Here is a 144,179-nt window from a genome sequence, read left to right as displayed (position 1 = left end):
TGTGATGGAGCTGAGGTCTATGATGAAACAACGATAGATGTCAGCAGACCCCATAAAGTGCTTCACTGATTGATTAATCCAGTTTTTTATAGAAGGATAATTAATTAATTAATAATTATTATTCTCCTCTCGTGGTACAATTTCATTCCTAACCTCTGTATCCAAGCTGTACTGGAGAGTAGTAAAAAGGGAGATCTCATTCCAACCGGTCTCTACAACAAGAGTGTGCAATTTAAGGACTTATTCTTTAACAGAACCTCTTCCCTAGCACAAATTCAGAAGCATTTGCACTGCCTCTTGATCCTGGATAGGATAATTGAAAGCCTGCTTGAATTTGGTTATGAACAGAGCAAAGGACAGCAAAATTGGCGACTCTTGTTTCCTCAGTCGTGATCCCTCCAACAGGTTCATCACAAAGGCCATCTTTTGAATCTCTTTAGCAAAGTGGATAGGCTGGGCAGTGAATGTGATCTCACACTGGGCAATGAAATTTCTGAAAGATTCAATATTCCCAGAATACCTGACGGATGGTGAATCCATGTTGCTGTAGTCAGCTCACCTAACTGCAGCTCAATATGGGAGGACACCTGCTTAAACCAGTTGGCCACGGATGTGAGCTTGACTCTACTGCAAAGCTGCTTCACTGGATTCAGTTTCACGACAACAGAAATAATCAGCCTATTACAGCATCTGAACCATTTATCTATATCCACCTGCGCAACTCTTTTATCCCATACACAGGTTTTAATACACTATGCGTGGTATCACGCATGCGCACACTTCCTAAGATGCAGTACCAATGGCGACAACTGAACAATTATCTGAACAAGTTACCACAGAATAGCTCCTCGTAAGATATTGTAGCGAATTCGGGGGTGGGGGGATAGCTCGGCCGGACCGTCACAGCTGGGACGCGAACTCGGATCTCCCGCACCGCAGGCGACAATGTTAACCACTCGACTAAAGGGTCCGACCCGTCAGCCAAGAGCTACCGGGCCTATTCATACGTGATCGTTACATTGCCCCTTCCTTCGGGAAGGGCGTTCCCGGCCGGACTGTCACAGCCGGGGTGCGAACTCGTGTATTCCACACCATGGGCGACAACGTTAACCAGTCGACTAAAAGGTCCGGCCCGCTATAGCCAAGGGCTAACATGTCTACTTATTCGTGTACGTTACACTACCCCTCTCTTTCGGGAAGCGCGGGACGCTTCAGCATATCAGCTCCCTCACGCCTCTGGGCGCACGCGCTTCCGATGACCTCACGGTCTCACCATCCCACTTTTGACACCAATGTAGCGAATTCGGGGGGCAGCCGTGGGAACCGCCACAGCCGGGACACGAACCCGTATCTCCTGTACCGCGGGTGACAATGTTAACCAGTCGACTAAAGGGTCTGACCCGTTAGCGAGTCTATTTTTATCCGTGCACGTTGCAATACCCCCCCCTCCTCCTCTCCACCATCCCACTTCTGACACCAATGTAGCGAATTAAGGGGACAGTTATGGGAACCGCCACACCCGGGACGCGAACCCGGGCATCCCGTACCACGGGTGACAACGTTAACCAGTCGACTAAAGGGTCCGACCCGTTAGCCAATGGCTAATGTGTCTTATTCGTGTACGTTACACTACCCCCTCTTTCGGGAAGCGCGTCCCCGCGCCTCAGCATATCAGCTCCCTCACACCTCTGGGCACATGCGCTTCCAATGACCCCACGGTCTCACCATCCCACTTCTGACACCAATGTAGCGAATTTGGGGGATAGCTCGGCCGGACCATCACAGCCGGGACGCGAACTCGGATCTCCCGCACCGCGGGCGACAACGTTAACCAATCGACTAACGGGTCCAACCCGTTAGCCAAGGGCTACCGAGCCTATTCATCCGTGATTGTTACATTACTAACATTAAAACTTTTCTTACAACATAAACCCACATCTCCATGTATCACCAAAACATTACTATGAGATGTTTACAAATGCAATCTACTATGACAGGATACCACTTTATTGGGCTAGCCTGGCCTACGAGCCAGCATGGCGTTTGTCACCCTCAGCAAGTCAAGACAATTAAGTATCAACCCAAAACATAAAATTTTGTATCACATTTGCACCAAAACACTATGGAATACTGTCTTGGCTGTATCTTTTGTCTAAGACTAAATTAGGGAGTTTATAATATCTTTTTGCAGTACCTGTGAATCAAAAAGAGAGGCACGATGAAAATACATTGTCAGAGCTCGCGCCAGTTTATTTCTGGTGTGGCTTAAGGAAGCTTTGCTCTCTTTTGTGCTGATCCCCAGAAGCGCTGCATCGCCACCTACTGACTTGGTGGTGTAAACCCACATTGTATTTAATTAAAAATGGGGGGTGGGGTGGGGTGGGGTGGGGTATTCTAAACTTTTAATGAAGGCCATTTCTCAATCCCTTACAAACTCACTGTTTGTTTTATATCTCTGAGAGAATCACTTTCATTTGTTATGTGACGGGAGATGTTACGAGAGTTGGCCTGCAGGTGGCAACACTGTGTTAATCTTACTTATCTGTGATCTACTAGATGGCAGAAGTAGAGTGATTGCACCAACGTTCAGGGCATGTTCTGTACTATGTCCCAGAGTTATAAGTAAAGCTTCATAAACCTACATAACTGCATGATCATTTCAACAACTTCAAGGAAACGGTTGAACATTGGCCGATTGGTTGTAGGAGGTTCCTGCCGTGTGGCTGTGGGTGGGCCTAAGCCCACCCAATCAGAAGGCTTGTTGCTGTAAAGCCCACTGTGGCAAATTTGTAATTTGTGATATTGGGCTATGCAAATAAAACCGACTTGACTTGACTTCCTTTTTTAATGGATCATCCTGTGAATAGCAGTCAATGAATACTGTTTGTTATCTGACTATGTGATCAATAAAAATAAAACAATTCTTGTTCTTTGCTTCTTGTTCGGTAAGATTTTATGATTTTATGCACGGTGGGAGTAAGTCACACATGGGCAAGTCTCAAGTTACTGTGGTGATGTAGAGGATGAAAGGAAGGAGACGAACCACTTCTCCATTTGACCACACAGCCGTGGGGTCGTTTATTTCCTCCAACAAACTCTTAAGTCAGCAGTTCATTACCGTCAAACCTCAGCCTCGTGTCTACCCACAAATCTCCTTTCTAACCCCCGCCCACTGTCTTAAAGGGACCGTCTCTAGTTCCCATGGTGAATATCTAACCTGCAAGTAGCTCACTACACACGCCCCCCCCCAGAATTCACCATGACAAAAAGAGAGAAAAAAAATCAGCGTGGTGGGGGACGAATAATGCGGCCAAAACGGCTCCCCTTGAAGGGTGTAGGGGCAGGGGGGCGTCCACGCCGAGGGGGCTAGGGCAGTTGAACCGGCCTGTCCAAGTCCAGGTGAGCCGGCTTGAGGCGGTCCACCAAAACCCGCTCCTGCTTACCACTGACATCCATCACAAAGTTCTTAGTACCCACCACCAGGACACAGAAGGGGCCATCGTAGGGGGGCCGCAGGGGGGTACAGTGGGCGTCATGCCGGATAAAGACTGAGGGAGGCCGTGCTGCGAAGTTGGGACTGGAGTGAAAACGCCAGCGCCGTCCTGAAACACAGCCCGTTGGCGGGCAGCAGACCAGGGTGCTGCGCCGTCTGGGAGAAATTCCCGCAGTGGCTGGTCGTAAACCAGCTCGGCCGACAAGGACTGGAGGTCTTCCTTAGGGGCAGTCCACAGGTCAGTCTGTGAGACTGACTCATCATAGAACGATGAAACTGCTCACATAAACCGTTGCCCTGCAAGTTGTACGCTATGGTGCAGTGCAGCTTCACTCCTAGGCTTTCAGTGACTGCAGTCCAGAGCTCGGATGTTAACTGCGGGCCTCAGTCAGAAGTGAGGTCAGATGGCGTGCCAAACCGGGCAACCCAGGACCCGATGAACACCCGGGCCACCTCAGCAGATGTGGTGGTTGACAATGGACTAGCCTCTGGCCACCTAGTGGTCCTGTCCACCATGGTAAAGAAATGAGTGAAACCTCAGAACAAGGGAAGGGGTCCTACTAGGTCCACATTGACATGGTCGAAACGCCTCCCAGGCACTGCGAACAGCGCCAGGGGTGCCTTGGTGTGGCGGTGAACCTTGGAGCACTGACACGCCACGCAGGTGCCTGCCCAGTCCTTCACATCCTTCCTGAGGCCATGCCACACGAACTTGGCCCCCACCAACTTCCTTGACACCTTCATGCCTGGGTGTGAAAGGCCATGGATGGCGTCGAAAACCCGTTGCCACCAGCCCGTGGGTACCATGGGCCGAGGCAGACCCGTGGAGATGTCACAGAGAAGTGTGGCCCCGGTGTCGTTGAACACCACATCCTTCAACTGCAGCCCGGTGCCAGTGGTCTAGTAGGCCTGCACTTCTGTGTCAGCAGCCTGGTCTGCAGCCATGGCTGCATAGTCGAGTCCCAATTGCACAGCCCCCAACATCGCACGGGAGAGGCAGTCGGCAATGAAGTTGTCCTTGCCAGCGACGTGCTGGATGTCAGAGGTGAACTCCGAGATGTAAGAGAGATGGCGCTGCTGGCGCCCAGACCACGGCTCGGTGGCTTTGGCCACGGCAAATGTCAATGGCTTGTGGTCCATAAACACAGAGAACCAGCGGCCTTCCAGCAGGAACCAGAAGCGGCATGTGGTGAGAAACAGGCCAAGAAGGGGGTCCGCAGTGCTGTAGCGGTCTAAACATCGGCTTTGTGTCAATGCAGTTGCCCACTGGGGACCAGGGGTTCACGCCCCGGTCTTGTCAGATCCGATTAAGGCCGGACTCGATGAAGCAGCAATAATTGGCAAGGCTGTCTTCGGGAGGGGGCGGAATCGGCTTGTGTTCATCACACGAATGCGTCTCTGTGTGTGTTGGAAAAAGCAGTGGTTCGGCCTGGATTACCTTGTCACGAAAGTGGCGAGGCATCTCCTTCGAGACTGCCAGCCAGAGAGATGCAGTTGGCGAACGCATGCAGTACGAGGGTGGGTGTTTGAACTAAAATAGGGATCGATTGGCCACTAAATTGGGAGAAAAAGGGAAAAATCAGAAATACATTTAGAAAAGAAAAAAAAACAAGCCAAGAAGCTCCTGGTTGAAGTTGCTGTATTTCCTCTTACTGCTGCGCAGCTGGTGGCTGAAAAAAGCGAGCGGCTGCCTGGCTTTGCCCACCCACTGCTCATACACTGCCCCCACGGCGTAATCTGAGGCACCCGTAGTGAGTGCTACTGGGGCAGTTGGTGATGGGTGCACCAACAAGGCGGTGTCAGCTAGCGCAGCCTTGGCATCCTCAAATGCCTGGTTTCTCTCTTCCGACCAGTCCACTGGGCCCTTGGGGTCCTTACCCTTCAGAGCCTCATACAGGGGATGCATGAGATGAGCCGCCCGCGGAATGAACCGGTTGTAAGAGTTCACCATGCCCAGGAACTCCTGCAGGGACTTTACCGTGTTCGGGCGTGTGAATCTAGCGACGGCGTCCACCTTGTCGGGGAGGGGGGTTACTCTGTCCTTTGTAACCCGGTGCCCAAGGAAATCAATGGCTGGCAGGCCCAACTGGCACTTCGCCGGGTTGACGATGAGCCCATGCTGGCTGAGCCACTCGAACAGCCACCGGAGGTGGACCAGGTGCTCCACCACGGATGCACTGGTCACGAGAATGTCGTCCAGGTAAACAAACAGGAGCAACATATCTCATAGCACAGAGTCCATGAGCCGCTGAAAGGTCTGCGCAGCCCCCTTGAGCCCAAACGGCATCCTCAGGAACTCGAACAGGCCGAACGGCGTGATTACTGCCGTCTTTGGCACATCCTGCGGGCGGACCGGCACCTGGTGGTATCCGCGCACGAGGTCCACCTTGGAGAAGATGACCGCCCCCGCCAAGTGCATGGAGAAGTCCTGGATGTGCGGGACGGGGTAGCGGTTTGGCGTCATGGCGTTGTTGAGGCGGCAGTAATGACCGCCGTTAGCCTTCGTGACCATATGCAGGGGGAAGGCCCACGGACTGTCAGAGCCGCGCACGACCGATGCGCTCCAAGTTGGCAAACTCCTCCTTGGCGATGGCGAGCTAGGCTGGGTCGAGGCGCCGTGCACGGACGTGGTGGTGATGTAGTGTTCCATCCACTCCATGCTTGGTGACTGCTGACGATAAGATGGGCGTTGTGAGGTCCGGAAACTCAGCGAGCAGATGCTGAAATTCATCTCCGGTGGAAATCATGTTGGACAAGCCGATGGGACCCGCCTCCCCCAACATACATGGGAAGGAGCAGAAGGAGACGGCGTCAATCAAGCGGCGGTTTTTAATGCCTACCAACAGTCCATATGCGCGCAGGAAATCCGCACCCAGGAGGGAAATGGATACCTTCGCCATTACAAAGTCCCAGCCGAACCAACCTCCAAAAAACCACCTCCACATACCTCGTGCCATATAGGTGCGTACATCGGTGCCGTTAGCAGCATCCATGGGGTGCCGAATCTCCCGGCCATCGAGTCCACTGGTGTCGCAGGCAGGATGCTCCGCTGCGCGCCCGAATCAACGAGCAACCGCCGGCCAGAGATGGTGCCCTGAATAAAAAGCAGGCTGCCTTCTTGGCCAACACTCAGGGCTACTACTGAGCACCGGCCCTGGCTTTTCCCGCCCCGCTGAAAGTGCATAGTGCATGGCATTTCTTAGCTTTGGTTCCAAACCTAGCATGGTAGAAGCACAGTCCCCCTGAGTCCTGCTGCCGATGAGAAACTGCTGCCGCAACCTCAACCTGCGGTGGTGGAAGAGCGTGAGCAGGCAGCAGAGCGGCTGCACATTGCTGTTGGCTGGTGACAAAAATCCTGTCAGCCTCCGCGGCCAACTCCCTAAAGTTGCTGGTGGTGGACAACTTGGAGCTAGCCAAGGCAGCATGGACGTGTGAGGGGAGCTGACGGAGGAAAAGCTGGCCGAAAAGGAAGGCAGGGTCACATAAACCCAGCATAGCCAGCATCTTGTCCATTAGCTCCGATGGCTTGCTGTCTCCCAAGCCTCGCCACGAAAACAACCAGTCTGCCCACTCCACCTCTGCTAGCTCAAAGCCTGCAGCAAGTGTCTCTTAATCGTGCCGTACTTATCCACGAGCGGCGGTGCTTGTAGCAGGCCCAATATCCGTGACACCGTAGATGTTCTGAGTGCCGCCACGACGTAGTAGTACTTGGTCTCATCCCAGTGGCGTAGCCAGGATTGCATTTTGGGGTGGGCCTGCAGACAATAGGGCGGACCAAAGTTGACACGATTTAAACGGACGTTTGACTGCCAATGTATAAGAAGTTATAAGTTTGTTACTTTGTAACGTAATTTACGTAAATTACTTTGCTCTTACATTTTTTACTATTTTAACTGCCAAATAAAATAAAATTTGACAAAAAAAAAACGTACAGGCTTAGCTAGGAAACTACCTATCTATCCAGCTAATTTGCTAAAGTATGCATGGGTTGTCCGAAGAGCTGTGCTAATCTGCACATAGTATTAATTTCCTTGAAAAGAATGAACCACAAGGTGTACAATAGTTCTAAAAATGCTTTTATTGAAATTTTACACTGACTGACATTGAAGAAACACAGGTGCTTTTTGACACGAGGCTGCACGTGCATCCCCGTTTTTGTAAACATGGACATTGGTTTGCCTCAGATAACCTAGCTGCATACTGATGCAGCTACCCACCATACAGTTAAACACACACACACACACAGCAGTAGCTATGACTATTTCAAGATAGTGTCAAGTTCAACTGACTGCAATTATACGAGCACACATGAAAAAATACAAATACAAATACAAAACCATGAGTGACAGCAGGCTACACTATTGATACACAACGCATAATATAAAAACTCCTCACCACATATCGCTAAATCATACAGTGTCTGTTGGATCAGTACAATCTAATAAAAAAAAATCACAGCAGCATGGCAAAATAACGTTGTAATGACTAGTGCAGCGGCCAATGCAAGCTCAAAACGAAATACCGCTACACTAAAACAAAACAGTGACTACACAAGTAGCTGGCACTGCGGCCTTCACACAAAGACAGATACTGTCATGTGAAACAATAACATATAGCTAGCTAAAATGAAAGTCCTTGCTTACCGCTTGATGTCAGACTCAGAGGAGGAGGCGCCGTGGCTTCAAATTAAACAGAGTTATGATGTCATTATAGTCCAACGATGACTCTGTTAACCCACATTCAAATGAAAGAAGGGACAAGTGGTTGAGTTGAGAAGTAAGCATGGATACCCTCATGCTGGTTTTGATACTATTTGTAGTAGAAAAGAGGCATTCCATGATGCAGCTTGTGATGGGTTGAGTGACCAAAACTCTTAATAAAGCATTGACATTGGGAAATATGTCTGGGGGGCAGCTGTCAATAACTTCAATGAGTGATGGATACAAGCAGCTACCTTTCGTTTCAGGTGCTGAGTAAAGACAGTCAGTTCTGCATCCTCAATCACAATTCCATAATGGACACAGGAGCTGTATTGCTGCTGCATCTTGGCCAAATGTGTCTCTGCCAGCGGAGTTCGGCGATTTGTCTGTCTAAAATGTCATTTCAAAGCATTCTTAAATCAGAATAATTCTTTACAGTGCATGACTGGCCGACTGTTGACGTCACATGAGAATCCTCAAACCTAGTGGGCAGTTTTCGTTTGCGCGAATTGCTGACATCCCAGTGTTCAATATCATTTTTAGCCATCAGATCTTCTCAGTTTAAGAACCTTGGTAAAGTCATTCTTAGAGTTGTCCCTAAATTACATAAAAGACTCTTTAAGACCCTCAATAAAGTGAATGCAATCCGTGACTGACAAATTTGGCGATTGTAATCCTTTTGTAATGAAATCACTGCTTTCAAACAATTTAGCAAATGTGACGAGAAGAAACACAAATTTCTTTGTCTTTATCTGACGGAGAAGTGATTCAGCATCAACTTTGGTCTGACCAGCGCTTTCAGAGAATTCTTCCAGAGTCTCTAGTATGACATCAAAGAGGGTCAACACTTTTACTGACCGACCCAGACTTAGAACTCCATCTAGTGTCGATTGATCTTTCAAGCACCATGCATCGTCGTGCATGTGTCTTGCTGATGTTTTCGACAGCTTTGGCTGAGATGGTTCCGGTCCTTTAAACCCGTCTTAATAAATGTCTCCTTAACAGCCATCTCGGAGAAATGCCGACATACTTTGCAAAACACAGCGTCCCTAGTTATGCTGTACTCCAGCACTTAAACTCATACCATTTGCTAGTAAAACTGCGGGACTTGCCTGCTATTAAGGTGGCTGGGAAAGTTTTTAATGTTGGTTGTGTAGCTGGCTCATTAATTGATGATAAGTTCCGGTGCTTCTTCTGACAAACCTGCGGTGTTTGATGGGGCAGCCGGCTGCTGGAGCAAAGGAGAAAGCATGGTAGCAGGACCTGTGGTAGTAACGTTAGCTTGCTATGCTGATGCTAGGACCCATAGCCGGCCCGTCCTATAGGTGAAATAGGCTGTCGCCTAGAGCCCCGAAACGGTTAAGATTAAAAAAAATGTAACAAATAATAATTGCTGCGTTGTTCAATATCCAAAAGAAACGCTTTGACTGGTGAAATGAGGTGTCTGCAAAGATGATTGAATAATTTCTGGTGAATCACCTCATTTCACCAGTCACCTGACTGGGGTGTTGGCTGGGCTAGATTGTCAACGCAACGGTCATCTCAAATATGTCGGGTAGGCAATATCCCCCTGGCGCCCAAAAAAGAAAACGTAAAAAAGAAGATGAAGAAGAACAAGGCAAAAGTAGAGGTATGTATGTCCTTGAATTTCATTATTTAGTTAGTGGTTAGCACAACTGGCTAAGCAGCAATGCTTTTAGCTAGCTAGCCAGCTAGATTTAGCTACCATCCATCATCATCAATATTAACTTAAGTTATAGCTAGTAGCCTAGTGTGCAGTAATAATAGAAGTAACATTAACTGTATGCAGAAATATTGCAAGAAGGATCACTTATTAAGGAGAAATGGCATTGTTTGCCTGAAATCAAGTTATGCTAGAGAAGATTAGCATGGCCCCTGTGCAAGGATGACTTGCAGACGGCGGTCTGGACTTTGAAAAGCCTGGCTGCCTATTTTCTGTCCCCTCATATCTGGTTAGTGCTAGCTAGCTAGGTAATTTAGCTGAGATACAGAGAGCAAGGCCAAAATACCCGCTTGGTTCATAAACTGCAACAGTGATGCACCATTTAACTAGCATAACTAGCCAAGCTGCATTTATTTTATTTTTTTAACCAGACAGAATGGCGAGTGGTCTTAAAACAGCACTACAGATCATCTAGATTTTAGGCGATTTTTAGGGAACTGGCTTGTGAAACTACACTCCACTCCAGTTCCACTTTAGGGAACTGCTTGTGAAACTACACTCCATTGACTTCCAAATTGGCTTAAAGTTACACATGTAGTCCTAGAACCAGGCATTGGGGGTAGTGAGTGGGAAGGAAAGGGGCTCGATTCTCTCTATTACAAGGCAATGTTCCATCAAAATAATTTTGAAGCTGTTATTTTAAGATAAAAATGTTACCTAGTGCTTCAATTTACTCGACAATGACTAAATTTACCTGCCATTGGCAAGAAATAGGGTTCATTTTTAATCCTGGCTTCTGTATTCCTGTGAGAGCTTTGTTGAAATTTCTTAGTGGGCCCCCACCCCCAGCTGATGTGACAACTCAGCCATCTCCCCAAGTGTCTCCTACTACTGCTGTTGGTGAGTAATGTTTCAAAATGCTGTGTTATTTGTGTGACATTGCAGATATCCAGTATGTCCGTTTTAGGTAAAAGTTTTCTGGTTATTATATGTTATCTCATACTGTATGTCTGCTTGAAGGTCCTTCTACCCAAAAGGACCCTGACCCAGGTCCTTCTACTCAAGGGGACCCTGAGCCAGGTCCTTCTACTCAAGGGCACCCTGACCTAGGTCCTTCTACTGAAGTTTGTCCTACTACTGCTGGTAAGAGAAAAATAATGTTTCATAGTCTACACTGTTTTATATCATGTCATGTGTGACACTGCAGGACATTTATAGTGTCTTATATGTCTGCTTGTAGGTCCTTCTACTCAAAAGGACCCTGACACAGGTCCTTCTACTCGAAAGGACCCTGACCCAGGTCTTTCTACTCAAGGGGACCCTGACCCAGGTCCTACTCAAGTTTGCCCTACAACTGCTGGTAAGAGAAAAATAATGTTTCAAAATCTACAGTGTGTTATTTCATGTCATATGTGACATTGCAGGACATTTATAGTGTCTTATGTCTACTTGAAGGTCCTTCTACTCAGGCTGTACCTGAAACAGCCACCCACCTCTTGTCCCAGCTGCCAGCCAAGCTCTACCTTCTGACCCAGCTGACTGGCCCTCTGTCTAATCAGACACAGTAAGAACTGATCTTGTAAGCAGACATCCACTACAGCCTAAATTTGACTATACCTTCCCCAGAAGAGAAGATGGCAGAGCACGCCACCACCACTACTTCTTTAGAACATTGGTAAATGGTGAGAAAATGAGTAGAAGCTGGTTAACTTATTCCCCCAACAGCAATGCACTTTTTTGTTTTTGCTGCAAATTGTTTTCTCCAAAAGAGTATAATTTAGTCAAATGGGGGGGTAAGTGATTGGAAGAATGCATAATCTATCTTGAAAACCCATGAGAGCTCTCCTGAACACACCAAGCATATGGCAGCCTGGAAGGAGTTAGAGTTGCATCACAAAATGGGGAAGACTATAGACAGGCAGGAAATGTTACTACTAGAGGCTAAGAAGAGGCGTTGGAGGGACGTTCTTACTTATTTAGTGGCCATCATCTAATCTCTAGCACAGAGAAACCTCACTTTAAGAGGATCCAGTGACACACTGTACCAGCCATACAACTGTAACTTTTTGAAAGAGGTTTAACTTCTTGCTAAGTTTGATCCTGTAATACAGCAACATATTGCAAGGGTGCAAAGTGCAGTTGGATATCATCCACATTACACGGGGAAACTGTTCAGAATGAACTAATTGCAGCAATGAGTGGCAAAATGGAAAAAAATGTGACCAAAATCAAAGCAGCCAAATACTTCTCAATCATATTAGATTGCACCCCAGATTTAAGTCACCAAGAACAAATGTCTGCAATAATTCGAATAGTCGGTTTCAATGACATGCCAGAGATCAAGGAACATTTCATTGGTTTTCTTGTGGCAGACAAAAGCACTGGTGAAAGTTTGGTAAACCTCATACTCAAAATGTTAAATGAACACAATCTCTATTTGGTGACTGCAGAGGTCAGGCTTATGATAATGGAGCGAACATGCATGGGAAACACAAGGGTGTACAGGCCAGACTCTTAGAAGTGAGTCCCTGAGCCTTTTTTGTGCCTTGTGGGGCACATACCCTGAACTTAGTTGTTTCTGATGCAGCCAAAGCCTCCACATATGCAATTAGTTACTTTGGATACCTCCAAAATATCTATGTCCTTTTTTCAGCAAGAGCTTAGAGATGGGCAACCCTGAAAAAACATTTTCCGATTAGTGTGAAGTCTTGGGCAGAAACTAGGTAGGAGAGCAGAATCAAAAATGTAGAGGCTCTATGCTATCAGGCTGCAGAGGTAAGGGAGGCCCTCTTGAAGGTGAGGGATAAGGCTACGGATGGAAACATCAGGATTGAAGCTCAGTCTTTGGCAGAAAAGGTGGGCTCATACCGTTTCTCTGTTTGCTCAGTTGTGTGGTATGACATTCTAGCAAAGATCCAGCATGTCAGCAAACTTATGCAGTCATCTGAAATGCAGTTAGATGTAGTTGTTGATCTGCTCAGGGACACACAAAGATTCCTTGCTGACTACAGATTCACTGGTTTCACATCAGCTCAAGCAATAGCTAAAGAAATCTGTGATGGGATGAATGTGGATGCCACACTAAAGCAGAAGCGGCTGAGAAGCACCAAACGGCAGTTTGTCTATGAATCGTGTGATTAGCCTTTCAGAGATGCATTAAAGAAGTTAGAAGTGACATTATTTAACACTGTTGTAGATGCAGCCAAATCATCTGTTGAGGAAAGGTTTGTCTGTCTGTCTGAGGTGAAAGACAAGTTCAGTGTGCTGAAAAACTTTACTAATCTGACAAATGATGAACTGTCAACTCAGTGGGAGACACTTGGTGCTGCTCTAAAAACAAATCGTGATTATGACATCAATGGTAGGGAGCTAGCCCAGGAGTTAAGAAGCTTACCACAGTTGCCTTCATCCAGTATGTCCGTGCTGGACTACCTATCATTCATTCATGCCCAGCATTTGAAAGAGGTTTACCCCAATCTCTGGACAGCTCGTCATATTGCATTAACCCTACCAGTAACTGTGGCCAGTGCAGAGAGAAGCTTTTCGAAGCTAAAACTAATTAAAACATACTTACAAGCCACAATATCCCAGGAGTGCCTCACTGGCCTTGCAATTCTCAGTGTGAATCATAAAATAAGTGTGAGAATCACATACATTGATGTAATCAATGATTTTGCTGCTGTGAAGTCACGTATAGTCAAGATCTAAAAGACACGTAGAGGCAAGATCTAAAAGATACTCTGCTGTGAGCTATACTGGTAACTACACTGTCTGTGAGTAGAGAAAGTCACTGGGCTGGCACGAGGCCTGCACGATATATCGTTTATGCATCGTCATCGCGATGTGCGCATGTGCAATAGTCACATCGCAGGGCCTGCAATATTTTTCCTACTAGTATGTAGCCTAAGGTACTCAAACTCATGTCATACTGCAACAGTTTTCTCTGTCGACTTTCTTTTAGCAACAAACTCTCAACACCCCTTACTCTGTTATTTTTTATTTCTTCTACTTCTTCATCGCTCAACTCAGGCCCATCTAGACACGTTGACATTACCTAGCAACGTTAGTGCTACGCGTGCGCATAAATGAAGAAGATTAATCCACGTGTGTTCGGGAGAAATGAAAAACGGCAGAGCCAGAGAAAGAAGAGTTAGTTGTTAAAAGAAAGTCAGTGTCTGATGTGTGGCAATACTTTGGCTTCCGAAAATCTGATGTGGATCAAAAAGAAGTACTGTGTCGACAGTGTGTTGCAGTTGTAGCCACGACTCGTGGTAGCACTACCAATTTATTTGATCATTTAAAACGCCATCACCCAACGAGTTACAATGAATGGAAAGTCAAGTCTGGATATCAACCAAAGCAACCTATGCTTCGGGAGCGTTTGCCAGTGTTACGCCATATGAGAAAACATCCAAACGGCAGATCGAAATCACCAAAGCCATAATCTTTCACCTCGCCAAGGATATGATGCCACTCAACACAGTTACCAAAGACGGGTTTCAGAAGATGGTCCGCACACTCGACAAGAGCTACGTTATACCATCGCGGACCTATTTTTCCCAAATCGCAATCCCAGGGCTGTACGACAAATGCAAGGCAGAAGTAGACCGAGAGCTGGCACAAGTGGAATACTATGCAGCGACAACAGACCTGTGGTCAAGCCGGACAACAGAGCCCTACATCAGTTTAACAGTCCACTTTATCACTGAAGACTTTAAGCTGAAAACTCGCTGTCTGCAAACGGTACTGTAGTTGTCCTGTCTTTCCTACACAATGCAATGAAAAAGTACACCGGTCACACTCGGTAGGCATGATCGTCCACGCACTACGTCCTCCTGGTGAAACTCCTCACTGTCAGGTGAAAAGAAGCGGCTGGCGACTCCATATGTATCAGAGGAGGCATGTGGTAGTCTGCAGCCCTCCCCGGATCAGCAGAGGGGGTGAAGCAGCGACCGGGATGGCTCGAAAGAGTGGGGTAATTGGACGGGTACAAATGACCTTTCGCAAAAGCCCCGCCTCCTTAGTTACTGTTGCTATGTCCATCAAGCTTCTTGACTTTGTCGGACATCGGGGACTCGGGTTGTCAACAGCCATGGCGGTACCGGTCCTTGTTAGTGAGTCTTTTTGGAGCAATACCTCTGCGATATCATCTAGGACGAGGCAAAAGGGATTACAGTATGCAGTGGAGGGCTATATAAATAACATTCATCAAACAAAGAATGAAGGGGACACAACATCAATAGAAGCGAAAGCATACAGGTCTCAAGCAAAGAATGAGAAACCTTGGGATATCATCCTAAAATTCAACCAGCACAGCCTTGTGGATCAGTCATGCACTTCTACTGCCAGGTAAGTTCTGTTTATATAACTTATGCTAGCTATTGTTGAGCTGGGGTGCGCACACTTACAACACACACTGAGAACATACACTGTCGCACACTGAGAACGTGGCGACGTCACATCTGTATGTACCATAATACAATAAGTAAGGGCGCCATCAAATGACAACACTTAACACCCCCACTCGCTCTTAGCTAATTGGGTTACCTGGTAGGGTTGAGGAATGTCACATACTGCTCTATAACAAGAGTCCACGCATGTTTGCAGTTTGTCTTCTGTATCTTCAGTCTAAAATTCCTGTAGGTAAGCTGGTCTCCTCTTGGTTTGCGGTTGGTTCCTTCTGATTACAGTCTCGGTGACTTTGCCCGGCTGTGTGCATTCAGTCTGTTCGGGTAAAGTCCCAGAAACTCCACTCTGAACACCCTGACCTGGTACATTTTTCACATTTTCATCAACAACATTTTCTTCACTCTCATTGACCCTGGGATGTACATTCCTATCATCATATTCTATGTATGACTCAGGTGTTTGTGTTTTCTTTTCTTTGGCTGTCTAGGTTGTGAACTTCACCAACCTGTGCTTTTGAACCCTCTCTGTGTCTGGATAGTACACTAGATAAGCTGGGCTGTTTTTATCGTAGCCAATGAAAAAACCTTGCTCGCATCTAGAGTCTAGCTTCCCTTTCTCTTGCTTGTAAGCAAAACACATTGAACCAAATTTCTGCAGTTTGGATATGTTTGGTTTCTTGCCTGTGAACAGCTCGTATGGTGTTTTCTTTGTGTGCCTGCTGTAGCACCCGTTCCTCACATAAGCTGCTGTCTGCATAGCGTAGTTCCATAGCTTATCTGGTAACTCACTTTCTATCAGTAAGCATCTGCTCATATCATAGAGAGTTCGCCAATCTCTCTCTGCTGTGCCACTTTGGTGGGGTGAATAGGGTGCAGACGTCTCGTGTCTAATCCTATTCTTGGTTAACAGTGCCTGGAAGTCTCGGCTTGTAAACTCAGTGCTGTTATCTGAATGGATACACTTGACTTCTCCGTAAGGTGCTATGTCTGCTAAGAACCTTTCTGTGGCTTGTACTGTATCACCCTTGGGCCTTAGAAAATACACCAACACGGTACCTGAATAGTTGCCTGTAAAAGTCTGTGCATACTTGCACCCTTCTATGCTCGGTGTTGGCATGGGACTGGCTAAGTCAGTGTGGACTAGTTCTAGGGGTTTCTTAGCCTTTCTGTCTGGCTCCCTATTTCTCATCTGGGTGAATTTGCCCTGTGTACATACTTCACATAACTGATCTGGTCTGACTGCACTTCCTTTTATCTCCATGCCTTTCATTACACCTTGTAACTTTTGTACATCTTCGTAGTTACAATGACCCAAAATTTCATGCCAAGTTTGTATGTCGTGACACCCTTTACATTGGTCAACACTCTCCTCAACAGTTGGCAAGTAATACAAGTTTCCATTCTCGTGGATGTCAAACCTGCTACTGTCCTTGGTAACCATGCGACTGTCCCCTTTCTTGAAAGTGATTGTCGCCCCTCCGTTTGTTGCTCTTGCCACCGAAAAGATGTCATGTGGGTATGAAGGCATATACAGTGTATCCCGTAGCTGTGCTCTGTGCTGTCGTCCGGCGCTGTCTAGTAGACATATCATCACCGTTCCTCTTCGTTGTGCTATTCCACTGCACTTGGTGCCATTGGCTAACTCCACTGAATGGGTGTCAGGCTGGAATGAGTTGTTGAAGATTTTAAACTTTACGATGTCCTTCACGATGTGGGATGTTGCTCCTGCATCCACTATGATGCCTTTCATCCTCACGTTGTCTGGTGGTCTCTCGTTCTTTGTGTGCTTGGCCTTGAAGAGATGGTCTTGGTCGCTATTTTGTTCCTCTATGACTTTTCTGACACCATCTTGTTCCCCCTTTTTCTTGCACAGGGATTCATGGTGTGTATTATTTTTGCAGTAACTGCACCACACTTTTTGAAAACATTTTCTTGCCTTGTGCCTTGTTATTCCACACTTGTAACACGTCACATTGGCATCTACATCTTTTCTGTTGCTAGCATGCATCTTGGTGGGGCCTCGGCCTTGCCCTGCACATGTCTTCATCACATTATCCGTAGATCTTGCCGTGTTCATTTTTTCTGCCTCTTCATAGACCCGTGGTCTCCTTTTCAAGTCTGCGAACGTAACGTTATCTTCGTTTTGTGTTATGAGGATGGCTAGCGGCTTAAAAGAGTCTGGTAGCCCGTCTAGTATCATGGCTACGATCAGTCCATCACTCATGGTCTCACCTGCATCTCAGAGCCGTAATGAGGCTCTCCGCCCTTATTATGTAGTCGGTAACACTCTCGTTGTCCGCCATGTGTAGCTTGGTCAACGACGTGTATAAATTTAGTATCTGCGCCTTGCTTTTTCCAGAATAATTTTCTTTCAGTATTCTCAGAGCCTTCCTGTCATCATCAGCGGCTTCATCTATCAGTCTTATAAGCTCAGCATAGCAATCAGCATTCTTCCTCCTATCGTCAGCGAACTGTTCTTCGCTAGTGCCGGTGGGCTCACGTAGAATAGTCTCTGTTAGCTTCAGAGTATTTAAGCAGCCTAGGAATCTTGTTTCCCAAAGTTCATACTTATCTTCCGATCTGTCGAACAAAAGCTGCGGTGCCAAGACTCCTGTTGCTCTGCTTGCCATTTTGCTAACGCGCTAATTTTACCGTGGCCTACTAGCTTGCTACACTTTTTCTTTGCTAAGCTAGCTTGTTAGCTTCATTGGCTAACGCATAATACGTCGCATAACCCTTCTTCCAAGAATATAAACACAGATTAAGAAACTCTGGGATATAAATGCTCACTTATCTCCAAGCTGGTCCACATAGCATGTAGAAGTTCCGTTTAATACTTCGCGTTAAACTTCTTCTGAAATGCTAGTTTGTGTCCAACTCTGCCTGGGCCGTTAACCTGTTGAGCTGGGGTGCGCAATCTTCTTGTTGCGTATGGAGGATAAGCAAAGCTTGGCTGTTTTCTCTTTAGCCTTTAACGTTAGTGTAGAGCCGAAGGAACGGAGAAGACCGTAGGTTCACACTTTAGCCGTGTAGGCAACTTTCTTTAATCAACGGTAAATCAGAGAGACAACAAAACCACAGCTCGACTGAGCGGAGGTGGCAAGAATAATCAGAAAACTGGCTGAACAACCATAACTTAACCCTGCGTTAACCTGCCAGGGCAACCCTGACTTAACCCTTAGTTCCTGGGGTGAATTCTATCCCCAATACGTGTCCACCACATGAGCCCCCCCAGAATTCGCCCTAGTAATCGAAGTCAGGCAGGCGCAGGGGGACGACAGGCCGTCCGTGGCGGCTCCGGGTAACAGGGGCCGGAGTGTCTCTGGGAGGCATTGACGCAGGCCTGTGGAGGTCGGCCTGAGGAGCAGAAGAGGCAGCGCGGGCCTCCACGGGGGGAGGAGGCGGAGCCGGGGGACGACCGCGATGAGGAGGTTGGGCTAACTCCAACGGCTGCGTCAAGTCCAGGTGTGCGGGTTTAACTCGGTCCACTGAAACATGCTCGGCCGTGCCCCCAAAATCCACCACCAGGTGCTTAGTTCCCCATTCCAGGACGCGGAAGGGGCCGTCATAAGGGGGTTGCAGAGGGGGGCGGTGTGCGTCGTGACGGATGAACACGTAGTCTGCTGACTGCAGACCTGGGGGCACGTGGGACACCGGAGCGCCGTGTTGGGCGGTAGGGACGGGTGTGAAAGCTCTGACCCCGTCCAGCAAGGAGGCTCGTTGGTCCACAGCTGACCAGGGACGCGTTGCGTTGGGCATGAAATTGCCTGGGACTCGCAGCGGCGTGCCGTACACCAGCTCCGCAGAGGAGGCTTGTAGGTCTTCCTTCGGGGCGGTCCGCAGGCCCAGCATGACCCATGGGAGCTTGTCGACCCAGTTGCAGTCCTTGAGAGTAGCCCGAAGCGCAGCCTTCATGGACCGGTGGAAGCGCTCACATAGGCCATTCGCCTGAGGGTGGTAGGCGGTAGTGCGTCGAAGCTTGACGCCCAGAGCCTCACCCACAGCATTCCATAGCTCTGAGGTAAACTGTGGCCCGCGGTCAGATGAAAGGTCGGAAGGCGTACCGAAATGTGAGACCCACGACCCAATAAAAGCCCGGGCCACATCAGCAGATGTCGTGGATGCCAGGGGAACAGCTTCAGGCCAGTGCGTAGTCCTGTCCACCACAGTGAAGAGGTAGGTGAACCCATGGGAGGGGGGTAGGGGACCAACCAGGTCGACGTGGACATGGTCAAATCGTCTCTCCGGCACTGCGAAGCGTTCCAGGGGCGCCTTAATGTGCCGGTGTATCTTAGCCCGCTGACAGGCAACACACGAGTCGGCCCACACTTTCACATCTCTCTTAAGTCCCTCCCACACAAACTTAGCAGAGGTCAGGGGCACGGATGGCTTACCGCCTGGATGAGAGAGGCCGTGCACAGCTTCAAAGGCGGGGCGTCTCCAGCTGTCCGGGACGATGGGCCTGGGCTGTCCTGTGGAGACGTCACACAGGAGGGTGACACCTGTGTCACTGAAAGGAACGTCCTGCAGGCGGAGCCCCGTGTCGGAGGTCCGGAGACGGAGGATGCTCGGGTCCGTGGCCTGGTCAGCGGCCATCTGTGCATAGTCCAGGCGTAGGTGGACCGCTCCAATCACTGCCCTAGAGAGGCAGTCAGCTACCTGGTTAGACTTACCAGCGACGTGCTGGATGTCGGTAGTGAATTCCGAAATGTAGGAGAGTTGTCGCTGCTGGCGAGCGGACCATGGCTCGGCCGTCTTGGACATGGCAAACGTGAGGGGCTTGTGGTCCACGTACGCAGTAAACTCGTGGCCCTCTAGCAGGAACCGGAAATGCCGGACGGCGAGCCAGAGACCGAGGAGTTCCCTGTCAAAAGTACTATACTTGCCTTCTCAGGGTGTAAGCTGGCGACTGAAAAAGGCCAAAGGCTGCCAAGCCCCCCCCACCCACTGCTCGTGAACCGCACCAACAGCGTAGTCCGATGCATCCGTGGTTATGGAAATAGGCGCTGTAGGTGAAGGATGCGCTAGCAAGGTAGCCTGGGAGAGTTCAGCTTTAGTCTCGGTGAATGCACGGTCCCGCTCTGCTGTCCAGTCGACCGCCTGGTTGGGGGACTTGCCTTTCAGCGCCTCGTACAGTGGCTGGATGATAAAGGCGGTTCGGGGAATGAAGCGGTGGTAGAATGTCACCATCCCGATGAACTCCCTGAGCGCACGAGCTGTTTGGGGGCGCGGAAAGGCCGCCACCGCTTCCACCTTTGAGGGCAGGGGGACCGCCCCGTCCCCAGTGATGCGGTGCCCGAGGAAATCAATGGCCGTCAGCCCGAACCGGCACTTCGCCGGGTTGACGATCAGCCCATGCTGGCTGAGGCGTGTGAAGAGGGCGTGAAGATGGGACAGGAGTTCTTCCTCGGAGGCGCTGGCAATGAGTATGTCGTCCAAATAGACGAAGATGAAAGGAAGGCCACGGAGCACTGAATCCATCAGCCGCTGAAAGGACTTGGGCCGCGTTTTTGAGTCCAAATGGCATTCGTAGGAATTCAAATAGGCCGCATGGAGTAGTCACCGCTGTCTTGGAGATGTCCGAGGGGTACACGGGAACTTGATGATAACCACGGACCAGGTCGACTTTTGAGAAGACACGTTTGTCAGACAGGTTTGCAGTAAAGTCCTGGATATGTGGGACAGGATAGTAGTCGGGCGTGGTGGCGTCATTTAGTCGGCGGTAGTCCCCGCATGGGCGCCAACCTCCATCAGGCTTAGCGACGATGTGGAGTGGGGACGCCCACGGGCTGTCAGAGCGGCGGATGATCCCATGCGTTCCAGGGGCTCGAACTCAGACTTGGCAATGGCGAGTTTGGCGGGGTCGAGACGCCTGGCTCTGGCGTAGACCGGGAGCCCCTTCATAGCAATGTGATGCTCCACCCCATGCTTAGCGGTGGGTGCAGAGAAGGTAGGCTGGGTGAGGTCAGGGAACTCAGCGAGGAGGCGGTTGCACTTGTCTGCCTCTGAGAGAGAGTTGGCTGGACCTGCATAGGCCGCTTCCCCCCGCGTACATGCGAAGGAGAAGAAGGTTAAGGCGTCGACCAGACGGCTGTTCTGAATGTCCACTAGCAAACCGTAAGCGCACAAAAAATCAGCTCCGAGGAGGAGAAGCGTTACATTGGCCATGACGAACTCCCACGTGAAACATTGTCCACCAAAACACAGTTCTACAGACCGCACGCCGTAGGTGTGGATAGGGCTGCCGTCAGCCGTCGCCAACTGGGGGCCCCGCTCCCCGCCCATGATGTCGACGTCAGTAGCAGGGAGCACGCTTCTCTGTGCGCCCGTGTCACAGAGAAATCGCCGACCGGAGATGGTGTCGAGGATGAAGAGTAGCCTGCTCGTATCGCCAACACTCATGGCCACTACTGAGTGTTGGCCCTCTCGTTTCCCATCGGCCTGTAGTTGCAGGGGGAACGGCACCGTTTAGCTTTCGCACCAAATCGAGCGTAGTACATACAGAGTCCAGAGGGCTTGTAGCGGTCTGACGCTGTGGCGCCACCGTCGGGCCACGCCCGCGATGTCGGCGGGGGGCCAGTGAAGGTAGGAGCCAGCACCCCGGCATGGGAGGAACATTGTGTAGCGACGAAGAATCGGTCAGCCTCCTTTGCCAGCTCACGGGGATCAGTGATGGTGGAGTTAACGAACGCAGTCTGGACGTGGGGTGGCATGTTGCGCAGAAACAGCTCCATAAACAGGAAACATGGCTTTTCTTGACCCAGTAGATTTAACATCCTGCTCATTAGCTCCGATGGTTTGCCATCTCCCAAGCCCTGAATTGCGAAGAGGCGACGTGCTCTCTCCGTTGTTGACAGTTCAAAAGTTTCAAGGAGGAGATTTTTAAGTGCGGCGTATTTACCATCGGCCGGTGGGTTGGTTATGAAGTCGCTTATCCTGGAAGCCGTAGCGCACCCCAGCGCTGCCACTATGTAGTAGTACCTGGTCTCGTCTGCTGTTATGTCTCTGAGCGCGAACTGTGCCTCAGCCTGCGTGAACCATGTAGCCGCGGAAGACTCCCAAAACTCCGGCAGTTTAATTGCAACGGCGTTCGTAGCCATAATGTGTGTGGTTTCAGAAAACTTATCCGAAAACCGACGTCGGGGTCACCAGTGTAGAGCCGAAGGAACGGAGAAGACCGTAGGTTCACACTTTAGCCGTGTAGGCAACTTTCTTTAATCAACGGTAAATCAGAGAGACAACAAAACCACAGCTCGACTGAGCGGAGGCGGCAAGAATAATCAGAAAACTGGCTGAACAACCATAACTTAACCTTGCGTTAACCTGCCAGGGAAACCCTGACTTAACCCTTAGTTCCTGGGGTGAATTCTGTCCCCAATACGTGTCCACCACATTTGCCACATTTATTCAGGAAAATACAGCAGGTCTTAGCTCTCTACTATCGACTCTTACTACACACACGGTCGCACATTTACAACACACACTGAGAATGTACACTGTCACACACTGAGAACGTACACTGTCGCACACTGAGAACGTGGCGACGTCACATCTGTATGTACCGTAATACAACGAGTAAGGGCGCCATCAACTGACAACACTTAAAAGCTAGCTATTATTGAAATATTTTGTATCAGTCAAAATCCTCCTACCAACTTCAGCAGAAAGCTACCTAGCTATAGGCTAGCTCCTATCAGTTCTGTAGTTGTGCCAACATCGTTGGACGAGCTATGCTAGCACTCTCGTGATCTGATAGGAGCTACCTTCGCCTACAAGTGTCCAAACGTACAGTAACAAGCAAATATTACAGCTAACGCTCCGTTAAATAGAGAAACCATACCAGTGAAATATGTAGCAGATTTCCATGGTGCAGTTTTTCCATTTAACCGAGCTTTCATTAGTAGCCTCTCCTGTAGTCTACACAGCACCTCCACGTATGTCCAGTTTGGTTTAGTATCAAATTACTAGCTACCAATAACTCAAACAAAGTGCTGTGTTGTTAATGTGTGTAGGCCAGGCCCCTGTGTGTTAGGTTAAACAATATGAATGTACATTAGCAACTAGCAAGTTGTATTAATGGTCACTAGATAACATTATTGTCGAAGGAATAATATGGTAACGTTACTGATGTACGACTTTTTATCAGGTTACCAGGTTATTGCACCCATGTTGTGGGCCTGATGCACACCCTAGACCTTAGGCGTGCAAGAGATGAAATCTCCTCCACAAGCCAATCTCAACAGTGGCACAAAGCCAGAGGCAAAAAAATAACTGGCCAACCAGTGTTCAATGTGGTTGAACACTGGTTGGCTGAACAATGGTGGTTGCTAAGGCCAAAGTAAACCGTAAGCAGAAAACCATCATGTCTAGTTATAGCCACAACAAGTAAGTTTTTACTTTGTGTGTACTCTAACATACAGTACCCACCATCAGTCACGCTCTTCTGAATGTATTTCTAGGTACTGTGTGGCACCATAGACAATACCCACCATCAGTCACGCTCCTCTGAATGCATTTCTGTTGTTAGGCAAGGGCTAGGGACAGGCATATATGGTCTACTGAGGGAGATGTCAGATGTACCCATAAGCTATGGCCGATGAAACCGCACCAGATGTAGAAGTCGGAGGCAGGAAGTATCCAGTGGGGTGTGGTCTAAGCCACCAGGTGGGATAACTATAGAATAAGATCAGACAAGATTTTTTTTCCCTCCGGGTTTATTAACATGACTGCAGTATTAAAACACTTTTACAACACATTAGACATTTACATAGACACAAATTAGACATTTACAAATACAGTGTTGGGACAGAATCAAAGATTTTATAACTAGACTGACATATTACACACATAAAAACCAATCAACAACCATTGAGCCACTTAACATTGGAATGTACAGCAATTAACTGTATATTGGAATGTACAGCATTTAACCATATACTGTACATTCCAATTAACCCCATAATGACAAAGCGAAAAGGGTTTTGTAGAAAATTTTGCAAATTTATTAAAAATAAAAAACTGAAATATTGCATGTACATAAGTATTCACACCCTTTACTCAGTACTTGGTTGAGGCACCCTTGGCAGCAATTACAGCCTCAAGTCTTCTTGGGTATGAAACTACAAGCTTGGCACACCTATATTTGGGGTATTTCTCCCATTCTTCTCTACAGATCCTCTCGAGCTCTGTAAGGTTAGATGGGGAGTGTTGCTGCACAGCTATTTTCAGGTCTTTCCAGAGATGTTCAATGGGCTTCAAGCCTGGGCTCTGGCTGGGCCACTCAAGGACATTCACAGACTTGTCCCGAAGCCACTATTTCGTTGTCTTGGCTGTGTGCTTAGGGTCGTTGTCATGTTGAAAGGTAAACCTTCGCCCCAGTCTGAGGTCCTGAGTGCTCTGGAGCAGGTTTTCATCAAGGATCTCTCTGTACTTTGCTCCATTCATCTTTCCCTCGACCCTGACTAGTCTCCCAGTTCCTGCCGCTGAAAAACATCCCCACAGCATGATGCTGCCACCACCATGCTTCACTGTAGGGATGGTATTAGCAAGGTGATGAGAGGTGCCTGGTTTCCTCCAGATGTGACGTTTGGCATTCAGGCCAAAGAGTTCAATCTTGGTTTCATCAGACCAGAGAATCTTGTTCCTCATGGTCTGAGAGTCCTTTAGGTGCTTTCTGGCAAACTCCAAGTGGGCTGTCATGTGCCTTTTACTGAGCAGAGGCTTCCGTCTGGCCACTCTACCATAAAGGCCTGATTGGTGGAGTGCTGCAGAGATGGTTGTCCTTCTGGAAGGTTCTCCCATCTCCACAGAGGAACGCTGGAGCTCTGTCAGAGTGACCATCGGGTTCTTGGTCACCTCCCTGACCAAGGCCCTTCTCCCCCGATTGCTCAGTTTGGCTGGGCGGTCAGCTCTACGAAGAGTCCTGGTGGATCCAAACTTCTTCCATTTACGAATGATGGAGACCACTGTGCTCTTCGGGACCTTCAAAGCTGTAGAAATTGTTTTCTACCCTTTCCCAGATCTGTGCCTCGATACAATCCTGTCTCGGAGGTCCACAGACAATTCCTTTGACTTCATGGCTTGGTTTCTGTTCTGACATGCACTGTTAACAATGGGACCTTATATAGACAGGTGTGTGCCTTTACAAATCATGTCCAATCAATTGAATTTACTACAGGTGGACTCCAATCAAGATGTAGAAACATCTCAAGGATGATCAGTGGAAACAGGATGAACCTGAGCCCAATTTTGAGTGTCATAGCAAAGGATGTGAATAGTTGTGTACATGCAATATTTCAGTTTTTTATTTTTAATAAATTTGCAAAAATTTCTACAAAACCTTTTTCACTTTGTTATTATGGGGTATTGTGTGTAGATTGATGAGAAAAAAAGGAATTTAATCCATTTTGGAATAAGGCTGTAACATAACAAAATGTGGGGAAAGTGAAGGGGTGTGAATACTTTCCAGATGCGCTGTATATCCGTGAAGACGTTTCGCCTCTCATCCAAGAGGCTTCATCAGTTCGTGCCTTTCTGACCAGACCAAGCGAGTCTTGACTGGCTGTTGATGAAACTCAGATATTTATCCTCTTTGGAGTCGTTATCAGAGCGATTGATGTCCATGGCTCTTTGTGTTCCGATGTTTAGCAACGCCCGTCGTTATCAGAGGTATTGATATGCGTGGCTCTTTTGTGTTCCGATGTTTAGCCACGCCCGTCGTTATCAGAGCTATAGATGTGCCACACTGATATGATACCACACTGTCTGACTATCTCCTTGTCGGACATCGAGCCTGTGAAAAGTGCTGATGTAAAAAATCACGGCACCAAGGGGGTCACACGCAACTAGCAATTTAAGGATGTTGGTGCTTTTGTAATTTGAAAAGCTTTGGCTTTGCAACACCAGTGAGGTTGGCCTTTCCATTTTCAGTTCTGAGCAATCTAATATTGCAAATGTTGATGGGTAGCCCGCTTTGTAGGTTTCTGGCGTGTTTTCTGCAATGACATCTCTGTGAGGCCAAATTGGTAATTCATCTAACACGTCAAACAGTTTGCATGTTTATATTGAATCTAAAGGCAAAGTTTTTCAGGTCTTCATTGTTGCGCAGTTTCATCAAAACAAAGAGCAACTGGCTATGGAGGAGCATTTCGACAACTTGCCAATCATTTCGCTTGTATTTTAAGGGGATATTTATTTGAGTGGTGAGCGGATCATTTGGTATGCCAAATGATCTGCTCACAGTTGGTTGAATCGTTCTTACGTGAACCCAGTACTGTATTCAAACATTTTGGAGATTTTGCTGCTTTGAATGAGTTCGGGTGTGAGTTTTCTTTGTAAGCGTGCTATTGTGTGCTTTCAGCCTTTCTATCTCTGTTTCTTTTAAAGACAATTTCAATTTCAGGTTGTCATTTTCCTCTTCAAATTTCTTCTCTTTTTCTGTGACCTGCTCCTCCTCAGGTTCCCTTTCCAGTGGATCCCGGTGTTCAGGAAGCAGGGATTGCTCAAGACTCTTTGGAAAGACAAATGCTTACATGTTAATGATTGTAATTTAATTATTTATCTTTGTCTCCCTTTTTCAGCTCCCCCTTCTTAGCAGCATTGCAGCGCCTTCTGTTGACCCTGGAACACCTCCTGTCAGCCAATCAGATGACTTCCCTAACTTTCCTTTGCCATCCCAACCCACAAGTGTCTGCACAATTCTGGATGAAAATGCCATGCGTATCTACATGAAAACAATATTTTCCTTGCCTGATTCTATAGCCCTAGAACGTGAAACCAGAGATCAGAACACAAACAACCTGTGGTTCCATGCAAGGTCTGCCCGAATAACATCAACCTCTTTTAAAAGAATCTGCTCCAGGAGAGCTGACCATGGCAGTCTTGCTGCAAGCTTAAAGAGAACAGCATCAGTACAGACCAAGGCGGTGGAAAAAGGTGTAGAACTAGAGCCCATAGCAGCAACACAGTACACCAAGCCCACAGGTAATCTAGTGTATCCATGGGGCTTTGCTGTAAACCCTCATGCCCCACACCTTGGTACGTCACCTGACCGTAAGGTCATAGAAAGAGGACAGAATGAAAGCCCAAGCTATGGGCTTTTAGAAATTAAGTGCCTGTTCAAGGATAGCTTCACAGAGTGTCCCTACCTTTCCAAGCAGGCAGATGGCAGCTATAGGCTAAAAGAGTGTCATGCTTATCATTACCAAATAATGGGGCAGCTTGGGCTCACAGGTATGTCATGGTTTGATTTCTTTGTTAAATGTGCTGACGACTACCACCTAGAACGGATACACTTTGATGTAGGAAAATGGGAGCAGATGAAGAACAAGCTTGATGTTGTTTTATTTGAGTACTGCATTACAGCTTAAATAGCTGTCTTATCACAGAGTACTATATGACTGATGAACACTAATAAAGGCCTAGTGCCGAAATGTTTGTGTCTCTAGCTCCCCTGTGTTGAATTAAAACTATGAAAATAATCATTTGAACTTTTCTCCTTTTTTGAGTGCAACCCACCTCTCATTTTTCAAGTACTACAGTCATATTAGAGTTAATTCGAAAAAGGCAATGATCACTCACCATTGTCAATAACACACTGTTGACTCTTCTGGGTTTTCTTCAGTCATGCTGGAGGTGGAGGCATCTTGCAAACTGAATCTGCATCTGTACAACTCGTTTTATTATTATTATAATTATTACTATTATTTTGTAAATGAACTGTACAATTTACCAGAATAAAACATGTTACAATCACAGAGGTAATATGTACTCAAATGAATCATTGAATCAATATTATTATTTGTGTTCTGTTTTGTTGGTGGCTTTTGACAGCCTCCTCGATGTTCCCTTGTTAGGCACTTGAACAGCAAGTACAGGGTTGGGATACTCAGGAGTAGGCCGTACATTCACAAAATGCTACAAAGAAAGATTAAAGCAAAATAAGTTCATAACTGCCTGTTGGGACGTCATGTCAACCTTGATGTAAAATGTACAAAACAACATTAGGCCTAGCTTTGTGAAGCCCCCAGCACTGAGACCCATGCAACCCAGCATTATAGCCAACGTTAGCTAGCTTTACAGAGGGTAACGTTAGTTTGCTGGTAACAGTGATAATGTTACTAGTTGTTACACAATATTAGTTGTAATAATACTAGTTAATAGTAACCATAACTTTTAAATCCAGTTTTGTGGGTGTTCTCACATCTAACATAGCCAGCTAGCTAGCTAGACAATGACAACATTAGCCAGCTAGCTAATTAGCTAGCACTAACGTTAGCTTAACGTTACTTACCTTGGAGCAGACGTATGTATGTTTGTTAATCTTGGTGGTATTTAGCTGGGAATGGGGCCTCCCACACTGATCAACTGCCGGCATCTTTCATCTTGAGTCTTCGGTTTTGGAAAGGGGAAAAAATGACACCCCCTTCCAAACTTTGGGTGTACCATCTTGCATCAAGCGCAAAAGCTTGACTAACTTTCTTCACTAAGTAACGGTTGCTAAGGTATGATTGGTCAAGGACCGCTCGGGGGAGGGGTTTTGCGAAAAGTCAATTGGGGAGAAAAAGAGAAAAAAATTAAAGAAAACAAAAAAAAAAAACCCACATGTTCTCACGCTGCTACTCCCTGCTCTCCCTGCTTTACCGCCAAGAGCCTTCCTTTACGTGGCGTCACATGCAGTATACACATTTTGTGACAGTTTCATGGGAAGTTTAAACCACAAAGAGCTGAAAGGAAGTGGCGTGACGCTACGATGAAGACGCATATCCGAATAGCCATTCAACTTTTTACTCACATACTTATAACACGCTGGAAGATAGTGCAGATGTCTAGTCTATAGTACGGAGTATGTGATTTCAAACGCAACCATTCTGTGAATGCACACAGTTCAACGTATATCCGGAGTTGATTAAGTTTGATCACCAAAGATACAAGTTAAGAGTTAGAGATAACGTTTTCTAAATTTTCAGACTGTATTTCTAGAACGCCAGGCTCGTTGACACGTACCATGCGAGACTCGATTCGTATCGAAGTGAGTCTTTCGAGAAAGATTCGTTTGTTCATTTGGCTGACACCTACAGTCTCCAACGGTAAACGAACGCACCGCCACCCTCCGAATTCTTCCTGTTACGTTTCCCACGGCTGTGTTTTGGACGAAAACTGAGTAACCAGTATTTAGCAACTAGTTAAGCTGGTCAAGGAACGTCGTTCGTCCTCTGTGGGATTTTAGCGTTGACGGTTCGTGCAAGCAGGTAAAACGTATACTTTGAACATTTCACGTTAGCGGTTGCAGTTCTTTAGGCTAGCCAGTAAGCCACAATAGACGTCAGTTGAGCCATCTTCCAATGCTGGGCAGTCCACGGCACATCGCTTTAGCAGGATTTGTGCTTTCATTCCACAATGTATTGCTTTAACTGTAAAATGTCGCTCATAGTTGTGGCATTAAACGTATTTGTGTGTGTAGTTTCCAGCCGACATCGCGTTTGACTTGTCCGAAATGTGCCATTGTCCTCTGCTGCAGGCTAGCAGCAGCTAACGTTATAACATAGTAAAAGGGTTGTTGCTAACTATTACTGTTAAAAATGTAGGTCAGATCCTCATCTGTAATCCCATTTGAAGTACACAAACACAAATCCACACTACAATTTTAACACCTCTAATAAATCGTGTAACGAGGAATTGGGAAAGGGTTTTAGCGTTAGCTAAAACGACCCGGTTGTTCGACATGAGCATTTTCACTTCAAAATTGTTCCGTTTGTTAACACGACTGTAACTACAGCTTTCAATAATCAGGACACGTTGATTTCATTAAAGGATAGATAGTTCAACTAAGTGTGCGTTTTACTGCAGAAGTATGCTTCTGTGATTTTTTTTCTCAGTCTACCCATTAGTAATATATCCCAGGAGGCTTTGTGTGTCGTTGATGTCACTCATCCGGTCAGGTCTGGGGTTACTTGTCGATAGGCCCGGATGCTGTTGTAGGGCGCTACGAAATCTGCATTATTATTATTATTATTATTATTATTATTATTTTACCATTTTTCGTTTTCTCGTATTTACTATTTTTAGTTCGGATTTTTGTCTATCTTCTTTGTGAGAACGTTTGTATAATTAACTACAATAATAAAAACAAAAGGAAATGGCATTTGAGCGCATTTTAACTAAAGTGTGCGCATAAGAAATTAACAGCACAAAATAAAGATTATGATATATATTTATATATCTATATCGATATATCTATATCGATATATATATATATATATATAATTTTTTTTTACCAGTGAGCACGTTCTCATTCCACAGCGTCATGCATCGACGCTCCTGCCCAAGTCGATATATGACGCACAAGGTATCTTCCCGTGTCTGGATAGAGACGCGTGGATTAGTGAGATTTACCAGCATGTTTAAAGGATGATTCCACCCCAAAACAACGCCGGGCTCAGTAATTAAAGTGCCACTCAATCATACAGATGATGGTGATATGCTTGAGCAAATTTACTCAGTGTGTATAGACTAAATTGTTTTTTGTTAGTACCACCCAAGGTTAATGCATCAAATGACGTCAAATACTTGGGAGGTGAAAAACTCAGGCACAAGGAGAGGAGGGGGGCAGGTATTTGGTGCTCATGGTTTTGAGTCTCAATCAATAGAGAGAAGACCCTGTGTCCCCTGGAAAGGCGTAGCAGCCTTGCTGTTGTACGAGAAATTGTTTTGACACCAAAATAATCTCAATCTGAAAACCTTTTGGATGATTGTGATGATGTTTTCAAAATTTTTTTAGCATTTAGCCATAAATGTATGAACCAGGTGGCACGGTGGTGCAGTGGTTAGTGTAGTCGCCTCACAGCAAGAAGGTTCTGGGTTCAAGCCCCGGAGTAGTTCAACCTTGGGGGTCGTCCCGGGTCATTCCCTGTGTGGCGTTTATATGTTCTTCCTGTCTGTGTGGGCTTCCTCCGGGTGGTCCAGTTTCCTTCCTCAGTCCAAAGACATGTAGGTCAGGTGAATCGGCCATACTAAATTGCCCCTAGGTATGATGGTGTGTGTGTGTGTATGTGTTGGCCCTGTGTGATGGCCTGGTGGCCTGTCCAGGGTGTCTCCCCGCCTGCCGCCCAATGACTGTTGGGATAGGCTCCAGCATCCATGTGACTATGAGAGCAGTATAAGCTGTTCGGATAATGGATGGATGGATGTATGAACCAGAATACAGCACTGAAGAAATCTGCTGTCTGTATGGCTGCTGCAGTAGCTGGACAGATAGCTCCAGCGAGCAGGAGTAGAGAGTAGCCGGCTCCCGGAGCTGCTTAGAGCCTTCAGTGACTGGTTTTGCTTGTGTACAATCTATCCATGCTAACAGAAATGGTGTCCCTGTATGTGCATGATATTTTTCGTTTAATTGATAAACCTTAACAACAAATGCGAGCGAGCCATGGGAAAACTTTATTTTGTTTTTTGTTATTGTTTGTTAAGTTGTATGTTACTTTGTTTTTTGAGAGAGAGTGTGGGCATATTAGAGCATTATGGCTGTAGTGACATATCTAGACGGTTGTGTCCTTGTGCTTGTTGGTATATGTATTAACTGCAGGACAGGCTCTCTGAACAGGGACAGACAATTTTCCCAGCCAAAGTGGTTCAAATTTTAATAAGAAATATAGACCATCAATACTTCCTGGATGTGCATATTATGAGCGTTGGAATTTCCCTTTAACCTTAACCCTAAATGTAACTGTGTCTAACCTTAACCCTAAACTTAAAGACCACAGGGCTCCAGACTACATTTTTATATTGGTTGCACTGGTGCGCCCAAGTTTTTCATTTAGCGCATAATTTAGGTTTACCCAAATATTTTCACTGCTGCTTTTACCGCTGCAATAATACAGTTCTAAAATACGGTTAACTCCACCAATGATGTCAGGTCTGAGCTCGGCCTATTTTCCTTGACGGAAAAAAAAATCAATAGTTGTCTTCACTTTGAATTACTGGTATGTTTTACTGAGGAGTACAGGGCACGGTCTCACACATACACACACATGCCTTATTTTTTCCCATGAAGACCCGCCCTACTCTGCCTCTGATTGGCTAGTACTTGTTGCCTTTGTTGGTTAGATTGGTTTGGTTTAGGCACAAGGAGTGAGATAGTTAGGGTGAGAACATCAGATGGTTAGGGTGAGAACATCAGATGGTTAGGGTGAGAACATCAACTAACTGGTTAGGGTGACAACATCAACTGGTTAGGGTGAGAACATCAGATGAAGCCTGATGAAGCCAAATGGTTAGGGTGAGAGCCTGATGAACATCAAAAAGCCTGATGAACATTAAATGGTTAGGGTGAAAACATCAAATGGTTAGGGTGAGAACATCAAATGGTTAGAGTGAGAGAACATCAAATGGTTAGGGTGAGAACATCAGATGAAGCCTGATGAAGTCAAATGGTTAGGGTGAGAGCCTGATGAACATCGAAGGGCCTGATGAACATCAGATGGTTAGGGTGAGAACATCAAATGGTCAGGGTGAGAATATCAGATGAAGCCTGAAGCTCTTTACTAGGGTGAGAACATCAGATGGTTAGGGTGAGAACGTCAGATAGAGTGAGAACATCAGATGGTTAGGGTGAGAACATCAAATGGTTAGGGTGAGAACATCAGGGTCAGAGTAGATCAGAGGGGCAGAGTAGGATGCAGTAGGATGTCTTTGCAGAAAAAGGGTGGGAAAAATAACGCTACACGCACGCGCGCGCGCGCGCACACACACACACACACGCACACACCTGCTAAATTTCAGGCACACTGGTGGTGACCAATGAAAATGTTTATAGTTGCACTTGACAGATTTTTGGCTGCATGTGCGACCAAAACGTCCACACCCTGAAGCCCTTTACTGCATGAAATGAAAAATGATTCCCCCCCCATACATTTTACCCCTTTTATCAGCACAAAGTTCTCATTTGTCTTCTATTAATGCCTCAAAATTCACATAAAAACATTACCCTTTTTAGTGCATCTTGTTTTTTTTTTCCTGCTTGAAAAAGGCATCAAATTCATAGTTAAAACACTGTACATTTGGGTGGCATCAATAAGAATAGCCAGTAGTAATTTGAATTGAATTTCCTCACCTTCTAAATATCAAAATATGCACGTCCGCGCTGTACAATATCAAGGACAGTTGCATCTTCAGCTGTTCACATCCAAAAACAATTTTTCCTGAACCCCAAAAATCTGGCTACGAAAACAATGGTTGGAATTCATTCACTTTGAGGAGAAAAGTATTTATGAAAGTTCTCACCTGTGCAACTGACATTATAGTGTGGACTACTTTTTTTGTCATGATAGGCTTTGTTAGATTTTTTTTTCCCCTGGAAAGAAATTGTAATCCCATTGCTATACAAGGTGAACCAACCTAGGACAGAGATTGTCTGTGCCAGCTAAAAATCTTAAGCATCCAACATCATGGCAAGCCTATAATGTATCCATAACTGCATTATAGGTAACTACAAATGCATTATGGCAAGTCATAATTACAATGTGGCCAGTCAGAATGATGTATAAAGACATCTGTAATTACATTTTGACTAGTCAAAATATCTTTAAAAATATCTGTAGTGTCTGTAATCTGTAATCTCGTCAGACATTCTGAATTCAGTTCAATTCAATTCAGTTCAATTCAATTCAATTTTATTGTCATTAAAAACAATGTGCAGGCACATGTTAAAAATGAAATGAGGGCTGTGACTTCACCAAATAGTGCAAGACAGACACAGACAAACACAGTATAAGATATACACACATGAAGACCAAAAGCTAAAAATAAGTTAAAAAAGAGCTGGAGTACAAAATATTTAAAAATATCTACAGACATTCAGTGGGTAGCCAGGTTCAGGTGGGCAACAGCTTGTGGAAAGAAGCTATTTTTAAGCCTGGTAGTGCGGGCTCTGAGGCTCCTGTAGCGCCTCCCAGAGCGCAGGGGGGAGAACAGTCCATGGTCGGGGTGGGTAGGATCTCTGCTGATGCTCAGACCCCTTTGAAGGCAGCGTTTGTGATAAATGTCTTTTATGGCTGGGAGTTGGGTACCGGTGATATGCTGGGCTGCCTTGACGATCCGCTGCAGAGCTTTCTGGTCTACTGAGGTGCAGTTGCCGTACCACACTGAGATGCAGATGGTCAGGATGCTCTCTATGGTGCAGTGGTAGAAGTTGGTGAGAATTTTGGGGGGTAGACGGGCGCTCCTCGGCCTCCTCAGGAAATGCAGGTGTTGTTGGGCCTTTTTCACAAGGGCCTGGGTGTTTAATGTCCACGAAAGGTCCTCGCTGATGTGGACTCCAAGGAATTTAAAGCTGGAAACACGCTCCACTTCCACCTCATTGATGTGTATGGGGGAGTGGCTGCAGCTTCTAGACCTCCTGAAGTCCACAATCAGCTCCTTTGTCTTCTGCACATTAAGGTCAAGATTGTTGGTAGTACACCATGATGTGAGGCAATCTTGTCTCTGTAGGCCATCTCGTCATTGTTGGTGATATGGCCAATGACTTAACTATAACATTTGAGGGGTGAGTTGGCAGGCAGTCGGGGGTGAAGAGGGATAAAAGGAGGGAGCTCAGAACACAGCCTTGAGGGGCACCTGTGCTGAGGGTCAGGGTGGAGGAGGAGTGGTCACCTAACCTAACAGACTGAGGTCTGTTGGTCAGGAAGTCCAGGATCCAGTTACAGAGGGAGGGGTTGAGGCCAAGGGAGAGGAGTTTGGTGGTTAGTTTGGCGGGGATGATAGTGTTGAAGGCAGAGCTGTAATCTATAAACAGCATCCGGATGTATGTGTTGTTAAGTTCAAGGTGGGTCAGAGCAATGTGTAGGGCAGTGGCAATGGCATCCTCAGTAGACCTTTTGGGACGGTAGGCGAACTGATGTGGGTCGAATGTGGGGGGATAATGTTTTGATGTGAGCCAGAACCAGTCTTTCAAAGCACTTCATGGCAATGGGGGTGAGTGCTATGGGTCGGTAGTCATTCGGACATGTGGATGTTGGTTTCTTGGAGACAGGAATGATAGAGGTGGTCTTAAAGCATGCCGGGACTTTAGATTGGGACAGTGAGAGGTTAAATACAGGTGTGAAGACCTCAGCCAGCTGGTCGGCACATTCCCGGTAGACCCAACCCGGTATGCCGTCTGGTCCGGCAGTCTTCCGTGTGTTCACTCTGCGCAGTGATTCTCTGACCTCTGCGACTGATAGAGTGAGCACCTGGTTTTCTGGGTGGCTGGGGATTTTTGTGGCTGGGTCAGTATTGTCCTTGTCGAAGCGGGGATAGAAATTATTTAGCTTGTCTGGCAGGGAGGCATCATGGACAGCGGGACCGCGATTAGAGCTTTTATAGTCTGTGATAGACTGAATGCCTTGCCACATTCGCCGAGGATCAGAGTTATTGTGAAAGTGGTCCTCTGTTCGTAGGGAATATATATGTTTGGCTGTACTGATGCCCTTTTTGAGGTTTGATCTGGCTGCGCTGTAGGCCTCACAGTTACCTGACTTGAATGCTGCATCCCGGACTTTCAGCAGTTGCCGGACCTCACTGGTCATCCAGGGTTTCTGGTTTGGAAAGGTGCGGACTGATTTTTTTGTTGTGACACTCTCAGTGCAAAAGTTAATGTAGGCTAGTATGGCAGATGTCTGTTCATTAATGTCTGTATGGAAGCCATGGGTAGCTGAATGTGCAAAAATACTCCAGTCTGTGTTTTCAAAACAGTCCTGGAGTTCAGAGACTGCTCCTTCTGGCCGGACAGTTATTGTCTTTGCTGCTGGCTTGATCCGTTTTATTAGGGGTTTGTAGGCTGGGACCAGGAACAGGCAGAGGTGGTCAGAATGCCCCAGATGAGGACAGGGAGTAGCTTTGTATGAGTCCTTGATGTTTGTATGGAGATGGTCCAGGGTGTTTTGTCCCCTAGTGGGGCATGAGACATGCTGATGGAATTTGGGCAATACAGCCCTGAGGTTAGCCTGATTAAAGTCACCACCTATGATAAAGGCATTGTCCGGGTGTTTGGTCTGTTGTCTGCTGATGGCACATTGTAGCTGCTTAGTGCTACCTTAGCATTAGCATGTGGGGGGATGTATACAGCGGCAATGGTAATGGCCGTTAGCTCCCTGGGCAGGTAAAAAGGCCTGCACTGAATCATAAAGAGCTCGAGATCAGCAGAGCAGTGCCTTTCGACGATCTTTATATTGTTGCACCAAGAGTTATTGACATAAATACTCAAACCTCCTCCGCGGATCTTGCCGGAGTCCGCTGTCCTGTCGGCACGGAAGGCTGTGCGGCCCGCTAGCTCGACTGCCGAGTCGGCTATGTTGCTGTTGAGCCAAGTCTCCGTAAACATCAGCAGACAGCAGTTCTGCAGCCTTTTCTGAGAGGACAGCCTGAGTCTTAGCTAGCTAACGACCGGACATTAGCCATGAAGGTGCTGGGGAGGGAAACTTTGAAGGGAACGCTAGTTAGCTTAGCATGTAGCCCGCCACGTTTTCCCCTCTTTTGTTTACGTTGCCGACAGGGGCAGCGTTTCCACTGCGAGACCGGTGAGCGGATAATATCGATGGGGAAATTGTCCATGATGGTGGAGGGAAGTGAGTAATCCGTTCTGAGGTTTAAAAGTTCCTGACGGTTGTAGAAGAGCGCATGACCTACACTTGTAAGTAAACTTAAAACTAACGTATAAATAACAAAGAAAACACAACACACGAATGGTGTGGGAGTTATTTGTAATTCTCTTCTGACTAGTCAAAATGATATTTTAAGATATCACAGTTCAAATTGGTGGCACAGTGGTTAGCGTGGTCCGCTCACAGCAAGAAGGTCCTGGGTTCGAGCCCCGGGGTCTAACCTTGGGGGTCATCCCGGGTCGTCCTCTGTGTGGAGTTTGCATGTTCTTCCCGTGTCTGCGTGGGTTTCCTCCGGGTGCTCTGATTTCCTCCCACAGTCCAAAGACATGTAGGTCAGGTGAATCGGCCGTACTAAATTGCCCCTAGGTATGAATGTGTGTGTGTGTGTGTGTGTGTGTGTGTGTGTGTGTGTGTGTGTGTGTGTGTGTGTGTGTGTGTGTGTGTGTGTGAGCCCTGTGTGATGGACTGGCGGCCTGTCCAGGGTGTCTCCCCGCCTGCCACCACTGCTGGAATAGACTCCAGCATCCCCGTGACCCTGAGAGCAGGATAAGCAGTTCAGATAATGAATGGATGGATGAACAGTTCAAATTATCACTTGTGAAATCTGTTTTGTATGGCATTACTAATATGAGGCTTCGTAGTGGATATTCGTATGGATTACAGTTCCTCTGGGTCCATGAATTAAATAATAATGATAATAATGATAATAATAACAATAATACATTTTATTTGTAGTAGCCTTTCAGAGCACTCAAGGACACCTTACAGAACATAGTTAAAAATAAACAAAAGACAAGCAGCACTGTATCAGACAGTATAAAATAAAAACAAAGCAGGGTAGACAATAAAAAGTTAATACAACAGATAAGTATAAAATCCTCTGCACAAAACTCAATGACGTGTGGATCAGACTGAATATGCCAGTTTGAAAAGGTACATTTTGAGATGGGATTTGAAGGTTGAAAGCGAGTCAATGTTATGGCTGTCTTGTGGGAGAGTTCCATAGGCGGGGGGCAGAATGACTGAAGGCTCTAGACCCCATGGTAGTCAAGCAGGCGAATGGTGTAGTGAGTTGGAGATCAGAAGAGGCTCTGAGAGTGCGGGAGGGCATGTGGATATGAAGGAGTTCAGAAAGATATGAAGGAGCTAGGTTATTAAGGGCCTTAAAGGTGAGAAGCAGTATCTTGAAGTCAATACGGTATTTAACAGGGAGCCAATGGAGTTCCTGAAGAACAGGAGTGATATGATCTATGGAAGGAGTTTTGGTAGTGATATGGGCAGTTGAATTCTGGACCAATTGAATTTTATGAAGACACTTGAGGCTTGAGGAGAAGACCGAAGAGGATAGAATTGCAGTAGTTAATATGGGATGCAACCAGGGTGTGAATGAGTATGGCGGTGCTGCTGGGTCTAAATGACGGACGAAGATGATTAATATTGCGTAGGTGGAAGTATGCAGACCGAGTAACATTGTTGATGTGAGCTTCAAAAGATAATGTGCTGTCCAAGATGACACATAGACTTTTAACCTGAGGCAATGGAGGAACTATATAGAATTGTCAGTAGTTAGGGGAAAACTATCAGGTTTAGCCAAAGTAGATTTAGTACCTACTAAGAGGACCTCAGTTTTATCACTATTAAGTTTGAGGAATTGGTATGAAAACCAGGATTTAATTTCTAGTAAGCAGTCAGAAAGGGAAGTGGGTGGAAGAGTGGAGGTAGGCTTGGTGGATAGATAAAACGGGGTGTCATCCATGTAGCAGTGAAATTGAATGCCAGATTTCCTGAAAATGTGGCCAAGAGGTAATAGGTAAATAATAAATGACAAATAAATGATCATATAAAATTCATTTGAAGAAGAGAATGTAATTTTTGTATAATGTAGTGATGTTCTTTTTTTTTCATTATTCAGTTGAAAAATGCAAAATTGCTTGGAGTCTGATTTTCACAGTAAAGGCTCTGTTGTGTCTTGCCCCCGACTTCTAAAGGGAGAGCAACAATAGCTAGAAATGGCAGCTCAGTTGTCTTTCACTGAGCTTTAGCATATGTTTGCTCAGCTTGTGGTCTAGTGGTTAAATGTATGTAGGTGATGTGCAGGCTTATTTTGAAGAAATGTAGGTAGGGTGGGGCAATATATTGCTATTATATCAGTATCGTGATATATGACTAGTGGCACGGTGGCGCAGTGGTTAGCACGGTCGCCTCACAGCAAGCAGGTTCTGGGTTCAAGACCCAGGGTAGTCCAACCTTGGGGGTCGTCGTGGGTCATCCTCTGTGTGGAGTTTGCATGTTTTCCCCTTGTCTGCGTGGGTTTCCTCCGGGTGCTCCGGTTTTCTCCCACAGTCCAAAGACATGTAGGTCTGGTGAATCAGCCATCCTAAATTGCCCCTAGGTGTGAATGTGTGTGTGTGTGTGTGTATTTTAGGCCTTTGTGATGGCCTGGCGGTCTTTCCAGGGTGTCTCCCCACCTGCTGCCCAATGACTGCTGGGATAGGCTCCAGCATACCCACGACCCCGTGATGGGAGGAGGTGGTGGCGGGCCTGCTTGTCACCGAGAGCTAGGAGAAGAAGGGTGATGATGTTATCATCCTCCTTCTCCTGGCTCTCGGTGATGACAAGTGACAGGACAGGACAAGTTAAGAACCATATTTATAATCTTCCATCACTTTATCCAGGTTAAATTTCATCATTTTTGGAGAATAAAAAATTCAAACACCAGACGGTACACATGGGTAAAGGTTTCAGGGAACAGGGTCATTATTGCCAGGGTAGACAGATGTATATCACCAGACACCTTAACACCAGGTTAGTCAGGAGCAACATATTTACAGCTGGTTTTACAGATAACCACTTAGTCAATTATTGTATTGTCTTGAAAATATGCTTGAAAATACACTTGAAAAAAGTGGACTATGATGTTTGTGGATGACATTGTGATCTGTAGCAAGAGTAGGGTGCAGTTTGAGGGGAGCCTGGAGAGGTGGAGGTATGCATTGGAGAGAAGAGAAATGAAAGTCAGTAGGAGCAAGATGGAATACATATGCGTGAATGAGAGGGAGGTCAGTGAAATGGTGACGACGCAAGGAGTGGAGGTGACGAAGGCATATGAGTTTAAATACTTGGGGTCAACTGTCCAAAGTAACAGGAAGTGCAGAAAAGTGGTGAAGAAGAGAGTGCAGGCAGGGTGGAGTGGGTGGAGAAGAGTGTCAGGAGTGATTTGTGACAGAAGAGTACCAGCAACAGTCAAAGGGAAGGTTTACAAGATGGTTGTGAGACCAGCTGTGTTATATGGTTTGGAGACAGTTGCACTGACGAAAAGACAGGAGGCGGAGCTGGAGGTGGCAGAGTTGAAGATGCTGAGATTTTCATTGAGAGTGATGAAGGATTAGGAACGAGTGTATTAGAGGGGCAACTCAGGTTGGATGGATGTTGGAAGGATGCTGAATGTGGAGCTGCAAGGGAAGAAGAAAAGAGGAAGGCCAAAGAGGAGGTTTATGGATGTGGTGACGGAGGACATGCAGGTGGCTGGTGTGACAGGTAGATGCAAAGGACAGGAAGAGATGGAAACGGATGATCCGCTGTGGCGTCCCCTAACAGGGGCAGCCAAAAGTAGTAGTAGTCTTGAAAATACGCATATCAACTCTTCTGACACTCCTGCCACATACTGAATCCCCACTGGTTTTCGCTTAGGCAGCTGTTATCCTTCTCCTTTCTTCAATCAGCTGGTGCACTGTTTGGGCATCTTCCTGACTTTGACAAACACACTGCTTTTCATGAAACATTACATTACATTTTATCACAAAAATGTCCATAATACCAAGAGAGAAGAGCATGTGGATGGTTTGGACTGGAGAATATTGAGGCATAGCTTATTTCATCTTGCCTACTTAATCGAATTGTGCTTCTCTATCTTCATAGATGTAGCTTGTCTCATGCTAGTGCTTCTTTTTTGAACATGAAAACAAATATGAGTGTGTCCTGGTGTTTCTTATTCTAGTGCCTGAGTCATATCACATATAGGCTTTGACTTTTCTGTAAAGCTAGAATGTTTTTCTCTTTCACAGATTTTAAGGCCAGTAATCATGACGGACTCCAAATATTTCACAACAAACAAAAAAGGTGAGTAAGAACTGTTGGTGTACCATTATTAAAATCAGGCAAGAAAATTTTGACTTTCCTTCTTGACCATCCAGTGGCTACTTATCTTTATGCCAGGGCACAGTTGTTTTTAATGAACAAAAAGAAGATAAGAGTTAATCAAGAAGGTTTTTTTTTTTCAATTTTTGAGTTGTGCTTGAGATAGTGTCATGGACACTTTGAATTTTGAGTGTTAACACCATTTTACTTCATCATACCCTTGTCTCAGGGGCAGAATAGTTAGCAAAAAATACACTTGGTTAAATCACCATTTTACCTTAATTGCCAATAACTGCTTTCTGAAGGACTCTGCTCATTCGGATGTCATCTGTAAAAGGCTTGATCGCATGATGGCTTAATGATGAATAGTCTCTCTTCAGAAAAGAATCTGGCTTCATTTTCAAGTGCACATATAATTGCAACTTCTATTGATCTGAAAATTTAATCTGGTTGTACATCCTGATCTTGGTACACTTCTAAAAGTAATTGACTCTAATGGCAACAGAGACAAAATGAGGAGCGGGTAAGATTTTGGCAAGGCTGTTTTTACGCTCGGTGAAATAATACCCCAAGCTTGAAGAAACACCAAATCCACTCTAGTAACACACCATGACCTCTACTATCAACTTCTAAAGTTCATTTGAGGCAAATCACTCTCATTTTGTCCCTGTTGCCTTTTTAAAAAACATTTTTTATTTCCCCTTTTCTCCCAATTTAGTGGCCAATCGATCCCCATTTTATTTCAAACACCCACCCTCGTACTGCGTGCATTCGCCAACTGCATCTCTCCGGCCGGCAGTCTCAAAGGAGACGCCTCGCCACTTTCGTGACAAGGCGACTCCAGGCTGAACCACTGTTTTTTCTGACACACCCAGAGACGCATTCATGTGACGAACACAAGCCGACTCCACCCCCCTCCCGAAGACAGCGTTGCCAATATCGCTGCTTCGTCGAGTCCGGCCATAGTCGGATCTGACGAGACCGGGGCGCGAACCCCAGTCCCCAGTGGGCAACTGCATTGACACAAAGCCAATGCTTAGACCGCTACACCACCGCGGACTATTCCCTGTTGCCCTTTGATTCACATTCTTTTTAGGTTTGATAGCAGAAGTCAGGATCTGCTTATGAGCTTGCATTGCAATATGGGGAGTGCTATTTCAGTCTAATAACAAGAACTTTTAATAAGGATCATTTCAAAGCATTAGGCAGTTTCGCAGTTCTACAACTTTTTTTTACATTACTTTTGTTGATCAATGATGAATGTGTTTAGCAGCGTAAAATAATTCATACGTTTGGGTGTCTGGGTATCATGGCAGTTTATTCCGTTGCCTACCAACACAGGGATCGCTGGTTCAAATCCGCGTGTTACCTCCGGCTTGGTCGGGTGTCCCTACAGACATAATTGGCTGTGTCTCTGGGTGGGAAGCCGGATGTGGGTATGTGTCCTGGTCGCTGCACTAGCGCCTCCTCTGGTTGGTCAGAGTGACTGTTCAGGGCGGGAGGGGGAACTGAGGGGAATAACGTGATCCTCCCATGTGCTACGTGCCCCTGGCAAAACTCCTCTCTGTCAGGTGAAAAGAAGCGGCTGGTGACTCCACATGTATCGGAGGAGGCATGTGGTAGTCTGCAGCCCTCCCTGGATCGGCAGAGGGGTGGAGCAGCAACCGGGACAGCTCTGAAGAGTGGGGTAATTGGCCAAGTACAATTGGGGAGAAAAGGGGAAAAAGCCAAAAAAAAAATTATACCTTTTATTTTACAGTAAATATTAAAGAAAAGCTCAATTAATCAATACTAAAATAAATACCAAAACTTTACAAATAAATATTCATTTAAAAATGTGGCTGGTCTTTTTCTTTATTTATTCATTCTTTAATGAGTGGTTAGTAAATTTTATATATCCACCAGCCATTGTAGCTGGTTGACCAAAAACAAAATTTTCCACCCTGGTGAGAAAGTTCTATTGTTGGAGTGCAGGATCTGTATAATTTTTCCTCAACTGTTTTTTTTTTTGACATTGAAGAACTACCAGACAGGTAACTTGTCTCACATAACAAACTACAATTTTTACAATTTCTAGGTGAATCGATAACTATATTTTACTGGAAAGGCTATGGCAGCATTTTAAATTATAAGGTGTACAAATAATTCATTGCTTGATAAATGAATGGGGTTGAGCTCCAGGTGCCCACAAGGCCTTTTTTATGATGAGGTCTAAGGTGAGATGTACTTTCATGTAATAACAACAACAACAACAACAACAATAATAATAATAATAATAATAATGAGGCAACTACCATCTACGCCAAACGAGTGAAACAGAAGGCAAAACACCACGGCCAGCAGCAACTGGGAAAAACCTGTGAGAACAAAGCAATGCACGGGAAATATCCAAAAAGAATGAAAGACGCAGACGTGGACCAACAACAGACACACCAGTGGCTGAGGAGCACTGGACTGAAAGCAGAGACAGAGGGCCTGATAATCGCTGCACAAGACCAGAGCCTGGCAACCAGATCCTGTCACCATCGCATCATCGAAGATGGAACAGACCCAAAATGCAGAATCTGTGGAATGTATGAAGAAACCATCGACCACATTGTCTCAGGCTGCCCGGAACTGGCAAAGACCGAGTACGTACACAGGCACAACAAGGCAGCAGCATACCTGCACTGGAAGATCTGCAGGAGTTACAAGATCAATACGGCTGAGAAGTGGTACGAACATCAGCCAAAAACGGTCACTGAAAACAATGACGTCAACCATCTTCTGGGACATGCCCATCCACACTGACGGAGAGATAAAAGCCAACAAGCCCGACATCGTTATCAAGGACAGGAAGGAAAAGAGGTGCATGCTCATCGACATGGCAATACCAGCCGAAAAAAACACCTCAGTGAAAGTCACAGAGAAGCTGTCCAAGTACAAAGATCTGGAGATTGAAATCAACAGGATGTGGGGAATGAAGACCGAAACAACACCAGTGGTCATCGGCGCTCTAGGATTCATGAAGAAGCGAATGGAAAAGTTAACCAACTGTATCCCAGGAAACATCAACATCCATGCAGTCCAGAAGATTGCCCTACTCAGAACAGCCAACATATTACAACAAGTACTGTCAATCAAGTGACATCTGCCCTATAGTGCCTCAGGTCCATAGTTTGGACCCGGCTCTACAGGATGTAAAACAGGAAACATGAAAGAAATAATAATAATAATGATAATAATAATAATAAATTATATAACACTTTTCTTAACAATGTTACAAAGTGCTTTACCAAAATAAAATAAAATCAGACAAGGAAAAAATGAGAATTAGACAAAAGGACATGAGCAAAGGAGGTAACAAGAGAGAATTCCACAGCATGGGGGCTCTACAGCAAAAGCTCGATCACCCTTTATTTCAAACCGTGACCTGAGAATAACCAGCAGGGCTCCATCTGCAGATCTTAATGGTCGAGAGGGCGTATACCAGGTCAGGAAATCAGAAATGTATTTAGGAGCAAGACCGTTTAAGGTCTTAAAAGTGAACAATACATTTTTAAAATCAATTCAAAATCTAACAGGGAGCCAGTGTAGGGAGGCAAGCACAGAAGCGATGTGGTTATGCCTCTTTATTCCGGTAATGATTCGAGCAGCAGTGTTGTTGTACCACCTGCAGATGGTGGAGAGAACCCTGGCTGATACCCAAGTAAAGTGCTTTGCAATAATCAAGCCGAGAATGAATAAAAGTATGTAGACCTTTTTGTAGGTCAGCAATTGATAAAAATGACCCAATTTTAGGGATTACCTTGAGTGGGGAAAAAACATGACTGAACAACATGTTCGATTTGATTATCAAAACAGAGGTTAGCATCGAGTATTACCCCTAGATTCCTAGCAGCCTGCTTAAGACTATTTGACAGACCAGCAAGATTAGTACCAAAAGGGCTGATGGAGTTTGGGGGACTGAACAGAACGACCTCAGACTTATCATCACTAAATTTAAGAAATTTTGGGGCATCCAGGATTTAATATCAGAGGCAAGTTGAGAGATTTGCTAGGCTGCTAGGATCTGTGGGTTTTAGTGGCATGTATAACTGAATGTTGTCATCATAAAAATGGTTAAGCACATCATGGTTTTGAATAACCTGGCTAAGAGGCAGCATGTATATAGAAAACAGAAGGGGGGGGCAGAGGACAGATGAAATGGTGGAGAACAGCTTGTGCAGGCTGGGGGCACTGAAAATCTTGTGCCCATGGTAGGTAGTTTTGAGCAAAGTTGTGTGGTGCAGCTGATGTTGTCGGTTGAAAAACAAACAAAAAAAATCTCAGTATTTTCTGGTATTCAAATTCTGCTGTATCAGAATCAGAATCATGTTAATTGGCCATGTAGGTTTGCACATACATGGAATTTGACTCCGGTTTCGTGGCTCTCTCAGTGTACTTAACAGAATAACAATACTACAACACAACAATATCCCTCTTTTAGCCCCCCTTCCCATCCACCCCTGTATGTCTGTGTTGTTTATCTGTCGTCTTGTTTCACCCTGTTTATTGTAAAGTGACTTTGAGTATTAGAAAAGCGCTATATAAGATTGATTTATTGTTATTATTAACAATCTTCAGACATATACACAAGGACTGACTATATACAGGTGAAATAAGAGGTGATAAAGTGCAATGGTGCAGAGAATATATCAGAGATGCTGAAATAGATTGTTAGACGGTTACTTACATACATGCCTGAGATAGATATTAAAAAGGTTAGGAAGGTTTACCTCTGTTTGATTGAAAGGTTAACACTTTTTTAATGACAAAGTATCGAGCAGACATATTGCTGAGTAGCTCGGATTATCATTAATGTGGGACGTTCTTTTCAGGTGAGATCTTTGAGCTGAAGGCAGAACTGAACAATGAGAAAAAAGAGAAGCGAAAGGAGGCAGTAAAGAAGGTCATTGCTGCCATGACTGTGGGCAAGGATGTGAGGTACAGCCAAAAAAATTGTACAAATTTACATTGTGTACATGTAAAATTTTTGTCATCTCTTCGTTCTGTTGCTTTCCTTGGGACTAGGGATGCTCCGATTGATCGGCCGCCAATAGTTTTCGGCTGGCATTCATTGTAAATAGTTTGATCAGCGCTCTCTATAAAGGCCAATCAGAAGAGCCAAACAGATGACACAAAATTTGTGAGACGTTTCTCTGTGCGGCAAAATAAGCTCGCTAAATTAGCTTTATTGCTCTGGCAGTTCTATAAGGTGTCCAAAAAAGACAATACATAAAATCGCTATATGCGATGTATATGTGTGTTATGCAGAAATCCTTCGCGGTGGAACACGACAACAATATTTTAATACCACGAACCTCATTAGACACTGGAGAATTCCTTTCATCAAAGATAATGGCAAGTATGAAAGGCAAGCAAAGTCAGTAAAGCGAGTTAACCCATTAGTAACTCAGTAGTTTGTCACTCAGTTGTCAGGGAGACATTTAAACAGCAGGATCCCTATAGCAGTGACAGTAAGAAGTCAAAAGAAATATCAGCCAAGATAATGGAATTCACTGGCCTTGGTCAGCAGCCTCTTTCTGTAGTGGAAGATGAAGGGTTCCGATGACTTATTACCTACTTGGATCCATGCTATATTGTTCCACGCAATATCTTTCCAGGGTGTAAATATTTCATGCATGTGTAGTGAACCCAGGCATTCAAGTTTGGATTCTTCCAGAAACTCATCCATTGTTATCTGTCCATTATCCAAACTGCTTATCCTGCTCTCAGGGTCATGGGGAACTACATTCTGGTTTAATCTGAGGTTCTGCTTGTGTGTACACAAGGGCAAACTCACACACAAGTGGCCCCCCGTTCACCTCATATAAAGGTGTCAACTTGACATTAACCAGACATGGTTATCAGATTCACATGGACCACTTAACAACCTGTCCAGGTCATCATCACCATTGATCACATGAACAAGATTTAATCTCATTCCCACACAAGACAGGAACTCTAACCTCACCATATGATGGAGACAGGACAATGACTTGAATTGGTTAACTCTCTCTCTCTCTCTCTCTCTCTCTCTCTCTCTCTCTCTCTCTCTCTCTCTCTCTCTCTCTCTCTCTCTCTCTCTCTAATGTTATAATCATGAATTACTTTTGAACTTTACAGGAAAGAAGGACAAATTTTATTGGGAGACCTTCTTGGTCCTCCAACCTCTCTCTTTCGCATACACACACGCACACACGCACGCACGCACGCACGCACGCACACACACACACACACACACACACACACAAACACGCACACAAACACATCCAACCCCCCTTATTGGAGCCATTGCCAAATGCTTGTAATCTTATCTAAGGTCTGTTGATGCATGCTCAATGATCCAGGTAAGGAAATAAATCCCAGAAAGTTGAATCAGTTCATCTGGACATAAAATTTAGTGGGAGAAACTCATCTCTCATCTAAATGTCTTCATCACTCTCAGCTGACCGCAGGTATCCCTAACCTTATAAACAGCACAGTTGCATAACAACCGAAACCAACATTCAGTTTCATGTGTAAATTGCGGTGTTCATTAATTAAAGTTCCAATAGCCATGTGTACTATTCACAGAGGATTGGGGAATAGTTGTAATCACAGTATGGAACCAAATGAACTACCTGAGATTCAGCCTCAGATGCATGCAGAGTGGGATTTCACCTAAGAGCCTGCAAATTAAATCTTCTGTAAAGGGGCACTGAGTTAGCAAGATCCTCCGGAAGGCACAGAGCCAGGTGTTGAACGAACAGGTGACACAAACTACATTAAGTTCACCAGGGAGGATGTGAAAAATGACAGGTTAGCCTTAGAATGTGAAATTGCAATTGATGATGGTGGACATTTGGTTTTTGATCTCATCTCATCTCGTCATCAGCTGCTTCTCCGGGGTCCGGTCGCAGTGGCAGCAAGCTAAGTAGGGCACTCCAGACGTCCTTCTCCCCAGCAACACCCTCCAAGTCCTCCTGGGAGTCCCAAGATGTTCCCAAGCCAGATTGGACATGTAGTCTCCTCCCAGTTGGCCATGCCCAGTAAACTTCCAAAGGAAGGTGCCCAGGAGGCATCCTAATCAGATGCCTGACCACCACAACTGGCTCCTTTCGACACGAAGGAGCAGCAGCTCTACTCTGAGCTCCCTCCAGATGTCTGAGCTCCTCACCCTATCTCTAAGGCAGAGCCCAGACACCCTACGGAGGAAACTCATTTCAGCTGCTTGTATCTGCGATCTCACCCTTTCGGTCACTACCCAAAGTTCATGGGCATAGGTGAGGGCTGGAACGAAGATTGACTGGTAAATTGAGAGCTTTGCCTTCTGGCTCAGCTCCCTCTTCACCACAACGGCCCGGTACAATGTCCGCATTACTGCTGATGCTGCACCAATCCGCCTGTCAATCTCCCGTGCCATCCTACCATCACTCGTGAACAAGACCCCAAGATACTTGAACTCCTTCACTTGAGGCAACAACTCATCCCCAACTCGGAGGGAGCAGTCCACCATTTTCTGGTAGAGAACCATGGTCGTAGACTTGGAGGTGCTGACTCTCATCCCGGCCATTTCACACTTAGCTGCAAACCACCACAGTCCGTGCTGGAAGTCGCGTTCTGATGAAGCCAACAAAACCACATCATCTGCAAAGAGCAGAGATGCAATTCTGAGGTTCCCAAAATGGACATCATCCTCACCTTGGCTGCACCTTGAGATCCTGTCCATGAATATCACAAACAGAATTGGAGACAATGAACAACCTTGTCCCTTGATTGTTGATGTTTACCATAAATCAACACATACTGATCATTACTTAAGGTTTGACTGTCATCATCGCTTGGAGCACAAACTAGGAGTCATCTGAATGTTGTACCAAGGAGCTGACAATGTCCCCACAGACACAGCACCCAGGGAAGGGGAGAAATCCCACATTAAACAGGCTCTGGGTAAGTGTGATTATCCTAACTGGGCGTTTGAGTACGCCATCGTACAATGCTGTGATTGCAACTTTTTCCCAATCCTCTGAATAGTACACATTGTAACTGTAATTGATTGTCATGGTGATTTGCATATAAAACCGATTGCTGGTTTCGGTCGTTATGCAACTGTGCTGTTTATAAGGTTGGGGATTCCTGCAGTCAGCTGAGACTTGACGATGTCACTTAGATGAGTGATGAAATGTTTTTCCCACTAAACACTGTGTCCAGATGAACTGATTCAACTCTCTGAAACTTATCTAAGGTCATAAACTCTCTAGCATTCCTGGGAAGACTTCAGTGTAACTTTCCTTAGTTCTGTACGTGCCTGAATTAATGTAAATCTGTTTAACCTTCTAGTAATCCAGTTAATATTACTCAGCAAATGTTATCGTGAAAAATAGTTCAAGTCTCATATCTATGTGATATAAAATGACTGAGTTATTAAAATTCTGATTTAATGAATTGTTTGTCGCGTGAGCATCTAGTGTGATCGTTTTCGGTAGGAGAAGCGTCCACCTAGTGACTGTTTTTGGTAAGACAAGCATCTGAATTATTGACATAGCTGAATGACCATTATTGCATTAATCGTCTTTAAAATTAATTATTGAATGCATTCTATAGTAATGATTTGAATACTAATGTCTTGTAGAATTGAAATATACTTCCACTTAGTTCTTAGCCACAGTATAGAGAATTAAAGTTTTATTGTCTTCATTCTGTATTCACTTGTGTGATTAATAATATGTGATTTCTAAGTGTTTGCCCATAAATTTACATGATGTGTCAACGTTGACAACAGAAATGAGTGAGTATCTAGGCTAATTAAAATTGTGTAGCCTTCAAATAATCTCCCTAGATTAGGACATAAATAAGATGATTTTTCTTCATTTTGACAGTATTCTTTTTTCGCCCTTTCTGTTCAAAAAAATAAACAAGACATTCATTCAAAAGCCCATAAAAGTGTCATCTTTCGTTTAACATCTGCCTACAACTAGGGCTTCATGCCCTGCTCTGTTTTCTAAGACCTTTGGACTTGTATTTTCAACTTTCGCTGATGAGTCGAAAGTTCATCAAGCAGGCAACATTCAAAGACCACGAAAAAGCCCAAAACATCTGTTTAGCCGCTGCATGGCAGTTCACCACATTTATTTTTTTAACCTTTTATTGTAACCTTTTGTTGCTATTTTGCATATTGCAAACTTTTTTTGCAACTTTTGTGGTTAGAGTGGGGCTCTTGCATTGGGCCCTGTCACCTCGCCTTTTATGTGTATTGTTTCCGCATTACCTCCGCTAAACTGAGCTTCTCCAACATGGCTCCATTCTCTACGTTACATCTTTGAACCAACTCCTTCAAAATGGTTCTCTGGCTGTCACCATGGCAACCTGAAGTCCACCAAGTCTGCTTCAACACGCCCAAGGCCCTTTGGAAAAGCAAGTGTTATCTTCAGCCACCCACACCACAGAAACATGTAAGCATGAACTTTCATTCATACGTTCTGCTTATGAAAGTTGATGCAAAAGAGCTACCCTAAATTTTTTCAGAATCATGTTTATTGGCCATGTAGGTTTGCACATACGTGGAATTTGACTCCGATTTCGTGGCTGTCTCACTGTACTTAATATAGAATAACAACACTACAACACAACAATCTTCATATATATATATATATGTATCGTGTTCCAGCTTGTCCATGAACACTAAACAGTCAACAGCTATGTGACTTGGCCATGAAATGTTTTGTTAAGTATAAGCAAGCCTTGACTAAAACCACAGAGTCCAAGGCTGTCCTGAATATTGACTCCAAATCTGTGCCCCTGGAGTTTGAGGGAGGCCATCACTACCTCCTGTGTGATGCAACTCCCTCATAGCCACAACGCCCTAGTGAGAGGCAGGGCTACTCAAAGGCTGAACCACAATTTTCCTTTCCAGACAGCTGCAGAAGAAATCTCCACCAATAGGGAAAACATTGCGATTGTGATAAGTTATCAGCATGAACCCAGACACGCTTACCCCACATGATAGACAAAAATCACCTAACTATGACTCATTCAATGACAAAGGTCAGAGAGTCAAAAACAATCCAGTCCATCACAGAAAACACATTGTTGCTGACATTGAAGTCACACAGCTCCACATTAGCAAGGAAGATCTTGACACAAATACATGTGATTGAAATTTTACTGGAGGAGGAGGAAACACAAAATGACTTCTCTGTAACCTCCTGGCATGCTCAATTCTCTCCTGAGGACCAAATACTGGTCCAAGTCAGCACACCCAAACAGCCACCAAACATAGCAACACCCTCAGTTTCTGAGAGTGCTTTTCTTTGCTGTTCAAAATAACTCTGGAAGAACAACACTTAGGGATAACTATCCAACAATGGAAAAGGAACTACCTCTTCAACATTTTTTGTGCAACCTACCAGAGAAAGGTCCTGCAAGCAAATTCTATATTTTTGTGACTCTTGAACATACGTTAGTGCATGAGGCACTCCTGGACTCTGGTGCAGATATCACCTTGATTTCATCAGAGCTCTTTTCTCAGCTTGAAATGTAGACATGTCGATTGAACAATTTTTTTGAAAGTGTACACCTGTTTGCTTGACGTTCAGGCATACTCTCTTGAAGGCACAACTTTGAATGAAATGGCTTTGATACATCACCGTTGGACAAGTAAGCCTTGTCCACCCTGCATACGTGTCTCCCTTACAAACTGTCCTGCTGATCACCGGAAAAGACCTCCTTAACCGATTTGAACCTTTGATTGACTTCAAACAGTTGGAAATATGGGCACAAGTACACAAATCTCTGCCCATTCCATTTCCTGAACAACCTAAGATTCAGTGCTTTGCTCTTGATGGTGACAATCCAACACCTTTCATTCCATAAGTTCAACCAAGGGGTTGCACAGTCTCTCAGGCACATCGTGCCACAGCCACTCTTCAGGCTGCTGCCAGCTCCATGACTGCTTGCATCGTGCCTGCCTTCAGTGACTTGAATCCTGTGACACTGCAAACAAAGGACCTAACACGGAAAGTTGAATCAGGTCATCTGGACACGTTTATTGAGAGAAACGTTTCATCACTCATCTAAGTGACTTCTTCAGTCTCAACTGACTGCGGGTATCCCCACTCTTATAAACAATACAGTGGCATAATGGCTGAAAGCAATGATCAGTTTCATATGCAAATTACCGTGACCATTAACTAGAGTTACAATGGCCATGTGTACTATTCACAGAGGATTGGGGAATAATTGCAATCACAGCATTGTAAGATGGCGACAGATGCACTCTCAGCCGCCCCCCCCCCCCCCCCGGTTCAGGGATTGTCATTCCTTCTTCACACAGATAGCCTCTTTGACTCCCCATTCAAACCAGTGTTCTTCCCTATCAAGGATGTGCACATCCTCATCCTTGAAAGAGTGGCCACTGGCCTGCAGATGGGTGTAGACTGGAGTCCTGGCCTGACATGATAGCTCATCTGTATTGTGCCATCCTCTTGGCCAGCATCTGTTTGGTTTCCCCAATGTACAAATCATGACAATCCTCTCAGCACATAACAGCTTACACTCTGTTTGTACCTGATGACCTGATCCTTGGAGTGGATTAATTTTTGGCGTAATGTTTTTTGGGGTTTGAAAGCAGCTGAGACTCGTCTCAAGTCTTCTGACACTCCAGCCACATACAGAATCACCACTGGTTTATGCTTGTCCTTGTCCTTCTCCTTCTCTTCGATCGGCTGGTGCACTGTTTGGGCATCTTCCAGACTTTGACAAACACCCAGTTAGGATAACCATACTTAACCAGGGCATATTTAATGTGGGATTTCTCCCCATCCCCACCAACACAGCAGTGGGGACGTTGTCAGCTCAGAGGTACAATGTCCTGATGACTCCTAGTTTGTGCTCCAGTGGATGATGAGAGTCAAACCTTAAGTACTGATCAGTATGTGTTGGTTTATGGTAAACATCAACAATCAAATGTCCCCCATCACCAATTGCAATTTCAGTCTAAGAAGGCTAACCTGTCATTTTTCACATCCTCCCTGGTGAACTTGATGTGGTTGTCCACAGAGTTAATGTGGTCGGTGAAATGTGGTACATCCTGAGATTTGATTTTAACCCAGCTGTCGTCCACAAATCTGAACCAATGGCTAGGTGGTGTCCCTGGATTGGACATCAGAGTCTTCTTTTCCACTTCCTCCATAGACAAGTTGGCCACTACAGGTGAGACTGGAGAACCCCATAGCACACCCGGCTGCTGCCCCCTGTATGTGAAGTGCATGGACTGAAGACACAGCTTCAGGAGCAAACACACTTGTTCAGTGTTAAGGGTAGTCCTATTACTAAGGGTGGGGTAGTTTTGTAGTTTCATATGGGCTACCTCCACTGCTTCATCAACAGGAATGCACATGAAGAGAGACTTAACATCATAAGAGACCACTGTTTTATCCTCCTCCATAATGATGTCCCTCACCTTATCCACAAAATCCATAGTGTTCTGAATGTGATGTTCATTACTGCCTACCAATGGGTTAAGAATAGATGCCAGAAACTTAGAGACGTTATAGGTCACTGAGTTAATCATACAGACAATAGGCCTTAATGGCACATCCCGTTTATGTATCGTAGGTAACCCGTACAGACTAGGTGTAGCTTCCCCTGGGTATAATCTGTGGTACAACATTCTGTCAAAATTCATTGTCCTGTTTTAACATCTTCAGATAAGCTATCGTATTTTTCTTGTAACCACTGCTTGGATCTCATTTCAGGGGTTCATAAGTATTCAAGTCGCTAAGTAAGATCATAACTTTAGAGAACAATGGCCTCAGACTTGAAGGTGCTAACTCTCATCCCGGCCATTCCACATTCAGATTTCACACTTTCAGATCTGTGACTGGTTAATTTGGTTTATCTTATTTTCTTTCCTCTGGAAAGTGATGCCCCACTTCAACAAGTGCAAAATTTAAATGATAGTGTATAGTGTATTCTGTAAATTAACTGACATTGTGATCTGTAGCAAGAGTAGGGTGCAGGTTGAGAAGAGCCCGGAGAGGTGGAGGTATGCGCTGGAGAGAAGAGGAATGAAAGTCAGTAGGAGCAAGACGGAATACCTATGCATGAATGAGAGGGAGGACAATGGAATGGTGAGGACGCAAGGAGTAGAGGTGATAAAGGCATATGAGTTTAAATACTTGGGGTCAACTGTGCAAAGTAATGGGGAGTGCAGAAGAGAGGTGAAGAAGAGAGTGGAGGGTGGAGTGGGTGGAGAAGAGTGTCAGGAGTGATTTGGGACAGAAGGGTATCAGCAAGAGTTAAAGGGAAGGTTTACAAGATGGTTGTGAGACCAGCTATGTTATATGGTTTGGAGACAGTGGCACTGACGAAAAGACAGGAGGTGGAGCTGGAGGTGGCAGAGTTGAAGATGCTAAGATTTTCACTGGGAGTGATGAAGGACAGGATTAGGAACGAGTATATTAGAGGCTGATACCAGCTCAGGTTGGACGGTTTGGAGACAAAGCAAGAGAGGCAAGATTGAGATGGTTTGGGCATGTGTGGAGGAGAGATGCTGGGTATATTGGGAGAAGGATGCTGAATATGGAGCTGCCAGGGAAGAGGAAAAGAGGAAGGCCAAAGAGGAGGTTTATGGATGTGGTGAGGGAGGACATGCAGGTGGCTGGTGTGACAGAGGAAGATGCAGAGCACAGGAAGAGATGGAAACGGATGATCCGCTGTAGCGACCCCTAACAGAAACAGCCGACAGTAGTAGTAGTAGTAGTAGTAGTAGTAGTAGTAGTAGTGTATTCTGTAAATTGTGTAAACACAACATTCATTGTACGCTGTCCGTCTTGGGAGAGAGATCCGTCCGCTGTTGCTCTCCCTGGGGTTTCTTCCTATTTTTTCTCCCTGTTAAAGGTTTTTTTTTAGGGAGTTTTTCCTTATCCGATGCGAGGGCCTAAGGACAGGATGTTGTGATGCTGTAAAGCCCCTTGAGGCAAATTTGTAATTTGTGATATTGGGCTATACAAATAAAATTGACTTGACTACTATGCTACAGACATATGCCAGCCGCAGTTATACCAAACTGTATACACATACTGACAGCATTTTAAACTATTTTAAATAAATAAATAATGCTATACAATAAACAATAAACAATAAATAGAACACTTTAAATGGGAAATTCCCCATCTCCCCACTCACCCTGTGATCGGTGATTGTTATCAGCCAATTCTCATTCCGGTGATCGGGACCCCCAATCGGAGCATCCCTACTTGGAACTTAAGGTGCTTGCATGCCAAGTAGAATCATATGCTCTTGTTGATTATGTTATTTTTCTACATGTTCTTAACTGAAATCCTAAAATCTCAAGTCTATTTTGCCTTCAGCTCTTTGTTCCCAGATGTGGTTAATTGCATGCAGACTGACAACCTGGAGCTTAAGAAGCTGGTCTACCTCTACTTGATGAATTATGCCAAGAGCCAACCAGACATGGCCATCATGGCTGTCAATAGCTTTGTCAAGGCAAGGGCCCTCATTTACACCTGAAAGAATAGTATAGATTGATACGAATTATGTACTGCACATGATATGGTGGTTGTAGGTAATTTAGTTTCACCACAACACAATTTAGGGTTAAAATTTACTGTAAATGTTGTATCCCTTCCCTGCCCCTAAGGATTGTGAAGACCCTAACCCACTGATTCGAGCTCTGGCTGTGCGCACCATGGGCTGCATTCGAGTGGACAAGATCACTGAATACCTGTGTGAGCCGCTAAGAAAGTGTCTGAAGGATGAGGACCCCTATGTCAGAAAGACAGCAGCGGTTTGTGTGGCCAAGCTTCATGACATTAATGCCCAGATGGTGGAGGACCAGGGCTTCCTGGATTCCCTAAGGGACCTCATTGCTGACTCGAATCCCATGGTATGTCCCGAGCTGATTACTCATTTTTTGTTCACTACATGCACAGTGTTTTCAATATGCCAACAAGTATTTTTATATGACACATAAAATACTGACAAAGAGCATTTATTACACCCTTGGTTTGTCCACCTAAAGCCTGTGAAAGCTTTTTCCTTTATCAGCTTTTTACTATAAACTGTAGGGTTCTGCCCCAACATACAAGTGACTGCAAAAGGAACAACAGTTTTAGTCATTCCTAATGAGATCTGCATCCCCCCCCATATACTCTCTCTGGTTTCAGTTAGTGGGGGCTGTAATGGACAAAAAACTTGTTCTCGGGTAATTCCACATTATCAAATGTACCAGTAAGAATTATGCTTATGCCAGCTACACCTTTGCCATGTTCAATCGAGACAGTTAGTAACTGATACTTGCATCTTTGAATAAAGAATGTTAATGATCAATGCGAAAAATTAAAGAACACAAGGGACATTACAAACAAAAAGTTGACTAGTTTATTAGATTTACAGTAAAACTTCTCTAAACCAAATGGCCTTGGGCCCAACCCTTTTGGTTTGTTTACCAAGGAATTCGGCTTTCAGAATATGAGTGTGATTACCTGATTTTATTTATTCTGCTATTTATTTATCTATATATTTATGTGATGCACATCTAGATAGGTAGGTCTTCTTTCAAATTCTATTGGACTGGACATTTTGAAGAATCTCTTGATTTTACCCCCTTTTTCATCCCCATTTGGCATGTCCAATTCCTTATTTTCCTGGGTCTCACCATTGTACAAACCCTGCAATGGTTGGAGAGGGCAAGACTTCCTTGTGAAGTCAGCCAAATCATTTTTTTTCACCTGCCAGCTGCCGGTTTCTCTGGGCAGAACATGTTTATTGAAGAACAAGCTATTTCCTCTAGATCCACCCATAGCTATACAGGTACCCTTCCACCTACAGGAGTCAGTAATTGCAATTGGAAGACAATACTGACCATCGTGCATTGCGGTGGATCCACAATATGAAAGACACTAACGCTAGAATTACCAGATGGTACTTGTCTCTCCAGCTCTTATCGTTTTCAGGTCAGGTACAGACCGGGACACAAGAATGTCATTGCTGACTTCCTGTCCCATGACTCTGAGAAGTAACGGTCTTAAGGGGGCGGGTGTGTGTGTGTGTGATAGAATGGGTGAGAACACAACCATTTATCCATCATCATCTCAGTTACCAGGTGTTGGCTTTCCTTGCCACAGTGGGTCAGCCTAAAACTCAGTTGCTGCTGACTGACACCGAGGAGTATTTAAGCGGTAGCTTTTGAGTTGTTAGGGGGTAGGATGTCTGGGTGTAGATGTGTGCATGTGCTGTTAATTTAATCTCTGTTATTATGAGTTCCGTTTTGTTCAGTTATGTCAAGTTAGAGGTTAGTTTCTTTTGCTTTGTCCATATTTTTTTACTGTTTCACATGTAGCTACCCCCTGTAAATAAATCATGCTGGTTGGATGGAAACATGTAGCTACACCCTGTAAATAAATCACTCTGGTTGGATGGAAACATGTAGCTACACCCTGTAAATAAATCACGCTGGTTGGATGGAAACAGTTCTGAGTCTGCCTCCTACATTTTAGCCGCTCAGGCCAGGCTTCCTCACAACAGGCCACATTTTGTCCAATTTTCACCAAATTTACTACAGGTGATCTTCAGACCAAGCCTTACAAAAGTTATCATATGGATCTTTGATTTTTGAAACTGTTTGACCGTTACAGCCAATCAAAACTGGCGGCATAGCCGCCAAATAGGCAGTGAGGTCATATCTCAGCAACTGTTCGATATATTGACATCAAACTTGGAATATGGACTTGGGACATCTTTTTGGGGATGCGCAATAGATTTTTTGTCATTGTGTGGTTACTAAGGAGTGCCTCAACTAGCAAAATGTTGTTTTGGCTAATAACTGTTGTGTTTAACTTAAACAACTGATTCAAATGTCTGGTGATACCGTGGGGGGTCCCAAGGCCAAGACGTGGCAACTTTTCATGTCAGCCTAAATGATGCAGCTGTCATATTTTCTCAGGCCACAAAGGTTTCCCCAATCTTCACCAAATGTTAAGTTATCAGATAGATTTTGGATTTCTAAAAGAGTTTGTCTGTCACCGCCAACTGAATTCAGCTGCGAAGACTTCAAACAGGAACTGAGGGGATATCTCAGCAACGCTTGGCTGTATTTACACTAAACTTGGTATATGGACTTGGGACTCATTCCCAAGTATGTAGTTGGACTACTTGGTCGCCTCGTCTCTGCTCGCAGCTATATTTCAATTACTGTATCTAAAATCTCACATTCCAAAGCAAATCTAATTGTAGCTTTCTAAAGAAAGGCTGAACAGTTCTGAGCTAGGAAACTATTCCAGTGGCATTTCTATTAGCGCATGGTTTAGCATGGCATGGGTCTAAACTGTGCTGGATTTTTGGCAACATTTGATATCCATGCTGAACACGGCCAGAAGAATACCAACATCATTAAGCTCCTGGGAGGGCTTAATGATGTTAGTATTTAATGATTGGTTTGACAGTCACGTCACACCCAGTAACACCACATCTGATACAGTGTAGTTATCCATTGGACTGTCACAATTATTATGTAATCGCCTGATCACGGTTATTTGACCTGACTGCGATCATTTCGCATAATCGCTGAGTCGTTTCTATTCATTTGTATAAAAACAGCTGGATGAAACTAACAGAAATGTCATATTCCATCAGTATTTCCACGTTGTTTTCCACCGTTTGTTGTTTGACTGGCGCTCTTTTAATGACGTCATCTTGTTGCCCCCCTGGCACATGAGTGGTGAATTCACCCTTCGCTAAGGCCCGCCCTCCTTAGTTACTGTTGCTAAGCCCGTCAAGCTTTTACATTATTTTACGGTTAATAAAAGTAATTACTTACCTTGGAGCAGACAAAGCTGTGCTTGTTGATCTTTCAGGGGTTCAACTAGATTTGAAGCTTTATCCACAGCCTACATTTTTCAGGGTTTGATTTTGGTTTTGGAAAGGGAAAAAAATGTATATCTCCTCCCAACTTGTCCGGGTAACGAGTGTCACTGTTGCAAGTGCCCCAGGCACAACGTTTAACCATAACTAGCTAAAAGGCCACAAAACCAGCTCGAAAATTAAGAAAATCTGAAACGCCGCCATGAAAGTCTCAGACCTCCCTTTCTGTCAGTGGATATTTCTCTTCTCTTTAAGCCCTCTGGCACTTTCCCTCCTCTCCGTTGTGAACATAGCGGTGTCTTGTTTGGCCGAGCTCTGGCGCTAGCTCTAAATGTGGCCACTCATGTGGAACCCCCAGAAGCTACAAAAATGAATTATTTATCAGTGAGAAGTTTTTATTCATGTATTTTTTTGTCAGAGCCTGTCCTATGCTGCGCTGTGACTGGCCAGTCTGCGTTTCAGGGCGTGGCTTAGCGAAGGGTCACTATAATATTCGACGTTAACGTCATGGACATAGTTGTAAAGTCAAACCCCACAGCAACGCTGTGGGCACGTTTTGGTATTAAGCCAAATGAAAAAGGAGAGCCCAATAACTTGGAGGGGGTGATTTGTCGGATTTGCAGCAAAAAAGGTAGCGGTCAAAAGCGCTAATACCGCAAATAAAAAAATAAAAAATAAAAAAACATCTACGGATCCACCACCCCACCCAAATTCGCCAAACTTGGAAAGACAGCCACCGCCGCAGTTCCATCCTGGCAACTGGCTGTTCCTGAAGCTTTCGGACGAGTGTCTAAATATAAACGTGACAGTACTAGATGGTACACGTTAACAGACAGTGTAACGCGGTATATAGCCAAAGAAATGCATTCAATACGGTTGAAAAACCAACATTTAAAGAAATGCTGCAAAAGTTTGACAAGCAGTACAAATTACCAGGAAAAACATGCATCTCCAAAACTGCAATCCAAAGAAGCGGCTGGAGACGCCACATGTATTGGAGGAGGCATGTGGTAGTCTGCAGCCCTCCCCGGTTTTGCAGAGGGGGTGGAGCGGCAACCGGGACGGCTCAGAAAATAGGGTAATTGGCCAAGTACAATTGGGGAGAAAAGGGGGGGGAAGCCAAAAAGAAAAAAGAAAAAGACAATTAAATCATTAATCACGATTATTTGTATGACAATTAATCGTCAACTAAAATTTAATGATCGTGACAGCCCTAGTTATCCTACGGTTAAATATCTTACCGAGAATGTCTTTTGGAATATCGGAATAGAGGGGTTAGGTTTACTGAAGTTTTATAAAACTGCAGGCCATAGGGAATGTTTTAGAAAGCATTGTGCTTATTGCACAAAATTTGGTATGGAGAGGGCTCGGTATGGAGGAGTTTTAATAAAGAACTAAGTTAATTAGATAGATCAATATTAGCCAAGTCGAAACTCGGAGTTATCATTATAACTAAACATTTGGGTTTTCCTAACTTAACTTTTAATAAAATAAAGAAACAGGCAGCCAATATGAGAGAGAGCCAAACACAATTAATTCCATCAAACCAATAACAGGGATGCTCACACACCTTCCCTGTTTGCGGCAAGCCCCAAAGGAAAGAAGAGAGAACAAATGATGTTGCTCCATGTACTACATGGAGCAACATCATTTGTTCCAGACCCTAATTATGCAGTCATATTGTAAAGACATGGAACATTTTATCACATAACTTATCTTGGCCAAGCTATATTATGTGATAGATTTTTACGTTATCAATTTGTCTCCCTGTACGTTCTGCTTTGTAAGTCACTGTGTGGTTGGGTAGTGCAAAGTTGTCACTTTACCAATAATGAGGCCTCCAGCTCATCCTCAAGAAAGTTGGAAACTACTGGTTTGTATGTATGACTGCACCATGCCGATCCTACCTGATGTTGCCATTTTTATCAACACACTAACTACTTGTCTTTGATCACCCTGTTGTTGGGTTGTTTATTTTGCTGGTGAAATGCCACTGTCAGTCATTATAAGTTAGGATTGGACCACACCCACACAGTCCTGATCAAACAGATTAGTTTTTTGTGTGCTATTCATTTAAGTTTATTTTTCTTCCTAACTTTGGTTAGTACATTTAAGTCGTCTTGATGCATGCTCAATAACCCAGGTAAGTGTTATTGCATTGTAAGAGGGTTAGGGTTAGGTTAGGGTTAGCACAGAAGAGCTACTTCATCAGGCCAGGACTCCGCAGTCTACACCCATCTACAGGCCAATGACCACTCAAGGATGAGGATGTGCACATCCTTGATAGGGAGGGCCACTTGTTTAAATGGGGGGTCAAAGAGCTCATCTGTGTGACGAGGGAACGACCATCCCTGAACCGAGTGCGGGGTAAGAGTACATCTGTCACCATCTTACAATGCTGTCTGTGATTGCAACTGTTAACCAATCCTCTGTGAATAGTATACATGGCCATTGTTACTAGTTAATGGTCACAGCAATATTCATATGAAACCGATTGTTGGTTTTGGTCGTTATGCAACTGTATTGTTTATAAGGGTGGTCAGTTGAGACTGACGAAGTCACTTAGATGAGCGATAAAACTTTTCTCCCAGTAAATCTTGTGTCCAGATGAACTGATTCAACTTTCTGGGATACATTCTAAGTCACTCATTTGTAAAATCTTGTAGATGTTCTTAATTTTTGAAACCATGTTTTCAGGGGTTCTAAGTCAAATTTTACCCACATGATTCCTCAAGTATTGAACTCTACAGTTTCAACACTATAGTTAGAGTTTAATTACATTAAAGGTCTCATCAAAAAATGATCTCTTACCTCTAGGTTGTTGCCAATGCGGTGGCTGCACTGTCAGAGATTAGCGAGTCGCATCCTAACAGCAATCTGCTAGACCTTAACCCCCAGAACATCAACAAGCTGCTGACAGCCCTCAATGAGTGCACAGAGTGGGGGCAGATTTTCATCCTAGACTGCCTGTCTAACTACAATCCTAAGGATGACCGAGAGGCCCAAAGGTAGCAATCAGTCAGATGTGAGGTGGAAATAAGTTGTCAAGTAACTGTTCAGCACACACCATGAAAAACACATGCAGTATGTAGCTTGGAGTCACACTTTTCAGAATGGAAACATCTGTTGAGTCAGATAATATAAGTACAGTAGGAGAGCAGACTGGAGCCATTGCAATGGCAATTAAGTGGTATACAGATTATAACTAGCAACTTGATATTAGTACTCATAATACCCTAAGGAGAAACCTACAACTCGTTAAATGACAATGGATATTGTGGATTTCTTATGAGCAAGTTATATTTTAGGTTTGTGGATTTGATCACTTGGTTAGAAAATGCTGAACTTCAAGTGTCCTAAGTGAGCTTTTTTTTTTTAATATGCCATTTTCACCAATACTGATTTTTACAATGTCAGACTGGTTTGAAGCTTCTAAGCTACCTTGATATGCCACACAACAGCTTGGTTTACTTATACCAGATACTTAGTTATAGCCCCCCTATTCTCAAACAAGATGCAGATGAACCTCTCCTGTGATTTTCTTTAATAATTCTATTCCTCTCTGCTCACCTCTTAAGCATCTGTGAGCGTGTCACCCCCCGGCTTTCCCATGCGAACTCAGCAGTGGTGCTTTCAGCTGTCAAGGTGCTGATGAAGTTCTTGGAGCTTCTGCCGAAGGAGTCAGATTACTACAACACCCTGATGAAGAAACTGTCCCCACCACTGGTCACATTACTCTCTGGGGAGCCCGAGGTCCAGTATGTGGCGCTGAGGAACATCAACCTCATCGTCCAGAAAAGGTCTTCAGTCACACCTCATAACATGAGCTTGATTCAGAAAGTTGTAGTTGCAGCATTGGCAAATGTACAGTAGTTTTATGTTTTATTTTTTCTGTTATTGACATTTTTATTTCCCTGCAGTGACGGTTAGCTTTAGATCATCGACACCACATTTCTTCGTATGCTCTGTATGCTAATTGTTTATACTTGATAAAGTTTGCACATAGTCTTATGTGTTATGTGCTTTCTTTGGTTAGGCCTGAGATCCTGAAGCAGGAGATCAAGGTGTTCTTTGTCAAATACAATGACCCGATCTATGTGAAACTGGAGAAACTGGACATCATGATCCGCCTGGCCTCCCAGGCCAACATTGCCCAGGTATAAAACAGAAAAAGGTCTTCTTTCAAAGAATCCTACTCTAAAGTTACAAACAGTTATTATAGTATGTTGCTAATGTCAGCATTTTTAAAGTATGTTTTCTATGACAAATGGTTTTGCCATAAAAATATAAATGCAATATCAACTTCGTTAAAAATAGATGTTGCAACTTGCCGACTTGTGATCAAATTATACACGGGTTTATGTTGCACCTCCAAAAAGAGCAACGCTAAAATAGGACTGTAAAATCTATGGCCTCAATACACAGCTCTAAAATAGATAAATAAAATAAAACTTTAGATGGATAGCATCATGCACATGACTAAGGGGGTTTATTCACACAAGATAAGAACATGACAAAACAGTTTAGTATAGCATTCAGCACAGTCTATTACATAAACCAAGTAAAACTATCATTATTTTTTGGATTAAAAATCTCAACCCAAAAGTCAGTACACAAGGATTCACTAATAAACAAACAATAAGCCATAAACTAAGATTCCTTAATAAAGGGAAACAACAAGCTATGGCATTAAATAAGAGTATAAATAAATCGTACTGGTAAAGGTTCAACAACAGATCTCAGTAGCTTGGGGAGTGAATGTCTCTCGAAAAAGATACATACTTGTTATATCCCAATAGCCTCCCTCTTGGTATGGCCCAATTCTGATAACAAGAAGAAGAGAATTTGTAGGTCATTTTTAAATTCATAACTTTGTCAATAGTTATCTTTTTTAAAGTTTTTCCTGTTCCTCTTAGCCATAATTTTGATAATCTTGTGTCAACTGGATTCTGCATTCAAACCTTCCTGTTTTTAAAAGGACTCCAACATGCAAATTTTGGACAAAAGCAGTAGATAACTTCTGAAGAGAGATAGGTGAGATTTATTTTTTTTGATAATTTGAGAACTATAGTTTTTGTGAATTCCAGTCATGTGAAAGATTAAAAAAAATTATTTAAGATTTTATTGAGTTTCTTTAAGAAATATTAATACAAATGAACAAGTACAAATGACCAAAACAAATGAACTAAAACAGCAATGACTTGAAAGATCAATTTAAATATGTTTTGAATATATATAAATCTCTATATGTAAATGTGTAATATATATATATATATGTATATATATATAAAATAGATAAATATGAATATGTAAATATACATATATAAATAGATTAAAGAAAAAATTTAATATAGCTTGTGGGCGACACGGTGGCGCAGTGGTTAGTGTGGTCGCCTCGCAGCAAGAAGGTCCTGGGTTCAAGCCCCGGGGTTAGTCCAGTCTTGGTGGGTCATCCTGGGTCGTCCTCTGTGTGGAGTTTGCATGTTCCCCCCGTTTTTGCATGGGTTGCCTCCGGGGGCTCCGGTTTCCTCCCACAGTCCAAAGACATGTAAGTCAGGTGAATTGGCGGTGCTAAATTGTCCCTGAGAATGAATGGGTGTGTGTATTTGTGGGCCCTGTGATGGCCTGGCGGCCTGTCCAGGGTGTCTCCCTGCCTGCCGCCCAATGAATGCTGGAATAGGCTCTAGCATCCCCGCAACCCTGTGAGCAGGATAAGCGGTTAAGACAATGGATGGATTTTAATATAGAAATATCCTTTTCTAAAATGGAGGTGATAAGAAGAATCAGATTTAAGCCATATGAAATTTGGTTAAAGAGAAGCCACTTGTAGAGTGTGGACCTGAGGGTCTTAAAGGCCTTTTCTTACCATTTGGTTAAAGGTGAATTTTTAGTTGGTTAAAGGTTTAATAGAAAGAGTTAACACTTTTTATTTTATAATAGGGACATCTCTGAACATGGATTCATGTATTTTGAAAAAAACAAAAAAACAAAAAAAACAAAAACACCCAATGCTGTCTGAGAAAAGACAAAAGGGATTTTAAATTGTTATCTGAATTATGGCTTTGGATTACTCGAGACAGACAAGGGATAAATTGTGTTAATATGTTGTTTTTGTGGATGCAAACATATTGTTTATTGCTGAATTGACCACTCTAGGTTCTGGCTGAACTGAAGGAATATGCTACAGAAGTGGATGTTGACTTTGTTCGTAAGGCTGTCAGAGCCATTGGACGCTGTGCCATCAAAGTTGAGGTAAAGAAGCACCGCTATCACTGGTTTTTTCGCAGATTATCAAAAAGAGGAACATGTTGTTATACTGTCCCCCATTGTTTCACCATTCAAAGCTCCATACCTTGCGTTCATTGGCTATATAACACAAAGGTGGTAAATCAAATTTGTAGTCAAACATTTGAACAAAAGGAGACACTAACCCTTAAGCCAAAATCTTTTGGTGCAGCTCAAATTTGTAGCTGTAGTCTTGTATTTGTGCAGGCAAGTAACCTCTTTTCTAGGTATTCAGCAAGCGAAAGATGACATATATCATCTTCTTTCTTGTTTGTTTGGTTTCCCCTCCTAACAATCACTATTTACATCTGCAATAAAATTTTGTTTTTTTCTTTTTGCAGTATTCAGTATTCTTGGTATGTTGTATCACTGGGACAGTTTTCACATATTCTGATTTTCTTGGGAGATGCAGTGTAACCACATCAAAATGATGTCGTACAAGCATGTCTGTCCTGTTTCCTAGCAATCAGCTGAGCGCTGTGTCAGCACCCTGCTGGATCTGATCCAAACCAAGGTCAACTATGTGGTTCAGGAAGCCATTGTGGTTATCAGGGACATCTTCCGCAAGTATCCTAACAAGTATGTGCCCTGGTGGATCTCTTAAAGGACATAATAATGTTTGACTAACACATTGATATTAATTCATCATTTTTGTTCATATAACTGAATAGGAATGCTTTATTAAGAGTGATTTGTTTTTGGTGAACTAATCATTGAAATTATGTGCAAAAAATTACATGATGATGTTGGTAGCGTTGAAATTAAAGCATTTAGACTAAAATAAATGAAATTTAGTACCATTGGCTGAATCATAGATGCATCATGTGACAGTGTTATGAAAATTTGTACACTGTCCTAAAATATTCAAACATGACAAAAACTACAATAGTTATCTGCCGTCACTTCCATCTCGTGTGACAATACAAGTGGATTTCAATCTGCATTTGCACACACACACACGCACACACACACACACACACACACACACACACACACACACACACACACACACACACTTGTCTGTGAATGTTCTCATTCATCCAGGTCATGGTTATCCAAAGGAGTTGAATCAAGTTGAATCAGCTGGACTTGGTACCAAGTCCAGTTGCACTTGATTCAACTCCTTTGGACACACACACACACACACACACACACACACACACACACACACACACACACACACACACACACACACACACACATATACGTATATATACATACACATTAGCAGCTGATGAGTGTGTGTGTGTATATATATATATATATATATATATATAAATCAACACGGATACAGGAAAAAAGATTTTAATACATTGCTGTACAGGCCTTATTCATGCGTCTCGCACTCATCAGCTGCTAATGTGTTTCAACAAAGAATCATACAGTTTGCGATGTCCAGCGTCACGCCCCTAATTTCGGTTGGACAGCGACCAATCAGATGGGGAAACATTCAAACTATAACAACCAATGGGGTAGGTACTTATGATGCAAAGCAACCAATGGAGGGGTAGAAAACATTACAACCAATGGGACTGGGGTTTGTTTTGAAAAGTATTTAGGGGCCAGGGCACTGTTGGAATGGTGTACATTAAAAATATAACAAGGTAATTTATGTGAAATATATATTGGGGTGGTGTTGGGGCACAATTGGAAGGACAGGCAGTTAAAATATTAAAAAAATATTTAAAAAAAACTCATAAATGTCATATGTGTATTGCTAATGTGTTTCAGCAAAGAATCATACATAATTTTCTAGTAGAGAACCATGGCCTCAGACTTGGAGGTGCTGACTCTCATCCCAGCCATTTCACACTCAGCTGCAAACTGCCCCAGTGCGCGCTGGAGGTTGCATTCTGATAAAGCCAACAAAACCGCTTCATATGCGAAGAGCAGAGATAAAATTTTGAGGTTCCCAAAACGGACACACTCCTCAGCTTGGCTACACCTTGAGATCCTGTCCATGAATATCACAAACAGAACTGGAGACAAGGGACAACCTTGGCGGAGTCCGACACCCATCGAAAATGTGTTTGACTTTATGCCGAGAATGCAGACACAGCTCTCACTTTTGATATACAAGGACAGGATGGCTTGTAGCAACTGCTTCGGTACCCCATACTCCTGCAGTACCCCCCACAGAGTGCCCCAGGGTACACGGTCTTAAGCCTTCTCCAAGTCCACAAAACACATGTAGACTGGCTGGTCAAACTCCCATGCCCCCGTCAGCACTTCTGCAAGGGTAAAGAGTTGGTCTGTTGTTCTACAGCCAGGACGGAATCCGCATTGTTCCTCCTGTTTCTGAGTTTTGACAATCGGTCGGAGCCTCCTTTCGAGCACCCTAGAGTAGACTTTCCCAGGGAGGCTGAGCAATGTGATGCACTGATAATTGGAACACATCCTCCGGTCCCCCATTTTGAATATGGGAACCACCACCCCAGTCTGCGACTCCGCAGGTACTGTCCCCGACCTCCACGCGACACTGAAGAGGCGTCTCAACCAAGACAGCCCAACAATGTCCAGAACCTTCAGCATCTCAAGGCGAATCTCATCTATACCCGGTGCCTTGCCACCGAGGAGCTTTTTAACTACCTCAGAGAATTCTGCCAGGGATATGGGTGGGGCTTCCCCTGAGTCTTCAGACTCTACCTCCTCCACTGAGGATGTGTTAGCCGGGTTCAGGAACTCCTCAAAGTGTTATTTCCACTGCTCAACAACAACAGTTCCCCTCTCCAGCTGAACACAGCCTGAGTCAAGCCCTGCTTCCCCTTCCTGAGTCACCGTATGGTTTTACCAGAACTTCCTTGAGGCCAACCGAAAGTCCTTCTCCATAGCCTCGCCGAACTCTTCCCACACCTGAGTTTTTGCTTCCACGACCACCGAAGTGGCAGCCCTTCTGGCAGGCCAGTACCTTTTTGCTGCTTTAGGAGACCCCTGGGCCAACCAAGTCTGAAAGGCCTCCTTCTTCAGCCTGACGGCTTCCCTCACCACCGGTGTCCACCAGCGGGTTCTTAGGTTGCCGCCTCGACAGGCACCGATGACCTTATGACCACAGCTCCTGCCTGCTGCATCGGCAATAGAGGCTTTGAACATGGCCCACTGTCCCCAGCCTCCCTCGGGATACATGAGAACTTCTTCCGGAGGTGGGAGTTGAACACCTCACGGACAGGGGCCTCCGCCAGACGTTCCCAGTTCACCCTCACTACATGTTTGGGTTTGCCAGGTCTGTCCGGCAGCCTTCCCCGCCATCTGATTCAACTCACCACCAGGTGGTGATCAGTTGACAGCTCTGCTCCTCTCTTCACCCAAGTGTCCAAAACATACAGCCGCAGATCTGATGATACGACCACAAAGTAATACTGATAAGGTGTAGTCAAGTGCTGTTGTATTTTAAACACAGAGCCATGTTTGTGGAAGTGCTGAATAAATTCATTTTCACTTGATCAAACGTACAGTTCTCAACTTTTTTATTATACATACTGAGAGCTTCCTATTTTTGAACATAAGATATATCGTGGCTTTTGAAGTCTTAAACACTTGCCCCATCCATTGGACTGTATTGAAGCCCAGTGCGACAATTCATAATAATGGATTACATTTATATAGTGCTTTATCTAGACACCCAAAGTGCTTCACAGAGAATTCAACATCGACGTGCAGAACACACTACTTATTGGACTTTGTCTCAGCTGGGCTAAAACAGCTGAAGATGATGTCTGGTGCCAAAATTTACAGTGGAAAAACAAGAAAGCACATCTCCAGTGAGCACAGGAGCATCAAAATGAGACCATTTAGGAGTGGAAGAGAGTTGTCTGGTTGGATAAGTCCCAGTTCCTTTTACATCATGCTGATGGAAGGATCAGAATTTGGCTCAAGCAACATGAGTCCATGGAGTCCTCCTGTTTGGTGTCAACAGTACAGGCTTGTGGTGGCCATGTGATGGTGTGGGGAATGTTTTCTGGCACACATTAGGGCCCCTCATACCCACTTAACAACATCTGAAAAGCATGGTATATTTGTACGTTGTTGCTGACCAAGTTCATCCATTCTTAGCTACAGTTTATCCACCCTTGAATGGACACTTATAGCATGATAATGCACAAGGCACATATCATCACTGACTGGTTCCAGGAACATGACAGCAAGTTTTCATTTCTTCAGTGACCTACACAGTCCCTGGATCTCAATCCTATTGAGCATCTTTGGGATGAGGTGGAATGGGCTGTTTGCAGCAAGACTCTGAAGCTGTCCAATTTGCAACAAATGCAAAACACAATCATTTCTGCATGGTAAAACTTTCCTGCTCAACACATCCAACATCTTGTAAAATCCATGCATAGATGAATTCATGCTGTTCTGAAGGCCAAAAGAGGTGCTACACACTACTAGATAGGTGTACCTAATGGCAACTCACTGTATGTCTGTATAGTTCCAAATTATGTGCAGCAAGTCTTAATAAGACCTAGGTGGAAAGAAAGTAAACCAATCCTTTAATATTTCAAAGTTCCTGGATCAATTCAACCCAAAGAAAAGATAGTATGAGTGATTTTAAAATCAAAATTTGGGCAGGATTTGAGTTGATTTTACTTGGGTGGTGGCCAAAATAACTGGTAACATGGTTTACAAAGTTGTTCACCCCCTACTTGCGTACCTTTTGTTTTGTTTAGATATGAGAGCATCATAGCCACACTGTGTGAGAACCTGGATTCGCTGGATGAACCTGATGCACGTGCCGCTATGATATGGATTGTTGGCGAGTATGCCGAAAGAATTGATAATGCGGACGAGCTGCTAGAGAGCTTTCTTGAAGGCTTCCATGATGAAAGCACCCAAGTGGGTACACCAAAGTGCTTCTTAACAAATATTAATTGCAGTATTTGATATTCAGGGCTCAGAATTAATGTTTCTGCTTACTTGTGATAAAGGGTGATGGGAACGTTTTTAAAAAAATTTACAGCACATTACACCAGATTTATATAGATTAGTATTTTATTGCATTAAACTCATTTGAGTGGGAGTCTTTGACATGGCATTAGTCTCATGACCCCTTAGCTTGGGTGTCAAGTTTAGGATGATTTGTTTGCTTAAAATTAGTTGATGGAAACACGCACTTATTTTATTTTTATTTTTAGACTACAAAATATAATATACAGATGACCAAAATGCTTTTGGCTAACCCTAATCACAAAAAACACTCCTTTTCTGTATGCTAAGCCAGACGAACTTAGACTGGTTGTTAGGTTGAAAAGTACTTTTCTTTACAGTAGGTGTGTACCTTGTATTACCTCACTCAATATTAATTTGGTTTTCATATTTCTTAAAAAATGGTAGCAATTCAGGGGTGAGATATTTTTATTTCTTTTTTGGATTTTTTCCCCCTTTTTTGCCCCAATTGTATCTGGCCAATTACCTCAGTCTTCCGACCTTCCCAGTCGCTACTCCACCCCTTTTGCTGACCCAAGGAGGACTCCACATGCCTCCTCCGATACATGTGGAGTCGCCAGCCGCTTCTTTTCACCTGACAGTGAAGGGTCTCGCCAGGGGAACATAGCGCGTCGGAGGATCACGCTATTCCCCCCAGTTCCCCGTACCCCCCGAACAGGTGCCCCGACCGACCAGAGGAGGCACTATTGCAGTGACCAGGACACAGGAATCCCCAGAGGTAACACAGGGATTCAAACCGGCGAGCCCTGTGTTGGTAGGCAACGGAATAGACCGCTACACTACCTGGACGCCCCCAGCGGCGAGATATTTTAAAGAACATTGCTTCTTTTTTTGCTAGGTTCAGTTGTGCAGAGAACATACTTTGTGCCATCTCTAATATATGTGTATATTTCCGCAAATAAATGCAAATCTGTGGACGCTAGAGATGGCTTGATTTTGTGTGTTCTAAATCATAATTGGAGAATCAACTTGATGAAATAATCACCATTCATCAATAAGTAAGCTGCCCCTTGTCAAACACTCCTGTTTGTTTTGCCTTCCAACAATGAAAATGCTTTTCGTTGGTGGTCTGGCTGTTACTGAAAACTTTTTGTGATAAGAAAGAAGACTGGACCTGCTTTTTCTTTCATGTCAGGTCCAAATGCCCAACATAGTTTCTGTTTATGTGTTGTAAATGTGGAGTTATAATCTTAATCAGCTCCAAATTTGTAGCCTCTGGACTGTCGCACTTCCATTGGATGATAAGGTAGCACAGTTGCCCAGTGGTTAGCACTGTTGCCTCTCTGCAAGAAGGTCCTGGTTTCGAACCCCAGGCTGTCTCAGGTCCTTTCTGTGTGGAGTTTGCATATTCTCCCCGTGTCTGCGTGGGTTGCCTCCGGGTGCTCCGGTTTCCTCCCACCATCAAAAAGACATGCATGTTAGGGTTAATACCCCTGCCTGTGCCCCTGAGCAAGGCAATGGGAAGAAGAAATGGAGTTGGTCCCCAGGCACTGCAAGTGCCCACTGCTGCTATACAATAGGATGGGTCACATGCAGAGGATAAATTCGTTCTAAGAATACAATTCGTTGTGAGAATAGAATGACAAATTACAGCAGCTTTCTTCTTTTTCTTCTAATGCATGAGAAAAAAAGAATGTGTGTAAAAAGTATTAAATTTACCATCTGCACATTCTCCTTTATAGATTTTCCTTTATATTCTCCTTTAAAGATAGGGCATTTAACAACTACAGATGTTTTAAGGGTAATTCTTCAGCACCTTTTTAAGGTATATTTCTTAAACTCTGTTAAAATTATTTCAACATTTTGACCAGTAGAGTGTTCTGTTCATTAAAGTAGAGATTGTAAATTAGTAACGGTAGTTGGTAGGTTTGGGCAAATGTTTTGAATATAAATTACTGACAGGCCGGTTTTTCATTTTAAGGTCCAGCTCACCTTACTCACTGCCATTGTGAAGCTATTTCTTAAGAAGCCATCTGAGACCCAAGAGCTGGTGCAGCAGGTCCTCAGCCTGGCTACTCAGGTACCCTTCTACCATACCAAATACCTCAAATTTGTATTTCTCCAGGTATCATTGCTCATGGACAAACATTAACTTCAGGCACTACCTATAACTTCTGGTTGACCTCTCGTATCATCTAACAACACACTTCTGCAGGACTCAGATAACCCTGACCTGCGTGACAGGGGTTACATCTATTGGCGCCTGCTGTCCACTGATCCGGTGACAGCCAAGGAGGTGGTCCTGTCGGAGAAGCCCCTCATCTCTGAGGAGACAGACTTGATTGAGCCCACCCTGCTTGATGAACTCATCTGCCACATTGGCTCACTGGCCTCTGTGTATCACAAACCCCCCAACGCCTTTGTAGAAGGCAGCCATGGCATCCATCGCAAACACCTGCCCATCCAGCACAGCAGGTCAGTGAATTATAATTATTAATAATAATTATCTAAATAGTGAAAAGTTGTAAGGTGGATATATAAGATGTGCATACCTTCTTGGGCTGCACGATATTGGAAAAAAATTGCGTTTTTTTTTTTTTTGGCGATATATACTGCAATTTAAAATAATACAAGATTTTTCCAGATGACATGAATAGCTCTGTTTGAAAAAAAAATCATTCTAGAATCGGGTGATTTTGTAGGGGAATTGTTGGGAAATTGTGAAAAGTGAGCGCTGTATTTTTTCGCCATTCATACGGGAAGAGGAGATAATGGGGCTAGACAAGGTGACGCGGAATGACAGCCAAGAATAGTGATGTACAAATTGGCTCTGACGTCATCCAAATCTGTATGTACACATCCACCTGCCACCCACCCGAATGAATTATTTTCTCTGCTTTAGAGACCCGCACCCGATCAAGTTATCATTATTTCTCAGTGGGATACATGTAAGCATGACGATATGGTAACATATTACACCATGTTTGAGGTTTTTTGTTTTTTTTTGTGACATTTTCATGCAGCGCTTTGCAGCTGTTGCATATGACATACCCAGCACATGACTCGTCATGGTTAAGTATTTTACTAAATTGCTCCCATACAGAACTTTTCTGCCCTTCTTTTTTTACATCATGAAGCCCTAATACCTTCATGCATAAACATACAGTATATATTTTTTCACATTAACCATTCATTTGCTTGCATGAAAGGTGTAAAATAAAGACTGCGTATTAGAATAAGTAAGACATACACTGAGACGATGACTGCATTTATTCAGTTCTTATCAATTCATGTTTTCAATCAAAATAAGGTAGTCGGCTTGTGAAACAACACTGTTGTGACCTGAGGCAAAGTTTTCTTGTGTTTATGCTGCAGAATAATTTGCCTCTTTAAGGTTTAATGTATGACAGCCATGTAATGCTATAAATGACAGTGTCTCACTATGACATAACTAGTCACTTAGTGTATTGTCACCTGACTCTTTCATTCATGATGGTTATTTTTATGGTTGTAATTTTCTACCACTGGAATGACCGGGATTTCACTCCTCCCTAAAACGACCATGGGCGGTCAAAATGACAGCCGGTTTTTAAACTCTATAGTCTGTCAAAATAAATACCCAATTGAGATATTAATGCATTGCATATATTAGTATGTCTGTTATGAAACTAGCCGAAATCAACATTTTAACAACTATACTACTATTTTTAAACTTCAGAGAGACATGGTTGAACTTGAATAGCAAAATTTAAAATGTGAAAATATTACATGAAAAACAAAACGGAAAACACATATTGCTAATCGAACAAACGTTACAAGGCCTATAAAATATGAAATGCAAAAAAAGAACTGAAAATAAATATTGAAACACTCCCAAACAACAATGGGAATTTAAAAACTACTAGAACGACCGTGGGTGGGGCCGGTTTTTAAACTCTATATTTTGTCAAGATAAACACTCAGTTGAGATATTAATGCATTACATATGTTCGTATGTCTGTTAAGAAACTAACTGGCACCAAAATTAACATTTTTACTACTTTTAAGACTATTTTTCAAACAATTTAAAATGGCCACTGCCCAAAGCCTGTAAATACTGCAACGCGTCGTTGGTCGTCATGGTGCGTCAGTAATGTTGTCTGTAACCAGACATGTTGGCAATAATCAAAAATCTTAATTGAGACTATTTCTCTGCACTGGAGAATGCTAGTGTGTTTCTAGGACAGAACAATTAACTTTGCGAAGGAAAGGACGTGACCAAAACACGTCATAAATGGCGACATGACGCGCACGGTCACGTGCAAATTACGAGACGGGTCATGTTGACCGTCCGTGGTCGTTTTAGATATATCTTATTGTAACTTCTTTTTTTTGCCACAGATTTGAAACTCATTTTAGTGCAAAAATATGCAATTTTAAGATCATTCGGGGAGCGGCAGGTCCGTATATTTTTTTCTCTCTCACAAAGTTATTAAACTTTGAAAATCCAAAACCGCCAAATCTACAGCCTTGGTCGTTCTAGTGTTGAAATTTTTGAAAAAAATATATTCGATGAATGATATTCACATTTGATGGTCTCTTATTGTATTTCTTATAGCTATCTGTGATATAATATTTCTCTGTACAGTGTAAAAATTGTACACTTTCCTGTGAAGAATCCACATCAATTTGTGGAGAACAGGCTTGTTATGGTAGGCAGTTTCTCAGGTGACAGAGTAATTAAAGCCACACCGATGGTATTTGCTTGAATAAGTATTTTATCATGCTAACAAAAAAACCCCCAAAAAAAACAGGTATTATTGCTGCAGCGCTGACGTTGAGAAGGGTCTGGCTAGAGCAATGACACTCTCAAGGGTTAAGTAATCTGCAACCAATCAAATGACTAGATCAGTCTGAGAATGTTATTCTGTGAGATTTGGTTTTAGAAGGTCATTCCAAGAGACTTGATTGCTTGGATATTACTGCTTCTATGGCTAGAGTAATATTACTGGATATTACTCTAGCCACTTACATCTAAAAAAAAAAAACAACAAAAACTCCACTTTGACAGGCTTAAGATGTAATGATTAGAGTTTTCGCCTCACTTATTTAGAATGACTTATGCTGCTTCTACTGTTATGTAATCCAGCGTAATGCAGACTACACCAAATAAGCCTGCTAATGGCCAGATCTGACAGACGTGGGCGGTCAGAAGCAAAATTAAGCCTAAGGAATGGCAGTCGGTCAATTTGTCCCGTTAATTGTAACATGGTGGAAGACACCAATGCAACATCTGGGACACCTCACGACTCCCCAACAGAAAGACTGGCTTGTCAAAAAAAATTTTTTTTTTGTGCCTTTGCTCGTGTAATGTGACTGCTTTGGAATTTTGATTGTGCCCTGTGGCGACTTCAGTGACGTTGACCAAGCAGAGCACAGTATATTCTACAAATGTGCACAATGATAACGTCATTATATATAATTCACTTCTTAATTTTTTAAGATCCAATTTTTTTTTCTTTTGAGGACTGACTCTGCTGAATTCTGATGTTAATGGTCTATAGTTATATTTTGTTTTGAGCATATCCGAGTCATATGTGGCTACTAAATCTTTTCTGTAAAGCCCCGAATGTTTTTGCCAAAATGAAGAAACAAACAACTGAATTTTGATTTGAGTTTATAGGACATTGCATCACCGAATAATAGTCAACAAATCTTTTGAGATAGTACCTTTTACCACCACTGAGCAAAGTAACAGAGCCCGAATTTAAATTTTTAAATTGAATATGCCAATGATAGAAAGTGCCAAGACCATTTGTTTGCTTGTAAATCTTCAGTATTGTGGCTTTAAATCTTGCTACTGTTACAAGCCAAACAAGGCACTTCTTGCTTTTAGGTAAGAATGCTGTTTTCAACTGACTGTAAGAGCTGGTTTCACCTTGATTATTTTGCTTGATTTGTAAACTACTTTGGGAGCTTGTCTGACTTTTAAGGCTGTAGGTTTTGTTCTGCATATATCCACTCAGCAATGACCAATCAAGCTAATGGCAGTTTAGTTATGGCACCATTTTGAATGGATGAGGCTTAAACAAAGTTTGATAAATATTACTCTTGATAACAGTTTCTTTCAAGTTTGGTTTTGAAAAAAAAATCACTACTCTCTCTCCCCTGGCAGCATTGAACCAGGCGAGAGCCCTGTGACTAGTGGGCCAACTGCCCCCATGGATCAGCCACATGTCATTCCCAGCCAAGGGGACCTTCTCGGGGATCTGCTAAACCTGGACCTGGGCCCTCCAGTCAATGTCCCCCAGGTATCATCTATGCAGATGGGTGCTGTAGACCTGCTAGGAGGAGGGCTGGACAGCTTGGTAAGTATCTCACTCACACAAAAACACAAAGTCAGGGTGCATAAACTATATCTACCTGCTGCACGGATCACGTGTGTACACACACTTTTATTTTTTTGAAACAGAATAACTTGTGATATCCCCTCATGATGGCACCATGCTATGGCGACATGGTGTTGCTCTACCTGTCTGTTTTTCATGTTTTTGTGGCTTGACTGCCAAATCGAATATGATAGGCTTGAATTGCTACAAGTTCGACAATCCATGAGTGACTTCCAACCAAAGTTGGAATACTCCTTAAGTGACTTTGCTACTGGAGACGTGATGTCAAGGGACAGCGTTAGCAACAGCTACTAAAATCTGTGGCACAGGTAGTGGGGGAGGAGAGCCTGATTCCTGCTTTGGCTTCGCCGTCGTAAACATCGCACACCGCTTCCTAGTATAAAACTGTCCAACATTCGCTTCCTGGTTAACAAACAAGATAAGCTGAATAAAAGATAAGCTGAATAAAAGATAAGCTGAAAAGTTGGCTGAACCCAAACATCCCAGACTCGACATTACACAAAGAAGGCTTTTCCCTGCACCAGGCCGACCGCACCGAGGACTCAAAATAAACAGAAAGGTAGAGGTGTGTGTTTTTATATCAGTCAGAGTTTGTGTACAAACACTAAAACTCTATCATAGTCATGCTCTACGGAGTAAGTCGCTCACCATCAAGTGCAGACCCTTCTACCTACCTTTCCTCCATCATACTGATAACTGTCTACATTCCACTCCAAGCTGGGGTGTCAGCTGCTGTAGTGAGCCATGTCATGGATGTTGAAAACACACATACGGATTCGATGGTGCTGATACTCGGTGACTTTAACCATGTCAGTCTGAAAAAGTCTCTACAAAGATTTAAGAGCAGATCCATGTCGCCACCAGGTATGAGGAAGTGATAGATCAATATTACCGTGTCATCTCTGATGCATTTCATTCCATGGCTTGGGCACCCTTTGGACAATCTGATCATAATATGATTTTTCTAATACCCAAGTATTGTCAAAAATTAAAACACACAAAACCAAGTATGAGGGTGGTGAAACAATGGTCTCCCCAGGCTATGGAGAGGCTTAGTAACTGTTTTCATATTACAGACTAGTCTATCTTTAAGGACTCATGCCATTACTTAGATATACACCAATACTATTGTCTTAAATCCATTTCTCAGAATCTGAGTTCATTCCATTCAAGATAGTGACTGTGTTTAGTAACAGCAACCCATGGTTCAGCAGAGAGGTTAAATTGTTGCGAAGAAAAACAGTGCATTCAAAGGGGGCGATAGAGAACTCTAAAAATCCACAAAATATGAATTTGAGTGGGGAGTGAGGAAGACTAAGGCCAATTACAAATGCAAGCTGGAGAACAAGCTCCAGGACAAGGACAGCAGAGGTGTATTACAGGGACTGTGGCAAATTACCAACTATAAGGCCAAACACTCAGCCTGTAATGATGACCCCAAGCTCCCTGGTGAACTTAATGAATTCTACTGTCATTTTGATAAAACCTCAACCCGCAAACAGAGTCTGGCTAAAGGGGAACCCCCCCCTTAGTTCACCTTTCATGATTGGAGAGCATGAGGTCAGGCGTATGCGGTGCAATCAGAACAGCAGGAAAGCTGCAGGTCCTGATCTTGTGTCCCCAGCCACTTTAAAATGATGTGCTGCTGAACTTGCTTATGTTTGGACTTTAACTGGTCTATCAACCAGTATAAAGTACCAGCATGTTTTAAATCTGCAGTAATAATTCCTGTGCCTAAGAAGCCCATTGTTAGCTGTTCAAATGATTACAGGCCCGTTGCCTTAACATCTGTTGTAATGAAAGTGTTTGGGCGTATAATATATAAACATCTGTCCAGTGCTGCGTACAGGGCCAATAGGTTAGTGGATGATGGTGTAGCTCTCTGTCTCCACTGTATCTTGCAGCATCTAGAGGCACTTGCCACCTATGCTCGGTGTGGTTCATTGAGTAGAGCTCAGCTTTTAATGCAATAATACCCATAAGGCTATATAACAAACTTTTGCAGCTAGGAAATCAGTCTCTTTGGCTCTGGGTCTTGGGCTTCTTACTGGGCAGAACACAGATTGTCAAATTCAACAATAGCTTTTCAAACTCATTGACCATTAGCACAGGTGTGCCCCCCCACCTTTGCTGTACTCACTATACACCAATGACTGTATTTCACACTATGACACTGTAAAAATGACTAAGTTTGCTGATGATACAAAACTGGTAGGACTGACTTCTGTAATGATGAGACAGCTTATAGAAAGGAGGTCTCCTCTCGTCAGTTGGTGTAGCAATAACAATCTGGAACTGAACATCAACAAAATTAAAGAACTTGTGGTTGACCTCTGTAAAAATCAGGAAGAGCTACTTCCGCTGGCCATTAACAACCAGGTGGTAGAGAGAGTGGATCATTTCAAATTCCTTGGGACTACAAATGGGAAGACAACTTCACCACCATCCAGAAGAAAGCCCATCAAAGATTATTCTTTCTAAGGCAGCTTGAGAAATTTGGAGTGTCAAGGGTTGCAATGTCACAGTTCTACAGAGCTGTAATAGAAAGTGTGCTTACTTTCTCAATAACTGGTATGGTAATTCTCTAGCCCACGATAAAAAAAATAAAAAAAAAAACTGTTGGACAGAGTCGTGCACAAGGCTTGGCTGTGAACTCCCTTCCATTTCTGAATTATACCATATTCACATTCAGTGGAAAGGTTTTAAATTTTAAAGGACTCCTCACACCCGGCCAACCCCCATTCAATCATCTCTCTTCTGGTAAAAGATTCCACAGTATCAAGACCATCCCCGCGACCCTGAGAGTAGGATAAGCGGTTTAGATAATGGATAGGTGACATACCCTGTAGCAATCCGCATCCTAAATGCTTCACTGATTATACAAGTATAGTCTCCTTAAGCACAGGCACTTTAATTTGCCAAGGGAATGGGACATATGGTAGCACTAACTGAATTATAGTTCTTACAGTATATTTTGTAAAAACTATAATTGTATGTATTGAGTGATTACATGTTTCCTGTTTTTATCTTTAAGCACACCAAAACAAATTCCAAATCAATTGTAAAGTTGATATGGCAATAAATTATTGAACTTTAATCGTAACTTGCATGCACACAGTTACACAGTATACACAGTTTTGGATAAAAGTAGTACCAAAGGGTTAGGCTGGATGGATGGTGACCACCCATGGTCGTTTTAGGTAGGACTGAAATCCCGGTTTCCCGCAACCCTAAGAGCAGGATAAGCGGTCAAGATAATGGATGGATGGATGGATGAAATCCCGGTCGTTCTAGTGTTAAGAAGTTCACAGTTAGCTTGAAAATTGTATTTTTTGCTGGAAAAGCACTGAAGATTTCATCATTGGGAATTTTTAAACTCACTGTAATGTAGGTTGACACAAAGGTTTCACACAACAGCAACATCAGCCATGTCCAAGCTAGATACAGAACAAGCTACTTGGATACTATTAAGTTGATAATGGTACACCAAAGATGAGTAAGTGGCAGAAAGAGTTTGCTTGGCTCAACTATAACAGGTGGGACAAAACAAACTAAACCAATTATTTATTTCAAAATTCCTGATTTAGAAAAATGTCAAGGCTTTTACCCATTTATAAGACATCAATTTTGCTTCTGTTTTCTGGCGGTTTTGACCAACACTTGAAAAATTATCTGGAACCCTATTTGGATTTTAATTGTACTAATACACACTGAATTCTAATACACCCCAAACTGCCCAGATGGCTGCAATTTTTTTTTTAATGTAATGGGCCTATGATTAAAGTGATGCCATGGCAAAAATCTATATAAATTTGGTGACCCTTGGTAGCAGCCCACTTGAGGGGCCCCAAATTTATATATTTTTTGCTAGTGAAAAGGGCTTCTCTTTTCCCAAGGATGATAGTCTGTCCAATAATTTGGGAAGTGGTGATCACCACTGGTCTGTCTTACTAACCTAACACTTTTTAACTACACTAGACCTTTAAACTTTCTAAATAGAAGGTAGCTGGCGTTGCTCCTGCCCACGCTACAGTGCAAATGCTTTTGTTCTTGCTCCCCGCTTTGCTCTTTGACTTTCCAAGTTTTCCTACTTTTTTGTGACTTTTTGATACTTCTCCATGAGCAGTACTTAACAACTAGACTATTTCTAAAAGTGACCACGGTTTTCACAGAGTTTTCAGATTTCATCTCTTTGAAGTAAAGAGACTATCTACTCCGCTGCCCTCTGGAACCAGACTGGCTTTTCTTTGTGGAGATTGCTTTCACTATTGGTTGTGGAATGTGAAGAATTAATGTAGATACATTGACGTGGACCCACTGCTGATACAGACCACCCCAGACAGTGAGGAGCAACTCAGGAAGAACAAAGTGTACTCAAAGCGCACGGCTACTTTATCTAATCTGACTCCATCTAATCTGACTCCAGTTGTACACCTGTCAAAAAAAAAAAAGGGCAGATAATACTCTTAACACACTAAATTTAGCATTACTAAACATCAGGATTTTTTTTTAATATATATTTTATTTATTTTTACATAACCAAACAAAGGACCAGACAGCACAGATATTGTCAAATTGCAAAACAAGAATAAATAAATCAGTTAACATACATGGGTTGCATTAATATAATCCATCCCTCCATTTTTCAAGCGGCTTATCCTAATTAGGGTCGCGTGATGATCCAGCATCCCACGACCTTAATTATGCTTCTTCTTATTATTATTATGGGATGCTTCTTATACAAATTAAGTCTAATATTATGTTAATACATCCTGCATTAACATAATATAAGAATTAACTTTATAAATATTTATAATTATAATTTGCTGTTCAAGCTCTAGTTGGTTTTGTAATGTATTTTTTCTCTTTGTATTTGTATAGAGCAGGGATAGGCAACATGGTCCAGAAAGGTCTGGTGTGGGTGCAGGTCTTTGTTCCAACCAAGCAGTTACACACCTGATTCTATAGATCAACCAATAGTCTTGTTCCAACCAAGCAGTTACACACCTGATTCTATAGATCAACCAATAGTCTTTGCTAAGGACCTTGATTTGTGGACTCAGGTGTGTAACTCCTTGGTTGGAACAAAGACCTGCACCCACACTGGACCTTTCTGGACCATGTTGCCTATCCCTGGTATAGGAGATTCTGATCCCCCTCAAGAAGGCCTTGCTCGTTTCCCATAGGGTAGAAGCAGAAACATCAGCTTTATCATTTGTGGAAATGAAAAGTTCCCATAGTGTTTCTATGTTAAAAATATAGGATTGCTAAGAAGAGATGGGTTTAAGCACCATTGTCTAGCTAGGGGGTCATAGTAGGGTGGTAGGAGTTCAATAGTGACTGAAGAGTGGTCTGACAGGGCACATGTGTTAATAGAACAGGCATTGGTCCTGTCTAGAACTAATCCTGAGACAAAAATATAATCAATTTTTGAAAGAGAATGATGTCGGTGGCAGAAAAATGTAAAGTTTTTCTCTTGTGGATTGATGACTCTCCATGCATCCAGTATTCCTTGGTCTGAACATAGTTCCTATGTGACTCGAACCATTTTGGTGGGAGGTAGGGTTTTAGGTGGGCTATGATCAATTTCTGGAATCAGACAACAATTAACATCCCCTCCCAAGTATTATACAAGTTGGGCAAATTGAAGAGATTTCAGCGAATAACTTGGAGTAAAATGAGCTGTCAAAAGTATTTGGGGCAGGCGCACTTCCTATAAGAACACATTCCCCATACAGTAACCCAGTAATGGCAACAAGTCTTCCTTCTGTATCTTGAATAACTTCATCAAGTGTAAACATAAGATTTTTGTTGATAAGTATTGCTACCTCTCTGCTTTTTGAGTGTAATGAGGAATAATAAATTTGGCCAACCCAATCTCGCCTTAATTTTAAGTGTGCAAGATCAGTGAGGTGGGTTTCTTGTAACAGGGCCACGTGTACCTTATCTTTTTTAAGCATGGAAAGTATTTTAGGTTTCTTCACCACGTGATTAATACCTTTGACATTCAGTGTAATGATTTTTGTGTTACTTATGATGTTGAGTGCTTTTTAGATAATAACTGAGGATCCATTTCAAGCAAAGAAACAACCTGTTACAAAAGTTTTTTGTGCAATTCACTATGATTTGGCAAATGAACTGTGGTGACAAAAACATGCCCATCTCCTACAGATGGGAAAACAACAAGAACCTTCTTCATGCCTAAAAAACAATGCAAATGTGAAAATAGCAACAGAGCATAGAGACTATGAAAAACCAAAATAAAACTAAAACAAAGAGCTGCCCAATGGGTAGTGCAATAGGAGCATGTGTTGCTAAAAGAAGTAATTGCTTCTGGAGAAAAAAACAAGAACAACCTCCATATCGCAGTTGTTAACATGCATATTGTTATTCTGACCACCTAAATCATCACACAGCTTCTGCAGTTGCAATATTATCAGTCAAAAAGGGCCTCTCATTTGCTATTTTGGATATGTTAGAATAAGGAGCCATACATAAAGCGACTGCATCACACTGAAAAAATTACTTGAGAGAAAAAGCACAGTCGAACAAAGTCAGCATTGAAACCTTTTAGAGTCTTATGTTGAATTGCTCTTTCAAGATAGGCTAGCTTCTGTATCATTAAAGAAAGTCACCCAATCCTTCGTACGTTGAGTCCATATAGACCCCCAATTAAAATAAAACGAAAGTCACAGTCTAGTATGGATGCGCCTTCTGTCCGTCTCTATTCCAGTATGTTGAGAAAGTTTTCTGCACCTCCCAATGTTTCAAACTTGGACTCTGTGCCGTTGTGATTCATGATCAGTGTAGCTGAGAAGCACTTGTTGAAATGGATGCCTTTGTCATTTAGAGTTTGACACACACTGTTGAAGGTACAATGCCTCGCTCAAACCGCAGAATGTCCTGATGAATGTAAATTCATTGTCCTTCGTATTTAAGGTTAGGCTTCGCCCTCATTGCTGCCATTATCCTCGGCTTGTCTCTGGAGTTGTGAAGTCTGATAACCACCTGGCGAGAACGTGTGCCCCACATCCCAAGCTACAGTGGGCTCATTCATTTTTAATCTTGCTTTTGCTACCAGGGCTCACTTCTAATCCAGGTATGATGGAAAGCCAAGATTTAAAGAACTGTATAGGACAGGGTTCCCCAATTAGTTTCCCCAAGGGCCAAATTATGTCATGCATGCCAAACCAAGGGCCAAAATGTCCGGGGGTGGGGGGGTGGGGGTCCATTGCGCCAGCCAAAGTTGTTTTATGTGCAGATGTTGTTGTTGCTGCTATTACGATTATTATCATTATTATTATTATCAGTAGTAGTAGTAGTAGTAGTAGTAGTAGTAGTAGTGGTGGTGATGGTAGTAATAATTTAGGCCTGGAATTCTCAAAGCCTGTGTTGAGGGTCACACAAGAAAAAAAACACACTCTTGAAACAAAATACGTCTAAACCCATTTAATTATGGACAAACGGACAAAAATAAATGGATGTTCATTCACCAATCAGTCAGAGAAGTGAGAGCAACGGGATGAGGCAATCCTTCTGATGTCAGGCCTATATTGTGTTATGGCAAGCCTGAGGCACTGGCCAAGATGTGCATTGAAGCATTGTTTCTTTCATGGTTCTTGATCGAGTGAATTGAAAAAAATGATGACTCACATATGTACGAAGAGGGGGAAATTGTGAGTAGGGGGCAATGCAATAGCTCTCCTGTTTCTGAATTAAGCTTGGGGAACCACATTGATCCAAAAGTCACTCACCCCAACGTCCTTGTGTTGTACGTTCCCAGATAGCAAAATTGCTGTGGCCTGGACCTGTCCCACACCTGACTTTAATCTTTCTTTCATCCAGCCCACATACTGTGTGGATTGATGGCACTTGGGTGGTCCGCTCCTGTTTGCCAGATCTGGGCCAGAACCAAGCCATAGCAATGCCACATGTGCCATATACAGTTAAGGTCAAAATTATTAGCCCCCAAGGAACTATGGAACATTTCCCTAAAATTCTGCCCAATATTTGCATCATTCGTAAAATCTTACATAGTCAAACATTCATCAGTGTTAAGGCCCCTATTTAGTACATTTTGGAATGTAAAATAAATCTTCAGGTTTGCTTTATACCAAATGTAGTGAAAATTGAGGTGGTCAAAATTATTAGCCCCCCATGTGATTTTTTTTTTTTTTGCTTTCAAAGCATACCTGAGCAATCAATCAGCATTGAACTTTACTTAAGGGACTCCAATGAACAGGGCTAGTGGCGCTTGAACACTTGATTGAGAGAGACTACTCTTAAATTCTTGGTAAGAAGTCATTTCATCATGCCAAAAAGTAAAGAAATCAGTGTGGAACTCAGAAGGAAGATAGTGGATGCTGATCTTAAGGGGGAAGGCTATACTGCCATTTCCAAGCATTTCACAGTGTCTAGAACAGCTGTGCGTTGCATCATTGCAAGGAGACAAATTCTGTTAGAAACAAACCTGGGCGTGGTCGAAAGTGCAAGATTTCAAAAACATTGGAGAGCAAACTAGTCATGGATGTCAACATCAGTCCCCGGATCTCTATCAAGATGACTATTGCTGAACTGGCCTCTTTTGGACTTGATGTTTCAAGGAAGACTGTTGTGAGGGCTCTTCACTGTGGTGGGCTTCGAGGTCATCCTCCAAGAAAAACTCCATTGCTCACACAGCAGCACATCAAAGCCAGACTGAAGTTTGCCCATGGAACATTTGAAACTTGGGTATGAGTTTTGGAACTCTTTGGTCTGATGAGACTAAACTTGAGCTGTTTGGGCACATGGATGTTGTTTTGTTTGGCAAAGGAAGGGAGAGGCCTTCAACCCTTGCTTCAGGCACAGGGAACCTTGTTTGGGTGCATGGGATCATGAAGAACGAAGATTATGTTGACATTTTGAAGGATAATGTAAAGAAATTGGCTGCCAGTCTAGCTTTAGGTCGCTACTGGGTCTTCCGGCAAGACAATGACCCAAAGTATACATCCAAGTTGGTCCAAAACTTTTTGAAGAACACCGGAATCAAGGTGCTAGAGTGGCCCTGTCAGAGCCCAGATCTCAATCCTATTGAGAATCTGTGGCAGGAGCTCAAGGTTAATGTCCATGCTCGAAAACCACGCAATCTGGGTGAGTTGGAACAATTTGCCATGGAGGAATGGGCTAAGATCCCTCGAGAGACATGTGCGAACCTAGTTAGGAGTTACCATAAGAGGTTGTTGTCAGTTATGAGTCAGAAAGGTTACGCTATTGACTATTAATTGTCAAAGGGCTAATAATTTTGGCCTTGTCATTTTTGTTTTTTCTCGTTTCAATTCAGCGCATCAGTAAAGTATCTTAATCAAGCTTAGTGGAGATTTTGTCTTTGTTCTTTTGGAAGCAATTAAACTATAAACACTTTTGGTTATGGTCATTTCCATGGAAAAGTTAAGGGTTTTGTTTAATTTCATAAAGGGGGGCTAATAATGTTGACCTTAACTGTATTTGCCAAAGGTGGCCCATATTTGTTTTGTGATATTTGGGCCATATTCACCATTTACCACACGGGCCACTTCAGGGTGACATCCAGATTACGTTGCCGAGAGCACCGCATCTTTGCCAAAAAAGGCCCATATTTGATTTGGCGTATTTGGGCCACATTTGCTATTATATATGTGGGCCACTTCCAAGGCCGGATTAAAGTAATATGGGCCCCGGGGTTATGAGTTTTTCAAGCCCCCCCCCCCCCAACAATCACTTAAGACTGCAGTTTTGTTTTATGACACGATGAGATTTTTGATGATGGATATGTCTAAGTGAGTAATGGCAAATAATAGAACAGTCTGGTAAGTTCGGAAGATTACTTCAATTTACTGTATTTGAGATGGTTTGGACATGTGTGGAGGAGAGATGCTGGGTATATTGGGAGGATGCTGAATGTGGAGCTGCCAGGAAAGAGAAAAAGAGGAAGGCCAAAGAGGTTTATGGATGTGGTGAGGGAAGATGTGCAGGTGGCTGGTGTGACAGAGGAAGATACAGAAGACAGGAAGAAATGGAAACAGATGATCCGCTGTGGCGACCCCTAACGGGAGCAGCCGAAAGTAGTAGTAGTAGACTGTAATGCAGAATTTAAAACCAGGAAAAGATAACACTTATGCCATATCACAAAATCTAAGGCGTCACTTGCATGTCTGGGCATCTGCACGCAGGGAGCGGAGGATGGAACGGGCGACATTCAACCAATGATAAGGATGCACTGCATTGCCTAGGTGCAAGTTTTGAAAAAATAATTCATTCAATTTTGAATTGTCTGTTAGCCCACCACTAACATTTAAGTCTCGTCTCGTCTCGTCAACGAAAGTAAAAATAGATTTAGTTTTTATTTTCAAAGATCAGTTTTTGTGACGTCAGTGTCATGGGGAAAAAGGTCGTTAACACATATTTTTCATCAAACATTTCGTTAACGAAATCAACACTGCCATAAAGCACTTGTTGCAAATTAAACACATTGGTTTGGCATTTGGAGATGGCGATGAAATAAACAAGTTGCCAGTGTGTGTGGAATAATGTGAGCAGCATGAATTCATGATACATCCTGGCTGCATTAATTCATGCATTAAATCATCACGAGTCATACATTAGTGAAGCGTTTTATTAAGTATATGATTAGTTGTACCCTTATTATAATGTGTCCCAGCACATTGATGCTAATGCTAGGCAGCTAAGCTGGGACGGATGGTTATGGTAGCTAATGTTAACCAGCTTACAGCTCAAATTCATGACTATCTGGAATTGCGCATAATAATTGCTTTGCTAAATCCGCTAAGACCTAGCTTGTTAGATACCTAACCTGTAGAAGCAGGTGGCAATTCCACCGGTGTCCTTGACGTCGTTGTGGTTTCACTTGAGCAGTTTTCAGCCTCGGAGTCGGGGCTTGCAGCTCTGAAATATCCAGTCAGTTTGGGGATTTTTCTTAATAACTGTGACTCCTGCTGCTCTTTCTCTCTTTGGTTTTTCCTTTTTTGAGCTCCACTTTCACATTTCTTGTTTCCAGACGGTTTTTTTTTTCCAGAGAGCAAGTTTCAAGCAGCAAGCAAGATGAGTGGTAACGTTATTGTATACAGTTGAAAAACAGCAAGTCATTCAATTGGACAATAATGACAGCCTTGACAGGCACATCATAAGTGTGATTGGTAGCCTAATGTCACTGTCAGACCCGTCAATCAACGGGTCTGACATTGTGATTTGTCAGATATTAAGCACCTTGCCCTCAAGGGCGACCAGTGGCTGCCACACACACACACACACACACACACATCAGTCGGGAGTACAGACACAGAAGACCCTGAACCTCGTGGGCCCCCTCACATTGTCCAGCCCCGGGGCTTGAGCCCCGGTAAGCCCTTGCATTAATACGGGCTTGGCCTCTATCGGCTCGCATCCATTTTGTCAGGGCCAGAAGAAGGCCGTCAGTTCCGCATCACTGCCTGAAGTGGCCCACATCCGGATGCTATCTGGGTTGAGCAAATCAGGTGTTCCTATCTCCAAGACCTCCATCTGAAGAGTCACCTTATCTATGGAAGGTACCACCCTTTTGGCCTCTGCAGTCCACTGCCTGTCAGCCAAAATGGAGAACGGCTGTCTTAGGAAGACGAGGATGTCACCCGAGAGTTTAGGCGAACTTTCAAATTGTTCCTTGGAAGTTTTCTGTCAGGCCCGTCACAAAATGCTTCATCACTGGATCCTTCTGCATTTTGTTCCTCTTGCAGTGCTCCTGCAGATGTGGAAAGTGCAATTTGTCCGCGATTCTTGCCTTGTAATTGCAGATTAAGGTGATTTAGGTGAGACATGATGTCACAAAAAAATAACATGCCATCATGTTATAGTCACTTAAAAACCTCTGATATTCTTGGGCTTTTTGGCTCCACAGTCCAGATAAAAATGCCAAGCTCATCACGCAGGTCGCACACCCTCTGCAACACACAGTCTTTGCTCAGCCAGCGAACATCATTATGCAGTAAAAGATCCTTGTGTTCCGCTGACATTTCCTCCAGCAATTCTCTGAAAAGGCGATGTTGCAGACTAGAACTCTAGCGAACGAAATTTACCACACAGTTTAGGGCACAACACTGATTTGTGAATAATGCTATGAAATGCTGAGTGCTGGATTAACAGCGGCAAGCCTGTTTACCAAGCCCTTGTGTTGGCTCACCATTGAAGGAGCCCCATCAGTGACAAAGGTCACAATTTTGCTCACATCCAAGCCAATCTTCTCGAACAACTGTGTTAATTCATGAAGATGATTTCCCCAGTTGTGCACCCAGACAGGAAATCAGGCTGTTTTTGACCCTCAACGCATCCTGTCAGCTCGGTAGAGAGCCCCCCCCACCGATTGAGAGAGAAAGACAGCGTGTGAAATCCTGTGTGAAATTCATTGTCCTGCTCTGAGGATCATGGGGATGCTGGAGCCTATTCAAGCAGTCATTGGGCGGCAGGCGGGGTGACACCCTGGACAGGCCGCCAGGCCATCACAGGGCTGACACACACACACACACACACACACACACACACACACACACACAAACATTCATTCCTAGGGACAATTTAGTACCACCAATTCACCTGACTTACATATCTTTGGACTGTGGGAGGAAACCGGAGCCCCCGGAGGAAACCCACACAGACACGGGGAGAACATGCAAACTCCACACAGAGGACGACCCGGGATGAATCACCAAGGTGGGACTACCCCGGGGCTCAAACCCAGGACCTTCCTTCTGTGAAGCGACCGCGCTATCCACTGCGCCACCATTTGTGTGAAATCACTGAGCTAAAAAAAAAAACTCTGTTTGATAAATAAGAGAGAACAAGTTATAAAGTCTAACTAGACTATCGGTTGTTTTTTTTAAAAAATTTTTTTTAAGGTTTTGAACTTTTTTGTCACGTGCAAGGGTTGTGTTTTTTTTTTGTTTTTTTTTCTTACTCTGGAAGCTCAAATGATTTCACCCACTCCCTTTCTCTCTCAATCGGTATTTTTTTTTTAAAATGGCGCTCTCTCCCGAGCTGATGGGATGCCATGAGGGTCAAAAACAGCCTGACTTGTGATGCGTTAACCCTTTAGTGCCCAAATACTTTTATGTGGGTTACACCAAGAAAGCAACTCTTCCCGAAAGGTCTTCTCATCAAAAAATCTTGTGAACACAGATGCACTTATCGGTTCGGTCACAGGACAAGTCTATGGCTAGTGATATGGCTTTTGCTTTTTTCAAATTGGTGAGTAGATTGGGAAAACACGCCTCCGCTAAAAGTTCTGCTCTTCTTCTTGTTGTGTGTTCTTATGCACCGAATAGCAGTTCAGCGTATCTGGCCTTCTTGGAGTCTCTGGGTGGTGTCCTGGATAGGGCTCCACCTCGGGACTCTACAGTTCTGTTGGGAGACTTCAACACTCACATGGGCAACAATGGAGAAACCTGGGGGTGCTTGATCGGGAGGAACGGCCTCCCTGATCTGAACCCAAGTGGTGCCTTGTTATTGGACTTCTGTGCGAGTCATGGATTGGCACCATATTCAAACATAAGGTAGTTCATAAGTGTACTTGGTACCAGAACACCTTAGGCCGAAGATCGATGATAGACTTTGTGGTCATATCATCAGATCTGCAGCCATATGTTTTGGACACATGGGTGAAGAGAGGAGCAGAGTTGTCAACTGATCACCACCTGGAGGTGAGGTTGATCAGATGGCGGGGAAGGCTGCCGGAGAGACCTGGCAAACCCAAACGTGAGGGTGAACTGGGAACGTCTGGCGGAGGCCCCTGTCCATGAGGTCTTCAACTCCCATCTCCGGAAGAAGTTCTCGTGTATCCCAAGGGAGGCTGGGGACATGGAGTCTGAGTGGGCCATGTTCAAAGCCTCTATTGTAGATGCGGCAGGCAGAAACTGTGGTCAAAAGGTCATCAGTGCCTGTCGAGGCGGCAACCCAAGCACCTGCTGGTGTACACTGGTGGTGAGGGAAGCCGTCAGGCTGAAGAAGGAGGCCTTTTGGACTTGGTTGGCCCAGGGGTCTCCTGAAGCAGCAGACAGCTACCAGGAGGCCAGAAGGGCAGCTGCTTCGGCGGTCACGAAAGCAAAAACTCGGGTGTGGCAGGAGTTCGGCGAGGCTATGGAGGAGGACTTTCGATTGGACAAGGAAGTTCTGGTAAACCATCCGGTGACTCAGGAAGGGCAAGCAGGGCTTGACTCCGGCTGTGTTTAGCCGGGGAGGGGAGCTGTTGACCCAGACAGGGGATGTTGTCGAGCGGTAGAAAGAACACTTTGAGGAGCTCCTGAACCCGACTAACACATCCTCAGTGGAGGAGGTAGAGTCTGAAGACTCAGGGGAAGCCCCACCCATATCCCTGGCTGAGGTCTCTGAGGTGGTTAAGCTCCTCAGTGGCAAGGCACCGGGTGTAGATGAGATTCGCCCTGAAATGCTGAAGGCTCTGGACATTGTTGGGCTGTCTTGGTTGACACGCCTCTTCAGTGTCACGGGGAGGTCGGGGACAGTACCTGTGGAGTGGCAGACTGTAGTGGTGGTTCCCATATTCAAAAAGGGGGACCGGAGGGTGTGCTCCAATTATTGGGGCATCACATTGCTCAACCTCCCTGGGAAAGTCTATTCTAGGGTGCTCGAAAGGAGGCTCCAACCGATTGACGAACCTCAGATCCAGGAGGAACAATGTGGATTCCGTCCTGGCCGTGGAACAACAGACCAACTCTTTACCCTTGCAGAAGCGCTGACGGGGGCATGGGAGTTTGACCAGCCAGTCTACATGTGTTTTGTGGACTTGGAGAAGGCTTACGACCATGTACCCCAGGGCACTCTGTAGGGAGTACTGTGGGAGTATGGGGTACTGGGGCAGTTGCTACAAGCCATCCGATCCTTGTATAACCAAAGTAAGAGCTGTGTCCGCATTCTTGGCACAAAGTCAAACACGTTTTTGGTGGGTGTCGGACTCCGCCAAGGTTGTCCCTTGTCTCCGATTCTGCCATCCAGCAGATGGCAGCTTACTGAAGATATGTCAAAGAACGTAGGTTACATAACAGCATGGGATCATGGGTAGACATATAGCCTATGTGTGTAGCTTTGTATTTGCAAAAAAATTTTTCATGTTGATAATGCTTATGTATAATTGCATATGTACATGCATACATAAGATGGGTTCTACTCCCAGCCTTAAAAACTCACAAACAAGTATTATATATTTTAATAATGCAATTTAATTATTAATTGAGAATAAAAAGAGATGTAAGGATGGAAAGCATGGTACTATATATTTTTTAAACATACACAAAGATGGTAAATATCTTAAGAGTAATGATAAAAAAACACCTGTGTTATATCTGCAATCTCTGTGGCTCTTTGAGGAATGGTCTTACTCATAAGTGGCTCTCCTAAGAAAATTAGTGAGTATTACTGGAGTAGAGCCACTGCTCCTTTGCATTAGAAGGAGCCAGTTGAGATGGTTCGGGCATGTGATTAGGATGCCTCCTGGGCGCCTTCCTTTGGAGGTTTACCGGGCATGGCCAACTGGGAGGAGACCCCAGGGTAGAGCCAGAACTCGCTAGAGAGGCTACATGTCCACTCTGGCCTGGGAACACCTTGGGATCCCCCAGGAGGAGCTGGAGGGCGTTGCTGGGGAGAGGGACGTCTGGAGTGCTCTACTTAGCTTGCTGCAACCATGACCTGACCCCAGAAAAATGACTGAAGATGAGAGGAGATGAGATGAGACGTTTTAATCATCTCAGCATCAGGAATCAGGGACATTTTATTTGTCATTTCACTTCATGTAACTTCCATTATCTTTACTGCTTATCTTGCTCTCAGGGTTGCGGGAATGCTGGAGCCTATTCCAGCAGTCATTGGGCGGCAGGCAGGGAGACACCCTGGACAGGCCGCCAGGCCGTCACAGGGCCAACACACACACACACACACACACACACACACACACACACACACACATTCATTCATAAAATATCTCCTTTGTAAACTATAAGTAAAACGTCTTTATTATTCTCCCCCCCCATTAGATGATACCCTTAACATTTATTAGAGGTATTTTTTTTATTTTAACTCCCAACTGTGCCCCAACACCACCCCACTATATGATTTACATAAATTACCTTGTTATATTTTAAATGTACACCATTTCAACAGTGCCCTGGTCCCTAAATACTTTTCAAAACAAGCCCCGGTCCCTTACCATTGGTTGTAATGTTTTGTACCCCACCATTGGTTGCTGTGCATCATAACGACCTACCCCATTGGTTGTTATAGTTTAAATGTTTCCTCATCTGATTGGTTGCTGTCCAACCGAAATTAGGGGTGTGACGCTGGGCAATGTAAACTGTATGTCTTTCTTTTTTGAACCACATTAGCAGCTGATGAGTACGCGACGCACGAAACAGGCCTGTACTGCAATGTATTAAAACTTTATTTTCCTGCATCTGTATTGATATATATATATATATATATATATGTTTTATATATAATAAGGAATTATTCCTTATTTTAAGGAACGGTTGGCAACCCTAATCCAAACTAAGAACACATAAATCCAAACTAAACTGGAACACACATATCCAGACTGAAACACATATCCAAACTGGAACACATATATCCAAACTAAGAATACATATATCCAAACTGGGACACATATATCCAAAATAAGAACACTTATATCCCAGCTAAATGCATATATCCAAACTAAACACATATATCCAAGCTAAGCAACAAAAAAACACTCTCCAAGAGAATGAACACCAGCCAGGATGACTCAGAACTGCCGGTCTGCATGGGCTAGCAGTTAATTTAGCCTGCCCCGCTTCCACGTCCTGTCAGACTGCCCTCAGTGTTTCCTCTTCGGGCGCAGCTCCGGGTAGGGCCATGGTCACTGAGCCCACTGGATGCAGCAGACCAAGCTCCCCCAGCCAATCCAACACCAGCTCTCCCAGCCAGACACCCTCGACACACCTCCCCGCACTCCACACGACGACACCAAAAACGCAGTCAACGCTAGGCGAGGTCACCACCAGACCGCCCTCGGTGTTATTGGATGTGCCGGTCTGCATGGGCTAGCAGTTAGCTTTACCTGCCCTGCTTCCGCGTCCTGTCAGACCGCCCTCGATGTTTCTTGTTCGGGCGCAGCTCCGGGCAGGGCCGTGGTCCCTGGGCCCACAAGATGCAGCAGACCAAGCTCTCCCAGCCAATCCAGCACCAGCTCTCCCAGCCATCAAATGAAGACACAAATAGACGCAGAGGTGGATGTGGACAAAGGCACTGCATGGGTGAGACCTCCGCAAACGTAAGTTCGCGCCGCCATCTTCCCACATTGGAAGCGGAACAGTGAATTGGATTGGATCAGTGAATGGCTTCTTAGCTTTAGCAAGGGTCCATGAAACATGCAATGATGCAGCTGTTGCAATCTCTTGTGCTTGATTTACAGATAGTAAAAACGGCATGCTTGTATGATGTTATCATATTTGCTATTTTTTAAGTGTCTATCAGCTTTAAGTCTATTAGATACAAAGATACAAGAGATACAAAGGTGGCATGGGTATTGTAGGTGCAGTAAGTGGTTGGGCATTTTTCTTACCAGAAAACGAGCAGGCTTTTGTGGGCCTACACCTTTTGCCATGAGTGATAATCTGCATGCTCTAGTTGGCTACCTTTTTGCATTCGGGGGAACATTGTCATAGTTTTGAGTTCAGGGGGTGTGGGAAACAAACAAATTCAGCCAGTTGCATAACCTAAACAGAATTATTGAAATAATGCACACAAAATCAGCAGAATAGACTGTCAGACCAACAAGAGTCAAATTGGACTGGTGTGACCAGTTACTTTATTTTATTTTATTTTTAGTGGCACTGGGAAGATCTGCAACCATTGGTTGCGGTCCATCCTGTAAAGCATGGCCCTCTGTCCGTCCCGCTTTTCACAACATGGGTGTACACAGATTTTGACGGGTTTTCCATCATTCATCTGGCTGTTTCCATTACTGTTAGACTGATAGGGACAACTAGATTTACCGTAACGATACCTTAATTTAACTTGAAGTGTCTTATTTTGCTTCTTTTTTTTGGTCTTTGCTGCAAATTTGATTACATCTCTTATTGAGTGCAACACAAAACACCATTGTGTTCTTGTGGAGACTTTATTTCCAATAGGTACATGACATATTTTCAACCATACATTTGACCTTGGACTGGCAAACAAGTTCAAACCTTGAAAAAAGTCATCTTTAGTACATTAACATGTTAATCATCTACGTCTTGCATAATTATTGTAGCTCTCTAGAATGACGCAACTTTTTAAAGACTTGTGTTTTTATTATCTTTCAACATGTTTCCCATATTCCTGCTTCTCTAAGTCAATGGACCAGCTGAACTTCCTGATTATCCTGTGGTTGTTGCAGATTTTACAATGTTATCTTCATTTTTAAAATACCATGATGAGGTTTCAGGTCACCAGAAAGTGAGGGTTACTCTACAGGTTCCTGTTGCTAAGACGATCTCTCTCTCTCTCTCTCTCTCTCTCTCTCTCTCTCTCTCTCTCTCTCTCTCTCTCTCTCTCTCTCTCTCTCTCTCTCTCTCCTTTGTCTTTCTGTATCTGTCTGTTGTGTTTGGATGCTGTTTATGGGGGCCTGTCTTCTCTCTCGTAGCTTGGGGGAGACCTAGGCGGAGGTGTTGGGGGAAGTCCTGCAGTAAGTTAAGCCCTTCTGTTCAGCCGTCTGCCGCCCAATCTGCATGCTGCATGCTTCTAGACAATAATACTCACTGGAACCCACCAGATTTGACCTTGACCCACCAGAGATGAATGCCCTGTTGACATGTCCCACTTCACTTAGACACATTTCACTTTTAACCTTGCTTGCCTTGGGGGCGTCCAGGTGGCGTGGCGGTCTATTCCGTTGCCCACCAACCCGCCAGTTCGAATCCCTGTGTTACCTCCGACTTGGTCAGGTGTCCCTATAGACACAATTGGCCGTGTCTGCAGGTGGGAAGCTGGATGTGGGTATGTGTCCTGGTCGCTGTACTAGCGCCTCCTCTGGTCAGTCAGGGCATCTGTTCGGGGTGAGGGGGAACTGGGGGGAATAACGTGATCCTCCCATGCGCTACGTCCCCCTGGTGAAACTCCTCACTGTCAGGTGAAAAGAAGCGGCTGGTGACTCCACATGTATCGGAGGAGGCATGTGGTAGTCTGCAGCCCTCCCTGGATCGGCAGAGGGGGTGGAGCAGTGACCGGGATGGCTCGGAAGAGTGGGGTAATTGGTCGGGTACAGTTGGGGAGAAAAGGGGGGGAAATCCAAAAAAAAAAACAAATCTTGCTTGCCTTTGATTAGGAAAAATTAAGCCACAAAGAGTAGAAAAAACTGGTTCAAAAATACTAGGTGAAACTTTGCTTTGTTTATTTTTGGAGGAGTTATAGAAAACTCTTTAAAAAAAAGTTTAAACTAGAATCCACAGCGTTGTTGCATTGTACCAGGTCCAGTGGACGTCACCTTACCCAAACGTATGGTTAACATGAGATAATGTTCCTGAATGAGAAAAGTGCAACATGAACCAATGAGAGTGGTGAATTTGTCGTCATGAGTTTTGAGTCTCATGGACAAAATTGCTTTAAACTTCTGACTTTGTTCCATTTTGCCCTGTCTCTCTGATGAACCGGTTTTTGGACCTTTACGTCAGTGAAAACATCCCACCATTAACAGCACATTACATCTTGTCATTGTTTCTTCATTGTGTTTTAAACATACTTAAATTGCTTTCAAACCAGAAATGCTCAGCACCGTGGCCCGGTTGGAAGTGTGCCATGACTCCTGTTTGTTGGCAAACTTTTTGTACTAAGTGCTATACAAACTCAATTTATTGTTATTGTATTATTATTTCTAATGTAGTGTGCAGCTGAGTTCATGTAGTGTACATACTTGACTGAATGATTTGAACTTAAAGTGATCTTAGAAAGACCGCACCAAAAGAATAAATTTAATCTTTGCTCAGTTGCAGGTATTAAATATTTGATAGTCCTTATCTGACGTATCTGCAACAACCACTCCCCAAATGCTTGTCAAAGATGGGAAGATTTAAACTTGAATTATGGATTTCTTTATGATCTCAGATCACTACTTGGTGCTCAGACCTGTTTATTTTATGTCTGTGATTTTGGTATTACCAATTCAGGTGGGACAGAACTTCATCCCCTCATCTGTCCCCAATACATTTGCTCCATCACCAACACCAGCACCTGCGGCTCTCAGCAGCGGTCTAAATGACCTGTTTGAGCTTTCCACAGGCATGGCCATCACCACTGGAGGCTATGTGGCCCCTAAAACAGTAAGTACACACAACATAAGCCCAACATTCATACTAAAATTAAACTTGAAATTCTGTTTAAAAAGTAAATGATGTTTGGTCCACATTCAAGTGCAACTGATGTGTTCAGATATACCCAAACAAACTAAACCTTGTATTTTTTACATTTGTCCTTTTGCTATTTATTACTATGTGTGATGTAGCACTGGAGGGTAGGGTTGGGCATCAAGAACTGTTTCCAAGTTAGAACCTGTTCCAAAATTCCGATTCCAAATGAATCATAAAGACATTTTAATTTCGATTCTGCTTATCGGTTCCTAAGCAAATTTCCTTCCCAGTAGTTTTAGTTTCAGTTCCAGGACCTGGCTATCCGTCTGCGTGACTGCACCTATAGTCATGCGAGTTTGCATGCATGTCTTCCTGTCTCCTAAGCTAAAACACTTGTGCTCTTTCTGGACTGGGCGACGTTGCGCAAAGCAATACATTTTGTTTTTGTTTTGTGGGGAAGATCAATAAGGTGCGAGCACACAAGTGTGATCGGAGCTGTGCACCATCATGGACCGCAGCAAGCACTCAAAAACGGGGCTTCATGTTGTTTGAAAAAACGACGGGTTTGCACAGTGCAACACCTGTGCCAACCTTATTTCATGCAAGGGAGGATGCACTACTAAAATGACAAAACCCCTTCGCCAGCATGGTATACATATTGAGTGTACCGTGTATGACGTGTTGCGCCGGTCTCCCTCTCCCTCACATGCCTTGTCCTCCTCAGTCTACCCTCAGCCAACAGCCGGCACCTCATCACAGTCGGGAAAGTGAACATTAAATAACGTTTGTCTTGTTCTTTTTTTATATATATATATATAAATTTATTTCTGATTTTTCCCTTTTTCTCCCAATTTAGTGGCCAATCGCTCCCCATTCTTAGTTCAAACACCCACCCTCATACTGCATGCTTTGGCCAGTCGGCAGTCTCGAAGGAGACGCCTCGCCACTTTCACAACAAGGCGAATCCAGGCCGAACCACTGCTTTTTCCGACACACAGAGACGCATTCATGTGACGAACACAAGCCGACTCCACCCTCCTCCCGAAGACAGCGTTGCCAATTATTGCTGCTTCATGGAATCCGGCCATAGTCGGATCTGACGAGACCGAGGCGTGAACCCCAGTCCCCGGTGGGCAACTGCATCAACACAAAGCCGATGCTTAGACGGCTACACCACGACGGACCCACATTTGTCTTATTCTTAACAGCGAGACAGCAAACTAGTGATACTTGATCAAATTGCTTAAAACTGCATCAAATTTGTGCAAATACTGTAATGTCTTTTTTTGTAGATGAACATTCACACAGACGTTCCTAGCTACTTCTCTCTCATCAATACCCACATGGGCTGCAACTGTCAATTAATTGCTTTTTAGACTGTTGCTGTATTATCATTTTGGCGGGTTTCCATGTTACAGTTACATTACAGTGACTGAAAAAAGTAATTAATGGATTATTACCGAATCATATAATTTGATTACAGTAACCAAATTAAACTTTATGAAATTAATTTACATATAAATTATTATACTCATTCATCCATTCATTCATTTATTATCCAAACTGCTTATCCTTACTCAGGGTCATGGGGATGCTGGAGCCCATCCCAGCAGTATTTGGGCGGCAAGTGGGGAGACACCCTGGACAGGCTGCCAGACCATCACAGGGCTAGATAGTGTGTGAGAGAGTGTAGCTGAGAACTATGGCCTACACGCCCTCTGTATTATGAATTATGGCCGTGTAGGCCATAATTCTCAACTACACTACATAATTCTCAGCTACACTCACACACGCTATCAAACCATTATAGTCATATTCAATCATATTCATATTCACAATTAACTTTATACAGTTTATGAAAGGTATGTAAAGGTTTCTAAAATAAGTTTTTTTTCCCTCTGACATAAGAATGTGACTCATTTTGACCCCGCCCCTCGAGGAATCGGAATTAAGAATTGTTAAGAGCTGGAACTGATAAGCAGAATCGGAATCGAAATCATTAAAATGCAAATGATAACCAACCCTACTGCATGGAGGGCCACAACTTCATTTCATTGTGTAATCTTGTGTCTTGTGTAATGGCAAGTCAGTTGAACTTGACCTACACTTTAGAAGGAAATACTCCAGGGTTTGAAATAAACGTTTCCAGTTAACCATAAAGTGATTATCTTGGTTGAATATTTATCGCACATAGTTGCAAAATCAAGGATAACTGAAAGGGAAATATGGTTCAAGGTAATATTATGAAGAATTACTTTTTGGTATTTTTTTTGTACCTTTATTAGCTAGTGACAGTGGAGGCAGACAGGGAATGGGTAGACAGAGAGGGGCCAGAAATGCAGCAAAGGTTGCCAGCTGGATCCGAATCAGCAACGGTTGTGACCATGCAGCCATGTGGCACGCGCTCCAACCACCCGGCCACGGAGGCGCCTTAAAATTAAAATTTTACAGCCAATAATTACCAGTGAATCAGTGTTACAGCTGACGGATGCAGCCAAAAAGGAATGTATTAATGTCATGCTAAAGGTATGAACTCTCATGCTGTAAAATTTCAATTTGGAAATATATTCTTTAAAAAAAATACATTGCTGGCATGGGTTGTATAAAACTAAAGTTCCAAAAAGTCTAAAGTGCTTCTTTTGGGGGTCCCCCCACCCTTTTTCTCCCCAATTGCATCTGGCCAATTACCCTACTCTTCTGAGCCATCCCGGTCGCTGCTCCACTCCCTCTGCCGACCCAGGGAGGGCTGCAGACTACCACATGCCTCCTCTGATACATGTGGAGTTGCCAGCCGCTTCTTTTCATCTGACAGTGAGGAGTTTCGCCAGGGGGACGTAGCCCTTGGGAGGATCACGCTATTCCCCCCAGTTCACCCTCCCCCCTGAACAGACACCCCAACCGACCAGAGGAGGCGCTAGTGCAGCGACCAGGACACATACCCTGATCTGTCTTCCCACCCACAGACACGGCCAATTGTGTCTGTAGGGACGCCCGACCAAGCCGGAGGTAACACGGGGATTCGAACCAGCGATCCCCTTGTTGGTAGGCAACAAAATAGACTGCTACACCATGCGGAAGCCCTGGCAATGTGCTGGATTAAAGGCACACTTCATGATTCTGCTTTGAACTTCAGAAGTAACACTGGTAGATGTTTCTTCTGGAGAGGAGGTTAAGTCGCCTGTGCAGACTGCTATCAGATGGAAACTCCTACATAACTCAAGCCGCTTATGATACTCAAAAATTACAACACTCATTTATCAAGTAAATTCCATGACTTTTCTAATAATTCCATTGTAATTCTGTTATCCTCTTTGCGTGTTGTATTGTGTAAATTGTGTAAACATAACGTCCATTGCACATTGTGCTTCTTGAAAGAGAGATCCCTCCTCTTGCTCTCCCTGAGGTTTCTTCCTATTGTTTCTCCCTGTTGAAAGTTTTTTTTTTTGTTTTTTTTTTGTTTTTTACAGGAAGTGGCTGTTCATTAAGAAATAAGAGTTTTGAAGCTGTTTGGAAAGCATAGTTTCAGTAGCCTTCTTAAAACTAATGAAATGCATTAAAAGGGTTGTTACTGGGCGTCTGGGTAGTGTAGCGGTCTATTCCATTGCCTACCAACACGGGGATCACCGGTTCGAATCCTTGTGTTACCTCCGGCTTGGTCAGGTGTCCCTACAGACACAATTGGCCGTTTCTGCGGGTGGGAAGCTGGATGTGGGTATGTGTCCTGGTCACTGGACTAGCGCCTCCTCTGGTTGGTCGGGGCGCCTGTTTGGGGGGAGGGGAAACTGGGGGGAATAGCATGATCTCCCACGTGCTACGTCGCCCTGGTGAAACTCCTCACTGTCAGGTGAAAAGAAGCGGCTGGTGACTCCACGTGTATTGGAGGAGGCATGTGGTAGTCTGCAGCCCTCCCTGGATCAGCAGAGGGGGTGGAGCAATGATCAGGATGACTCTGAAGAGTGGGGTAATTGGCCAGATACAATTGGGGAGAGAAAGGGGGGGGGTCTAAAAAAAAGAAGCAGCATTGACAGTACTATTGACAGTTGTGGACACTTGCTCTCTCTGTTTTTCTGTCTCAGTGCTGATAGGTGAGCTGGAACACCTAAATCAAACAGACCCATTATTAATGTTATTAACTGCTACTTTGTTTATCCTGCTATGCTAACATCACAGAATACCAAGACCAGCCTGCCATTTTAACTTCTTTTTTTAAAAACCTTTATATGGTTTTTAACCTGTAGATGTCAGCAAGCTCACTAAAATGATCTAGGGTTTAGTTAATCTTTAATGTGCCCAGTAGAGTTAATTTCTGTTGAATATTTTTGCTAGGTCTGGCTGCCCGCTGTGAAGGCCAAAGGGCTGGAGATTTCTGGAACCTTCTCTCGCCGCCAGGGCCACATGTATATGGACATGACCTTTACCAACAAAGCACTGCAACACATGACTGACTTCGCCATCCAATTCAACAAAAACAGGTCAGAGAGGCAAGATGGCAGATATGAAGGGTACACACTGCATTTTTTTCCCTTTTACACAGTAGATTTAGGCACACAAACACAGATATACACCAATCAGCCAATCCGACAAGTAAGTTTTAAACATTGATTATCTCGTTACAATGTAACCTGTGAAGGGGTGGGATATGTTAGGCTGCAAGTGAACAGTCTGTTGTTGAATGTGATGTGTTGTAAGCAGAAAAAATGGGCAAGTGTGAGGATTTGAGGGACTTTGACAAGGGCCAAACTGTGATGTTTAGACGACTGGGTCAGAGCATCTCCAAAACAGCAGGTCGTGTGGGGGTGTTCCTGGTATGCAGTGGTCAGTATCTACCAAAAGTGGTCCAAGGAAGGACAACTGGTGAATCGGCGACAGGGTCAGGGGCACCCAAGGCTCATTGATGCATGTGGGGAGCGAAGGATAGCTCCGACTCCACAGAAGAGCTACTGTAGCTCCAATTGCTGAAAAAGGTAATGCTAGCTGTGATAGACAGGTGTCAGTACACAGTGCATTGCAGCTTGCTGCGTAGCCACAGACCAGTCAGAGTGCCCATGATGACCTCTGTCCACCACCGACAGTGCTTGCAATGGGCACAGAGCGTCAGAACTGGAGCATGGAGCAATGGAAGAAGGTGGCCTGGTCTGATGAATCACATTTTCTTTTACATCATGTGGATGGCTGTGTACGTGTGCGTTATTTACCTTGGAAAGAGATGGCACCAGGATGCACTATGGGAAGAAGGCAAGCCGGCGGAGGCAGTGTGCTGCTCTGGGCATTGTTCTGCTGGTACATCTTGAGTCCTGGCATTCATGTGGATGATACTCTGACACGTATCAACTACCTAAACATTTTTGGAGATGACATCCCTTCATGGCAACGGTTTTCCTGATGGCAGTGGCTTCTTCCAGCAGGATAATGTGCTCTGCCACATTACATAAAGTTGTTCAGGAATGGTTTGAGGAACATGACAGACAGTTCAAGGTGTTGCTTTGTCCTCCGAATTCCCCAGAGCTCAGTCTGATCGAGCATCTGTGGGATGTGCTGGGAAAACAAGTCTGATCCATGGAGGCTCAACCTCAAAACTTACAGGACTTAATGTGTTGTCCACACGTTCTGTATACTGCCCTTGTCTTAAGGGTCATTTATGACCCGCCTTCATTAAACCTCTAAATTAAAGCAACTTAATTTAATTTTAAACCTCAAATCTATTTTGCACAAAGAAACAACCTGTCATTCATCACAAACTCTGTGACTATCTGGGTTTTCCCTCTTCACAGTGCAGAAAGACTGCATTTAATCAGTGGACACCGCTCGTTTTTATAGGGTCAAATATGACCCAAACATGACCCTAAGACAATCGTAGTACCCTAGTGGTGTACAGCTTTCATGAAAATAAAAAAAAACAAACAAAAAACAGTGTTTCACTTTTTCTAATGTTGCAGTTACTCTAGGAAGTCATCATATTTCAGGTTGAAAAAAATATCATTTAGAGTCTTTTCTCTGCTGTTAAACACCGTTATGGGCCTTTTTGAGGGGGTTGGCAGGGTGTGTGGCGTCCTGTAGTATTTTTAGACCGTTACACTGAACGTGGGTCTCGAAGATGTCAGAGATGGGGATGAGTTTGCAGGTGATGATTTTTGAAACGGAGCAAACCATTCTGTCCAGCTGCTTCCTCTGCTGAGCTGTGGAGTTGCCATAGCACACAGATATGGAAAAGGTGAGAACACTTTCTATTGCAGCACTGTAGAACTGCAGCATCCCCTTTCTAGACAACCCAAACTTTTTGATCTGGTGCAGGAAAAAGAATCTTTGGTTTTGTTGATGATGCAGATCGAGTCTTCATCCCATTTGAGAGAGGAGGAGGTTTTTGCTATGAGAAACTTAAAGCTGTGAGAAGCTTAAAGCTTCACCCTGCTGACTCATGACTCTGCACCAAATTACAGTTCCAACCACTTTGTCAAATTGGCTGATGAAACAACTGTGGTGGGTCTCATCAGCAACAGTTTCAAAACATACTACAGGAATGAGGTGAAGCAAATGGCCATATGGTGCAAAGATAACAGTTTTTCCCCAAACGTAGAGAAAACAAGGGAGATTGTTATTGACCTCCGGAGAGCCCACACTTAACACCCCCTGCTGACCATCAATGGTACTGCTGTGGAACAGGTGAGCAAAACCAAATTTCTGGGTGTGTACATCACTGAGGACCTCTCCTAACAACAACTAACAACACTGCATCACTGGCCAAGAAAGCCCTGCAGCATCTCTACATCCTCCGGAAGCTAAAGAGAGCAAGAGCCCCAGCGCCCATCATGTGCTACTTCCACCAAGGCATCATTGAGAACATTCTGACCAGCTGCATCACTGTTTGGTTTGGGAGCTGTACTGCCTCCAACTGAAAGACCCTTCAGTGCACAGTGAACGCAGCTGGGAAGATCACTGGTGCCTCACTGCCCTCCCTCCTGGACATTTACAACACCCGCATATCCCACAAAGCAACCCACATTGCGAGTGACCCCTCCCATTGGAAGAAGATACCGGAGCCTCTGAGCTTACAAGACTGGGTAACAGCTACATCCATCAGGCTGTCAGGATGCTGAACTCTTTCCCCTCTGCCTCCAAAAAGTCTGGGCTGTAATTTGCCCATTCCACCCCCTACATGTCCAACAGCACCAGCCTTATACAAACATATACGCACACACACCTACACTCAGCATCACCCACTTTGTACAAAATACTACTCCAAAACTGCTGCTTCTTACTCATCCTGTAGGTGAAGTTTTACTTCCACATCGTTGTGTTACTTTTTGCATTATGTTGTTATCATTAATTTTTGTTCTTGATCTGTTCATTGTTATTGCCCCCCCCGATCCCCAGCTTTACTTACATTTAAATTCTTGGTACTTTTTTCTTTTCTTTTTGTATTTTTAAACACTTGTTGTCTTGTTTTTCTGAGAGAAACAGCATTTTGATATTCTACACTCACCAGCCACTTTATTAGGCACACCTGTCCAACTGCTCGTTAACGCAAATTTCTAATCAGCCAATCACATGGCAGCAACTCAATGCATTTATGCATGTAGACATGGTCAAGACGATCTGCTGCAGTTCAAACCGAGCATCAGAATGAGGAAGAAAGGTGATTTAAGTGACTTTGAACGTGGCATTGGTTGTTGGTGCCAGACGGGCTGGTCTGAGTATTTCAGGAACTGCTGATCTACTGGGATTTTCACGCACAACCATCTCTAGGGTTTACAGAGAATGGTCCGAAAAAGAGAAAATATCCAGTGAGCGGCAGTTCTGTGGGCGAAAATGCCTTGTTGATGCCAGAGGTCAGAGGAGAATGGCCAGACTGGTTCGAGCTGATAGAAAGGCAACAGTAACTCAAATAACCACTCATTACAACCGAGGTATGCAGAAGAGCATCTCTGAACGCACAACACGTCGAACCTTGAGGCAGATGGGCTACAGCAGCAGAAGACCACACCGGGTGCCACTCCTGTCAGCTAAGAACAGGAAACTGAGGCTACAATTCGCACAGGCTCACCAAAATTGGACAATAGAAGATTGGAAAAACGTTGCCTGGTCTGATGAGTCTCGATTTCTGCTGCGACGTTCAGATGGTAGGGTCAGAATTTGGCGTCAACAACATGAAAGCATGGATCCATCCTGCCTTGTATCAATGGTTCAGGCTGGTGGTGGTGGTGTAATGGTGTGGGGGATATTTTCTTGGCACACTTTGGGCCCCTTAGTACCAATGGAGCATCGTGTCAACGCCACAGCCTACCTGAGTATTGTTGCTGACCATGTCCATCCCTTTATGACCACAGTGTTCCCATCTTCTGATGGCTACTTCCAGCAGGATAACGCGCCATGTCATAAAGCTCGAATCATGTCAGACTGGTTTCACGAACATGACAATGAGTTCACTGTACTCAAATGGCCTCCACAGTCACCAGATCTCAATCCAATAGAGCACCTTTGGGATGTGGTGGACCAGGAGATTCGCATCATGGATGTGCAGCCGACAAATCTGCAGCAACTGCGTGATGCTATCATGTCAATATGGACCAAACTCTCTGAGGAATGTTTCCAGTACCTTGTTGAATCTATGCCATGAAGGATTAAGGCAGTTCTGAAGGCAAAAGGGGGTCCAACCCGGTACTAGCAAGGTGTACCTAATAAAGTGGCCAGTGAGTGTACAATAAGTGCATTTAACGTAGGAAATCAGGAGAACTACTAGTCATCAAAGGTTATAAATGCATCTAAACAAGCATCTAAGAGCAAAACCAGTGCTAAAGTAAAAGCGCAAGAAAGAATTTTTTTTTTTTTAAATGAGTGAATACAATAAGTGCTAAGAACAAGTAACAGGGTAGTAGTTATTGAAGAGGTGAGTTTTCAACCTGCGCCAAAAGATGGGCAGCGACTCCGCTGTCTTGACATCAGTGGGGAGTTCATTCCACCACTGTGGGGCCAAGACAGAAAAGAGCCGTGACTGGGTCAATTGGCAGCAGGGGCCTCTGAGCGACGGGGCAACTAGGCTTCCTGAGGCAGCAGAGCGAAGTGGTTGGGCGGGGGTGTAGGGCTTGACCTTGGCCTGGAGATAGGAAGGAGCTGTTCCTTTCACTGCCCTGTAAGCTAGCACCAGAGTCTTAAACTGGATGCAAGCAGCTACTGGGAGCCAGTGTAGGGACATGAGAAGGGGAGTTGTGTGGGAGAACTTAGGGCAGTTGAACACCAGACGAGCTGCAGCTTTCTGAACAAGCTCCAGAGGTCTGATGGCCGACGCCGGGGCGCCAGCAAGGAGGGAATTGCCGTAGTCCAGCCGGGGGATGACCAGAGCCTGGATGAACACCTGTGCTGTCTCGTCGGTGAGGAATGGGCAAATCCTCGTGATGTTATAGAGAAATCTACAGGAGCGAGCAACCGATGCAGCGTTTGCAGCAAACAACAGTTGGTCGTCCATTATCACACCCAGATTCCTCGCAGTCCGAGTTGGCATCACCCGGTGTTGTCAATGGTGATGGCCAGGTCTCGGAGCGGGCAGCCTTTCCCCGGGAGGAACATCAGCTCTGTCTTGTCCAGATTGAGCTTCAGGTGGTGTCTTGCCATCCATTCTGAGATGTCAGTCAAGCACTCACCAAAGCGTGTCTCTACTTGTGTGTCAGAGGGAGGAAAGGACAAGATGAGCTGGGTGCCATTGGCATAATAATGGTAAGAGAGGTCATGTGAGCGAATAACAGAACCCAGGGATGTCGTGTACAGGGAGAAAAGGAGAGGACCCAGAACCGATCCCTGTGGAATGCCTGTTGTCAGTCTGTGAGGCTCCGACACAGATCCCCTCCATGTCACCTGGTAGGAGCGACCCGTCAGATAGGATGCAAACATTGAGAGTGCAGAGCCTGTGACACCCAGCCTCTCGAGGGTAGAGAGGAGGATCTAGTGGTTCACTGTGTCGAACACAGCTGACAGGTCCAGGAGTATCAGGACAGAGGAGAGAGAGTTTGTTCTCACAGAGTTGTGGATGAGTTGTTGCCTCAAGTGAAGGAGTTCAAGTTTCTCAGGGTCTTGTTCACGAGTGAGGGTAGGATGAAGCGGGAGACTGACAGGCAGATTGGTGTAGCATCAGCAGTAATGTGGACGTTGTACTGGACCATTGTGGTGAAGAGGGAGCTGAGCTAGAAGGCAAAGCTCTCAATTTACCAGTCAATCTTCATTCCAGCCCTCACCTATGCTGATGAACTTTGGGTAGTGACCGAAAGGGTGAGATTGCAGATACAAGTGGCTGAAGTGATTGTCGTCCGTAGGGTGTCTGGGCTCAGCCTTAGAGATAGGGTGAGGAACTCGGACATCCGGAGGGAGCTCAGAGTAGAGCCGCTGTTCCTTTGCATTGAAAGGAGCCAGTTGAGGTGGTTCAGGCATTTGATTAGGATGCTCCCTGGGCGCCTTCCTTTGGGGGTTTACCGGGCACGACCAATTGGGAGGAGACCCCGGGGTAGACCCAGAACTCGCTGGAGGGACTACATGTCCAATCTGGCCAGGGAATGCCTGATCCCCCAGGAGGAGCTGGAGGGTGTTGCTGGGGAGAGGGATGTGTGGAGTGCCCTACTTAACTTGCTGCCACTGTGACCTGACCCCGGAGAAGTAGCTGAAGATGAATGAATGAATGAATAAATGACATTAATGACTTAGCCACCATAATCCCCTGAACATGAGCACCTTTGGGATGAAATCAAACACAGCATCCATACAAGGGAGCACCCACCCATCAACCTTGGATGGCTGCTTGAAGCACAGCTGTCTGCATGGTCAGCTTTAACACCAAGACACCCAATAACCCTTGTTGAGTCATAACAACAACATATGACAGCTGTTACACTGAAGAACAAAGTTTTTCAAACGTTTTGCTTCCTGAAAAAAAAGAGAGATTATGATAGACAATGTCAAGCTGAACATGTGCTGTGTTACGTAGGAATTTGGAGAAACATTAAAATAACTTTTATTGAATTTAACATGTTTAATCACATAGTTCAACTGAGCTTAACATTTTTTGCAGCTGATTTTCATTTGTACTCAGCGTCTGGTGCCTCTCGTGTCAGTGTCCAACAATAGTCAGCCAGCATTGATGGAATGCAGTTGCCCTGATACCTCTTTTCCATGGTCGCAATGTCCTGGTGAAACCTTTCACCATGTTCGTCACTGACTGCACCAAGATCAGTAGGGAAGAAGTCCAAGTGTGTTGCAGAAAATGAATTTTCAATTACATTTTGCACTTCATGGTTTTGTATGCTTTAAGCATGTTGTCAAGGAGCTCAGTGTAGTTTGGTGCTCCGTAGGTGCCAAGAACATTCTCAACAACATCCTTAAATGCCTTCCATGCTATTTTCTCTGGCCCCACTAGTATATCTTCTAACTCCCTGTTATTGATGACCTGTCTGATATGTGGACCAACAAAAATGCCTTCCTTAATCTTGGCATCGGTTATTCTTTGAAACATCTGTCTCAAATAGTAAAATCCATCACCTTCTTTGTTCATTGCTTTCACAAAAATGTTCATCAATCCGAGTTTTACATGAAGAGGAGGCAGAAATATCTTTGTTGGGTTGACAAATGGTTTATGCGCCACACTTTTCTGCCCTGGAACAAACTGCTTACAGAGCAGCCAGTTCTTTTTTTTTGGGGGGGGGGTCCTTTTCTCCCAATTGTATTTGGCTAGTTAACCCACTCTTCGAAGCCATCCCAGTCACTGCTCCACCCCCTCTGCCGATCTGGGCAGACTACCACATGCCTCCTCCGATACATGTGGAGTCGCCAGCCACTTCTTTTCACATGACAGTGAGAAGTTTTGCCAGGAGGACGTAACGCACGGGAGAATCACACACAGTATAACCAACATTGCAAACTCTTCTGCAAGGAAAGTAGCTAGAACTTGAAGAAGGCATTTTTATTTGAATACCTATCTGTATATATCTGAAATAATGTTACATGGGAGAGAAGGGGTTACAGACAGAGTGATGAAGCAAATGACAAACTGACTTAATTCTTTACAGAAGTTAGACACCACAGTGATAAAATATTTATATACAAGAACTGTTTAATCAGGCATTTATATGCAATAGGACACCAAAAATACTAACTAAAAACTAGTCTACATATTTAAAGAAACGGTTTACACTAGTGTAGTTGAATAAATTAACTAACCTTAACAAGCAGCCTTGTCAATTTTCATCTTCCTGATGGCATCCACATCCTGGACTTCTCTTAGTCATGGGTTCAGCAGCAGAAAAGCCCCTCTGCCTTAGTCCCATGGTTTTAGCAACTGATCATACACCCGTCTCCTGTGTGCCAGGTTGTAGCTAGGGGCTGCCAGACTTCACTGTCCTGCCCCCGTCACCTCTTCCTGAATGCCACAGGGCTTTGACCCAGGATGTTTATGGGTTGATCCTTGTGGGAGGATGCCTGCACGTGAAAGGTGTTTACATGGAGAGGCTGATGCGCTTGCAGCCACCACATGGTCCTTAGCAGGGGGTGGCCAGAGTTCAATGGCATGGAGAACCAAGATGATTGGGGACCACCCTCTGTTGCAGCCTTCATCCGCCTCCACTGGCATTGTGACCTGAAGACATCTTCCACCAGTTCTGCCGTTGAGGTCTTTTTTGGATTGCACTTCTTCTGGAACCTCCCCCTTGACTTATCCACCTTGAGTGACCCTACCAGGAGCCAATCTCTGGACGGCATAGCTCTTGCGATCATTGGTATACGCAAGCTTCTCCACCACAACAAGGTGGCACTCTAGGAGAACTATTAGCATATTAACTTTACAAACATCCTTTTATTGTTCATCATTTTATTACACTTATTTACACGTTAGTATGGATTAGTTGCTCTGCCCCTGCTCATCACTTTTGAGGAATCAAGTTGTGAAGGGGTCTGAAACGTTAAGTTGGAACAGTAGACAAAACCATTGATTAGAACATTAGGTCCTGGAAGTTGAGTAAAACTTTTTTTTTAAACTTCTTTCAGTGCTCAATGTATTTCATTTGTCTTGTGAAAGCAACTGAAAATATGATTTCAGAATTTGACAAGTAGCGTTGAAAAGCAGAACTGGTTCTCAATACTTAACCCTTGTTAACATGTACCATTCTACAAATTAGGTAACAAGTCTATCATACATGGAGGTGGCTTTTCTATTTTTTGGCCAGAGAAAATTCTTCCACCCATATTTAAGTATCGTGGTTTTCTTTTTTCATTCAGGACAGCTGTACTTACTTAAAACCATCAGTGACTGATTTTTCAACTTTTGTGCATCTAGTTTTGGTGTAATCCCCACCAGCCCTCTGCCCATTCACACTGCACTGATGCCAAGCCAGAGCATTGACGTCTCCCTCCCTCTCAACACCATTGGGCCAGTCATGAAAATGGACCCACTCAATAACTTGCAGGTAAAGAAGCACAAGGTCACCAGGGGCAATTATATATGTCACACTTGAAACGCAGTGCAAGTCAGGTTAACAATCTGCACACCACATCGTATGTCATTCAAGGACAGGACTAGATTTAGCTCTAATACAGGACCCTTTGGGAGTCTGATTCTGTTGGCTCTTGCCTCTATCAAAAGGTCTTGCCCTGGGGCATCTGGGTAGCGTAGCCGTCTATTCTGTTGCCTACCAACACAGGGATCGCCAGGTCGAATCTCCGTGTTACCGCCGGCTTGGTTAGGTGTCCCTACAGACACAATTGGCCATGTCTGCAGGTGGGAAGCTGGATGTGGGTATGTGTCCTGGTCGCTGCTCTTGCGCCTTCTCTGGTCAACCGGGGCGCCTGTTTTGGGGAGAGGGGGAACTAGGGGAATAGCGTGATCCTCCCACATGCTACGTCCCCCTGGTGAAACGCCTCAATCTCAGGTGAAAAGAAGCAGCTGGTGACTCCTCATGTATCGGAGGAGGCATGTGGTAGTCTGCAGCCCTTCCGGGATCGGCAGAGGGGGTGGAGCAGCAACCGGGACGGCTCGGAAGAGCGGGGTAATTAATTGGCCGGGTACAATTGGGGAGAAAAGGGGGGGGGGTATCTTGTGCTGCTTTATAAAGCTTTTACCTTACAAAAATCGTAAAGGCCCATTCTGGGAAACTGTCAAATTTTATCTTACTTAGCCAACCAGGTCTCCATATGTCTTCACTTGTCCATGGTGGCATGCAAGTTACATCTCCTTTGCAAAAATAAACTTTCAGGCTTTGTTAAAAACAAGTATATCCCTTCTTTATTCTTTGATTTCGTTACAGTGAGAATTACAATAGAAATGTTGGCTGTTTTTGTGCTTAATGATGTTTGTTTATTTGTGCATAGAAGTAATAGTGCATAACATCGCAGTGAAACATTCCAGATCCCTCCAACTTTTGTAGGGTAAAATCTCTATAGAGTAGCGCAAGGACCTTTTGGTAGAAGCAACAACTGACCAGACTCGCAAAGGCTACTGTATCAGGACTAGAGGGTATCTGGTAACACTTTAACACTACACAAATGAAGCATTAGTTAAGTATCAGTAACTACTGAATTCATCATGTGTAGTGTTTGTAAAGCAGTTGTAAAGTAAGACATACACCAATGGTTAGTGTGTTAATAGATGTTTTATAAATACTTGTTAATACTGCAATTCATGCACAAAGCTACATCTAAATAGTTTGTTAATCATGTATTTACACTTTCTAAAGGATCTTATGATCCTTTAGACTTTTGTGACTCTCAAGGTACTGCTGGCCTTTCAGTCTCGTGTAAATGCTTTGTAAGGCATAGATAGTCCTCACTTTAGATGAGTTCATACAAAATGCTTAACTAACAACTAAGAACTACCTGAATTAATCATGAATTGCAGTATTAATAAGTATTTATAAACATCTATTAACACACTCACTAACCACTGGTGCATGTCTTGCTTTACAGATGCTTTACAAATGATGAATTGAGTAGTTACTAATAATTAACTAATGCTTCATTTGTGTAGTCATTATAAAGTGTTACCAGGTATCCTTAACCTTTTACACAGGTTTTTAATCAGCCAGTATCTGCTATTTCATAAATGAAAATGATTCTTGAAAATTGGTAGCATCTCAGACTCTTGTTCAGTATGCCTGCATACACGTTTCCACAAGCCACTGCTAGGGTTTTAGTGAAAGGAAAGACTCTGCTTCTGAATCCACAACCACAGTGTGGTGTAGGTTCAGTTTTACCTGTTAGGAAACTAGTGCTGAAGGTATGAAATAATGATTTGGCCTCTGCACCAAATGTAGAAGAGGGTGTGAAATGATTACTTCATATTATCGGAAACTACACAGGAGGTACTGCGTAAAATGATAGTACTTAAAACCACAATGCATCATTTGCCTGTAGCCGTAAGGCAGGGAACATTGAGGCAACAGCCTTGTGACAATATCAAATCCATATATTGTTTTGTATTTTGTATTTTTACACACACAGGTGGCTGTGAAGAACAACATAGATGTCTTCTACTTTAGCGGGCTGATCCCTCTCAACATATTCTTTGTTGAGGAAGGAAAAATGGGTATGGTACAATTTGTCAACTCTGAGAAAATCATTACATATTGTCCCACAGTGCTCTTAACATCACTGACAAATCTCATATGCCTCGCCGACTAGGGTAATTTATCGTTATCCCAATACGACTGCCCTGCTGTTGGTGTCTGCCTTTATAGTGGTGGTTGTTGGTGAGCAAATATAGTGTTGAGTATTGTGCTTTCTGTATTTGATTTGTACTTAGGTAGTTTGCTAAGTTTTTTGTACAAGTTTTATTACCCAGCCTTGTCAATCACCAGAAGACATCTGAAGTTCCTTTTTTTCTAAATCCAGAATCGTATTTCATCTTGAGTAAGAATTGTATGGTTTGGGGCATCCATGTGACATGGCGGCCTATTCCGTTGCCTACCAACGCAGTAGTCACTGGTTCGAATCCCTGTGTTACCTCCGGCTTGGTCGGGCATCCCTACAAGACACAATTGGCCATGTCTGCAGGTGGGAAGCTGGATGTGGGTGTTTGTCCTGGTCGCTGCACTAGTGCCTCCTCTGGTCAGTCAGAGCGCCTGTTCAGGGGGGAGGGGGAACCAGGGGGAATAGCGTGATCCTCCCACGTGCTACATTCCCCTGGCGAAACTCCTCACCGTCAGGTGAAAAGAAATGGCTGGCAACTCCACGTGTATCTGAGGAGGCATGTGGTAGTCTGCAGCCCTCCCGGAATCGGCAGAGGGGGTGGAGCAGCGACCAGGACAGCTCAGAAGAGTGGGGTAATTGGCCGGCTACAATTGGAGAGAAGAAGGGGGGGGATCTCAGTGGGAAAAAAATTGTTTGGTTTTAATACTGCATATTTAATTGTCGGCCACAGAGCGGCAGGTGTTCCTTGCTACCTGGAAAGACATCCCTAATGAGAATGAGCTGCAGTACCAGATAAAGGACTGCCACCTCAATGCAGGTATGTCATGTCATGTTGTATAGAAATTGTTCTCTCTATATATAAGACTGCTATGTTACATGTTTAGAGTAATACATTTCTCATATATTTTTAAGTATAAAATGAACGAAGCACTTACCAGTAACTTTGTTTGTCATAATTGTTTACTCTTCAAGATCAATGATATTAGGCGTGCTCACAGTTTTTTGAGATGATCATGTCTCAAATTGCGTTTGACAAGTAAAAGGGGAGGTTGCTGGCTTCAGTCATGTTCCTATGCAGTCCTTCAAGTAATAGTTTTCTATAGAATAATGATCAAAGTTTTCAGTAAGCATAGTACATTAAAGAGGCAAATATATAACCACAAGTTTAGCACAACAAGCTGAAAAATAACTTTTTCTTTTAATTTATTAATGTCATGTTATTTCATTGAATTTGCACAGACTAGAAATCATGATTATTTATGTTCATTTCTTCGATGTAAGTAGGTCGAATTTAAGTCTTATAGTCAGTCATCTTTGAGCTTCCTTCTAATAGCACTTTCTTGGCCTCAGACTAAAACTTCTTTTTCTCCTTCCTTCGGCTTCACATTAGAGGGGGTCGCCACAGTGGATCATCCATTTCCATCTCTTCCTGCCCTCTGCATCTTCCTCTGTTACGCCAGCCACCTGCATGTTCTCTCTCACCACATCCATAAACCTCCTCTTTGGTCTTCCTCTTTTCCTCTTCCCTGGCAGCTCCATATTCAGCATCCTTCTCCCAATATACCCAGCATCCCTCCTCCACACATGTCCAAGCCAACTCAATTGTGCCTCTCTTGCTTTGTCTCCAAACCATCCAACCTGAGCTGTCCCTCTAATATAATCATTCCTAATCCTGTCTTTCCTTGTCACTCCCAATGAAAATCTTAGCATCTTCAACTCTGCCACATCCAGCTCCGCCTCCTGTCTTTTCGTCAGTACCACTGTCTCCAAACCATATAACATAGCTGGCCTCACTACCGTCCCTTTAAATATTCCCTTTAACTCTTGCTGGTACCCCTTTGTCGCAAATCACTCTTGACACCCTTCTCAACCCACTCCACCCTGCCTGCACTCTCTTCTTCACCTCTCTTTGGTATGTGGTTACTTTGGACAGTTGACCCTAAGTATTTAAACTCATACGCCTCCATCACCTCTACTCCTTGCATCCTCACCATTCCACTGTCCCCCCTCTCATTCACGCATATGTATTCCATCTTGCTCCTACTGACTTTCGTTCCTCTTCTCTCCAGAGCATACCTCCAATATCTTCATAGCCTAGCTTCCATTAATCTTTCCCATAACTTCCTGCTGTGGCTGATCCACTTTATACCTCTGTAGTTACTACAACTCTGCACATCACCCTTATTCTTTAAAATCAGTACTAGTACACTTCTTCTCTACTCCTTAGTCATCCTCTCACTTTCCTGTGTGCTAAACAATCTACTTAAAAACTACACTGCCATCTCTCCTAAACATCACAGGTATGTCATAAGTATGTCATCTGGGCCAACCACCTTTCCACTCTTCATCTTCTTCATAGCTGCCCTCACTTCCTCCTTACTAATCCACTGCACTTCCTGATTCACTATCCCCACATCATCCAACCTTCTCTCTCTCTCTCATTTTCTTCATTCATCAGCCCCTCAAAGTACTCCTTCCACCTTTTCAACACACTCGTCTCACTTGTCAGCATATTTCCATCTCCATCCTTCATCACCCTAACCTGTGAAACTTGCAAGTGCTCAGCCCAACAAAGCCAGATAAAGTCCTAAATCCGAATCAAAACTCATAACAAGTTTCAAATTACTTACCAACACACCGCAACAATAGAGGGTGCGGCCTGCATCAACTAACCCACCTATTGAAGCTCATAGAGTTAAATTATCAAGTGCTCAGCCCAACAAAGCCTGATAATGGCCTAAATTCAAATCAAACTCAAAACAAGTTTTAAATCACTTACAAACCAACTGCAATTTCCCATGTTGAAGATCGGAGCTTGTTCTGCTGGGTTTAGTACAGTCTCTCATAAGCTTTTGGTGAAAATCCCGCCCACTGTCTGATTTTCACAACAAATGAAACAATAGAGCGTGCAACCTGCTTCAGCTGACCCACCTATTGAAGCTCAGAGAGTCAAACCAGCAAGTGCTCAGCCCAACAAAAGGAGCAATAGCGGGCACTACCCATGTCAGCTTACATGGGTAGTATAAGCTGACATGGGTAGTGAGCTTCAATTCCCAGTTTACATGGGTATGAAGCTCAAAGAGTGAAACTAGCAAGTACTCAGGCCAACAAAGCCAGATGATGGCCTAAATCCGAATCAAATCTCAACAAGTTTCAAATCACTTACCAATCGACTGCAATACCCTGTGTTCAAGATCAGAGGTTGTTCTGCAGGGTTTAGTTCAATCTGTCTTATAAGCTTTTAGTGAAAATCCCGCCCCCATCTTTCACAACAAAGGAAGCAATAGAGGGCGTGACCCGCGTCAGCTGCCCCACCTGTTGAAGCTCAAAAAGTGAAACTAGCAAGAGCTCACCCGAACAAAGGAAGCAAGAGAGGGTGCAGCCCGCTTCAGCTGAGCCACCTATTGAAGCTCAGAGAGTGAAACTAGCAAGTGCTAAGCCTAACAAAGCCAGATAATGGCCTAAATCCGAATCAAACTCCAAACAAGTTTTAAATCCCTTACCAACCAACTGCAGTCTCCTATGTTCAAGATCAGAGTTATTGTAAGATGTTACCATCTTACAATATATATAGTTTATACAATAATATTTGCCCATCAGACGGACTTGGAGGGGTACACTTCATCTGTATTGTCATACATTAACGACTGCACTGACAATGTCACTGTTAGCAAAAGGATCCGAGTGTACCCAAATGAGAAACCATGGATGAACAGCAAATTCAAGCAGCACACATCCTCCACCCTCATTCTGACCACCGGCGTCCCACATGGTTGTGTGCAGAGCCCCCTCCTTTATGCACTGTTTACACATAACTACCAACCCATCCACAACTCAGCATAGAGTGGAGAGGAGCTGTAAAATTGTCTAAAAATCTTTTAAACTTGCTCTCACTCCCACAATTTTCACTCCACATACATAATTATATACTAAAATGTAGAAACATTTGTGCTGGTCACAAATATGTAAGTACAGAAGGAAGTGGACTTACACTTTAGGCTCCATGAGCCTCAAAGCAACAGGAGCACTAACCAGCTGCCATATTCACTTCCATATTAACTGAGAGCGAAAAGATTAGATTTTTGTTCTTTTCGACACATTTACATCACTTTCATGTCCTCAGTTGTTACTCTATTCTAACACACAATACATCAAAATGTTCACCGATTGTGACACTAATGATGTAAAGATCTAAGCTGTGCGATGTATCGTTTTTGAGATACGGATGCAGAGTTTTGAAAATGAACTTTCAGGCCGTTTGATAACCAACTGCCAAGTTGCCATTGTGAGACGCACATTGGGGAGGTTGGAGAAGAGGTTTTCTATGCGAATTTAGAAAGACAGACAGACAGTCTGTCTGTCTGTCTGTCTTTCTAAATTTAAATTTTTAAAAATAACTTTTATTTTAAAAAATTACAACATTTTTATTTAAAAAGATACAACCATTTTCATCAAAACACAAACAAATAAATAAATACTTAAGAAAGAAAGAAATCACATCAACTCCCCAGAAAAAAAACAAGTTGGTTGTCTTGTACCGAGCACAACACATCCCCATGAGCCCAAATAACACTGAATTGCTTGATATCTTTTATTTCTCTGTAATATTTAAAATCAGTCATCATCCTGGCTTTCACCATCCTAGTAAATAGTAATTTTACATCAGTGTCTACTGAGTCATCGATCTTCCTCTTTCTGCTTACATAAATAGCCATTTTTGCTTGTCCCAAGATAAAATTCATTAGTTGACATTTTTCGTTTACAGTTTGTTTATATTTAAACCCCAGAATGGACATGTGCTTGGAGAAAACCTCCCCTATGTTACTGAATAAACTCTCCAACAACATGAACAGTGGTACCGGGCGCACACACTCTAGGTAACAGTGGAAAACAGTTTTTTTTTAAGGACCAAATAAAAAAGACATTTATCACTCACACCTTGACTAATAATGGAAGAAAAGCATTAACTGCTACTATCCCATGTACAATTCTCCACTGTAAGTCAGCTACCTGTTTTGTTATGGGTGGTTTGTATAAACCCCTCCCAGCAGGTTTGACATCATCTCCCAATCCCAGATGACTTCACCAAGGTTTGTCAACACGATTGTTTAGTTTACACTTGTTTAGAGAGAGAGAGAGAGAGAGAGAGAGAGAGAGAGAGAGAGAGAGAGAGATGGACAGAGAGAGAGAGAGACGGTCAGAGAGAAAAGAGAAGGAGGGTATCAGGCTCGCAGTGACGAAGGACCCACAAAACAGACTGACACAGATAGTAAAAGCTTCCATTAGTTTAATCAGGCAAAAAGGTCAGTACACGGGAATCAATCAGTTCAGGCAGAGGTATCAAAAATGGCAGGCAAAAGGCAGAGTCACAAAAAACAGGCAATGGTCAAAACATTCACTGGGAAGACAAGAAAATAATGCTGGAACGCACTTATGCTAAAACGTGCTTATGCCAAAAACTGCCACTGCTTTGGTCGGGTGTCCCTATAGACACAATTGGCTGTGTCTGTGGGTGGGAAGCCGGATGTGGGTATGTGTCCTGGTCGCTGCACTAGCGCCTCCTCTGGTTGGTCGGGGCGCCTGTTCAGGGGGGAGGGGGAACTGGGGGGAATAGCATGACCCTCCCACATGCTACTTCCCCCTGGTGAAACTCCTCACTGTCAGGTGAAAAGAAGCGGCTGGTGACTCCACGTGTATCTGAGGAGGCATGTGGTAGTCTGCAGCCCTCCCCAGATCAGCAGAGGGGATGGAGCAGTGACCAGGATGGCTCGGAAGAGCTGGGGTAAATGGCTGGATACAAGTAGGGAGAGGAAAAGGGGAAAAAACGCCACTGCTGAATTGTAATAGATACATTGAAGGATAGATAACTTTTTCATAGAGTTATTTCATTGATGAATCTTTGCCACAATACCAAATCATTGTCCAGTTGTCTCTCTGTGTATGTATGAAGATTATATTTGATGCTGATTAAGAGTAAAACATTGCTCTTTTAATCAGTTTTAAAACATTGTAATGGAGGCAGTGTTGTAGGTAAAAAGGAAAAGAGGAAGCAGAGATAGAATGGGGGTCCTTAAGGTCTTGAAAGTAGGCCATGTAAATTGTAGTTGTCAACCAAAACAGTAATGCCATTTTGCCCATGAAGTAAAGACAAAAAGGTCATGTGACAGAATGAAACGTATTATTATTCTGTCATAAGTTCAAATAGTTGTTAATAATTTTGACCCAGTGTAGTCAATTTAATCTATGGTTAATTCTTGAAAACATGAGGTCTTGAATTTGGATTGGGAATGTAATACCATCATGTAGCTTACTCAATGGTACAGAAGAGAGGGTCAAGCAAGTGTTTGATTGATCTTAACTGAAAAGCCCTGTAATAGAATTCAAAATTAGGTAAGCCTATGTCTCCATGACTTCTGTCAAGGGCTATATGGGGTCAGTTTGTGTTCCATTTAAAATACCTACAAGCTTGATCTAGATGTTGAAGTTGATGTATGAGGAAAGAAAGTTGAGACAAGACAGTTACTGCATGACATCATATTCATTTTGATAAGAAATGCACAACCATGCAGGCTGACATTTAGTGACAACCAACTGGATCTTTTGGATATTCAGCAAGCATGAGTTAAAATTCTCTTTGACAATTAGAGGGACACCATATCTTATTTGAGCCCAGTGTAACACTAGTTTTCCACCCTATGTGTCCTAGTGCGTCATTATTCTTAAAAAGAACGTTTCTGCAGGAAGAATCCAGAGCTGTGGTTGTGATCTCTCTTGACAAGCATGTACAAATAACTTGCAGCTAGCTGGTTAATCTCAATAACTTTACTCAAATACAATGTGACTTGCAACCACTGCACAGTGGCGCAGTGGTTAGCATGGTCACCTCACAGCAAGAAGGTCCTGGGTTCAAGCCCTAGGGTAGTCCAACCTTGGGGGGCATCCTGGGTTGTCCTCTGGGTGGCATTTGCAAGTTCTCCTCGTGTCTGCATGGGTTTCCTCTGGGTGCTCCGGTTTCCTTCCACAGTCCAAAGACATGTAGGTCAGGTGAATCGGCCATACTAAATTGTCCCTAGGTGTGAATGTGTGTGTGTGTGTGTGTGTGTGTGTGTGTGTGTGTGTGTGTGTGTGTGTGTGTGTGTGTCGGCCCTATGTGATGGCCTGGCGGCCTGTCCAGGGTGACTCCCTGCCTGCCGCCCAATGACTGCTGGGATAGGCTCCAGCATCCCCGCAACTCTGAGAGCAGGATAAGCGGCTTGGATAATGGATGGATGGACAAGGTGATGACGCGTCCATCAGTTGTTTTATTATTAATGGAAGTAATGAAGGGATGTTGTCGAATGACCTGTTCAAGTGGTTCAAGGGAAAGAACTAAGAGACCTGGCAAAACAGGGCAGTCCATTTGTTTGGAATGGTACAATGGGAAAGTTTATGTGTCAGGATGGCCTGTTTGTCCATGTCTGCTAGGATCCTGTTGGGTGTTTTAACAATATTTACTTAACTATACATTTTAAACATGATCCAAAGTAGAATTGTTTTAGAATTGTCCACAAGCAACCTCAGTCAGTGTGATCAAAAAGCATTCTCTGCATCTAGGGGAACAACTGTGCAAGATTTTAACTGTTTACTTCAAATGGGATTTGGAGTGGTCCAACACCAATATTACCAGTGCAGTTCCCAGTATTGTCACGGGTTTCACTAAATTAAACCAAAAAATTATCTCCAGGATTATAATTTTTGATACCACAGTTAAATTTCAGTCTGCTGTTAATGCCAAGCACGACAGGTTAAGGTGGAAGAATGGGAAAATAATTACTGTTTTAACTACTACTACTACTACTATTACTACTACTTTCGGCTGCTCCCGTTAGGGGTCACCACAGTGGATCATCCATTTTTACTATGGTGGCATATATATATATATTTTGTTTTAACTATGGTGGTATATATTAAGGCGTGGTAACATTTCATAGTTTTTTTGGTGGTGGGTCAATAATTGAAAAGTAACTAATTGTTTTCATGATTAAGCTAACAAGAGCTTGACTCTTTTCATGCAGACACAGTATCAGGAAAGCTGCAAAACAATAACATCTACACCATTGCCAAAAGAAATGTGGAGGGACAAGACATGCTCTACCAGTCTCTCAAACTCACCAATGGAATTTGGATCTTGGCTGAGCTCCGGATTCAGCCTGGTAACCCCAACTATACGGTAGGGGACGTATCATCACTGTAATTTAGGTGTTTGTATTTGTCGAAAAGGTGTGAGAAGGGAATAAGAGTCTCCAAGACAAAAAAAAAAAAATTGGAAAAGGAAACTGCTTTGCAATATATTCGTGAAGTTTAATGATGAAGTAAAGCTCACATGGAGAATATTTCTTATATGTGGTACATCTTCAGAAACTTTTGAAGGAGTGCCACAAAACTTTTTTTTAACATTAGTTAAAAACATTATGAAAAGCTAAAAAACTATATGTAAAAACTATAAAGGGTATTAACCCTTTATAGTTGTATAAACAAACCCTCACTATTCAGAAACATAACTTGTAGGCATTATTAACAGGTGAATGGAATGAATTGTAAAGCTAGAAAAAATATTATATGGCATGGTAAATCTCTTGATAATTGTCATTTGCAGGTTTTCTTTTTCTGTGCAATTTAGTATCTGTATCCAAATTGCTCTACTGATGTTTACAGGGACAATCCTGTGCAGGTCTGATAGGTTAATAAACTAAACAAATTAAACTCAAATTTCCAGTCATGGAAAGGTATGGAAAATAAGAATATTTATTTTTGATTTCAGCCATGACTAGGCGTTTTTGTTTGTTTGTTTGTTTGGGTTGTTTTTTTGCTGTACAACCGTTATTAACTTACTTTTCTAGTCTAGTTTACTATTGCAGTGATCCCATAGCCTGTATGAGGCCTGGTAGACATAGTGCTTAATAACTATCAGCCCACAATGATACCTGTACATCATATTGAACAGAGTCCAAAGTCTGCAAACCCTGTCTCAAACTGAGATCTGGAAAATCTACTTGCAGGAAATGTCTTTAACACTTGGAGAGGCTACAACAGAAATGTTTGGGTTCAGTCAATTTTAGCTCCTGTGAAATTCTACCTGAGAGTGCTTAAATTAAACAAAAGAAAAAGTCTGTGGTATTACTTGATCTCTTTATCCATTGCCTAAATTTTTATTGATTTTTTTTTCAACTCTTTAGGCCTATAGATGTGAGAAAAAAAATCATGAACCAGTTTGAATTACCTACGTTCCTGCTTAAATGGCATCTAAAATATGATCTGATATTTAACGGTCATAGCAGATAAACAGTGTGATTTAACAAAATCATGAAAAAATGTGTACTTTTGCCTGTCTTTACTGAATATACAGTATTGCTCAAACTAATAGCATAGAATGGAAAAAGTATGTGACCTCTGGAATAATGTCTGTGTCTAAGTGCTCTGCTACGTACTGCATACTAATTGAATATACTGCATACTAACAGCACAAAAAAGGTTTAGTAATTACTACCCATTAAAATGTGCTTAGTATGCATTTTAAATATATTATACTATTATTGGTCATAGTGGAAGTGAAGGCAAGTGGATATGGCTCACAACCTTAACTCCATGATCCATACTCCATACTACTACTTTCGGCTGCTCCTGTTAGGGGTCGCTACAACGGATCATCCTTTTCCATTTCTTCCTGTCTTCTGCATCTTCCTCTGTCACACCAGCCACCTGCATGTCTTCCCTCACCACATCCATAAACCTCCTCTTTGGCCGTCCTCTTTTCCTCTTCCCTGGCAGCTCCATATTCAGCGTCCTTCTCCCAATATACCCAGCATCTTTCCTCCACACATGTCCAAGCCATCTCAATCTTGCCTCTCTTGCTTTGTCTCCAAACTGTCCAACTTGAACAGTGCCTCTAATATAATCATTCCTAATCCTGTCCTTCTTCGTCACTCCCAATGAAAATCTTAGCATCTTCAACTCTGCCACCTCCAGCTCTGCCTCCTATCTTTTTATCAATGCCACTGTCTCCAAACCATATAACATAGCTGGTTTCACAACCGTCTTGTAAACCTTCCCTTTAACTCTTGCTGGTACCCTTCTGTTGCAAATCACTTCTGACACTCTTCTCCACCCACTCCACCCTGCCTGCACTCTCTTTTTCACCTCTCTACTGCACTCCCTGTTACTTTGGACAGTTGACCCCAAGTATTTAAACTCAAATGCCTTTGTAACCTCCACTCCTTGCGTCCTGACCAGTCCACTGTCCTCCCTCTCATTCACGCATAGGTATTCCGTCTTGCTCCTACTGACTTTCATTCCTCTTCTCTCCAGTGCATACCTCCACCTCTCCAGGCTCTCCTCAACCTGCACCCTACTCTTGCTACAGATCACAATGTCATCCGCGAACATCATCGTCCATGGAGACTCCTGCCTGATCTTGTCCGTCAACCTGTCCATCACCATTGCAAACAAGAAAGGGCTCAGAGCCGATCCTTGATGTAATCCCACCTCCACCTTGAACCCATCTGTCATTCCAACCGCACACCTCACCATTGTCACACTTCCCTCATACGTATCCTGCACCACTCCTACATACTTCTCTGCAACTCCTGACTTCCTCATACAATACCACACCTCCTCTCACGGCACTCTGTCATAAGCTTTCTCTAAATCTACAAAGACACAATGCAACTCTTTCTGGCCTTCTCTATACTTCTCAATCAACATTCTCAAAGCAAACATCGCATCTGTGGTGCTCTTTCGTGGCATGAAACCATACTCTCTTTTGTACTCCCCGTTACTTTGGACAGTTGACCCCAAGTATTTGAACTCATATGCCTTCGTCACCTCTACTCCTTGCATCCTCACCATTCCGCTGTCCTCCCTCTCATTCACGCATAGGTGTTCCATAGGTATACAACCTTAACTCCATGGTAACCACACATAATTGCCATTTTCTCCTGAATAACTGTAGGAATACACTGAGGAAAGAAACATCTTTACTGCAGAACTGGCAGAAGTTGGAGTAATAGAATATTCTTTGAAATCTATACTCTGTTTTGATGACTGGGGAAAAAAACAGTGCTGGACTTCACCTTCATCTACTCTTCAGATTGTGTAAAATAGCAGTCACCATACCTGTGAGTACAGAAAGGAGGTTTTCAGTACTCAATATCATTAAAACTTACGTGAGATCAACCATAGATGATGAGCAACCTGGGTGTTTTGAGTGTGGAGTCTAGACAAGCCATGTCCCTTGATCCAGCTTTTGCTTCATCCAGATTAGATTACTGCAGTGTCCGGCCTGGATTGCACTAGCCCTAAAAACCTTCAGCTGGTTTAAAAATGCTGCTGCTAGAATATGAACTAAAACAAAAAAGCTTCACCATATCACACTGATTCTAGCCTCCCTTCAGTGGCTCCCCATTCATGCTAGATCTGACTTTAAAGAGCTACTTTTAACCTATAAAATACTAAATGGGCTTGCCCCTCATATTTGTGAGATCTTATACAGCCTTGTATACCTTCTCGTGCACTCCGTTCTCAATGTGCAGGCCTCCTCTCTGTCCCTAGACTTAAAAACACATCTGCAGGCTGCAGAGCCTTCCCTTACCGCGCCTCTTTCTTTGAATAGTCCCCCAGCCAACATCAGAAAATCTGACACTGTAGACTTTTTCAGATGTAAACTGAAAACCCATCTCTTAACATTAGCTTTCAACTAATTGTGCTCTTTCTTTGGTAGTTGACTTCTTTCTGAGCTTTGTCACAACTGTCCTCTTTTGGGAGGCTCACAGTCGTGTATTTATAACTGTAGGTTTTGGCAGTAATCTCTTGGTTTTGTCCTGCCGACAAGAATGTTCCTAAACTGATGTCTATTTTTTTTCTGCATGGCAAATCACTGTAGGCCAAATAGTCAACTTTTTTGTTCACTCTTACCATTTGCTTATGCAGGCAACAGTGACTGCCATATACAAGTACACCATGAGGACTTACTCATACAGTGCATCCAGAAAGTATTCACACCCCTTCACTTGCCCCACATTTTGTTATGTTACAGCCTTATTCCAAAATGGATTAAATTCCTTTTTTTTCCTCATCAATCTACATACAATACCCCATAATGACAAAGCGAAAAAGGTTTTCTAGAAATTTTAGCACATTTATTAAAAATAAAAAACTGAAATATTGCATGTACATAAGTATTCACACCCTTTACTCAGTACTTGGTTGAGGCACCCTTGGCAGCGATTACAGCCTCAAGTCTTCTTGGGTATGAAGCTACAAGTTTAGCACACCTATATTTGGGGTATTTCTCCCATTCTTCTCTGCAGATCCTCTCGAGCTCTGTAAGGTTAGATGGGGAGCGTCACTGCACAGCTATTTTCAGGTCTTTCCAGAGATGTTTAATGGGGTTCAAGTCTGGGCTCTGGCTGGGCCACTCAAGGACATTCACAGACTTGTCCTGAAGCCACTCTTTCATTGTCTTGGCTGTGTGCTTAGGGTCATTGTCGTGTTGAAAGGTAAACCTTCGCCCCAGTCTGAGGTCCTGAGTGCTCTGGAGCAGGTTTTCATCAAGGATCTCTCTGTACTTTGCTCCATTCATCTTTCCCTCGATCCTGACTAGTCTCCCAGTTCCTGCCGCTGAAAAACTTCCCCACAGCATGATTCTGCCACCACCATGCTTCACTGTAGGGATGGTATTAGCAAGGTGATGAAAGGTGCCTGGTTTCCTCCAGACGTGACATTTGGCATTCAGGCCAAAGAGTTCAATCTTGGTTTCATCAGACCAGAGAATCTTGTTTCTCATGGTCTGAGAGTCCTTTAGGTGCTTTCTGGCAAACTCCAAGTGGGCTGTCATGTGCCTTTTACTGAGCAGAGGCTTCCATCTGGCCACTCTAACATAAAGGCCTGATTGGTGGAGTGCTGCAGAGATGGTTGTCCTTCTGGAAGGTTCTCCCATCTCCACAGCTCTGTCAGAGTGACCATCGGGTTCTTGGTCACCTCCCTGACCAAGGCCCTTCTCCCCCGATTGCTCAGTTTGGCTGGGTGGCCAGCTCTAGGAAGAGTCCTGGTGGATCCAAACTTCTTCCATTTACGAATGATGGAGACCACTGTGCTCTTCGGGACCTTCAAAGCTGTAGAAATTGTTTTGTACCCTTTCCCAGATCTGTGCCTCGATACAATCCTGTCTCAGAGGTCCACAGACAATTCCTTTGACTTCATTGCTTGGTTTCTGCTCTGACATGCACTGTCAACAGTGGGACCTTATATACACAGGTGTGTGCCTTTCCAAATCATGTCCGATCAATTGAATTTACTGCAGGTGGACTCCAATCAAGATGTAGAAACATCTCAAGGATGATCAGTGGAAACGGGATGAACCTGAACTCAGGTTCATCCTCAGCTCACCGCCCCAGAACGGTGCTTGTCCAATCCTACCTTAGCAACGGTTTCTACGGAGGGAGGTCCGTCAGGCTTTCAAACAGATAGCAAAATGCTGAAATGGTGTGCACATGGGATCTGCAAATCGGATACTAGATATCAGGAAAAGTTTGGAGGGGGTGTAGTTTTCTTTCCCTTCCCGAAACCCAGAAAGCAAGAAGCGCAGTGTCGGCAATTGATTTCATAGTATAGCATAACCCATGGCCAGCTTAATCCATCCAAAATCAACAAAAATACCTGTCTATTCCAAGCTAAGCTTGCTACTAGCTATTATTGATAGCTAATATAGCTAACATATTATTACTGTTACTTTTACCCACACAATGATTATTACCATTATCAACATATCAATGTATTACTGACGAAAAAAATAACATTATTAATGTACCTGATGAACATAACCAGCTTAGTCTGTGGCCAGAGATAATAAAATAAAATAATCTATCTATCCATCTATCTATCTAGTATCTATCTAATCTATCTATCTATCTATTTAATGATAGCTAGCCCACTAACATAACTTTGTTATGCTAGTCACAGGTTAGCCAGGTTCCACCTTTCATTTCAGAGCATATGGACCTACGGGGAGGGTCGGCTGGGATGGTCTCTGGCCAGTCTGACCTCCCCATATCTGGCCTATTTTAAACATTTCTCCCCTCTGTGAGCTCCAGGTGGGGACCGGCCGTTCGGAAAAGTCATCCACCCGCGGAGGCATCTCGTTTGCCTTATTTTGTTGAAAATACCGGTTCTGGTCCGAAGGTAAAAAATAATCATGGGGCGGTTCTCCTGGCCCCGGGGCATGTCCCTGGCCGCCCTGCGACCCCCAGGAGCCCATACAGAACCTCTGAAAAAGCCTGGATAAAAGAACGCCATAGGGATCTTTGGCCAAAATCAACACTATAATTTGGTGATGTTGACAATTGATTATTAAAAATATACTGTGGCAGGATGAGGAAAAAAACACAGGAGACTAAGGCGAGTTTGCTGTTTATTCCTCAGCTCCAAAACCAAACTACAGCAGGAACAACCCTGCACTAGCAAGCCCAGGAACGTAAACCACGCCCCCAGCGCACAGTCCTGCTGGGTGAGATGCATAGGCCCTAGTGTGTGTCCGCCACACAGCCCCCCCCCCCCCCCGAACACCCAGAAGGGACTCCTGGAAAGAAAATTAGAGTCTCACTGGAGGCTTAAGCAGCCTGCCATAAAGGCTGCGCCATCTCTCAGCCGAAACAGTAGGTGAAACACTGTCCAAAGTCGGCTGAGAAGCAGAACGCTGAACCCGTGAAGACACTGCCAGGGTCCTGGAAGGAGGACGACCCCGACGGGGAACCTGGGCCGGAAACACAACTTCGCCTGCCACCCTGTGCACCGGTTTAAGCCTATCAAGCGTGACACGCTCCCTACGCCCACCCATATCCAGCACAAAACCCTTAGGACCCGTCTCAAGAACCCGAAATGGGCCATCGTATGGAGGTTGGAGGGGCGAGCGGTGAGCATCATGCCGTACAAAAACAAAACGAGCCGACATAAGCTCCGCAGGCACGAACGACCGCGGAAAACAATGGTGAACGGGGCCTGGAACTCGAGTGCTGTCGAACAAAAAAGGATAAACGGCCGGACAGGGTCGAGGAGTGGAACTCCCAGGCAAAAATTCCCCAGGGACGCGGAGCGGCTGACCGAGCACCAGCTCAGCGGGCGAAGCGTCGAGGTCCTCCTTAGGAGCCGAACGCAACCCGAGCATAACCCAAGGTAAACGATCCACCCAGTTACCATCCAAGAGCACAGCACGCAGCGCTGCCTTGAGCGACCAGTGAAAACGTTCACACAAGCCGTTAGCCTGAGGGTGGTACGCGGTAGTGCGGTGTACCTGCACACCCAAGGATCGCGCAAGTGCCGACCACAGCTCTGACATGAACTGGGAGCCCCTGTCTGAGGTGATATCTGACAGAGCGCCGAAACGGGCGACCCAGGAGGAAAGAAAAGCGCGTACAACATCCGAGGATGTTGTGGAGGACAGAGGGACAGCCTCTGGCCACCTGGTGGTCCGATCCACCATTGTGAGCAGGTGCGTAAAACCCTGTGAAGAAGGTAGAGGGCCCACCAGGTCCACATGCACGTGGTCGAAACGTCTGGCCAGGATCGGAAACGGTTCGAGGGGCGACTTAGTGTGCTGGTGGACCTTAGCGTGCTGGCACGCTACACATGCAGTGGCCCACCCCTTTTACGTCCTTGCGGAGGCCAGGCCAGACGAACTTGGAACCGACCAACTTCACCAACTCCAGGGTGCGAGAGGGAGTGAATCGAATCGAAAACTCGACGGCGCCTGGCCACGGGGCGCCACTATACCCAACGGGGCGGGGGCGGCCGGTGGAGGCATCACAGAGGAGGGCAGGACTGCCTTTCTGCATCACAGCGTCCTCCAGTTTGAGGCCGGTACGCGTTAACCTAAGGGCAAAGACGTCCGGGTCGCTGGGCTGGTCGGCAGCCATAGCGGAGAAATCCACACCGAGGTGCACAGGGCACACAAGCACACGCGACAGACAATCAGCAACAGGGTTGGACTTCCCGGCCGCATGCTGAATGTCCGTTGTGAACTCGGAGATTGCTGCTAGGTGGCGCTGCTGACGAGCAGACCACGGCTCAGTCACCTTTGACACGGCGAAAGTCAGCGGTTTATGATCCACATAAGCCGTGAATGGGCGACCCTCCAGCAGGAAGCGGAAATGCCGGGTTGCAAGGTGCAGTGCCAGCAACTCCCGGTCAAAAACGCTGTACTTGCGCTCGCTATCTCGCAGTTTGCGGCTAAAAAATGCGAGTGACTGCCACGCATTCGCCACACGCTGTTCAACCACAGCCCCCACGGCTATGTCAGATGCATCGGTTGTTAAAGCTATGGACGCCGTGGGTGTGGGATGGGCGAGGAGGGCAGCGTTAGCCAGGGCGCACTTAGCTCCGTCAAAGGCCTGGACCCGTTCGGGAGTCCAGTCGACAGGGTGGTTAGCCTTCTTAAGCCGCAGGGCTTCGTAAAGTGGCTGAAGGAGGTGGGCAGCGCGAGGGAGGAAACGGTTATAGAAATTCACCATGCCCAAGAATTCCTGCAATGCCTTATAGAGACCGTGTGGGGAAATTCCGCCACCACTTGCATCTTAGAAGGCAACGGGACCGTGCCTTGCGGCGAAATGCGGTAACCCAAGAAGTCAATCACCGGCAGTCCAAACTGACACTTGGCCGGGTTGACTGTCAGGCCGTGTTCGTCCAAACGACGGAAAACCTGTTTCAGGTGCGCCAGGTGCTCTTCAGCTGACGGACTGGCCACTAATATGCCGTCGAGATAAACGAACACGAAATCAAGGTCACGCAACAGCAAGTCCATCAGCCTCTGAAAGGTTTGTGCAGCCCCCTTCAAGCCAAAAGGCATGCGCATGAACTCAAAAAGCCCAAATGGGGTGATCACTGCTGTCTTGGGCACGTCCTCTGCGCACACGGGAACCTGATGATAGCCGCGCACCAGGTCCACCTTAGAGAAAATAGTGGTACCCGCCAGGTGTATGGAAAAGTCCTGTATGTGTGGGATGGGATAGCGGTCATTGGCGGTGACATCTTTCAGGTGGCGAAAGTCGCCGCAAGGCCGCCACGACCCATCCGCCTTGGGCACCATGTGAAGCAGCGAGGCCCACGGGCTGTTGGAACGCCTCACTATACCCAGGCGCTCCATGATGGCGAACTCCTCCTTGGCTGTAGCCAATTTTACTGTGTTGAGGCGCGCGCGCGGGCAAAAACTGGCAGTCCCAGAATGGGAATGAAATGTTCTACCCCGTGTTTAGTAACCACGATGGAAAAGGCAGGCGTAGTCACCGATGGAAAATCCGCCAGCAAACACTGAAAAACATCCCCTAATGCTAAAAAGTTAGCATGTGTTAACGGCCCGGCTCCCCCTGTCTTGCACGGAACAGTGGCGAAAGACACAGCATCAATTAAACGGCGGTTTGCAACATCAACCAGCAGACCATTAGCACACAGAAAATCCGCGCCGATAATAGGAACAGTAATGGCGGCCACTACAAAGTCCCACTCAAAATGGCGCCCGTGGAAGCAAGCAGTCACCAACCTTGTGCCAAACGTCGCAATGGACGAATCGTTAGCTGCACTTAACTACTTAACTGTGGGCCGCCGCCTTCGGTCGACCTGTCTGTCTTAGCAGGAGGGCGTAGACTCTTTTGCGAGCCTGAGTCCACCAGAAACCGTCTTCCTGACATCATGTCCTTAATGAAGAGCAGCTCACTACGTCCGCCAGCGCCCACAGCTGCTACTGAGCGCTGGCCCTGGAGTTTCCCGGTGCCTCAAACGTGCACGGAGGGACGCAACGCCTCGCCTTCCACCGCTGGTGGAAGAAACAGAGGCCGCTCCCGCACTGTCTCCGGGCAGTCACTCCAGCCACCAGCGCCGGGTCCGCATCCTCCGACGCCGACTGCAGAGGCTCAGATGCCACACTCCGTACAGAGAACCGTCTGGTAGCCAGCAGGACCCGATCGGCCTCCTCAGCCAAACCTCGGCAGTCACCAGCGGCCAGACACGGGGAGTTAGCCAAAGCCGCGCGCACAGGAGACGTGAGCTGGCACAGGAAAACGTGCGGGAAAAGGAATCCGCCTTCGTCCGAGCCTAGCAGTGACAGCATATTGTCCATGAGATCCACAGCCGTCCCGTCACCCAAACCGGATAGGGAAAGGATTCTATCTGCCCTCTCTGCGGCAGATAGGCTGTACCTCCGGAGCAGAAGATGTTTGAGGGCCACGTATTTATCATGTTGCGGAGGGGCGCGCAACAGCTGCATGGCCCGGCGTGTGGACTGCTGGTCCAGCACAGCGACGACCAAATAATATCTGGAGTCGTCCGCGGAGATTCCACGCAGGTGTAACAGCACCTCGACATGCTGGAACCATGAAGCCGGGTCGCTCTGCCAGAACTCTGTGAGTTTCACAGCCGCGGCGAGAACGGCCGGCTGTGAGAGTTGGGGCGGCGTGGCCGAAGTGGATTCACACTCATCTTCCGCTCCAAACATGTTCAATTCGGGGTCACCAATGTGGCAGGATGAGGAAAAAACACAGGAGACGAAGGCGAGTTTGCTGTTTATTCCTCAGCTCCAAAACCCAACTACAGTAGGAACAACCCTGCACCAGCAAGCCCGGGAACGTAAACCACGCCCCCAGCTCACAGTCCTGCTGGGTGAGAGGCATAGCCCCTAGTGTCTGCCACAATACCAATAAAACCTGAAATATTTAACTTACCCTACAGTGCAAGAGTGCAATTGGTCCACAATGTGTTTCAGAATTAGTTGATGGGGTTTCTCGTTCTTTGATTGCAACCGGTAAGCTTTACACTCAATTACAATCGCACCCGGCAGCCCCAGAGTCCATGCAAGTCAGTTTTACTTTTAATTAATATTCTGAATGTGTCCCTCCTGCATACTGTAACCCCTTCTGCCTTTCACGGGATGATATTAAGGATGAATTACTCCAAAATACATCACTTATTTGCGCTGATTTCTTCCTTCATGTTTTGGTGTTTTCTGGCTACTTCCTGGATGGTTCTGAAAAGCTTGATGGGCATAGCAACAGTAACTAAGGGGGGCGGGACTTTGCGAAAGGTCAATTATATTGCATACTGAAAAGCTCCTTTCACATGCAGCTGTACTCACAGGTATGGTGATCACTATTTTACACGATCTAGGGGGTTGATGAACACCTCATGATATGACTACATGAATTTTGCGAGTTCAGCTATGCTGCAGGGTCTGTCTATGCCCGCTTGAATTTTCCTCTCTAGGATTCTTTTTAACTGGTGTGATTCATGTCTGAGGGCTTCAATGTTGCATTCATAAATACATAGATGCAAAGGAAAATCATTTCTTCATCACAAAATGTAGCATTTGTGGCATTTAAGGCTTGAATTAGATTAGATTAGATTAGATTAGATTAGATTAGATTAGATTAGATTAGATTAGATTGTTTTATTAGCTGCATGACCAAGGCCGGTAGAATTTGTTTTCGGTACACATTAAACTCTGCAGCACAATACATACATGGACAACAGCAGACACGCCACATATCATCACGAACAATACAGTTACACAATAGCAAAAACAAACATATTACGCACAATTAGTAGTCCATGGGCCAGACGATATTTCGGTACACTCAAGGTGGCAAAACTTAATTATAATTTTTGAAAGGATCCATGTCTGTAGATGATATTTTGGTATGATAACCATTCCTGAGTGGCAGCTGTATCACAGTTATCAGCTCATGAAGTTAACCACCCGCTAAACTAAATTGCATTTTAGACGCTGGTGCATATCCTGGTTTAGCCTCATGGTCAGGACATTTTTCAATGTTCTATAATATTGTCTTTGGTATCATTTTAAAGGGGACCTTCTTAGCTTTCATTCAAGCCCTGTTGTGGATATTTCTCACAAATATAGAGGTCACTTGAGCTCTTCAACCCGTCAATAACACACATCTTTCTGCAATGTTCGCCTAAACTATATACTTTCTTTTAGCCCTGTGGCATCTAGGAATATCAGGGACACAAAACACAAAAACTGGAATACTCACAGGACTGTAAAGATTCAGGAAATGTATAATATACCCATACTATTTCATTGTGTGAGGTGATTGTGAACCTTAAATGAGAACTAGACCAAAGCCAGTTAGGTCACAAACTGGTCTCTATACATTTGCTTAAATACACAATCAAAATACATGATAAAAAGGAATACCATAGTGAGGTAATGAACTATTTTAATATTTTAAACAACATTGACATATACATATACTTAGTCAATGATACATGTAATCCCATATCATTTGTGGGTATATGTAATGGTAATGGGTAGGGTAATGGGTATATGTGAATATGGTTACATTATTGTTATCAAGCTCTGGGTAACCAAGTCCAGAATCAACATCCTGTGCATCAATAGACTACTACCACAGTAATACCATCAGAATCATCACACTGTCATTCATCAAACCGCTCGTTTCTCTCATCATCTGACTCCCCAAGTTCAGAGTCCAGTTCTGGACCATCCTGCTGTTTTTGGTTACTGCATGTCTGTAACCTGCACATGTCTGTGCATGGAAGTCCATTTGACAGGCACATGCAGCTTGGCATTTTGCATGAATGCACACACTTGCATGTTAGCATTTCCAAGACTACATCTGGTGCAGGTGGGGAGCGCATCCAGTAAATGGCCAGCTTGCCTTCATCGTCTGTCCATCCATACTCAGTAGGGCTTGGCACCACAGGGTTAGCCTGCAGACAGCACTTCCATATTGCTGCCTGATAGTTGGCTCGTTGAACATGCATAAAGAGACAGTCTCTACATGGTGGCAGCTGGCTGGACTCAACCTCTCCCCTTTTGGTGCAGAAGAGCTGGTAACGCAGTTTGTTCACCTCAGCAGTGCTGCTATAAGCAACATACATCCGACAGGTGAACTGCTCAATTTTCTGGAACAGCTCATCACTCACATTCCATGTCTGTCCCAGTTGACTAAAAGTCTCTTGGCAGGAAGTGTGCTTTCTCACTATCTTCAGGGCATTCAGCTTCCCTCGACCAGCGAATGCACTGACAGTGTCGCAGCCTGTGAAGGCATGTAAGCCAATTAGGCTGTCACAGATGCTGTCTCCAAGTGAACTTGCCAGTTTGGTGATGTCGACAAACCGTGTGCGGTTCTGAGTCCCACACTTCTGGTAGATGGGACAGGTGATGTCCTTCTGGAAGCCAAGACAAAGCACCATGACATCAGCGTCCTCAGCTGTGATGATAACTGACTTTGAGCCCGCATTTGCTGCATGCAATGCATGCAGGAGCAGACGGGTGTCAGCTTCTTCATGTGTGGAGTGCAGTTCTGCTGCTTCCTCACACCCATCTTCTGTCAACTTGTAGCAGGTTTCCTCACAGGTCATGTACAACACCTTGCCATGCAGCATAGCTCTGTATCGTGGGAGTTTCCACTCTTCCACCAGAAACTTGATGAGACTGGTCTTGTTGGAGGAACTGCACAGAAATTTTCTCCACTGCTGGACGTGGTGTCCCCCTGCAAGATTCTTGTACTGGAGAGTGATGTCTCCACCCCGGTTCAGTCGTTCAGCATCTTTGATCGAAGTCTGGTGATAGACATCAAAAACAACATCAATCCTCCCACTCTGTGCTCCCTCATGGAGGACCTGGGTCAAGGCTGACTCTGCCACCTGTGCAAAGGTTTTGTTGTTGCCATTCATTTTTTGGACCAGGCTCATCCCATCAATGATGGAAGTAGATGGGATTGGGATGTCTTCTGCAGGAGATACATTCTTTTCAAGCTCTCTGGCAAGTGCAGCCTTGTTTGTTTTTCGTAAGGACCCATCAGCATTTGCCAGTGCCCATGGTAGTGGGCCCAATGGGTAGGCAAGGACATCCTTCAGATTCACCTTCCTGCTTTCAGCCACCAGGATCATGTGACTGAAAAGGTTTCTATCTGCCTTCAGAACCACATCCTGTGCTTTCTTTCCATAAGCTTGTTTTGTGCTGACATTGGAGAATGTTTTCAGACTTTGCTTGGTCATCTTGTCGTGGAATTTCACAGGTGGTGGGTCTGCATCTAACCTTGTTTGCTGGAATGCTTGGTAGGCCTCTTCTGCTTTCTCAAGAGCTCTCAAGAGATCTATGGTCACATCAGGTGGAGCCATGTTGCCAGTGGAGAGGCTAACCAAATCAATCTCATCAGGGGACATAGGATTGAGCCAGTTATTCTCCATAAGGTCCATGAGAGACTGGACATCTGCTTCATCTCTCTTGATCCTTAGACTCTGTAGATCTGGATGAGACAATTTGCACCTGCCTTGACCTGTCAGGTCTCTCAGCTGTCTGAGGTACATGCTTTTATACTCAGCTGTGAGATAATATTTGGTCACAGCTCCTGGCTTCAAGCTGAATCCCTTTGTCCCTCCAGCTGTTTGGGTGTCTTTGTTCACCGTTTCTTCTATAGCTTGGTCAACAGGGATTCGGCCAAAGGGATTGGTGGAGCCCAGTTGGACTGAGAAGCCTCCTTCCATGAATTCTGTGTACACATCTGGGTGTGTGATGGGCAGCTCAGACATCTGGGCGTAGTAGTAGGGGAGGTAGCGTGCATAATTCATCCTGTCATAAGCAAAGCACCATGGGATCATTGCTCGAATGCTAGCCAAGTGTAGCATCCAGTCTCCCTCTCTGGATGCTCGGATGAGCCCCAACAAGATTTCAACCATGTCCAAATAGGACATCCAGAAGTTCGAGAGGCTGCCGTTTCCACCTCTAAGGAACTCACGGTAGACTTCAAATAGATCCATGATGCGTGTACAAGAGCTGTTCTCGAGGACCTCCTTCAAAGCATGTTGTGAGACTTCTTTCCCAAGGCTGTCAATGGTCTTCAGTGTCTCATTCAGGTGAACCATGTCATTCCTGTGAGTTTCTTCCAACCAGGACAGGAAACCATTCAAGGTCAGTCGCATGAGAGCGTCATACAGGAGCTTGTGTAGTCGCACTGCCCTGTTGTACTTGCGGCCATCCATAACACCAGCAATTGAGCCTTCTGCAATCATGCCAGACTCAATGCAGAGGTCTTTGAGTCCAGCATCTTGGAAACGCTTTCCTATTATTGCCAGCAGTGTGCAGATGGTGTGGAATACCCCAAGCCTAACGATGATATCATGGAACTTGTCATGGTGTTTCCATGTGATCTCGACAGCCTTCGCATACAGGGCTTGGTCAAAGACACAGACAATCTTCCTCAGGCCTAAGCACTGCATGATGCTCAGTGACTGGTTAAGCACCTCGTTGACAGTAGACATTTGTGTCGCTGGAGCCTTGATGGTAGGCAGATAGCCTATATTGTCGGGGATGACCGTCATCTCTCCTCGAGTCAGGATGTTGAAGCCTGTCCAGCTGCTGACTGACTGTTCTTCTTGTTGTGACATGCGTGCTAGGACCCAAAGAAGGTTTTTCTCTCTGGCAAGCTTAGTATTGGCTGCAGTATCGGCATCTGACTTTTTGCTTTGTGGTGGCCCTACCCGTTGTCCAGCATTGTAAGTTGGTAACATTGGTGGGGGTCCATCAATGCTTCTCTTCTTTGTTTTGGGAACAGTGGGCATGGGTTGGACAGGAAGTGGGTTGACTGGCTTTGCTTGCACAGCAATCCCATTGACTCTGTGAGATGTTCCCTCACCACTGACAGTTTCTTCAAGACGGTCGATATTGTCCCAGGCTAAAGTTGTGAATATGCCAGGATGGATGTTAGCTGGAAGGGCAATGCCACTCCCTGATGATGAGAGTTTCTGGAGACACAGGGCAGTGTTGATCTCTTCCATCTGTGAATAGGACACACTGTGACCAAGTCGGTTGAGGATGTTTATCAACTCTACATTTCCTGTCAACGATTTGACACTGAATGGCAGAACAATGTGCTTGGAAGGCTTGGTATTTCCACATGTCACTGCATATACTATGTCATGGCCAAATGACTGCAGAAGGCACTGCACTCTCTGGGATGCATGATCAGGATCATTTGAGCCTGTGAGTAGAGAGTACAGGAAGATAATGAGCGACTCTGGAATGGTAGGACATTCTGCTTCTGGTTTGACTTCAGGCGGCCAGGTTTGAGGAACATCTTGACTTTTAATGTCTGCTCTCAATTTGATGGCTGCTTTGGCTATAACATCTTGTGCACTGACACTTTTCAGGGTCTGCAGCTCCCTTTTGAGAGACTGATTTTCTTTGGCAAGTTCCCTCATGGACAAGTTATCGGGATAGAGGAGGAATTTTCCTTTCTCATCAGGGAATATCTGCAAGGCTCCAGCAAACTCACTCTCCAGGTTTCACCTTATGTGCTTCTTGGTTGATTCCTTGACTTGGGCAATGCCTTGGGAGTTCATTGAAGCTACCAGTCTAGAAGAGAGATCAGTCATTGTCATCACTTGAGGATTGCCAAAAAGCTCCATCCTGATGAAGAGGAACAGCTCATTGTATGCCTTATTCACAGCAGCTTCATACTGGGCTGCAGCATCATCATCTTCATTGCTGGCAACCTCTCCTTTGGAAACCTCTTCTTTGGTGTAAAGTCTATAGCATGACCTGTGGTAGTGCCCTTCAGCTGCTACAAGGTCTCTACTCACAATGGCAAGGATTCTGCTGTCCCTTTTCTTTGTGGCTGCACTCCTGATCTTTGCATCAGCTCGCAGTTCTCGACACTGCACCAGTACTTCTCTCGTATTCTGTCTCTTGGAATATTTGCTGTTTTTCTGACAAAATATGCACTCTGCATCATAAGTCCTAGATGTACTTGGAGCATGTCGAGCTACTCTCTTAGATTGTTTCTCTTCAGCAGAGACACAACTTTTCTTTTCTTTTGCAAGGAGGCCATCAAGAATTTGCTTCATAGTGAAGATACTGCGACACTTTCTGTGGTAGTAGATTGCTGGAATCTGTCCCTCAGGAATGTCTTTTGCCAGTTTCAAAACTGGTGCATGATTTCGTATCTGAGCTGCCCTGAGCAGAGTTCTCCATGAGTCGACACTTTGTAGTGAAACCAGCTTATCTGTATCATCAGAACAGTGGATAATGCACTCCACCAGTGGGCGCTTTGGTATTTGGTAAAAACTTGCTTGTTCACCAGTGGCCATATTCAGTCAGTTCTCACCTGCCACATACAAACAAATACATGTAACTTAGGTGTATGAACACTACTAAAACAAAGTTTACTTTGCTTCACCAGCGTCATATTACCATTATTTATCTTACATAGCCACAAATAGATACATTACCTAGTTGCTATGCAACAGCTGTATTTTGTCCACATGAGGCCGCTAAAATCAACACAAGATGAAAGTTCCTCGTAGCCACTTTAACTAATCATATTAACATATACATTAAAAGAACATGGTAACATTATGGGAAATTAGCTTACAATCTTCTCCAGAGTGAGACAAGAAGATAGATACCAGTTTCCTCTATATGTGTTTAGTAGAAAGCTATCTGGCTGCACGTTAGCCTAGCTTAGCACAATGAATGGAAGTACACAGTACTGGTTATCCTTGGTTGTTGGCCAACTAAGAACTGTCCCAGAGTTTAAGCTAGGCTAATCAGTACCAGGGGTGTTGAAATGCTATATTTGTAAAAATCTGGGCAAATACACAATCGTGAGAGTCACAGAAACAGGTTTCCTGAAAGAAAAATGAAATAGCTGCTCATTTGGAAAGGTTATCATGTATTATTTTACTTCTGTTAGTGTACCAAATAAAATGCCACCAGTGAAGTTGTGTCACCTTGGGTGATATCGATATCTGGTCTGACCCATGGACTAACTGGCTTTGGTCTAGTTAGTTTCTTAGTAATAATGCCCTTCTAATTTAAGGTTCACAATCACCTCACACAATGAAATAGTATGGGTATATTATACATTTCCTGAATCTTTACAGTCCTGTGAGTATTCCAGTTTTTGTGTTTTGTGTCCCTGATATTCCTAGATGCCACAGGGCTAAAAGAAAGTATATAGTTTAGGCGAACATTGCAGAAAGATGTGTGTTATTGATGGGTTGAAGAGCTGAAGTGACCTCTATATTTGTGAGAAATATCCACAACAGGGCTTGAATGAAAGCTAAGAAGGTCCCCTTTAAAATGATACCAAAGACAATATTATAGAACATTGAAAAATGTCCTGACCATGAGGCTAAACCAGGATATGCACCAGCGTCTAAAATGCAATTTACTTTAGGGGGTGGTTAACTTCATGAGCTGATAACTGTGATACAGCTGCCACTCAGGAATTGTTATCATACCAAAATATCATCTACAGACATGGATCCTTTCAAAAATTATAAGTAAGTTTTGCCACCTTGAGTGTACCGAAATAGGAAATTTTGGGCTCTGGCCCATGGACTATAGGTGAATGATAGCATGCATGCCAGTGGTGTGTGAGGAGGGGACCATAGCGAGGAATTCAGAGTCCTGATGGCTAGGGGGAAAAACTGTGAAGCGTTTAGTCTTAGTGGACAGTGAGCTGTAGCGCCTCCCTGAGGGAAGGAGTTGGAAGAGGTGATGAGCAGGATGTGAGGGGTCGGAAATGATCTTCTTTGCTCGCTTTACTGTCCGGTGAGTATGTAGAGATTCAACTGAGAGAAGTGGGTTACCTGATTTGGATGCCTTGTTGACAATCTGCTGCAGTTTTTTTTTCAGTGTTTGACTGTCCGTCCTGCCATACCATACTGTAATACTGTAATAGAAGATGTTATGATGGACTCGATAATGGCTGAGTAAAACAGAACGAGAAGTTGATGTTTGATCTGGTATTTTTTAAGCTGCCTAAGAAAGTAAAGTCGTTGAGCTTTTGCAGTGAGGTGTGCAGTGTTAATTTTCCACATCAGGTTATTGCTGATGTATGTTCCAAGGAATTTAAAAGAGTCTGTGGTGGTGATGGGGTCTGTGCACATTCTCATCCTAGAAAGAGTGGCCACTGGCCTATAGATGGGTGTAGACCGCGGAGTCCTGGCCTGACAAGGTAGCTCTTCTGTGTTTTGCCATCCTCTTCACCACAGTCTGTTTGGTTTCCACGATGTACAATTCATGGTAATCCTTAACAGCGTACACTATATTGCTCTGTTTGTGCTGGGGGACCCGATCCTTGGGGTGGACCAGTTTCTGGCGCCGCATGTTCTGGGTTTTGAAAGCAACCGAGACACGGTGTTTGGAAAATATGTCTCAGCTGTTTCGACACTCCTGCCACATAAGGAATCAACCCTGATTTACACTTAAGACAGCTGTTGTCCTTCTCCTCCCTTCAATCGGCTGGTGAACTGTTTGAGCGTCTTTCTGGTTTTGACAAACGCCCAGTTAGGATACCACACTTAACCAAGGCCTGTTTAATGTGGGATTTCTCCTCTTTCTTTACCAACTAACTGGGCTTTGCATTGGTCACCTGCAGGTACACCCAAAGACATTAAATGAGCCCGCAAATCAGAAACTTTCTATGTTTCAGTGTTATCCACATCACTACATTCAACCATGGTTTTCCATGTTTTTTTTTAATGTCCCCAGGCTATCCCACAATGCACACCACTCTCCACTGATACAACGCCAAAATACCAAATATGGCGGCATCTATAAAATAGTGTACACATTTTTTTAGTTGAGGTTATTTTTGCCAAAAGAGGTCCTACTTGTTACTAAAAATCATGGTTCACGTGCTTTTTTCCAGCCTATGCTTTGTGTAATATGTGAATTTACACTCTTTATCTACAGTTCTGGCATAGCTAAAGATTGGACCGTATTTTAAGAGCCATTATGTATGGCTACAGGTCATTCAAAACAGTTGTCAGATTTGGTCTCTGTATGTATGTTTTTTTAAATTCATTTTAAGAGAAATAAATTGTTTGGGCAGGAGTTTATTTAGCAGCAGAAGTTGATCAAAATCTCCCTGTTCTCTCTCTCCTTCCACAGCTGTCATTAAAATGCCGGGCTCCTGAGGTGTCTCAGTATGTTTACCAGGTGTATGACTCAGTCCTGAAGAACTGAAGTTTGCTCTGTTCCTCTGTGTACCTCTCAACCCATCTTTTTTTTTCATGAAGACAAATGGCAGTACATAGTATTTGCTTCCATGTACAAATAACTGCCAAACAATGGAAACACCACATTCTGCAAGGGATACACATCATTTTGAAAGAAAGCTGGGTGCATTTACCTTAGTTTAACCTCACTCAGTCCGTTCACAGGCAATGCAAATACAAGTAAACACAAGGCCATGCAGTGATCGCCAACATATTGTATATCAAAAGGGTTTTCTACACTGAGAGTTTTCTTGTTGGATGCAAGTGAGTAGATTGAGGTATTCTTGAGTGGTCGCTCAATGACTTAATGGAAGTAGAAAATATGTAAACTATATACTATGAATTCTATTCCCAAATGTGTGAACCCATCCCAGATTTTGGGATGCCACCTAAAAATTCGTCTATCATCAACTGATCACAAAATGATGGAATTTCTCCTTAAATAAAAACATTGCATTCTTCCAGTTGAAGTTCTGCACACTTGATGTAGGTGTCTCCTTTGTTTCGGCATTTACCTGCATTCCATTCTTTAACTTCACCTTCCAGTTTACCTCCTTGTGGAAACTAGATGTATCTCATTCCCCGCTGTTTGTAGATGTCTTAATGTTGTAAGACGTGATTGATGGTGAAACTGAGTGGAAATCTAAATTTCCTCAACTCCATTGCTTTTTGTCTTTTTAGATTTTCAGAGTTGTTTATCGCCTTTTCTTTATTTGTATTTTTGATAACCATTCTGTTTCAGGTACTCCAGACTTGATCTTTACATTACAAGATTATATTCCATTTAGAGGTATCTGCACTTTTTTCTGAAATGGTATTTGCTTGTCAGTTTTAGTATTTACAAAGGCTAACAGTTGGCACCTCTGAGCCAGTAATTCTGGCCCAAGTGGTGGTCAGGAAGTGAGAACAAGACAACTTGACATTGTTAATTCATTAGGCTTTAAAGGATCAGCATTCTGCTATTTGTTTGGGAACCACTTAATTTCACAGCTAGTTGTGTTTGCATGTAAGTGCCATTTTTTAAGACCTCTGCAGCTGATCATTTTATGCCTAATTGTTTTTATAATTGCTCCGTCTACTGCAGCTACATGGGTGTACTAAACTTCATGCAGTGATATTGCCATTCATTTGCATAATCTTATTGTCTTTTATGTAGCTGTACTGTCAGCTTTATTTTTTACTTTCAGTAATGTGCTGTAAATGTATTGAATTGGAATTTATGTAACTGGTTCAAATGCATTCTCTATAGAGTAAAATGGCTTATTAATACTCCATATGCTGCTGTCCCAGTTCAGCCTAACCAGAACCATTTTCACACTGAGAAAACCTCCTCAAATGCCAAGTTTGTGTTTGTTTGCTTTTAAAATGAATTTCCTTTCACTGGCATGGTGTGTAATAAACAAGATAACATAGCGCTTGCTTACCAACAAAGGACCAAGAATTCTTGTGTACACAGTGCATTGTAGTAATACGGTGTGCTTTGCAAAAAGGCCTAGTGAAATTAAGACTATATAAACCTTTACCTGAGATGTACTTCACCTTGTTCAGTCCCGTTAAAAAGCCCAGTTAAGGCTATAAAAAATTTTAATGTGCAAAGTTTTTAGATGATGATGTTGAATTCATAGCATTTCATTTAACCTGCACTTAACCAGAACAAGCTACCATGGCACCTAACAGAATGGAAGGTTCATATAGTATGGTTTCTGTAACCCTCATATACGTCACTCCTTATTGTAAACCTTTGATTGTACACTCTCTTATGTCAATAAAATGTCCATTTCAGTCTGAACTACCGTATGTGTATATCACTGTTTAGCCTTCATGATATAGTTCTTTAAAGCCGCTATGTGTGACATTCTCACTTCCCTGAAGCACCTGAACCTCACCTCACACCTAGGACGTCCCATCAGGATGCCCCTTTAGGGTTTTGGTTGCACATGTTTGTTTAAAGCATGGGGTGCTACTCCACATGCAGTTCTATGGTCCTCTGCTAACTGGAGATTTCAATTCAGGTCATATAAAAACATGGAATCCCAGAAAACTTGCAATACATTTTTTTTGTTTTTAAGTTGGTAATAAACTGGGGAAGTTTCATAGTGATATCTATCAAATAAATTTTTTATCCTATTCACCTAGAATCTTGATCGAATTCAGGCGAAATTTCGCCTAAAACAACATGCATACACATAAATAAGTATATCTCCAAAACTATAAGGGCTACAGGCATAAATCTGGTACCAGATGAAAGGTAAAACTTGTCAGATTTCAAATCTGGTGTCTAAAATAATGTAAATATTACCTAGTTACACTGCTGTGAATAGATACACAAAAGAAAATCATAATTTTGATATCCGCCTATGCAGAATTACATAAAAGAAGGCTGTAAAAGTCTCAGATTTTATCTGGGCAACTAATACATTTTTTTCAGTTCTCCAACATTTTAGGAATATATTAGATTGATTTAGGGGGGCTGAGTAGTCAACAAGTAGTCCACAAGCCCCATAATACCAAACAAGCACCATACACAATTCTCGTATTTCCACTACAGGGGTCCATATATTAAATGCATGATAACCATCACTAAGCTGCCAGTCTGCAATGGTTATCATGCCAAACCATGAACTAGAGATGTGTAGCAACTCAAAAACACAAACTAGAAATTGCCCATCCGATTTATTGTAATCGGTGGTCTTGCTCATGGACTAAACAATGCCCCAGTACAGAACCGCACTCAGACATATTGTTGCGTGCCCCTCCTCTTAACTACACAGCATGCTGGGCGCAGTAGTTCTCATCACAGCGACCTTATCTATTTGCCTACTATTGTATTTTTAAATCACTTCAGGACACAGCGCTGTCTCTCGACACAACCTCTCCGTGGCATTCTTTATTTAGACTGACACAGCATCAAAGGCAGACCCGATCAAACAACCCAGAGCCCGCAGGCATCACCAATCGATCCCAGCACAATAGAACAGCACCAAATCAAATGCAGCACTGTCGATGTGTGCAGACATAACATCCCCCCCCCCCCCCGGCAGGATTTCAAACATGAAAGGTTGACACAAAGTCCTCTAGGTGGCCAGGGCGTAAACGTGTGCGAACAGGTCGCGGGGCGGCCTGAGGCTGGGCAGGCCGAGGTGGGGAGGGAGAAGGCAGGGGAAGCTGAGGCCCAGGAATGTCTGGGGCCCGTGTAGGAGCTGCATGAAGCCCCGGGGCGTCTCGCCATGCTGAGGGAATGGCTAAGGTTGTGTCACCAGCTGTGTGTGGCGGAGCTGACACCTTCCGTAGACGACTGGAGTGCCACCGAGTGCCATCGCTGAGGAGGTAAGTGGCTGGGCCCAGCTGACGGGTGACTTGGAGAGGAGAGGACCAGTATGAAGCCATTTTATTGTCCCTGTGGGGCCTGCGGACCCTGACCCAGTCTGACACATTGATGTCTGGCACCCTGGTTCGTTTTGACTGGTCAAACCGTTGCTTCATCCGCGTCTGCTGACGAGTGACTGAGGCTCTGACCCCAGAGGGAGGTGCCTGAGGTGTGGAGGGGCGGAGCCTGTCAAGGGGCATGCACAGTTCCCGGCCTAGCA

General features: G+C 44.2%; 1 protein-coding gene across 2 annotated transcripts; it reads left to right on the top strand.

The window, feature by feature from the left end:
• Positions 1–29,384: 29,384 nt before the first annotated feature.
• On the top strand, positions 29,385–142,380 carry LOC130131992 (AP-1 complex subunit beta-1). 2 transcript variants are annotated; one of them, XM_056301714.1, is made up of 22 exons: positions 29,385–29,534; positions 40,982–41,036; positions 45,914–46,019; positions 55,430–55,565; positions 55,720–55,965; positions 61,758–61,948; positions 62,519–62,740; positions 62,977–63,097; positions 65,097–65,192; positions 65,689–65,804; positions 69,890–70,055; positions 72,088–72,186; positions 72,322–72,581; positions 76,261–76,453; positions 95,172–95,213; positions 96,691–96,843; positions 101,197–101,342; positions 110,177–110,306; positions 112,336–112,420; positions 113,255–113,341; positions 120,579–120,733; positions 140,486–142,380. In XM_056301714.1, exons 2-22 carry the CDS (start codon positions 41,000–41,002, stop codon positions 140,558–140,560), a joined length of 2,862 nt encoding a protein of 953 aa, XP_056157689.1. In that variant the 5' UTR covers positions 29,385–29,534; positions 40,982–40,999; the 3' UTR covers positions 140,561–142,380. The 2 variants fall into 2 exon arrangements, with proteins under 2 accessions (XP_056157689.1, XP_056157688.1); XM_056301713.1 differs by having other exon boundaries at positions 101,197–101,372.
• The last annotated feature ends 1,799 nt before the right edge of the window (positions 142,381–144,179 follow it).

The sequence above is a fragment of the Lampris incognitus genome, unplaced genomic scaffold, assembly GCF_029633865.1.
Source record: "Lampris incognitus isolate fLamInc1 unplaced genomic scaffold, fLamInc1.hap2 H_4, whole genome shotgun sequence".
Taxonomy (NCBI): domain Eukaryota; kingdom Metazoa; phylum Chordata; class Actinopteri; order Lampriformes; family Lampridae; genus Lampris; species Lampris incognitus.
Note: the sequence above shows the minus strand (reverse complement) of the source record. Positions and strands in the feature narration are given on the sequence as shown.

Coding starts and splice junctions, on each gene's coding strand:
- LOC130131992 (XM_056301713.1), top strand. CDS start 41,000: ATGACGGACTCCAAATATTTCACAACAAACAAAAAAG. Junction 41,037..45,913: donor TTTCACAACAAACAAAAAAG/GTGAGTAAGAAC, acceptor CGTTCTTTTCAG/GTGAGATCTTTGAGCTGAAG. Junction 101,373..110,176: donor CAAGATGGCAGATATGAAGG/GTACACACTGCA, acceptor TTGTGCATCTAG/TTTTGGTGTAATCCCCACCA.